The sequence below is a fragment of the Passer domesticus genome, unplaced genomic scaffold (assembly GCF_036417665.1).
Source record: "Passer domesticus isolate bPasDom1 unplaced genomic scaffold, bPasDom1.hap1 HAP1_SCAFFOLD_60, whole genome shotgun sequence".
In the NCBI taxonomy this organism is placed as follows: domain Eukaryota; kingdom Metazoa; phylum Chordata; class Aves; order Passeriformes; family Passeridae; genus Passer; species Passer domesticus.
This window is the reverse complement of record NW_026990165.1, coordinates 417,432-559,681: the sequence shown is the minus strand read 5'-3', so window position 1 is coordinate 559,681 and position 142,250 is coordinate 417,432. Positions and strand designations below refer to the sequence as shown.

Genomic DNA, 142,250 nt, shown 5'->3' with positions numbered 1-142,250 from the left:
TGGGGCATCTTCCTCTTCCTCGCAGCATCCCCCTCCATCTGGCTAAGGTTTGGGAATGGGAAAACCTGGTCTGGGAGAAAAAAAAAAGGGATGAATACATCAAGTTTTGTACGGGTTTCAAGGTAAACCAGGTGGAGATTCTAAGCCAGAATTACAATTTAATAAGAAAATTAAGATCAAAGCAATGAAACAGAAACACTGCCTTAAACTGACACAGTCAGGATATAACCTGGCACCCTGTTGGTCAGGGTGCTGGTAGCAGTCCCATTAAATGGTGGCTGCAGTCCTGTTGCAGTGATGAACGTGATTCTGTCGAAGCAGTGATCCTGTAGAATGGTCTGGTCTTCCTCTGAAGGTCCAGTGGTGCTTATGGAGCTCTTGTCCTCTGGGAATCCAGTAGCCAAGGTGCTCCTGGTGCTGCAAGGCTCAGTTTATATCCAGGTAGGAATGCTTGGCTCCTCCCCCTGGGCACAGCATCCCACAATGGGATGATGTCATTTTACCAGTCCTGCAGGGACACTCAATGGCCCATTCACAGAAGATGGCCCCTGGAGGGCGTTATCAGGGCTGAGTCATGGAAGAGATAAAGAACACTGCCCCGCCTGTTTATTACAGTTTGTCAACATGGTGATGGAAAACATGCACTTGGTTACATCTGACACTGTAACCTGAAACAGTGGGGTAATCCCTGCTGGGGGGTGAAACCACCTCCCTTACCCAAACTGGCTCAGGTGTCAAACCCCCACTCCGGGAAGGCCACTCACACAGGGGACAATGTCACACTTGCCCTGCACCAGGGGATGTCTCTGTCCCTGTCACTCCCTTGTTTTCTCCCCCTTTCTCTTTCCATCTCTCTCTACCTCACATTTCCTGTTCAATACCATCCACTTTGGATTTGGTCTCATTAGCACCTTAACTGGGAAAGAGGCATCTCTTTAACAATTTTCTTAACCAGATTGTGACATTATTTTGGCACAGTAAGTTCAGGGCACTGTTCTCTGACCCCAAGTGCCTTTGACAACAGCATGGTTCCCTCAGAGGAGGAGGTTGTGGGTCTTTCTGCAGGAACTCTTGGAAATCTGGACGCAGCTTCCTCTGAGTGACTCATGGGAGAACTGATGAGGAAAATGGCTTTTGTGGGTGGCCAGTGTAAAGAAAATATTTTCTTGTCCTTCCTTGAAAAGTTCATTAAAATCACTGGAGGAAAGAGAGCAAATGTTACCAGCGAGACTGACAAGGTTCATTTACCCCAAGGTGAGGAGCACAAGGCTGCTGAAAGTCCCACAAGGAGCCCAGCTCCATGAGGTAAATTCCCAAATAATCCCTGAATTCACAGGCTTCGAGGCCTTCCCACATGTGAGGATACATTTTCTCTTCATCCCTATCACTACTGTGACAGCTACACGGAGCTTTCTCTTCCTTTTAATAGTCTGTATTGATCCAAATTTCCACGTTTCTTTTATCGGCACCTGCCAGCAGCTGAGCTGAACCGATGAAACTTGGAATTGCCACAGAATTGCTTCTATTGTTGGTTTATTAATGTTTGGGTTTTGTTGTCATTTCCATCACAAGTGAGTTGTGGGAAGAGCAAATATTCCTCAAGGCATTTAATGTAGTGTTAAGTTTGATTTCTGCCAAATCTATTTTGTCCAGTGCCCAGGGCATGCTTGAGGGGTCTCTGTGCCTCTTGCCCTGGGTAATGCTTGGGAGGGGCTTGGGGGGAATTTTGTCCTTGTCCCTGTCACCCCAGGCCATTCCCCAGGGAGTTTCCATCATTCTCACCCAAGGGAATGCCTGGGGGGTCTCCCTCCCTCTCATCCCTGTGCCAGGGGGTGCTTGGCCCAGTCTGTCCCTCTCAGCCCAGGGGATGCTCGGGGGTCTCTGTCCCCTCACCCTGGTGGTTGCTCGGGGGTCTCTCCATCCCGTTGGCCTCAGGGAATGCTTGTGCAGGGCTGGGGACCAGGGGCTCTGTGTCCCTCTCACCGCTGAGGGTGTTCAGGCCTGGGGGGGCTCTCTGACCTTCTCATCCCTGGGGAGGCTGTGGGGGGGTCTCTGTCCCTCTCAGCCCTGGTGTGACCCCTGCCCAAACATCATTGGGGTCAGAGGGACAGAGACACCCCCAAACCCCCAGAAGGGCTGAACCTGGGATCATGCTCATACCCCCATTTTTCTGTTTAGCCCAGAAATGAGTTCTGCACCTTTAAGGCAGGTTCTGAGAGCGAAGGCAGGGAGGAAGTGAGCAGGTTTTTTAAGAAACTGCACTCCTCCATATTCTGGCTCCTGGACAGACAGATAGCAGGACAGGGCTCTCCATTGGTTTTAGTTAGTTTTTAGCTCTCTGAGGCAGATAAGTGCCCTGGACTGTGGTTTTTCTTTTACTTTAGAGCTGTTTAAACCTGCTCTCAATATCCAGAAGAGCACTGGCAGCTCCACCTGTGGCCCATTGGGCCAAGCCTGGTCCACGGCATTTCCAGTGCTGGAGAAACTGATAAGAGACTGAGTGAGTGGAGCTACAGCCCACAGAGGGACTTTCTGAGTTTGTCATCTCTTTTGGAGCAGCAAGAGGTTTTGTTGTTTAATATTGGTCATCTGCTCTACTCGTGAATTCCTTGCCTGTTAAATAACCAGGTTTTTCCACTTTTCTCCAAGGAAATCTTTCCCCAAACTAACTGGGGGAGATGCTGCTTGAATTTGCTTTCTAGAGGAAACCCCTTTTGGAGGTTTTCTCCCAAATTTGCCCTAAACTAGGACAGGGTGGTGGAGAGAGGAGAGAGCCCCAAGTGCCTGGACTGGGAGGAGGCTGGAGAGAGGGACCCTGGAACCCCGAAACCCCCCAGCATCCCTAAGCAGGACCCTGGAGAGGGGGGATCCCCAGGTGCTCTGGGATCCTTGGCAGCCATGAGAGAGGGGACCACCAGAACCCCAGAGGGATGAGACTGGAATTGGGACACTCGTGGTGGCTTTTTTTTAGATTCACTTTTGTTTTTTGAAGGTTTTCATGGACAGCAGGTGACTTCTAGAGATGGACTTGGGTGGAAGACCTTCAGCCTCTCTGTGCTCATCCCTTGTTTTTCCCCAAAGCAGGTTTTCCCATTACCAAACCTTGGCCCAATGGAAGAGAATGCTGCAAGGAAGCAAAAATGCCCTGAGACACACAGACAGGTGAGGAGGAAGTCAGTGCCCCCTTCCCCCTCTCTCCTGCTCCATCTCCCAGCCCAGCATGGCCCCGGCTGCAGGACAACCCCGCTGCTGATGCCGTCCTGCTGGGGATGCACTGGGGGATCTCCTGCCCCTTTCCTCTGGCATGGAGGCACATTCACAGGCTCTGGGGCAGGAGGGGGAACCGCGGGCAGTTTGGGGTGCGTGGCTCGGCTGCTCCTGGCGCAGTTCCCCCGAGCCCCCGGTGCGGCTCCGCCAGGCTCCCCCACCATGGCACTGGCCGGAGGTTATTTAACAGAAATGCTGGTAAATTGACCATCTGGAATCACACTAAATACGATTTCCAGAAGCTGCTGGTTTGCTGGGCAGTTTGCCAAATTCCACATTGTTGTTTCTTTCAATAAAACTTCACTTTAAAAGGTCTTAGCAAATTCACGCTTGCATAAAATTTGTTGCTACCATGGCCTTCCCTCAAAATTAATTTACATAAAATCATGACACACTTAATTACATCCTCTTAATCCCTCCAGTAAATCCATCATGCTGTTATTTCAATCACAGATTGTTCAACTTGTCAGTGCCTTATTTCTATTAATGGCATCAGAATAAGTTATATTTTGTTGTATGTATAACTTTTAAGGATATCCATTTTTGATTCTATGATGTTTAATTTAATGCAAATTCAGGGTTGATAAGACTAAGCAAAGTTAAACTTCATTAGTGTTAGATTTGAGCAATGTTAAATTACATTTTATTAATTTGAAATCCCGCTGTTCTGGATTGAAAGAAAACATATGTATTCTATTTGCCATCTGTCAGAGGTAGGGCAGTTATCTTCTGTTAATTGGGCAGTAAATTGGACCCCCAATGGCTCCCACAGATCCCAAACACCTGCAAGGACCTCCAAGCTTTCTAAACTCCTTCTTGTGAGAGGAGCCTTGAAGCAGATGTATCCAATCCCAGTCCCAGACTTTCAAGATTTTGTATGTAAGGAATTATAAAGGTGGAATGAAACCTTTCTAGAATTTGTCCCACAGGATTAAGGATGGCAAACCACAGCTGTTTCTATAAATATATATTATCTATTATGGTAATGATTAGACAATATTATCTTAATCAGAAGAATTTGCTCCTAGGTATAACAACTGTAACATATTATATTATATCATATTATATTATATTATATTATATTATATTATATTATATTATATTATATTATATTATATTATATTATATTATATTATATTATATTATATTATATTATATTATATTATATTATATCATATCATATCATATCATATCATATCATATTATATCATATCATATTATATCATATTATATTTTCATATATCATATTATGTAATATACTAGGAAGTGATTTCAAAGTAACTGTGTTAAAGTAAAACCAGTTATTAAGCAGAGATTGATGTCACTCCCTGTGTTGGTTTGAAAAGACAGGTGTCTGCTAAGGAAGGCAGGAGCCTCTCCTAAAATGTAAAATGTAAACTCCCTCCCTCTGAATTGTTATAAATTTGAAATTAAGGGGCTCTCAGGAAAAAATATGGGAGCAGGAATAACAGTTCTTTATTAGGGAAACAAATAAAAAGATAAAATAAACAATGCAGTAAAGCAAGACAACACTGACAGAGTCAGAACACAACCTGACACCCTGCTGGTCACGGTGTTGGTAGCAGTCCAATTGGAAATATGGCTGCACTCCTCCTGGAGTGTCAGGTGCGGTTCTGTTTGAGCAGGGATCCTGTAGAAAGGTGTAGTCTTCCTCTGAAGATCCAGTGGAAGAGGCAGCAGCTGTTCCTCTGGGAAATCCAGTGGAGAAAGCCATGTTGGTGTTCCAGAATTTTTAAGATTATATCTGGTAGGAATGCTTGGTTCTCCCCTCTGGGCAGATCATCTCACAATGGGATGCTGTAGTTCTTATCAGTCATGCAGTGACATTCAATAGCCTGTTATCAGCAGATGTCTGCCCTGAGGAAGGAGTGGGTGTGGAAGAGATAAGGAAAACTTCCCACTTAACAGAAGACAACTGCCATACAGATGGCAAAGAGAATACAATCTGTTTGGCAATCCAGGACTGTCTCCTTTGTGAAACTCAGAGGCCCCAAGGAGCCAAGGGTCCATGGTGACTTTGTGGAGCCCAGTGTCATGGAGGAGGCATTGTGACACAGTGAGGGCACATGGAGCCGAGGGGCCCTGGTGACACATCAGGGCTTTGTGGGAGCACAAAGCCATTGTGACATTGCAAGGTCTCATGGAAGCACGGGGCCATTGTGACACTGCAGAAGGAAGGGGACCAAGGAGACCATTGGGACACTGTGGGGTCCCACAAAACCAAGGGAACAGGGAACAGGTCTGGCTGGCTGGGCCTCCTGGGGATCACCTGACAGGTCCAGCTGACCTTGGCATGTCGAGGGCTGCTTCTCATCTGCCCCTGAAGCACTGGGGCTCTGGGCTTTCCTTCCTATGGGAGAGAACTGTCCTTGTCCTCCAGGGGCCCATTGTCAAAACTGGGATTCCTCCTCCAAATTTCCTTATATGCAAAGATTGTTCCCAGATGAAATCTGCCAGGAGTGACAGCTCTGGCTGCCTTGGCCATCCAGGAACCACCTCTCATCTGACTTTGAAACACTGGGACCATGTGATTTTTTTTCTTATGGGAAAAAAATCCATCTCGACCAGGCACCCATGGCTAAAATTGGGCATCTGCCTCCAGCATTCCCTGTATCCAAGGATAACTCCCAGACAAAAGCTGCCAGGACTGACAAGTGTGGCTGGCCTTGGCTTCCTGAGGGCTGCTACTCATCTGCCTCTAAAACACTGGGGCTTTGTGCTTTCCTTCGTAATGAAAAGAACTCTTCTTCCTGTCCAGGTGCCCACGGCCAAAATTGAGATTCCACATCCAAAGTGCCCTATGGCCAAGGGTAGCCCCTAGACAAAAGGTGCCAGCAGAGACAGGTCTGACTGGCTTGGCCTAAGGGTGGCCACATCTCATCTTCTTCCAGAACACTTGGACTTCACACTTTTTTTCCAGTACAAAAAAACCCCCATTCATCTTGACCAGGTGCCCATGGTCAAATCTGGGATTCCATCTCAAGAGCTCCATACATCCAAGGATTTTCCCCCAATGAAAGATGCCAGGACAGACAGGTCTGGCTGCCCTTGGCCTCTTGGGGGCTGCCTCTCACCTGCTTACCAAACACATTGGGTTGGTGATTTCCTTCCAATGGAAAAGTACCATCCTTCTTCTCAAGGTGCCTGTGCACAAAATTGAGATTCTTCCTCCCAAATTCCATATATCCAAGGATTCCTCCATGACAAAAGCTGCCAGGACAAACAGGTCTGGCTGGCTTGGCCTCCCGAGAGCCACCTCTCTCCTCTTCTGCCTTTGAAACTCTTGGGCTCTGTGCTTTCCTTCCCATGGAAAAGAACCATCCTTCTTATCTACACAGAAATGGCCTAAATTTGGATTCCACCTCCCAAATTTGCTATATCCAAGGGTTGCTTTCAGACAAAAGCTACCAGGACAGAGAGGTCTGGCTGTCCTAGGCCTCTGATGGCTGCCTTTCATCTGCCCTGGAAACACCTCTGTTCTGTGCTTTCCTTCCTATGGAAAACAACTGTGCTTCTCCCCCAGGTATCCATGTCTGAAACTGGGATTCCACCTGTAAAATTCTGTATATCCAAGGGTTGCTTCCAGGCAAAATCTGCCAGTACCATCAAGCCTTGGCCTCTGGTGACTGCCCCTGCAACACTGGGGGTCGGTTCTTTCCTTCCCATGGAGATCACTGGGACACTGTGGGGACCTCACGAAAAAAAGGGGATCATTGTGGCACCACTGGAGCCCATGGAACAAAGGGGCTGTGGTGACACAGCGGGGCTTCATGCAACCCAGAGATCATTATGACTCTGTGGGACCTGATGGAACCATGGAGATCATGAGCACCCTTCATGACCTCGTGTCACCAAGGGGACATTATGACACATCAGGGCCCCATCGAACCAAGGGAACATGGAGCAGGTCTGGCTGGCTTGGCCTCCCAGGGGCCACCTGATAGGTCTGGCTGATCTTGGGATGTCAAGGGCTGCCTCTCATCAGCTCCTGGAGCACTGGGGCTCCATGCTTTCCTTGCTATGAAAAGAACCATCCCTCTTTTCAGATGCCCATTGGCAAAACTGATACTTTCCCTAAAAAATTTTCCAATATGCAAGGGCATCTCTCATGCCTTGGCCTGTGGTGGTCAGCTCTCATCTGCCCCTGAAACAATGGAGCTCTGTTCCTTCATTCCTTAGGAAAAGAACCCATTTTCATGCCCACGGCCCATGGCCAAAATTAGAATTTGGCCTCCCAAATTCTGTATATGCAAAGATTGCTCCCAGACAAAAGTAACCAGAACAGACAGGTCAGGCTGGCCCTGCCCTCTGGTGATTTTCTTAGACCATGAGCTGAATGTTTCCGTTTGAAAACACCTTGGAGAGGGCCCGGAGATCTCCCAAGGAGGGGTTCTGAAACCTTGGGCCCATGACCACTACATATGGACAAAGGAGCTCTGTGCTCTGTGCTGTTGTGGTGGTATTGCATCATGGAAGGGATGTCCGAAAAGAAGCTGCTAGCAGTTTCCTCCATGTCTGTCAAAAACACCCAATCAGTAATTAGCTTTGAGAATTGACAATCTGTTAAACCACTAAGGAAGCTGTACACGGCTCTGTGAAGACACACGTTAAAGACGAGAAAGCCTGGGAGGGTCTCTTTCCCTTCTGTCTGGCAAAGAGGTAACAAGGCTGGCCCAGCCCCTGTCTCAGCTGGGCTGGGCCGGACGGCTCCTGCCGTGGGGCCGGGCCCCTTCCCAGGGAGCCCCCCAGGCCCCATCGGCTGCCGGGCAGGGCAGGGGAGGCCGAGGCCGGGCCGGGCCATGGCTGCAGTTTCCAACACCTGGGCGCTACCGAGCCCTGCCCCGCCGCCAGCCCGGGCCCAGCCAGGATCCGCCGGGCCCCAGGAGCAGCCCCGGGCCGGGCCGGCTGGGCCAAGATTCTGCCACCCTTGGGGTTCACCCGCAGCCCCCGGGCAGGGGGAGGAGAAGCCATGGGCCCCGGCCGTGCTGCTGCTGTGCTCTGGCCTGGCTGCTGAGATCCTGGCCCTGCCCCAGCGCGGCCCATCCTGACACAGCCCCAGCGCAGCCACTGCAGAAACCTCCATGGTAAAACAGCTCTGGCCGCAAGGACCGAGCCCGGCCGGGGTCACGGAACCATCTGCAGGTCCTGGGTGAGATATTAACTCTTTCAGTGCTTCCATCCTCCCTCGAGTAAGAGAAAAGGACAAAGTGCAGGCACACAGAGGAGCAACATGAAGACACCGAGGTCAGTGAAGGGGACGTTGAGTCCCGGATGGGAGGGATGAGGAAATGCCATAACCTTGGGACTGAAATCCTCTTGTGAAGCTATAGAGAAGGATGTAATTGATACATCAGACTCTCTTTTTCCCTATAACACATTGAAAAGGATGGGAAGATGACTTGTTCAGGAAAGACCTCCATGGTAAAGGAAGCAAATGTTGAAGTAGCTGTGTTCCCATGTGAAGTTTGAACAGACAGAGCAGAGTGATGAGACCCTGTGCCCTCATAGGGAGAAGAAGAAAACCACTGTTCTCAGAGATGAAGATGATTTCAGAAATAGATGAAGAGAACATTTGCTCTTAAACAGCTCATCTTTAAACTAATACCCCATTAGTTGACATGGCCCATAAACACAACTGTGGGAAAAGCTGTCAAAAAATGGGAGGGACTTCATGATTGCAGATTTTCCAGGTGGCTGCTATTAATGGAAATTGAGAGCCACAAGAGAACTCTTTTCTTATGGAGAAGTCTCCATAGCAAGAAAGAGAGACTCCTCTCCCTACATGAACTGAAGGAAGACTACTCTAGAGAAGGTAAACTGAAAATATTAGGTTTTGTCTCTTTACATTGTCAGTAAGAAAGAAAAGGTTGTAGGGAAAGAAAAGTGTTCCAAAAGTTTTGTTCTGATTCTTATTACACTTTCTTTTAGTTAGTATTAATAAACCTTTCTTTATACCCTTTTAAAGTTTTGAGCCAACTTTGCCTTTCTCCTAATCCTGTCTCACAGCAGGAAATGAGTAAGAATATTCTAGTGAGTGCATTGGTAATTGGCCAACATTGAGCCCACCACGCTAATTGATGCATTGGCCAAGAAATCTCAAATTGGAGAGAAAAAACACTACAGAAACATTCCTGATGAACTGCATGAGAACAAAGGGAAATCAAGGCAGAGCCATGGTTTGTCAGAACTTGCCTGATTCTAATGAGCCCCATGATGAATTTGGAGATGAGCCCTGGAACCTCAGGGTCTGAGAGGAGAGTGCACAAACCTTTCCAGGAGTCCAAGCCAGAGGAAACACCCAAAGTGTCTCAAAGCATGAATGGGTCCCACTGAGGTCCACCCCCAACACAAGCTCTTAATGGACGCCATAGAGGAGAGAATTGGAGGCCAGGATGGCACAAAAAGCTTCTCAGGGACTCAGTGTGGAACAGAAAATCCAAAGAACCTAAAAACCTTGAGCATTTCAAACCACTAATGAGCCGCAAGGAATGTCAGTACAAAGCTCTCAAGGGACTCATTAAAGCAGATAATTGGGGCCATGATTGCACAAACCTCTCACAGAGTCTGTATCAAAAGGGAAGCACCAAGTACCTTAAAATAACTGAAGTACCTTGAAGCATTAATGAGCCCCACTGGATGCTGTTACTGACAAAGCCTCTCCAGGGACTAATTACAGCAGATAATTGGAGGCCATGATTGCACAAAACTCTCAGAGACTCCAAGACAAAAGCCAAACCCACAGTCCTTTGAAAAACCTGCAGTCCCTGGGAGCATTCAGGAGCCCCCAGGGCCATTGGTGAGCAAGGCTCCCCAGGGACTCCTTCCAGCAGATCCTTGAGGCCACTGGGATGTGGGCTATGGGGGGGATGCTGAGGGCAGGACAAGGGGCTGACAGTGCCCAGCCTGGCTGGGGCTGTGCCAGGAGGCCCCAGGGCCTCAGGACAAGGTGTCTCCTCCCAGCCCTTGGTGGCACAGACCCTGCTGCTGTGCCCCAGGTCACCAAGACTTGGCTTCTCTTTGCTCCCACCTGTCATCACTGCCTCCAGTTCTCTGCTCTGCCTGGGGCCTGGGGACACTTTCTCAGTTGTGTCCCTTAGAGGGACCCATTAAAAGACCAAGAAACTTTGGAGTTGGATTCTAACTTGGAGTTCTGGAGAGGTTTCTGCAGCTGCCTCTCAGGGACTGATGTTCAGGGCCTGAGCACAAAGCCCCAGAGGGTCATTCAAGTCCTTGTTCTGTGTCTGTGCTGCTGAGCTGAGCTGAGCTCCTGGCACAGAGGCAGCTCCTGGTAAGCAAGAAGAGCTTCAAAAGCACATTTCTCTTGAGGAGCAGCTCTTCTGCCAGCCCAGCAGGGCTGGGGCACTGCCTGCAGCCAGCCCGGGCACAGCCCAGAGGCACAGAGAGCTTGAATCAGTCAGGGCTGGGAAGGTGCTGAGAAGTGCCTGGGGCAGAATCACTGCCAGCCCTTGGCACAGGAACCTCTGGCTGCAGGACAATGCAGCTGCAGCTCCTGGAGCCATGTGCTAAAGCTGGAACATCCCAATGCCTGCAGACTCTGTGAGTACATTCTCAGATTCTCTCTTGTGCAGAGCAGCCAGGGGTGCCCAGGGCTGTCCTGCAGAGCAGGCTCCTGCAGCCCAGGGCGCTGTGCTGGGGCAGGGACTCTGCTGCCTGCCAGGGACAGCTCTCAGCCAGCCCTGGCAGCTGCTCCCAGCACTGGGGCACAAGATCTGAGTGGAAGGAGACAGCTGGTAAGGCTTGCAATTGTTCTCCCGGGGTGGTGAGGATGCTGCACTGTTCAGGACTGCTCCAAAAATGGCATTCAACTGCAGAACATTTACAGTTAGATGATAAAGGGAGCAGAGCAAGGAAGGGGCTGCATAGAACGAAAAATCCTGCTTTTTTAATCTAGTGGTAGGGGTTGTCTGGATAGGAAACTTCCCACAGACATTAATCTCTCAGTTAAGTTTGGGAAAAAATAAAAATATTTTTCTCAGATCTTACTAAAACATTCAGTGACAGGAATCAGCACAGGGCACCTCACAGGCAGCATCAGTGTTGCTTTTCCACCATCCTCAGGGTTGCTCTGATATTGCCATCAGAGCCTGCAGAGCCAGAGCTGCCCCTCGGCAGTGCCAGAGCTGGGAGAGGTCTGCAAAGCAGAGCTGAGCCCCCAGAGCTGGGCTGGGCTCTGGCAGCACTGGCAGGGCCCAGCCCTGGGCACAGGGAAGCAGCTGCTGGCAGAGACAGCTCCAGGCAGCAGAGCACTGGGCAGGCAGTGGGGGAAAAGTGCCCCCAAGCTGTGCTAGGATATTTAGAGTCCTCTCCAAACCTTAACTACTTCATGATTACATTTTATACAGATCCCCACGCCAAGGCACCACAAATGTCCAACAGCAGCTCCATCAGCCACTTCCTCCTGCTGGCATGGGCAGACACGTGGCAGCTGCAGCTCCTGCACTTCTGCCTCTTGCTGGGCATCTCCCTGGCTGCCCTCCTGGGCAACGGCCTCATCATCAGCGCTGCAGCCTGCGGCCACCACCTGCACACGCCCATGTTCTTCTTCCTGCTCAACCTGGCCCTCAGCCACCTGGGCTCCATCTGCACCACTGTCCCCAAAGCCATGCACAATTCCCTCTGAGACACCAGGAACATCTCCCACAAAGGATGTGCTGCACAGATCTTTTTAATTATGTTCTTCTTCTCAGCAGAGTTTTCCCTCCTGACCATCATGTGCTACGACTGCTCCATGTCCATCTGCAAACCCCTGCACTACGGGACCCTCCTGGGCAGCAGAACTTGTGCCCACATGGCAGCAGCTGCCTGGACCTCTGGCTTTCTCACTGCTCTCATGCACACAGCCAATACATTTTCTCTGCTCCTGTGCCATGGCAATGCCCTGTGCCACTTCTTCTGTGAAATCCCCCAGATCCTCAGGCTCTCCTGCTCCAAATCCTCCCTCAGGGAACTTTGGCATCTTTCTGTTACTGTGTGTTTAACTTCCAGCTGTTTTGTGTTCATTGTTTTCTCCTATGTGCAGATCTTCAGGGCCGTGCTGAGGATCCCCTCTGAGCAGGGACAGCACAAAGCCTTTTCACCTGCCTCTCTCACCTGGCTGCAGTCTCCCTGTTCTTCAGCACTGGTATATTTTCCTACATGAAGCCCCATTCCATCTCCTCCCCACCCATGGATCTGGTACTGTCAGTTCTGTACTCGTTGCCTCCAGCTCTTATTCCCCTCATCTACAGCCTGAGGAGCCAGGAGCTCAAGGCTGCAGTGTGGAGACTGATGACCGGATGGTTCCAGAAATATTCAAGTGCAGGCCAATTTCTGCAAATCACTTGTAATAAAAGTAATATTTGATACTTCTTGCTGGTTTAATTTTAAAGGTTTTCTTTCTTTTACTTTTTTTCATATTGTCCACAAAGAAATGCCATTGTCTGTGCTACTTCTCATTTTGTTTCTCTCCACCTTCCCTGTGGCCACAGAGTGTATCAATGAGGGGCTCCGCTCTCAGTGGCTTGAAACAAACTAAAGGATCTCCCAGCAAAGTTTCCTGCAGAGATGCCCTTTTGTTGCCTTCTCTGGAACTGCAGCAGCAATGTCTGTGCGCAGAGTTGGGGGCAGATCAGTGCTGGCACAGCAGCTGTGCCCAGCAGCAGCAGCACTTGGTGTTGCCAGTGCTGCTGCCGTGGCCCTGCCCCGCTGCCCTGGTGGCCCTGGTGTTGCTGCAGGGCCTGAGTGCTCTCGGGGCCGGGCACAGTCCTGGGGGTGGCAGTGCCGGGGCTGCAGCAGGGACAGGCCATGGGCACTGCTGGGGCAGCGCTGACGCCTCAGGCCAGGCCCTGGGGGCTGCAGGCTCCTTGCCCAGGCTCTCTCAAGAACATGGCCAGGCCAATGCTTAGCACAGAAAAGCCCCAGGCTGAGCAGCTCCAGGATGGCCGTGGGCAGGCTGGGGGCAAACAGCATGGCTGGGGCTCTGCAAGGGCCCTGGGGGAGACGGGAAGGAGCAGCAGAGCAGGGGCTGATCCATCCCCAGGGCGCTGCACAGCCCAGGGCAGCGTCCCAGAGCATCCTGATGGAGCTGCCAACAACATCCCCCCTCTGCAGCCCTGGCCTCTCCCCCAGCTCACAGAGGTGCCGCATCCTTGCAGGCACAGCCATGGCAGCACTGGCTCAGGAGCCCCTGTTTGCATTGCACAGAGCAGGCAGGAGCACCCCCATGCTGCTGCTGTGGGGACATGAACCTGAGGGAGCACAAATGGCATCAGCCCCTGGGGCCAGCAAGGGCTGGGGGACTCCAGGGAAACCACTCAGCTTTGTCCTGGCCTCTGCAGTCAGACAGAAAGTTTGTTCCCTTGAGCTGGGAGTTTCCTGTGCCACTGCAGACGCTGTTGCTCAGAGCCAGGGCTGCCTGACAGCCAGCCCCAAACTGCCACAAGCATTTCCTTTGGTTACCCTTTGCTTTCTTCACTCTTCCTGCCACAGATTTCTTCCTTTTGCCACCCCTGTTCCCTCCCCTGCAAACAGCCCATCCCTGTTTGCCCTTTCCTCTCTGGCCCCACTCCCCATTGCAGTTCCTGACTTGGCACCATGGGAACGTCCCTTGGGGAGCAGGATCATCCTCCAAGTGCTGCAGGAATTGTCTGCAGGCTCCTGCAGTGCCTGGTGCTGCTCCCTTGCCAGAGGCAGCCCAGGCCAGGGGGGCACATCTGGGCTGCTGTGTCTGCCTGTGGAGCTCCCTGTTCTGGGCAATGAGGAGGAGCTGCAGAGGCTCTGCAGGACTGACAGGATGGGCTTTGGGGCTGGGAGGAGAAGCTGAGGGACCTGGGCTGCTGGAGCTTCTGAGGAGGAGGCCCAGGGCTCATCCTGCAACTGCTTCAAGGGTGGTTTCAGAGAATCCCAGAATCAGCAAGGTTGGAGAAGTCCTTGGAGATCATCAAGTCCATCTGTGCCCTGACACCGCCTTGTCTCCCCTGAGCCTCCTCTTCTCCAGGATAAACAACCCCAGCTCCCTCAGCCACTCCTCACAGCAATTGTACTCCAGACCCCTCACCAGCCTTGCTGCCCTTCTCTGGACACGCTCCAGCTCCTCCATGTCCTTCCTAAATTGGGGGCCCAGAACTGGACACAGCACTCAAGGTGCTGCCCAACCAGTGCCCAGCACACGGGAAGAATCACTGCCCTGCTCCTGCTGGCCACATCATTCCTGATCCAGTTCAGGAGCCATTGGCCTTCTTGGTCACCTGGGCACACTGCTGCCTCATGTCCAGCCTGCTGTCCCTCAGTCCCTGCAGGTCCCTTTCTGCCTGGCTGCTGTCCAGCCACTCTGTCCCCAGCCTGTAGTGCTGCAGGGGTTGTTGTGGCCAAAGTGCAGAACCCAGCACTTGGACTTGTTAAATCTCACCTTGTTGGATTTGGTCCCTGGATCCAGCCTGTGCAGGGCCCTCTGCAGAGCCCTCCTACCCTCCAGTAGATCCACACTCCTGGCCAACTTGTTGTCACCACAGTTCCCTGAGGCCCCAGAGTGTCACATGGTCTCCATGATTCCATGAGGCCTCGCCGTGTCACAATGTTCCTTTGGTTCCATGGAACCCATTGGTGTCTCAAAGTCCCTTGGATCCTTGGGCCCCACAGTGTCACAATGGATCCTTGGTTCCATGAGGTCTGGGAGTGCAGCAATGCTCTCCTTGGTTCCCACTGTCTTTTATGCCTCTCACTGTCAGGCAATAGAGGGGCACCTGGTAGATGAAGGGGAATGGGAATGGGTACCTACTCAAGGAGGTAATAATAAAAATTCCTCCTGACCCCCACTCCCAGGCCAGGTGCCACTTCAGAACAGGTATGAGCCCCTGGATCTGGAGAGTCAGCCAGATGATTTAGAAGAAAATTATCTGCCCAGTGAGCCTCCCAATTATGATTCATCTGTGAGGATAACAACCTCTAACATCAAAAAGGAAAAAAAGTGTAATCATGGGGGGTGACTCCCTTCTGAGGGGAACAGAGGGCCCCAAATGTGGATTGTACCCACACTACAGAGAGGTCTGCTGCCTCCCTGGGGCTTGGGTATGGGATATCACTGAGAGACTGCCTGGGCTGATTCAGCCCTCTCATTATTAGCCACTGCTGATACTCCAGGCTGGCAGTGATGAGACTGAAAAGAGGAGTGTCAAGGCAATTAAAAGGGACTTTAGGGCACTGGGACAAGTGGTTGATAGGACAGGGGCACAGGTAGTCTTTTCCTCAGTCCCTTTGGTCTCTGAAAAAAACTGTGAAAGCCATAGGAGAGCTGACATCATCAACAAGTGGCTCAAGGTTTGGTGGTATCAGCAGAATTTTGGAATCTTTGGTCATGGGGCAACTTTTACAGCACCTGCTGGAACCAGATGGGCTCCATCTCTCTGTTAAGGGCTTTTGCTCATTACGGTTTTTAGTTCATGAACTGGTAGAACTTGTTTAGAGGGCTTTAAACTAGGTCTGAAGGGGGAAGTGGATGCAGCTGGGCTGTCCGGAAGCAGGCCCAAGGGTGGTAAGCCTGAGTTAGGGGTGAAATCAGCAGCCCAGCTGAGGTGCATGGATACCAGTGCACACAGCATGGGTAACAAACAGGAAGAGCTGGAGGCCATGGTCCAACAGCAGAGCTGTGATGTAATTCCCATCACAGAAACTTGGTGGGATGACTCACATGGCTAGAGTACTGCACTGGATGGCTACAAGTTCTTCAGAAGAGATGGGAAAGGGAGAAGGGGTGGAAGGGGTGGCCCTTTATCTTAGGGAGGCTTTGGACACCACAGGTATTGAAACTAATGAGGATGGAGTTGAATACCTGTGGGTGAGAATTAGGGGGAAGGCCAACAAGGCTGACATCCTACTGGGAGTCTGTTATCATCCACCCAGCCAGGAAGAAGAGGTAGACAACTCATTCTATAAGCAGCTAGAGAATGTTTCTGGATCATCAGCCTTTGTTCTTGTAGGTGACTTCAACTTGCTAGACATTTGCTGGGAACTTAATAAAACTGAAAAGAGGCAGTCCAGGAAATTTTTAGAGTGTGTGGAGGACAACTTTTTGTCACAGCTGGTGGGTGGGCCGACCAGGGGATGGACTATGTTAGATCTGGTTTTTTGCAGAGATGGGCTGGTGGGAGATGTGGTGGTTGGCGGCCACTTGGGGCAGAGTGATCATGAAGTTACAGAGTTCTTGGTATCTGGTGAAGTCAGGAGGAACATCAACAAGACTTTTATACTGGACTTTCAGAGGGCAGACTGTGGCCTATTTAGGAGGTTTATTCAAAGAGTTCCTTGGGAAGCAGTCCTTAAAAGCAAAGGTGTTCAGGAAAAGTGGACGTGCTTCAAAACAGAGATCTTGAGGGCATAGGAACAGACTGTCCCTGTGTGCTGAAAGATGAGGCGAAGAGGCAAACGTGCAGCCTGGATGGGCAAGGAGGTTTTCAAGGAACTTAAGAATAAAAGGAGGAGGAATCCTCTTCGGAACCAGGGTCAGGTCTCTCGGGAGAGAATGAAGAAGGAAAATTAGGGAAGCCAAATCTCAGTTTGAACTTAGAATAGTGACTTCAGTAAAGAATAATAGAAAATGATTTTACAAATATATTAACGATAAAAGGAAGCATAAGACCAACCTTGTTCTTTATTAGATGCAGGAGGGAATTTGGTAACTGCAGCTGAGGAGAAGACAGAGGTGCTTAATGCCTTTTTTGCCTCACTCTTTAGTGGGAAGATGACTTGCCTTCAGGGAAACTTCCCTCTTGGGTTGGTTGATGGTATCAGGGAGCAGAATGGGCCCCCATTATCCAGGAGAAGGCAGTCAAAGAACTGCTGAGCTGCTTGGGTATTCATAAATCCATGAGACCAGATGGGATCCCATCCCTCATCCCAGGGCGATGAGGGAGTTGGCAGATGAGCTTGCCAAGCTGCTCTCCATCATTTACCAGGAGTCCTGGCTCACAGCTGAGGTTCCAGATAACTGGAAGCTGCCCAATGTGACTCCCATTCACAACAAGGGTGGGAAGGAGGATCCAGGTAATTACAGGCCAGTCAGTCTGACCTCAGTACCCAGTGAGGAAATGGAACAGTTTATACTGAGTGTCATCAGCCAGCACTTCCAGCATGGCCAGGGTATCAGACCCAGCCAGCATGGGTTCAGGAGGGGTAGGTCGAGTTTGACCAAGCTGGTCTCCTTTTATGACCAGGTGACCCTCCTGGTGGATGCAGGAGAGGCTGTGGATGTGTCTATTTGGACTCCAGCAAGGCCTTTGGCACTGTCTCCCACAGCACACTCCTGGAGAAGCTGCAGCCCAGGGCTGGGACAGGAGCACTCTGTGCTGGGTTCAGAACTGGCTGCATGGCCGGCCCAGAGAGTGCTGGTGAGCACTGCTGCATCCAGCTGGCAGCCAGGCACCAGTGCTGTCCCTCAGGGCTCTGCGCTGGGGCCAGGGCTGTTCAATTGTTTTTATTGATGACATGGATGAGGGGATTGAGTCTTTCATTAGTAAATCTGAAGATGACACTGAGCTGGGAGCATGTGTCCGTCTGCTGGAGGGTAGGAGGGCTCTGCAGGGACACCTGGAATGGTTGGATGGATTGGCAGAGTTCAATAAGATGAAGTTTAATAACTCCACGTCCCAAGTCCTGCATTTTGGTCTCAATAACCCCCTGCAATGATAGAGGCTGGGGACATTGTGGCTGGACAGTGGCCAGGCAGAAAGGGACGTGGGGGTACTGCTTGACAGCCGGCTGAACATGAGGCAGTAGTGTGCCCTGGTGGCCAAGAAGGTCAATGGCTCCTGGCCTGGATCAGGAATGGTGTGGCCAGCAGCAGCAGGGAGGTCATTCTTCCCCTGTACTTGGCACTGGTGTACTTGGCATTCTTCCCCTGTACTGGCACCATACCTCGAGTGCTGTGTCCAGTTCTGGGTCCCCAAATTTAGGCAGGACATGGAGGGGCTGGAGCATGTCCAGAGAAGGGCAACAAGGTCGGTGAGGGTCTTGGAACACGAGTCCTGTGAGGAATGACTGAGGGAGCTGGGGTTGTTTAGACTGGATAAAAGGAGACTCAGAGTTGACCTTATGACTCTCTACAGGTTCCTGAAATGTGGTTGTAGTCAGGTGGGAGTTGATCTCTTACTCCAGGCAACTACTGACAGAACCAGAGAACACAGTCTTAAACTGCACCAAGAGAAATATAGGTTGGATATTAGGAAAAAGGGTTTTGCAGAAAGGGTGATAAAGAATTGGATTGGTTTGCCCTGGGAGGTGGTAGAGTCATCATCTTTGGATGTGTTTATAAAAGGCAGGATGTGGCATTCGGTGTCGTGGTTTAGTTGAGATGCTGTTAGGGCTGGGTTGGACTCAATGATCTTGAAGATCTCTTCCAAACCAGTAATTCTGTGATTCTGTGACTCAGTGATCCCAATAGGCCCCTGCCAGCTCAGCCCCTTCTGCAACTGTCACCTTTTGGCTCAGCCTTTGTGTCCCCTCCAGGCACTGGCAGAACTGTTGGGGACAGGGCAGGAGCAGAGCAGCCCCAGCGTTCCCCTGTCTGTGACACCCCAGCGGTGACAGCCCCAGCGTTCCCCTGTGTATGACACCCCAGCAGTGACAGCCCCAGCGTTCCCTCCCTGCAGACGCTCCAAGGGAAGCGTCCAGAGCCGCGTCCAGTCCATGGAACTGAGCGGCCACTGCCCAGCCCAGCCTGGGCTGATGTGGATTCCTCTGCACACAGCTCAGGGAAGGTCCCCCTGGCCACCTGCACAGTGCCACAGACAAGTGCCAGACACAGTTACAGAGCTCTGCCCAGAGCTGACAGGGGGAGTTGCTTAAAAAACCCAAAAAGTCAAAGAAAACTGACAAAAAATCAAACAAAACCATATGAAAACAAAAAAAGCCCATCACCCAAGGAAACAAACAACCAACCAAAACAAAAAAGCAAGCCAAAAAAAACCAAGGAACAAAAACCCCAAATCAAACAAACAAACAACAAAAAAAGAAAACAAAAAGAAAACCAAAACAAGAAAAAGATAACTCCCCTCCAGAAGAGCTGTTCCATTCTTCACTTGTCATACCTGTGTTCACACAACACCTGGGGCTGCAAAAAATGATGATTCATTGGGCACATTTGCAGGAAAAGCAGGTTTAGGAGAGGATCTCAGCAGAACTGTTCTCAGCTGAGCCAAAAAGGCCCCTTTGGCAGCTGCAGGGCCATTGGAAATTCAGAGCCTCAGCCCACAAGGCAGGAAAGGGCTCTGAGTTCCCCTCCCCTGACACCAAACCCTGTTCCCAGGCTGCTTCACACACAGGATTCTTCTGCGGGACTGCGCAAAGCTGAGAGTGTGCTCTGGCTTCTCCATGTTGCGTGTCCTAAAGCTGCCTGGGAGAAGAAAAGCCCTGACAGAGCCAACTTGGGCAGCACTTTGGCCGTGGCTGCTGGCCCTGGGCATGAGGCAGGAGGAGACAAGTGACCCTTGCAGGCCTGGGGCCTCATTGCCTCCTTGTCCCTGCTCAGCAGCCTGGCAGGGGCTGCCCCATGGTCCTGCCCATTGCACATCCCCACATCCCAGTGCCCATCCCGGGAAGAGCCCTGAGCAATGAGGGAGGGACAAGATGTGCTTGGCCAGGGGCTGGGGCTCAGGCCTTGGGCCTTTGCATTCCTGAAACACATCCAGGTTTGTTCAGCACCAGAGACACCTTTGCCTTGTTTGTCCCCAGCTGTCATCACTGCCTCCAGTGTTCTGCTCTGACTGGAAGGTGGGGACACTTTCTCAGTTGTGTCCCTGACAGGGATCTCTTCAAAGTATAAGAAACTTCAGTGTTTCAATCTAACTGAGTTCTTGAGGGTTTTGTGACACCACTGAAGGAGTTGTGACATCACAGAACTGGCTGTGACATCACAAAATAGGATATGAGGCCATTGAGCAAACTCTGCAATCATGGAGGGTGGCTCTGTGGCATCAGAGCATTGGTTGTGACATCACCAGGTGTCTGTGTAACATCATAGAGTAGGCTGTGACATCACGGAACATATTGTGACATCACAGGGCGATTTTGTGACGTCACAGTCTTCTACAACATCACAGCACTGCTGTATAACATAACAGGGTGACATCATAGACCTGACTCTGTGACATCACAGGGGCTGTGTGACATCACAGGGGCTGTGTGAGGTCACTGGGGAGGTCACTCTGCCCCAGCCCCTCTCACAGTTCCCCCAGAGCAGTCCAACACTGCTCGTGCACAGCGGGGTCCCCTGTCCCCCTGGGTGTCGCCCCCCTGGTGCCGCAGCCTCCCCCTCCCCCAGAGGATGTTCCACGAGATCAACCCCAGAGCCTGACACGGGGATGGGGGGCCGGGGCCATGGGGGGTGGGACAGGGGGACAGGGACCCCCTGGCAGTGTCCCCTATGGCCAGAGCCTGGGCCAGGACTCCTTCACCCTGTTAGGAACAAGGGCTTGAGAGTGCTGAAAAAATCCCTGCAAGGGATCAGCAGCAACCAGATTTAATATTAAGTGACAGCACCACAAAGTTCCTTGGCAAGAGTCACTCTGCTCCTGACTGGATACTTCAGGCACATCAAGGAAACAAAGCAACAACAAAACCAAATCAAATTCAGGCGTCAAACCAGAAATGAACCATGAACAGTCCCTGTGTGTGTGTGCGCGTGTGTGTGTGTGTGCATGACATAAGGACAGTGAGGACAAGGATAAAAGGAATACAGCCCAAAAGGTTAAGAGAGCTCAAAGTTAACAGGACTTAACTTATACCTTAACCTCAACTGATACCTTACACATCAGAGTTTAGCAAAAGAACAGCACTTAACAGTATTTTACCTAACTTATAATGACTTATAGGTCATTATAAGTTAGTTTAAATATGACTTAGCAATTTAACAGAGGAATAACAACAATATTTAACTTAGCTTATAACTTAACAACTTAGCAAAAGAACAACTCTTAGCAACATTTAATTTAGCTTAGACCTCGTGGCTTAACCTGACTTACAGGCCTGACTGAGTCAGCTATCCAAGACAGTCCAACCCCTCCGAGAGCAGCATTTCTGCCACATTTCCCCAGCACAGGCACTCCTGTGTGCACACAGACACAAAGAGTCAGTGCAAGGCACCTGTGACAAATTCCCCTGAGGGCAGGAAATGCTCCCTGTGGATGCTTTGGCATCTCCCCAGCCGGTGAAGGGTTGAGCCTGGAGGAGTGGGGGGATCGGCCCAGGCTCCCTCGTTGTTCAGGGATCCTGGAGTGCAGCAAACAGGAGAGTTCCTGGCTGGGAGAGGCCTCACTCAGAGGGAGTCACTGGCCCAGGAGAGCTCCAAGGGGCTCCTTTTGGAGTGCTGTTTGTAGGGCCCCAAGAGAGGGGCTGCAGTCACAGCAATGGTTCATCCTGGCCGCACTTGGCATCAACAGCTTTCTTTGGCACTGTGAGAACAGGGATGTTGTGCCACTGAGGGAACACAAACCGTTCCCAGGGCTGCTCCTCCAGAAACCAGGAGCTGTTTGGGAAGCAGCAGAGCCTGGAGCAGACAGTGTTTGTGCTGAGCTGCAGAGGAGCTGAGCCCAGGGGCTGTTGGCCAAGGTCGAGGCCCAAGGAGCATTTCTGAGCTGGCAGGACGGCCTGAGAAGGGGAGGGGGGAATGCAGCAGCACAGGGCCCATGGAACCAAGGGACCATGGTGACACTGTGGGGCCCTGTGAGACCAAGGGACCATTGTGACACTGAGGGGGTCTCATGGAATCATGGAGAGCACTGTGATGTTGATCGTGGAGAGCACTGTGACATTGCTGAGCCTCATGGAACCAAGGGGACAGTACTGACACTGTGTGGCTCCATGGAATGTAGGGATCATTGTGACACTGTGTGGCCCCATCAAACCAAGGGTCCCTTGTGACACCACAGGGCCTTATGGAACTGTGGAGACCATTATGACACTTTGAGGTGTCATGGAACCAAGGGGCCATTGTGACACTGAGGGTTCTCATGTTATCATGGAGACCATTGTGACACTATGAGGTCCCATGGAATAATCAAAGCATTGTGACACTCTGAGGCCTCATGGAACCAGTGAGACCATTGTGACCCTGGGGTGTCTCCACAGAAACAAGAGGATCACTGTGATACTCTGGGTCCTTGTGAAACCAAGTGGCCTTTGTGACACTGCAGGGCTCATGGAACCAAAGGTCCATTGTGACACTGTGGGGCCTTGTGTCATCAGTGGTCCATTGTGCCACTGTGGAGCCAAAGGAGACCATTGTGACACCACAAACCCCCAGGGTCCAAAGGTCCATTGTGACACATCAGGGCTTGTGGAACAGAGGAGTCATGTGTCATTGTGGGGCCTGGGGAACCACAGAGACCATTGTGACACTGCAGGGACCCATGAAACCAAGGGGCCATTGTAACACTTTAGGGCCCTATGGAACCAAGGGAACATGGAACAGGTCTGGCTGGTTTGGCCTCTCAGGGGCTGCCTGACAGCTGACCTTGGCATGTTGAGGGTCTCTACTCATCTGCTGTTCAAACAATGGAGCTCTGAGCTTTCCTTCCTATGGAAAAGAGCTCTCCTCTTCCTCCAGGCATCCATGGACACAATTGGAATGTCATAATCAAATTTGTTATATCTAGGGATTGCTCCCATAGGAGTATTGCCAGGACAAGTGTGGCTGGCAGCGGTTTCACAAGGGTCACTTCCCATCTGTCCCCAAAACACTGGGGAAGGTTCCATGCTTTCCTTACTATGGAAAGAACTGTCCTTCTTCTCCAGGCACCCATGGCTAAGACTGGGATTCCACCTCTAATATTCACTAAATCCAAAGTCTGCTCCCAGACAAAATCTGTCATTCCTGACAAGTCTGGCTGGCCTTGGCCTACTGAGGTTCTCACCTGCCTTCCAAACACTGGGGTTCTGTGCTTTCCTTCCTATGGAAAACGACTGTCCTTCTCAGCCAGGTGTCCATGGCCAAATTTGGGATTTCACCTCCAACATTCCCTACTGTGACAGACTGGAGGAGATTGTTGGCTCAAAATATTTCATGTGTGGGGGAGGAAGGGGCAGGTCCAGCCCTGCCCTGCCCTGGAACCCCAGCACTGCCCTGCCCTGCAACCCCAATCCCCCCAGAGCCTCTATCCCAGCCCAGCAGTGGCTGCCAGTCCCTGGCACAGCACAGGCAATGCTCCACAGCCACCTCTGGAGCCCCAGCCCAGCTCCTGAGTGACCAAATGAGCCCAAGTCCCACCTGGGGAAAGGGCCGAGGAAGACAAAGGGGTATTGAAGGCTGACCACAAGGCAAGCACACATCTTGACCCTACCTCCTCTTGGCATTTCCATCTGAACACCGCTGGAATCTGGTAGTTGGTAGCTGTGTGTGTGCTTCTCTGCATTTTTTTCTCGTCTTTTTCTCTTTCTGTGAGATACATGATGGTTCAGAGCAGGACCACAGGCTTGGGATATATCATACATTTTGAGGGGTGAGACAGAGCATACCATTTAAATAAAATGCAATACTGCAAGTGCCAGAACACCTCTGTCTTTCTCCATGGATCTTATCACTCAGAGATGCTCTAGGACAGGTTTGCACCCTGGATTGAAGCTCCCAGCTTGGACTGAAATCTCAGAGGGACTCCCAAGTGTCCTTATGCTGGCATTGGATGAAGGGAGATGCAGCTCCTTGCCTGGCTGCACTGACAGCATTGCCCAGAGCCAGGCACTGGGCACAGCGTCACCCTGAGCTAGCTGTGCCCCCTCCCAGAGCCCCCAGGGCCGGGCAGCTGCTCCCAGCCCTGTGCTCTGCAGAGGGAACTGGGCCCGGGGCTGCAGAGCTGCCCCACGGCTCTGCTGCAGCTCTGCCTGCACAGGAGGGGCTTCACGCCTTGGAGCCCCGGCCCTGAGGGCAGAGGCTTGGCTGGGGGACAGGAGGGAGGGGGCTTGTTCAGAGGGAGGGGCTGCACTGGAACGGATCCTGTGGACATCTCTAAACTCTCCCTGCCACAGCATTGCTTGGTTTTGTTTTCTCTCCTTCCCTGATCTTCTCTCTGTTTCCTGCAGATTTTCCTCCTGCATGTGTTTCCCTGTGCTTGATCCCTCCCTACCAGCACTCACAGACCCCAAATCTCTGCGCACTCTCCTTGGCCTGACAGAACCCTGTCTCTTTGCAGGGCACTGGCTGCAGCTTGGAAAAAGGACAGCTCAGACTGAGCATGATGAGTCCAGCAAAGGGGATGCTGCTGCTGTCCATGGTCAGAGTGGCTGAAGGTACAATAGGGATCTCCTGTGAGCCTGCTGGTCACTAAAAGTAACACTTTAAATGTTTCAAGCACGTGTCAAAATTCACAACTAATAATTCATAATCATCCATTAATATTTATCCCCCCTCCATGCCACAATCCAATAGTAGGGATTCATCCCCACTCTCTTGCACTCTCCAGTAGTAGGAATCTGAACACAAAGTCTTAAAAAATTTCCTCATTTTTATTACAATCCTTGTCTTGGAAATATTTGATGACTGATCAGAACCGCTCAGCATGTCAGAGCTTCATGAGCATTTCACCACCCCTGCAGCAGAAATACTCAGAGATGTACTCACAGAGTCTGTAGGCATTGGGATGTTCCAGCTTTAGCACATGGCTCCAGGAGCTGCAGCTGCATTGTCCTGCAGCCAGAGGTTCCTGTGCCAAGGGCTGGCAGTGATTCTGCCCCAGGCACTTCTCAGCACCTTCCCAGCCCTGACTGATTCAAGCTCTCTGTGCCTCTGGGCTGTGCCGGGGCTGGCTGCAGGCAGTGCTCCAGCCCTGCTGGGCTGGCAGAAGAGCTGCTCATCAAGAGAAATGTGCTTTTGAAGCTCTGCTTGCTTAGCAGGAGCTGCCTCTGTCCCAGGAGCCCAGCCCGACTCAGCAGCACAGACACAGCACAAGGGCTTTAATGACCTTCTGGGGCTTTGTGCTGAGACTCTGAGCATCTCTTTGTGAGAGGGAGCTGAAGAAACCTCTCCAGAACTCCAAGTCAGAATCCAACTCCAAAGTTTCTTGGACTTTTAATGGGTCCCACTGAGGCACACAACTGAGAAGGTGTCCCCAGGCCCCAGGCAGAGCAGAGAACTGGAGGCACTGATGGCAGGTGGGGACAAAGAGAAGCCAAGTCTTGGTGACCTGGGGCACAGCAGCAGGGTCTGTGCCACCAAGGGCTGGGAGGAGACACCTTGTCCTGAGGCCCTGGGGCCTCCTGGCACAGCCCCAGCCAGGCTGGGCACTGTCAGCCCCTTGTCCTGCCCTCAGCATCCCCCCTAGCCCACATCCCAGTGGCCTCAAGGATCTGCTGGAAGGAGTCCCTGGGGAGCCTTGCTCAGCAATGGCCCTGGGGGCTCCTGAATGCTCCCAGAGACTGCAGGTTCTTCAAAGGACTTTGGGTTTGGCTTTTGCCTTGGAGTCTGTGAGAGGTTTGTGCAATCATGGCCTCCAATTATCTGTTGTAATTAGTCCCTGGAGAGGCTTTGTCAGTAACAACACTCAGTGGGGTTATTAATCCTTCAGGGTACTTCAGTTATTTTGTGGTACTTGGTGTTTCTCCTTTGATACAGACTCTGGGAGAGGTTTGTGCAATCATGGCCTCCAATTATCTGCTTTTAGGAGTCCCTTGAGAGCTTTGTACTGACACTCAGTGGGGCTCATTAATGCTTTGAGATACTCAAGGTTTTAAACTTGTGTCAAGGGCTGATTCTCAATAGATTGCAGCAAGGGAGCTGCTCTGCTACGTACCAAACCCTGACCCGGAATTAGCTCGTCTACCAATGATTTAGCGCCGGGTGCCTCATGATCATGCAATATGCGACGGGGGAGAGGCGGTGCTGCATCCGTCCGCCCCTTCAGTCCCAACCACGAGTGATGCTCCTCACCGGGCCTGCCCACAGACAGGCGGGTGGCCGGCTGTCGCGAGCCCACCGAGGCGCCAGCGGCGCTGCGGTATCACTACGTCTAGGCGGGATTCTGACTTAGAGGCATTCAGTCATAAGCCTGCAGATGATAGCCTCACGCCAGTGGCTCCTTAGCCAAGCGCACGCACCAGGGGTCTGAACCTGCGGTTCCTGTCATACTGAGCAGGATTACTATTGCAACAACACATCGTCAGTAGGGTAAAACTAACCTCTCTCACAACAGTCTAAACCCAGCTCACGTTCCCTATTACTGTGTGAACAATCCACTCTTTGGTGAATTCTGCTTCACAATGATAGGAAGAGCCAACATTGAAGGATCAAAATGTGACATCGCTATAAACGCTTGTCTGCCACAAGCCAGTTATCCCTGTGGTAACTTTTCTGACACCTCCTCCTTAAAACCCAGAAAGTCAGAAGGATTGTGAGGCCCTGCTTTCACGGTCTGTATTCGTACTGAAAATCAAGATCAAGCAAACTTTTGCCCTTCTGCTCCACGGGAGGTTTCCATCCTCCCTGAACTCACCTTAGGACACCTGCGTTACGCTTTGACAAGTGTACCGCCCCAGTCAAATTCCCCACCTGCTGCTGTCACCAGAGCGGGTCGTGGCCGGCACATGCCAGCCGCTTGGCACCAGAAGCGAGAGCCCCCCTCAGGCTCACTGGGTAAGTGAAAAAATGATCAGAGTAGTGGTATTTCACCAACTGCTGGGACGCTGGCGGGCGGGTCGCCCCACACCACCGAGCATGTGCCTGGCCTCGCACTTATTCTGCACCTCTCATGTCTCTTCACAGCGTGTGAGTGTCTGTCTGAAACTTCCCTCATTTTTTGCCTCTCGATCGTCATGAAATCCAAGACCACCAGGGAAAGGAAAAGACCCTGTTCTGAAAATCCAGGTCTGACTGGTCCACCAAGCCAAATTATTGTCTATGGGTGTGTTTGCTCAACTCATGGAACACTGCACCCGAGAAGGGGCAGTGTGCTCTCCTTTGCTTGCATCACCTAACAACGCTAGTCCTGGAACTTCTTCACCCTCCTGACTTGGCTGGACTTTCTCTCTGGAATTACCTTCCCGGAGGTCACCACTAAAAGACCCTCCATTCACCGTACATCAACCACCGTGACAGATGGACTGAGGTGGAAGAGGGTTTTCCTCTCAAGGACTGAGACATGCGACCCCTACATGGAAAAGCTCCCTCTTCTTCCCTAAAGAATGAGACTGAAATCCCTACCGTAGGGTGAGGGAAGGTGTGCGTGGGGACCAAAGAAAGTTTTGCAAGTGACCAGTGGACCAAGAAGACAATGGTTCTTACCTACGATGCCTGCTGCTGATGGACTATTGATGGACTTTTTGTACCCTTTCTCAATAGACTATTTTGAAATGTGCCCCCTTCCCCCATTCAAAAGGACTATAAAAGAGTTTAGAACTGACTGTTGGGGTTGGCTGTTACTTGTCTCTACCCCAACACGGGAAAAGGTGGTTCTGGGCAGGCCGCACTTTGAAGAAGGAGTCTGGACTCTTGCTTTTCGGTCTTCAGTGGAGTTTATTGTTCCTTGTCTACAAACTTTTTCTGTCTGTCCAGCCAAGGTCTGATCAGCAAGACAGCCAAGGGTACTCTCTCCTGCCCACAGGGCGGTTGTCTCTTTTATAGTGAAAACCACGTATTAGATATTTACCTTCAATTTCCAATACTTTTCACCCTTGTTGGCAAGTGTACCTTCACCATGAACCAATCCACACATGCCAACATCATCCTGAACATGGATGCCAAGGAGAAGAAAGAAGAAGGACAGGGCACACCCAAATCCCTCCATCTTGGGACTCCTGACCCCCATGTACAGGATTCCAAACCCCCCTGTACAAGGTTGAAAACTCCCCTGTACAGTGCTCCAAAATTTTTCCCTTCACCCTGTGATTGCTACTACTATGCTACTTAAACTTTTGTGGCCTGTAATTCTTCATATCAGGTTGGCAATTTGCTCCATGAATTAAGATCGCATTTCCAGGTGTCTTTGGCTTCCTGCCAGGGTCTCCGAGCCCCTGCCAGGGTTTTGAGACATCCAGGGCATCCAGAGAGATGTCCTGGGTTCTGACACCCATGGACAAAATTGATACTCCCCCTGAAAAATTCCCTATATTCAAGGGTTCTCCCAAACAACAGCTGCCAGGACAGAGAGCTCTGGCTGGCCTTGGCTTCTGGCAGTCACCTCGCATCTTAAGGAAGCCCTGAGGAAAGTATTTCAGCAGGTATGACTGCTGGAATATCAATGAGTCTCATCCTCTGAAAAATTCAGATACTCTTCTGATCGTATGTGTCATTTTCTTCTCATTGTGTATTATGCATGAAATATTATTTTCAGCTAAAAATATCATTCTTATCACTTTACCTGTATTATCTGACACAAAACACCTCATCTACATATGGATACAGGTCACCTGTATAAGCAAACACAAGAAAGAATCCCAACAGAAAATTATTTGTCTCTGCTCCCATCTGTCGCATCTACTTTGGAGCTGGAGGTGTAGCCTCAGCACTTGGGAGGCCTCAGGGGGTCACAAGCTCAGCTCCCACACAGAGAACTTGCGGACCCCGGGGTTCTCTTCTTGACCCCTGCATGCTCAGCCAGGCTGAGATGGACACTGATGGTTTCTGGGGCAGGCTCTCTGAGCCCAGCCCAGCTCCCTGCAAGCTCTGCCAGCTGCCCTGAGCTCTGGGCAGCACCAGGGGCCTCTCCCCAGCCCAGCCCAGCCGGCTCTGGCCCCACAGCTCTGCTCAGGCCAGGCTGCTCTGGCCACTGGCCCCACAGCCTCAGCCCCTGACAAGGGCACAGCAGCAGCTGCAGCTCACACAGGACTCAGCCCCAGCCATGGCGGAAGGTGCTGGGCCAAGGCCAAAGGAGGCTCCCTGGCTGCCCTGCTCCCCTCTGGCTCAGGTACTGAGAGCTCTGCAGCCGCTGCTGCCATCCCATGTGCCCAGAGCAGCACAAGAGCCCCGGCCTTGGGGCCCTCAAGAGCTGCTCCTGCTCCAGGCCCAGGGCCCATCCCAAAGCTGGGGCAGCCACAAAGCTGTGCCCATTTCTGTTCCTTGCTGCTCTCATGGGGATGGATCCTCAGCCACTTGGAGGTTGCTGATGAATTTCACTGCTCCAGAGGCCTTCTTCTTTCTTGAGCTCTTCATTTCAGGAATTCAGCGAGAAAAGCTCATAAATATTTGTTCAATACACCCAAGCAAGAAAAGCTTCTGGGAATAATCTAAGTTTTCAATTCTTCTGTGTATAATTAGACAGATTTCAGAAGTGTATTCAAAGTGAATATACTATATTGAAAACAATGCCAAGAGGATTGTTTTCTCCTGTTAAGTTTTCTTCCCCTATTTATTAATTGATATTAGCAATCCCCAGTTGATAATGACCCCCAGCACGTCCTAATGCAGTCTGGATAGATATGAAATCAGGACCCTTTATTGCTGACAATTAATCAGATTTTGTCCACACACCCTCCCCACCATTTCCCTCATCCAACCCCTGGCGCTCAGAACACCTGAGGAATGGAGTCATATCCAGGGGTGTCCCCAGGGCTCAGGACTGGGGCCAGGTCAGTGAAATCTCTTTATTGCTGATCTGGATGAGGCCATCGAGGGCACCCTCAGTCAGTTCCCAGGTGAGCCCAAGCTGGGTGGGAGTGTGGCTGTGCTGGAGGGCAGGAAGCTCTGCAGAGGGATCTGGACAGGCTGGAGCCATGGGCCCAGGACAATTGGATGAGGTTCACCAAGGCCAAGAGCCGGGTCATGCCCTGGGCTCACAACCACCCCAGATCCTTGTCTGTGCCCTGTCCCTGATCCCCACAGCCTGTCCTCTTTCCTTCATCCCTGCATTGCCAGGGACTTTCTGGGACAAGGGAGCTCTGCTCTGGCTACGGAGGGAGCTGTAAGTGCCACCACTGGAGTGGGAATCACAACTCATCAGGTTTGTGTCCTTTGGGGGTCAGGAACAGGTGAGACTCAGAGGCACAGAAAGTTTCTCTTCATGGTCAACAGACCATAGTTGAACAGGATACCATTTAATAACACTCACGCTCTTCCCTGAGCTATGTGCAATATCCCTGCAGCATCTGATGAGTTCACCATCCACAGGTGATTTCCATACTAAAATTGACTTTAGACAAGTGTGGGTCTGTGAGAGATATAAACACAATTAAGGTTTTGAATCAGAATGCTCATCCTGGAGTGGGGGCAAAACAGTTCAAACAATTCCTGATTGGCAAAGCTGTCAGTGGTGGATGGAGAAGGGAGGTCAGGCTGCTTTTGGTGTTGAGAAAATGCTGAAACCAGCCTGACTCATTTTATCTCCTCCCATCATGGCTGATCTCCCCTCTTTCCCCTTCCACCCATTGGCTTTTGTCTCCCATCAGGCCCCCGGTGAAGAGCCTGGCTCTGTGTTCTCCATCACCTCCTGGCTGGCACTGCCAGGCTGGGATGAGGAGCCCGTCAGCCTTCCCTGCTCTGGGCTGGACAAGCCCAGCTCCCTCAGCCTCTGCTCACAGCCCAAGGACTCCAGCCCCACCTTGGAGGCCCTTTCCTAACTCTGCTCCAGCTGCCAGACAGCTTTCCTGCCCTGGGGAACCCAACCCAGGCCACAGTGACCTGGATAATCCATGTCGTTGATGTCCTGGTCACACTGCCCTGGCCCCTTGTCCCCATGTCACCTCTGGGCTGGATCCTGTGGAACATCCTTTGGTGGAGGCTGTGGCTCCAGGTGAACTGGGGGGATACCGGAGGACAGGGACCCTGCTGGGCATGAACAGCATTGGACTTGTTGGGAGAAACTGTGAGGGGGAGCTGGGGTGGTGTGAGCAACCCAGTGACCTCACACAGCCCTCCTGGGATGTCACACAGCCCCTCTGGGATGTCACAGACTGCTCTGTGATGTCACAGCTCATTCTCCAGTGTCAGACAGCTGGTCTCTGATGTCACAGCCAACTGTGTGATGTCATAGTCTGCTCTGTGACGTCAGACCTCTGCCCTGTGATGTCACAGCGAGTTATGTGATGTCACAGAGGCAGTCTATGATGTAATAATTCTTGGTAACCTCACCTAACGCACTCTGTGATGTCACAGCCCACTCTATGACCTCATGTTCCCAGATGATCAATTGTCTACACCAGGTGAGCTCACACCAGGAGCTTGTTCCCCAAAACCCCAGGCCTATGGAAACCACACAATTGTGTGAGGAGGGGAACTTGAAGTTCAGCAGCCTCAGTGTCCTGCCAGCTCAGCCAGGCCCACTGGAACCTTGGGGTCCACGACAACCAGGGACCACCAAAGAGACTCCCAGGACAGAATACATGGGTAAAGGGGAGGTGAAATATGTTAATGATTTCAGGGAAATGATTATCATATGTGTGTTTAGTCCAGAACAATCAATGAATGTGTGTACAAAATACAGAAAATAAACAGAAACTTTCCTGTGCTCAGCATGCAGGGCTTTGGGAGGAGCTCTCCCCTGTTCATCTGGCTGAATAAAGAATGCTGCTTCTTAATGCTACATTGGGGTTAAGGAGTTTTCTGTTTTACCGAATTTTTGGTAACACTCCCAGTGCCAAGGAAAGCTCTGTCTCCTGCTGTTCACAAACAGAGAAGGGCTGGTGGCAGATGTGGGGCTTGGAGGCTGCCTGGAGCTCAGTGACCATGAAATAATCAAGTATTTAATATTCTGTGAAAGAAGGAGAGGCAGCAACAAAACTTCTGCACTGGAATTAGGAAGGGCAGAGTTTGGTCTGTTTAGGATGCTGATTTGGGGAGTACTGAATCAGGTCCTGATTTTTTTTTTAAGGGAAACAGCCCTTAAAAACAAAGGGGTCCAGGCAGGATGGACACATTTCATGAAAACAATCTTAAGGGTGAAGGAGCAGCCTGTCACAGTGTGGCAAAGATGAGCTGGTGAGGAAAATGACTGGCCTGACTGCCCATGGCACTTTTGTGGGAAGTCAGGTATAAAAAGGAACAGCAACTCAGGAAGTATTAAAGGTTGACGTTAAGTTATACAGAAAGAAAATTAGAGAGGCGAAAACTCAATTAGAACTTAACGTGGTGGCTTCTGAAAAAAAAAAAAAAGTATTTATAAAAAAATTTATAGCAAAGGGAGAAGGAGAACTTCTACTCTTTATTGGATGCAGTGGAGAATATAGGAATTAAAGACAAGGAAAAGGCTGAACTACTTAATATCTTGTTTGTCTCAATTTTCAATATTATGACAGGTTGCCCTCAGGACAAGTGTTCTCCTGAGCTGGTAGATGGGCACAGGCAGCAGAACAGCCCCTGTAATCCAGGAGGAAGCAGCTGGGGACCTGCTGAGCCACTCAGGTGCTCACAGGTGTCTCTGGGATCAGATGGGATTCATCCCAGGGGGATGAGGGAGCTGGTGGATGAGCTCCCCAAACTGCTCTCCATCATTTACCATCAGTCCTGGCTCAGCAGGGAGGTCCCAGAGGAGTGGAGGTGCCAGTGTGAGCCCATCCCCAAGAAGGGCTGGAAGGAGGATCTGGGGAACTCCACGCCTGTCAGCCTGACCTGGGTGCCTGGTAAGGTTATGGAACAGAGCACCTTGAGAGCCATCACAGGGCACGCACAGGATGGCCGAGGGAGCAGAGCCAGCCAGCGTGGATTTAGGGGTGGCAGGTCCTGCCTGACCAACTTGGTCTCTCCTTTTATGACCAGGTCAGTGACATGTGGATGCAGGAAAGGCTGTGGATGTTGCCTATCTGGATTTCAGCAAGACCTTTGACACTGTCTCTGACAGCATTCCCTGGAAAAGCTGTAGCCCATGGCTTGGGCAGGTTCCCTCCTTGCTGGGAGATTTAAGAGCTGGCTGGAGGCTGGGCCCAGAGAGTGGTGGGGATGGTGCTGCACCCAGCTGGTGTCCAGTCACTGATGATGTCCCCCAGGGATCTGTGTTGGTCCCAGTCCTGTTTAACATCTTCACTGATGATCTGGGTGAGGGGATCGAGTCCACCATCACCAAATTTGCAAATGACACCAAGCTGGTTGAGAGTGTGGATCTGCTGGAGGGCAGGACAGGAAGACACAGCCTTAAGCTGCACCAGGGGAGGTTTAGGCTGGACAGTAGGAAGAAGTTCTTCACAGAAAGGGTGATTGGGAATTGGAATGGGCAGGCCGGGGGGAGGTGGCAGAGTCATTGTCCCTCTCCAGTGGCATGTTCCTCTCCATGGTCTGGGTGACAATGCAGTATTAGGGCGTTGGTGGGACTTGCGGATCCCAAAGGTCTTTTCCAGCCTCTTTGATTCTGTCATTTTCTGATGATTGGGACATTCTGGGGAAGCAAGGAAACATTGTGACACTGCAGGGCTTTAGTTCCCCAAGGAACTGAGGGGACCATGGTGACACTGTGCAGCCCCATAAAACCAGGGGTCCATTATGGTGCTGTGGGGCCAAATGGAACCAGGGAGTGCACTGTGACGCTCTGGGTCCTTGTGGAATCATAGAGGCCATTGTGACACTGCAAGGCCTTGTGTACCCAAGGGGTTTCACCATTTTGACACTGAGAAACCAAGGAGACCATTGGGACACTCCAGGGCCCAGCAGAACCAAGGGGCCATTCTGACACTGCAGGGACTCATTGGAACCAAGGGGACATTGTGACACTGCAGGATCCTGTGTAACCAAGGGCCACTGTGAAACTAAGGGGCCTCAAGGGATCTGGAAGAACATTGTGACATTGTGTGGCCTCACGGAATCAAGGAGTCCATTGTGACACTAAGGGGACTTGTGGAACCATAGACACCATGGTGACAGTGTGGGACCTCGTGCAACCATGGGGCTATTGTGACACCCTGGGGCCCCATGGAACCAAGGGGCCACTGTGAAACTGCAGCACAAATTAGAACATTGTGACACTGTGAAGTCCCATGAAAACAATGAGTCCTTTGTCATATTTTGGGGCCCCATGGAACCAAGGAGAGCATTGTTGCTCTGCATGGTCTCATTGAAACAAGGCGACCACTGTGACAGTGCAGGGTCTGGTGTAACCTAAGAGCCATTGTGACACTTAGAGGCCACATGGAGCCAAGGACATCTTTGCAGATGACACCATGCTGGGTGTGAGTGTTGATGTGCTGGAGGGTAGGAGGGCTCTGCACAGGGCCCTGGACAGGCTGGATCCAGGGGCCAAATCCAGCAAGGTGAGGTTGAACAAGTCCCAGTGCTGGGTCCTGCACTTCGGCCACAACAACCCCTGCAGCGCTACAGGCTGGGGACAGAGTGGCTGGAGAGCAGCCAGGCAGAAAGGGACCTGCAGGGACTGATGGACAGCAGGCTGGACATGAGGCAGCAGTGTGCCCAGGTGGCCAAGAAGGCCAGTGGCTCCTGGCCTGGATCAGGAATGGTGTGGCCAGCAGGACCAGAGCTGCTGTGCCAGCACTGATCTGCCCCCAGCTCTGCACACAGATATTGCTGCTGCAGCTCCAGAGAAGGCAACAAAAGGGCATCTCTGCAGAAAACTTTGCTGGGAGATCCTTTAGTTCCTTTAAAGCTCCCAAGAGCACAGCCCCTCATTGACACAGTCTGTGGCCACAGGCAAGTTGAAGAGAAACAAAATGAGATATGGCACAAACAATGACATTTCTTTGTGGACAATGTGAAAAAATTAAAACAGGAAAAGAACATACAAAATGAAATGAACAACAAGTATCAAAGCTGATTTTTATTACAAGTGATTTGCAGAAATTGGCCAGCAGTTTAATGTTCCTGAAAGCATCCAGTCATCAGTGTCCACATTTCAGCCTTGAGCTCCTGGTTCCTCAGGCTGTAGATGAGGGGGTTCAGGGCTGGAAGCACCACCAAGTACAGAAAAGACACCACCAGTTCCAGAGATGTAGAGGAGATGGAGGGCGGCTTCAGATGAGCAAAAATGACCAGTGCTGAAAAACAGGGAGACCATAGCCAAGTGAGGAAGGCAGGTGGAAAAGGCTTTTTGCCGTCCCTGCTCAGAGGGGATCCTCAGCACAGCCCTGAAGATCTGCACACAGGAGAAAACAATGAACACAAAACAAGAAAATCCTAAACAGGCACTAGCAGCAAGAAGACCAAGTTTCTTGAGTTTGGAGTGTGAGCAAGAGAGCTTGAGGATCTGGGGGATTTCACAGAAGAACTGGCCCAGGGCATTGCCATGGCACAGAGGCAGGGAAAATATATTGGCTGTGTGCAGCAGTGAATAGAGAAAGGCGCTGGCCTAGGCAGCTGCTGCCATGTGGGCACAAGTTCTGCTGCCCAGGAGGGTCCCGTAGTGCAGGGCTTTGCAGATGGACATGGAGCAGTCATAGCACATGATGGTCAGGAGGGAAAACTCTGCTGAGAAGAAGAACAGAGAGAAAAAGAGCTGTGCAGTGCATCCTGTGTAGGAGACGGTGGTGGTGTCCCAGAGGGAATTGTGCATGGCTTTGGGGACAGTGGTGCAGATGGAGCCCAGGTGGCTGAGGGCCAGGTTGAGCAGGAAGAAGAACATGGGCGTGTGCAGGTGGTGGCCGCAGGCTGCAGCGCTGATGATGAGGCCGTTGCCCAGGAGGGCAGCCAGGGAGATGCCCAGCAAGAGGCAGAAGTGCAGGAGCTGCAGCTGCCGCATGTCTGCCCATGCCAGCAGGAGGAAGTGGCTGATGGAGCTGCTGTTGGACATTTGCTGGGGCTGCACAGGGGGACCTGTTGATGGAGAAAGGACAGTGACCAGTCAGGAGAGGCTGCTTTGAGCCAAACCTGGACCATTCCCTGCAGAGTGTCCTGCTGGGACTCACCCACCCTTGTTCCTGCTTTGGGAAAACCTTCACCCAGGTCCCTGCCTGAGGTCCAGTTGTGCTGGCTGAGTGTGCTAGGAGTAGCCAGGCCTATGCAGGGGGGGCTCTTGAGGAGCCAACCCTGCCCTGCTGCCCCGAGTTTGTGGCCATGTGGAAGAGGGACAAGGCTGGATATTCAGGATTTGTCAGGGATATCACTCCTAATGGAGAATGAATTGGTACCATCTGCACTCACACTTCTAAAGAATGTCAGGAGTTGGTTTTAGGAGTTGTTTTAAAACATCATTGCTGGATTGCTGAGGTCAGAAAACTGCAGCATTCCTGCTGCACTCAGAGTTTGCTACTGAGAGATGAGAGAGGCAAAGGATTCCCTGTGGCTGAGGGAAGGTGAGGGGCTGGATGGGCTTGTTCCCAATTGCCCTGGCGTTGCACCTTTGGCTGCAATCAGAGCACAGTCACACTCTCGGGTCACCCTGGTATAAAACAGACCCTGCCCAGAGCAGAGGGATCCCTGAATGTCTCACCCTCTCTCAAGGTCTCTGGGCAAGGTCTCAGCACCCCCTTGTGCCAAGGACACTCACGGCTCCTATGGCAAACCCAGCAGCATTTCCTCAGGTGTGGCAGTTCTGCCCTTCCCCGTGGGACATTCAGGGAACTGCCAGAGGCTGTGGCACAGATTTGCACCCAGGAGGCCAGCCCAGCTCAGCAGCACAGACACAGCACAAGGACTTGAATGACCCTCTGGGGATTTGTGCTGAGGCCCTGAACATCAGTCCCTGAGAGGCAGCTGAAGAAACCCCTCCAGAACTCCAAGGCAGAATCCAACTCCAAAGTTTCTTGGACTTTTAATGGGTCCCACTGAGGGACTCGACTGAGGAAATGTCCCCAGGCCCCAGGCAGAGCAGAGAACTGGAGGCACTGATGACAGGTGGGGAAAAAGAGAAGCCAAGTCTTGGTGCCCTGGGGGCACAGCAGGGTCTGTGCCACCAAGGGCTGGGAGGAGACACCTTGTCCTGAGGCCCTGGGGCCATCTGGCACAGCCCCAGCCAGGCTGGGCACTGTCAGCCCCTTGTCCTGCCCTCAGCGAGATTCAGTGTTGGCTAATTACCAGTGCACTCACTAGAATATTCTTACTCATTTCATGCTGTGTGATAGGATTAGGAGAAAGACAAAGTAGGCACTAAACTTTAAAAGAGTATAAAGTAAAGTTTATTAAGAGTATAAAGTAAAGTTTATTAATAGTAACTAAAAAATAGAGTAATAAGAATCAGAACAAAACTTTCAGAACACTTCTCCCTACAACCTTTTCTTTCTTATTGACAATGTAGAGAGAAAACCTAAAATTTTCAGTCAGTTTACCATCTCTATAATAGTTTTTCTTCAGTTCACTTAAGGAGAGGAGTCTCTCTTTCATGCTATGGAGATTTCCTCATAACAAAAGAGTATTCTCGTGCCTTCAATTACAATGAGTAGAAGCTGCCCAGAAAAATCTGTAATCGTGAAGTGCCTCCCATTTTTTCACAGCTTTTCACACAGCTGTGTTTATGGGCCATGTCAGCTTATGGGTTATTAGTTTAAAGATGAGCTGTTTAGGAGCAGAGGTTCTCTTCATCCATTTCTGAAATCATCTTCATCTCTGAGAACAGAGATCTTCTTCTTCTCTCCCTGAGGGCACAGGGTCTCATCACTCTGCTCTCTTTCTCTGTACAAAATTCTCAAGGGATCACAGTTACTTCAACATTTGCTTCCTTTAGCATGGAGGCCTTTGCTGAACAAGTCATCTCCCCATAGATTTTAAAGCATTATATGGAAAAAGAGAGTCTGATGTATCAATTACATCCTTCTCCATAGCTTTACAAGAGGATTTCAGCCCCAAGTTCAAGGCACCTCCTCATCCCTCCCATCTGGGACTCAACTTCTCCTCACTGACCTTGGTGTCTTCATGTTGCTCCTCAGTGTGCCTGCACTTTGTACTTTCCTCTCATTCGAGGGAGGATGGAAGCACTGAAAGAGTTAATATCTCTCCTGGGGTCTGCAGATGGTTCTGTGACCCCGGCCAGGCTCGGTCCTTGTGGCCAGAGCTGTTTTACCATGGAGGTTTCTGCAGCAGCTGCACTGGGGCTGTGTCAGGATGGGCCGCGCTGGGGCAGGGCCAGGATCTCAGCAGCCAGGCCAGAACACAGCAGCAGCACGGCCGGGGCCCATGGCTTCTCCTCCCCCTGCCCGGGGGCTGCGGGTGAACCCCAAAGGTGGCAGAATCTTGGCCGAGCCGGCCCGGCCCGGGGCTGCTCCTGGGGCCCGGCAGATCCTGGCTCGGCCCGGGCTGGCGGCGGGGCAGGGCTCGGCAGCGCCCAGGTGTTGGAAACCGCAGCCATGGCCCGGCCCAGTCTCGGCCCCGTGGCCTCCCCTACCCTGCCCGGCAGCCGATGGGGCCTGGGGGGCTCCCTGGGAAGGGGCCCGGCCCCACGGCAGGAGCCGCCCGGCCTGGCCCGGCTGAGACAGGGGGCTGGGCCAGCCTTGTTACCTCTTTGCCAGACAGAAGGGAAAGAGACCCTCCCAGGCTTTCTCGTCTTTAATGTGTGTCTTCACAGAGGCATTTACAGGTTCCTCAGTGGTTTAACAGACTGTCAATTCTCAGAGCTAATTACTGTTTTTTTTTTTTCCAGAGACAGAGGAAACTGCTAGCAGCTTCTTTTAGAACATCACTTCCATGATGCAAAAGCACCACAACATCACAGAACACAGAGCTCCTTTGTCCATATGTAGTGGTCATGGGCCCAAGGCCTCAAAACCCCTCCTTGGGAGATCTCTGCGCCCTCTCCAAGGTTTTTTCAAATGAAAATATTCATCTAAGTCTAAGAAAATCACCAGAGGACAGGGCCAGCCTGACCTGTCTGTCCTGGCTACTTTTGTCTGGGAGAAATCCTTGTACATAAGGAATTTGGGAGGCCAAATTCTAATTTTGGCCACAGCTCCTAGATATGAAGGCCGGTTCTTTTTCATAGGAATGAAGGAACTGAGCCCCTCTGTTTCCTGGGCAGATGAGAGGTTACCACCAGAGGCCAAGGCCAGCCAGAGATGGCAGGTTTTTTCTGGGAGATATCCTTGCCTATAGGAAAATTTTTAGGGAGAGTACTAATTTTGGCAATGGGCATCTGAAAGGAGGGATGGTTCTTTTCCATAGCAAGGAAAGCACAGAACCCCAGTGTTGCAGGGGCAGATGTGAAGCCCTCGACATGCCAAGGTCAGCCAGACCTGTCAGGTGGCCGCTGGGAGGCCAAGCCAGCCAGACCTCTTCCATGTTCTCTCTGTTCCATGGGGCCCCATAGTGTCCACATGGTCCCTTGCTTACATGAGGCACTGAGGTGCCATAATGTCACCCCCTTGGTGACACAGAGCCCTGAAGGGTCGTGATGCTCTGCATGGTTCCATCAGGCACCACAGAGTCATAATGGTCTCTGGGTTGCATGAAGCCCCATTGTGTCACCATGGCCCCTTGGTTCCATGGGCTCCAGTGGTGCCACAATGATCCCCTTGGTTTCATGAGGTCCCCACAGTGTTCCAGTGATCTCCATGGGAAGGAAAAAACCCAGCCCCAGTGTTGCAGGGGCAGTCACCAGAGGCCAAGGCCAGCCAGACTTGATGGTACTGGCAGATTTTGCCTGGGAGCAACCCTTGGATATACAGCTTTTTCCAGGTGGAATCCTAATTTCAGACATGGACACCTGGATGACAATGACGGCTCTTTTCCACAGGATGGAAACCATGGAACACTGGTGTATCAGGGGCAGATGAAAGGCAGCCATCAGAGGTCTAGGCCAGCAAGACCTCTCTGTCCTAGAAGCTTTTGCCTAAAAGCAACTCTTGGATATAGGGAATTTGGGAGGTGGAATCCCAGTTTCGGCCATTTCTGTGTAGACAAGAAGGACAGTTCTTTTCCATAGGATGGAAAGCATAGAGCCCAATGTTCCAAAGGCAGAAAAGGAGAGCGGTGGCTCCTGGGAGGCCAAGCCAGCAAGACCTGTTTGTCCTGGCAGCTTTTGTCAGGAGGAATCCTTGGATATATGGAATTTGGGAAGAGGAATCTCTATTTTGACCACACACACCATGAGAAGAAATATAATTATTTTCCATATGAAGGAAAGCCCAGAGCCCCAGTGTTTGGAAAGCAGGTGAGAGGCAGCCCCCAAGAGGCCAAGGGCAGCCAGACCTGTCTGTTCTGGCAGCTTTCACTGGGGAGAAATCCTTGGATGTACGGAGTTTTGGAGGTGCAATCCCAGTTTAGGCCATGGGCACCTGCTCAAGATGGATGGTTTTTTTTCCTATAGGAAAGAGAATGTGAAGTCCAAGTGTCCTGGAAGAAGATGAGAGGTGGCCACCCTCAGGCCAAGCCAAGCCACACCCATCTCTCCTGGCAGCTTTCATCTAGGGGCTATCCTTGGCCATAGGGCATTTTGGAGGTGGTCCTGGGTTGACTATATGATGCTTTTATCCCCAATCGTCTTGTTCTGTTTATACTGAATAATAAGTTTTACACCTTTAAGACTCTCTTCCAGACAGTGAGGAGGGCAGGGAAGAAGCGCGCAGTTTGTTTTCAGACTGCTCTCACTCCTCCACATTCCTGCTCCTGGACTGTGTTGTCTGCGGATGGACAGACAGCAGGACAGAGCTCCTTTTTCCCTTTTTCTTGCTTTTAGTTAGTTTTAGCTAGCTGAGGCAAAGAAGTTCTCCGGATTGTGATTTTTTCCTTTTTTTCTTGGACCTGTTCAAGCCTGCTCTTGACTGAACACCCAGAAGAGCACCGGCAGCTCCACCTGTGGCCCCTGGCCGGGCCTGGGCCACGGCGTTTCCAGCACCAGAGAGACTGATCAAAGACTGAGTGAGCCGAGCTGCAGCCCGGGGAGGGGACTGTTCTGAGTTTGTTTTTCCTTGGATTGTTTAATATTGTTTTATTGTTTATTGTTTAATATTGTTTGGTTTCTATTGTTTAATAAACAGGTTTCTTTCCACTTTTCTCCAAGGAGATATTTTCTCCCGAACCGGTTGGAGGGGGGAGGGGCAATTGAATCTGCTTTTGTAGAGAAGCCCCTTTGGGGGTTATCTCCCAAACTTGCCCTAAACCAGGACAGAGGTGGAATCTCAATTTAGGCCATGGGTGCCTGGCCAGGAAGGAGAATTCTTTTCATTAGGAAGGAAAGCACAGAGCCCCAGTGTTTCTGAGGAAGATGAGTGACAGCCCTCAGGAAGCCAAGGCCAGCCAGACTTGTCACTCCTGGCAGCTTTGGTCTGGAAGCTATCCTTGCCTATAGGGAATGCTGGAGGCTGATGCCCAATTTTGGCCATGGGTGCCTGGTCGAGATGGATGTTTTTTTTCCCATAAGAAAGAAAAGCACATGGTCCCAGGGTTTCAAAGGCAGATGGGAGATGGCCCCTGGGGGGCCAAGGCAGCCAGATCTGTCTTTCCTGGCAGATTTCATCTGGGAACAATCTTTGCATATAAGGTAATTTGGCAAGGAATCCCAGTTTTGGCAATGGGCCCCTGGAGGAAAAGGACATTTCTCTCTCACAGGAAGGAAAGCCCAGAGCCCCAGTGCTTCAGGGACAGATGAGAAGCCGCCCTCGACATGCCAAGGTCAGCTAGACCTGTCAGGTGGTCCCCAGGAGGCCCAGCCAGCCAGACCTGTTCCCTGTTCCCTTGGTTTCGTGGGACCCCACAGTGTCCCAATGGTCTCCTTGGTTCCATGAGGCCCTGGAGTGTCACAATGTTCCCCTTGCTTCTGCAGTGTCACAATGGCCCTGTGCTTCCATGAGGCCTTGCAATATCACAATGGCTTTGTGGTTCCACAAAGCCCTGATGTGTCACCATGGCCCCTCAGCTCCCTGTGCCCTCGCTGTGTCACAATGGCTTTTCTGTGACACTACAGGATCCACAAGGTCACCATGGACCCTTGGCTCCTTGGGGCCCCAGAGTTTCACAATAGTCTCCTTGATTCTATGAGGCACCACAGTGTCACCATGGCCCCTTGGTTCCATGAGGTTTTGTAGTGTCCCTGCGGTCTCTGTCAGAGGCTGGATGAGATCGATGTCCCGAGACACCTTGGGATGCTTGGAATGCCCGTGTGGGGCCAGGCCCGGGTGAGGCCTTGGTTTGTGAGGGGACAGAGCCCCGCCCCCAGCCCTGGCAGAGCTGTCAGTCATACAGCAGGGGCCTTGCTATTCCAGCTCTAATTGGTCCAGCCGTCAATCAATCACACACTAAAAGCTGGTGCCATCCCTGACTCTGATTGGACAAGCCACTGGCAGTCCCACCCCAGGGGCGGACCCATGAAGGCCCGGGGGGTTAAAAGCCGGAGCACGAGGCCAGCCCATGCTCTGGATCCTGGGTTTCCTCTGTCAGCGATGCTGGAACCTGATCAGTTGGTACCTATGTGTCTGTCTTCTTATAGATTTTCTGTCGTTCTGTTTTTCTCTATTTCTTCTCCATCTAATCCCACTTACCTGGAATGTTTTTGGGTATCTTAACACCTTAAGTGTTAAGAATTTTTAGGTAAATGGGCTAAGTGAAGTTAATGCTATGGTAAGAGTTTTATGTTGAAGTGGATGTTGTATTAAACTCTTTGCCAAAGTTTCTTGTTTGTTTATATTTTGCCAGTAAAATTTGTGCCATTTTGACCTCTTAGCTCAGCTGGTTAGAGCATGGTGCTGGTATCACCAAGGCTGTGGGTTCAATCCCTGTGTCGGCCATTCACTCAAGAGCTGGAATTGATGATCCTTGTGGGTCCCTTCCTTCCAAGAATATTCTTTGCATCTGGCCATGTTGAGAATATCTGGTGTTTCTCCTGTGCACCAAACCCAAGGAAAGGAGCCTTTTGTTCCCCCCAGCATTTCAGTGTTCTGGCCCTGCAGGCTCACAATGGCCTCTTGTTTCCATGAGGCCCCAGAGTGTCCCACTGGCTCCTTGATTCCATGGGCCCCAACAGTGCCACAATGATTACCTTGGTTCCACAACTTCCCACAGTGTCCCACTGGCCCCTTGGTTCCATGAGGATCTGGAAGGTCACACAGGTTTATGGCATTTGTCCTTGCTGCCTCTCACATCCCCCTGCCCCACAGAGAGTCCCGAGCCACCCGTGAGGGACAGGCCCTGCTGGCCCAGGCTGGGCTCAGGGCTTGGCCTTTCTGCTTCCCCCAGCCAGCTCAGGCCTTGCTCAGCATTGCAGTTCCCTGCCCAGAGCCTTGGGCTCCCTCCACTCCTGGCCTCAAGGATCTGCTCTCAGCAGTCCCTGGGGAGCCCTTGGCATTCCCTGCCCTCAGTGGGGCCCAGCCATGCTCCAGGGAACTTGGAGTTTTGCTGCTGACTCCTTGAGCAGCTTCTTCAGCCTTCACTCAGTGTGTCAGGGTCCCAGACTCAGCCCCAAATCCACCGTGGGGATCGTCAAAACACAGAAAGCTCTTGATGGACCTTTCTTAGGTGCTCTTCATGTGTCCATGGCTTGTGCAGCTGATTGGAGTCAGTCTAGAGTCCCTTTAAGGATGAAAGATTTCAAAGTATGCCTCATTATGTTTTTTTTTCTTTAATCAAGTATTTTTTTTATGTTCCAGTTCAGAGAAGAGCTGATAGAAGCATTCCCCAGGCGATCTTGATGCTGAATGTCTCCTTGGGAGGTCTGGGCATGGAGAAGAATGAGCCCCTTGAGGGCTGACCCTGTTTGGACAAGCTGCTCCTCACCCCCAGCCTCACCATGTCTGCAATGCATGTCTCCTCCCTCTGGGCAGAGCACCTCACAGTGGGATGATGTAATTTTTATCAGTCCTGCAGTTACACTCAATGGCCCATTAACAAAAGATATCTCCCTGGAGGGAGGATTGATTTGTTGAAGAGATAAAAAACCTGCCCAATTAGCAGAAGACAACTGCCCTACCTCTGACAGATGGCAAATACAATACACACATTATCTGTCAATCCAGAACAACAGGATTTCAAATTAATAGAATGTAACTTAACATGGCTCAAATCTAACAATAATGTTCAACTTTGCTTAATTTTGTCACCCCTGAATTTACATTAAATTAAACATCACAGAATCAAAAATTAATATCATTAGAAGTTATACATACAACAAAATTTAACTTATTCTGATGCTATTAATAGAAATAAGGCACTGAAAAAGTTGAACAATCTGTGAATGAAATAACAGCATGATGTATTTACTGGAGGGATTAAAAGGATGTAATAAATGTGTCATGATTTTATGTAATTTAGTTTTGAGAGAAGCCCATGGTAGCCACAAATTTTATGCAAGCATAAATTTACTAAGACCTTTTAAAGTGAAGTTTTACTGAAAGAAACAACAATGTGTAATTCGGCAAACTGCCCAGCAAACCAGAAGCTTCTTGAAATTGTATTTAGTGTAATTCCAGATGGTAAATTTACCAGCATTTCTGCTAAAGAACCTCCAGCAAGCGCCTTGGTGGGGGGGCCTGGCGGAGCCATGCTGGTGGCTCAGGGGAACCGCGCCAGGAGCAGCCGAGCCACGCACCCCAAACCACCCATGGTACCTCCTCCTGCCCCAGAGCCTGTGAATGTGCCTCCGTGCCAGAGGGAAGGGGCAGGAGATCCCCCAGTGCATCCCCAGCAGGACAGCGTTGGCAGTGGGTTGTCCTGCAGCCGGGGGCCATGCTGGTCTGGGAGATGGAGCAGGAGAGAGGGGGAAGGGGGCACTGACTTCCTCCTCACTTGCCTGAGTGTCTCGGGCATCTTTTGCTTCCTTGCAGCATTCTCTTCCATTGGGCCAAGGTTTGGTAGTGGGAAAACCTGCTTTGGGGAAAAAAAAGGGATGAGCACAGAAAGGCTGAAGGTCTTCCACCCAAGTCCATATCTAGAAGTCACCTGCTGTCCATGAAAACCTTCAAAAAGCAAAAGTGAATCTAAAAAAAGCCACCAAGAGTGTCCCAATTCCAGTCTCATCTCTCTGGGGTTCTGGTGGACCCCCCTCTCATGGCTGCCAAAGATCCCATAGCTCCTGGGGATCCCCCCTCTCCAGGGTCCTGCTTAGGGATGCTGGGGGGTTTCGGGGTCCCAGGGTCCCCGTCTCCAGTCTCCACCCAATCCAGTTACTTGGGGCTCTCTCCTCTCCCCACTGCCCTATCCTGGTTTAGGGCAAATTTGGGAGAAAACCTCAAAAAGGGGATTCCACTAGAAAGCAAATTCAAGCGGCCCCTCCACCAACCAGTTCGGGAAAAGATTTCCTTGGAGAAAAGTAGAAAAAACCTGATTATTTAACAGGCAAAGAATTCACGAGCAGAGCAGATGACCAATATTAAACCACAAAACCTCTTGCCACTCCTAAAGAGATGACAAACTCAGCAAGTCCCTCCCTGGGCTGTAGCTCACCTCACTCATTCTCTTATCAGTCTCTTATCTGTCTCTTATCAGTTCCTCCATCACTGGAAAAGCCACAGCCCAGGCTCGGCCCAGTGGGCCACAGTTATGAGCTTCAGGTGCCCTTCTGGGTGTTCAGTCCAGAGCAGGTTAAAACAGCTCCAAAGAAAAAGAAATATCACAGTCCAGGGAACTTGTCTGCCTCAGAGAGCTAAAAAAAGCCTAAAAGCCAAGGAGAGCCCTATCCCACCATCTGTCCCTCCAGGAGCTGGAATGTGGAGGAGTGAGTGCAGTTTGTAAAACAAACTGCTCGCTTCTTCCTCCCTCCCTTCGCTCTCAGAACCTGCCTTAAAGGTGCAGAACTCATTTCTGGGCTAAACAGATGAAGAGGGTATGAGCATGATTCCAGGTCGAGCCCTTCTGGGGGTTTGGGGGTGTCTCTGTCCCTCTGACCCCGATGATGTTTGGGCAGGGGTCACACCAGGGCTGAGAGGGACAGAGACCCCCCCACAGCCTCCCCAGGGATGAGAAGGTCGGAGAGCCCCCCCAGCCAGAAGCACTCTCAGCAGTGAGAGGGACACAAAGCCCCTGGTCTCCAGCCCTGCACAAGCATTCCCTGAGGCCAGAGGGATGGAGACCCCTGAGAATCCCCCAGGACAAGGGGACAGAGACCCCCGAGCATCTCCTGGGCTGAGAGGGACAGAGACTGCCCCGAGCACCCCATGCCAGAGGGTGAGAGTGAGGGAGACCCCCAGGCATTCCCTGGGATGAGAATGATGGAGACCACCTCAGGAATGGCCTGGGGTGACAGGGACAGGGACAAAATCCCCCCAAGCCCCTCCCAAGCATGCCTCAAGCATCCCCTGGGCACTGGACAAAATCAACTTGGCAGAAATCAAACTTAACACCACGTTAAATGCCTTGAGGAACATTTGCTCTTGCCACAAGTCACTTCTGATGGAAATGTAAACAAATCCCAAACATTAATAAACTGCCAATAGGAGCAATTCTGTGACAATTCCAAGTTTCATCGGTTCCTGCACAGCTCCAGCTTGGCAGCTGGCAGGTTCCAAAAAAAAAAAAAAGATGGAAATTTGGCCCAAGATTATTAAAAGGAAGGAAAAACTCTGTATACCTGTGACAAAGGTGACAGGGACGAAGACACTTATGATTTTCACATGTGGCAAAGTCTCCAAGCCTGTGAATTCAGGACTAATTTAGGAATTTAGCTACTTGAGCTAGGCTTCCTGTGGAACTTCTAGCAGCCTTGCATTCATCATGTTGGGGTGAATGAATCTTGTCAGTCTTGCTGGTATCATTTGCTCCCTTTCCTCCAGTGATTTTAATAAAATTTTCAAGGGAGGACAACAAAATATTTTTGTTACAATGGCCAGCCACAGCAGCCATTTTCCTCATCAGTTCTCCCACAAGTCCCTCAGAAGAAGCGCCGTCCAATTTTGCAAGACTTCCTCAGACAGAACCACAACCACCTCAGAGGAGGGAAATATGCTGTTGTCAAAGGCACTTAGGGTCAGACAACAGTGCCTAAACTCACTGTGCCAAAATAATGTCACAATCTGTTTAAGAAAATTGTTAGAGAGATGCCTCTTTCCCAGTTAAGGTGCTAATGAGACCAAATCCAAAGTGGATAGTATTGAACAGGAAATGTGAGGTAGAGAGAGAGATGGAAAGAAGGAGAAAAGCAGGGGAGAACAAGGGAGGTACAGGGACAGAGACCTCCCATGGGGTGAGGCAAGTGTGACATTGTCCCCTGTGTGTGTGGCTTTCCCAGGGTGAGGGTTTTACACCTGAGCCAGTTCGGGTAAGGGGAGTGGTGCTCACCCCCCCAGCAGGGATTACCCCACTGTTTCAGGTTGCAGTGCAATATGTAACCAAATGCATGTTTTCCATCACCACCTTTAGAAACTGTTATAAACAGGCGGGGCAGTGTTCTTTTTCTCTTCCATGACTCAGCCCTGATAACATCCCCAGAGGCTATCTTCTGTGAATGGGCCATTGAGTGTCCCTGCAGGACTGGTAAAATGACATCATCCCATTGTGGGATGCTCCGCCCAGGGGGAGGAGCCACGCATTCCTACCTGGATATAAGCTGAGGCTTACAGCCCCAGGAGCACCTTGCCTACTGGATTCCCAGAGGACAAGAGCTCCATAAGCACCACTGGACCTTCAGAGGAAGACCAGACCCTTCTACAGGATCACTGCTTCGACAGAATCACGATCATCACTGCAACAGGACTGCAGCCACCATTTAGTGGGACTGCTACCAGCACCCTGATCAACAGGGTGCCAGGTTATATCCTGACTCTGTCGGTTTAAGGCAGTGTTTCTGTATCATTGTCTTGATCTACATTTTCTTTTTAAATTGTAACTCTCACTTAGACTCTCCCTGTGGTTTGCCTTGAAACCAGTACAAAACTCCGTGTACTCATCTCTTGTTTTCCTCCCAAACCAGAATTTCCCATCCCAAAACCTTTGCCAGATGGAGGAGGAGGTTGTGAGGAAGAGGAAGATGTCCTGGGACATGCAGGCAGGTGAGGAGGAAGTCAGTGCCCCTTTCCCCCTTTTCTTTGCTCCATCTCCTAGCCCAGCATGGCCCCCGGCTGCAGGACAGCAACACTGGCCATGCCGTCCTGCCAGGGATGCACTGGGGGAATCTCTTTCCCCTTCTCTCTGGCATGGAGGCAAATCCCATCCTCTCCTTGTCCTTGCTCCCCCAGAGAAGGAGCAGGGGATGGAGACCAGTGAGGACAAAGCCCCATGGCACAACCTTGTAGCAGAGGCCATTTTGAGTGGCTCCACAGCACAGGAATACAATGGGGAAGAAAAGCCACAGAGATCCCACAGGAGGAGGGACTCCAAACCCAGCCCAGGGTGCTCTGAAAAGGAAAGACGCACCGAGTGCCAAGAAGGTGGGCAAAGCTTCAGCCAGAGCTCGTCACTGATGGTCCAGGAGCAGCTTCATGATGGAGAGAAGCCCCACAAGTGCTTGGAGTGTGGGAAGAGCTTCAGGCAGAGCAGCACCCTGATCTGCCACCAGATGATCCACACTGGGGAATGGCCCTACAAGTGTGGGGAATGTGGGAAGGGCTGCAGCTGGAGATCTCAACTCATGAACCACCAACGCATCCACAGTGGGGAGAGGCCCTATGAGTGTCCCGAGTGCCAGAAGAGGTTTCACACCAGCTCCAATCTCCTCAGCCATCAGCGCATCCACACTGGAGAGCTTCCCTATGACTGCCCCACATGTGGTAAGAGGTTTCACGCCAGGTCCCATCTCCTTTTGCATGAGCGAATTCACACAGATGAGAGGCCCTTCCGCTGCCCTGTCTGTGGCAAGGGCTTCAAGCAAAACTCCCACCTCGTCACCCACCGGCGCATCCACACTGGGGAGAGGCCCTACGAGTGTCCCCAGTGTGGGAAGAGCTTCTCAGACAGCTCTAACTTCACCAGACACCTGCGGAGTCACCGGTAAGGGGAGCCTTGCGAGAGGCATGACTGCAACATAAGGACTTTGTGCCCCGATGTAATCACATTGCTTTTCCCAATAAATTGGTTTTTTTCCCAGCCATGGATCTTTGCCTTTTGTGCTTTCCATGGGAGGTGGGGGGGCAGCGAGCGGCAACACGGTTTTAGTAGGAGCAGGACATTGGGGAATCCCATTCCTGAACTCCAGACTGTGGAAACCAAGCATCCCAGCTGGTCCCAGCCCTAGTGGCCAAGGCAACAGCCTTTGGACCGGGTCCCTGGCTGGGGCTGTGGGAACCTCTTTCCCTCTGGTGCCCAGGGACAGGACTGGAGGGAACGGCTACAGCTGAGTCAGGGCAGGCTGAGATTGGATCTCAGAAAAAGGTTTTTCCCCAGAGGCTGCTGGGGCACTGCCCAGGCTCCCCAGGGAAGGCTCCCAGCTCCAGGGCTCTCTGAGCTCCAGAAGCATTTGGCCAGCGCTGCCAGGCCCAAGCTGGCATTGTTGGGGTGTCCTGTGCAGGGCCTGCAGTTGGACTCCAGGATCCTGATGGGTCCCTCCCAGCTCAGCCAATTCTGTGGATCTGGGATCCCATGACACATAGCAACAGGGTCCAGGTGATGGTTGCCTGCTAAGGATCAGATTTGTCACAGGCCCTCAGAGGGGTTCCATGGGGACTTTCCAAGAGTCTCCAGGCTGTTCAAGAGCTGGAATGTCACAGGCAGACAGGGGATCCATGGACACCTCCCAGAGGTTTCTGGGGATGGTAAAGGCCCTGTGGTCAGAGGCAGTTACAGCCATTCCATGGTGACATCCCAGGGCACCTTGGGCTGCAAAGGCACTGATCTGTCACAGGCACTCACGGGGGTTCCACGGTGACATCCCAGGAGTCCCCAGGCTGCTAAAGAGCCAGGATGTCCTGGACACTCCCAGGGGTTCCTGTCATGGGCACAGTGGGAGCTTCAGGCAAAGTTTATTGGAGAGACTCCTGTTGGGTTTCGAGGTACGGAAAAGATCCCCAATATCCCCCACAGATCCCAAAAAGTCACCATTGAGTCAGAGATGACACAGACTCAGAAGGCTAAGGGCGGAAATCTACCAGTTTATTCAATCCTCTTCTTTTATACCTTGGTTTGCTACTAGTGGACCTCATTGGTCATTTCACCAACACATTTCACATGCTCGGCTAATGAAGACAAGACCCTGCAGTAAACAACTTTATGGAAAAAACAACTTATTACAAACATTGTCAGGGCACCAGTTATTAATGTTTGTTTTACATTGGGCCCTTCTGGGGGCTCCCAGGATGGGGGAAACCCTCCTGTAGTAGTTCTGTGCCAGGGAAAAGGAAATGCACAGGACTTTTTTGGTCTTCAGCTTCTTCTTTACTTTTATCTTATCTAAAGTTTTGCATGCTGTGCAGACCAGGCTCAGCGTGCAGGAAAAGCACTGCAAAATGGTCCCAAAATATACAGTTTCAAGGTCTTTTAAAGTTGTCTCATCCAATTAATTCTTAAGGCATGCATTATTTTTACTTACCTACCAAGAACTCATCCCTGGACAGTCCACGTAACCTCTCCACTGTGCTTGCCTTGACCAGTCATCCTCTGTCACCAACACTGCAGAAAATGGAGCAGATGAAGAAGAAGAAGAAGACAGGGACTATAACCAAATTCCTGCATCTTGCTTCCTATCTACACCATACTAAAAATCCCAAAACCTAAATTTCTCACCCAAGTAACATACTATACTACTCTATATTACCTATTTCACACTTTGGTGAATTCTAATCTATCTCAAAGTCATGGAAGTCCTCTCAATGGACGAATGTTAAAGGCAGTGTTTCTCTGGGGGTCAGGACCCCTCAAAGCAGACAGAGAAATATTCCCTGTGCTCTGGATTCCCACACATTTAACCTAAAAACATTGAACCCTTGAGATGCTAAGTTACCCAAAAAATGTTCCAAATAATTAGGATTAGAAGGACAAGAAACAGGGAACAACAGAAAGACAGATCTATAGAAAGACACGCACATAGGTACCAGCTGTTCAGGTTCCAGCATCGCTGACAGAGAAACCCCAGCAGAAGGAAGGATCCAGAGCATGGGCTGGCCTCGTGCTCTGGCTTTTAACCCCCTGGGCCTTCATGGGTCCGCCCCTGAGGTGGGACTGCCAGTGGCTTGGCCAATCAGAGTCAGGGCAGGCAGCAGGTGCTAGCGTGTGATTGCACCTCTGTTCTGTGATTGACAGCTGTGCCAGGGCTGGGGGCGGGGCTCTGTCCCACCACAAGCCAAGGCCTGACCCGGCCCTGGCCCCACATGGGCATTCCGAGCATCCCAAGGTGTCTCGGGACATTGATCTCATGCAGCCTCTGACAGTGACCACGGTGACACTACAAAACCTCATGGAACCAAAGGGCCATGTGACACTGTGGTGCCTCATAGAATCAAGGAGACCACTGTGAAACTCGGAGGTGCCAAGGAACCAAGGGTCCATGGTGACCTTGTGGATCCTGTAGTGTCACAGAGGAGCCATTGTGACATAGCGAAGGCGCATTGAGCCAAGGAGCCATGGTGACACATCAGGGCTTTGTGGAACCACAAAGCCATTGTGATATTGCAAGGCCTCATGGAAGCACAGGGCCATTGTGACACTGCAGAAGCAAGGGGAACATTGTGACACTCCAGGGCCTCATGGAACCAAGGAGACCATTGGGACACTGTGGGGTCCCACGAAACCAAGGGAACAGGGAACAGGTCTGGCTGGCTGGGCCTCCTGGGGACCACCTGACAGGTCTAGCTGACCTTGGCATGTCGAGGGCGGCTTCTCATCTGTCCCTGAAGCACTGGGGCTCTGGGCTTTCCTTCCTGTGAGAGAGAAATGTCCTTTTCCTCCAGGGGCCCATTGCCAAAACTGGGATTCCTTGCCAAATTACCTTATATGCAAAGATTGTTCCCAGATGAAATCTGCCAGGAAAGACAGATCTGGCTGCCTTGGCCCCCCAGGGGCCATCTCCCATCTGCCTTTGAAACCCTGGGACCATGTGCTTTTCTTTCTTATGGGAAAAAAAACATCCATCTCGACCAGGCACCCATGGCCAAAATTGGGCATCAGCCTCCAGCATTCCCTATAGGCAAGGATAGCTTCCAGACCAAAGCTGCCAGGAGTGACAAGTCTGGCTGGCCTTGGCTTCCTGAGGGCTGTCACTCATCTTCCTCAGAAACACTGGGGCTCTGTGCTTTCCTTCCTAATGAAAAGAATTCTCCTTCCTGGCCAGGCACCCATGGCCTAAATTGAGATTCCACCTCCGAAATGTTCTATATCCAAGGATAGCCCCTAGATGAAAGGTGCCAGGAGAGAGATGTCTGGCTGGCTTGGCCCATGGGTGGCCACCTCTCATCTTCCAGGACACTTGGACTTTGTGCTTTTCTTTCCAATGGGAAAAACCCATAAATCTTGACCAGGTGCCCAAGGCCAAAAACAGGATTCTACCTCCAAAGCTCCATACATCCAAGGATTGCCCCTCAGTGAAAGCTGCCAGGACAGACAGGTCTGGCTGCCTTGTCCTCTTGGGGGTTGCCTCTCAGCCAGTGTTTTGCTTTCCAAACACTGGGGCTCTGGGCTTTTCTTCCTGTGGAAAAGAACCATCCTTCTTCTCCAGGGGTCCATGGTCAAAAAAGGGATTCTTCTTCCCAAATTCCTTGTATCCAAGGATTCCTCCTGACAAAAGCTGCCAGGACAAACAGGTCTGGCTGGCTTGGCCTCCCAGGAGCCATCTCTCTCCTGTTCTGCCTTTGAAACCCTTGGAATCTGCGCTTTCCTTCCTATGGAAGAGAACTGCCCTTCTTATCTATGCAGAAATGGCTAAAATTTGGATTCCACCTCCAAAATTCCCTCTATCCAAGATTTGCTTTTAGGCAAAAGCTACCAGGATAGAGACGTCCAGCTGGCCTAGGCCTCTGATGGCTGCCTTTCATCTGCCCCTCAAACCCCGGTGTTCCGTGCTTTCCTTCCTACGGAAAAGAACTGTCCTTCTTCCCCAGGTATCCATGTCTGAAATTGGGATTCCACCTGTAAAATTCCCTATACCCAAGGGCTGCTCCCAGGCATAATCTGCCAGTACCATCAAGTCTGGCTGGCTTGGCCTCTGGTGACTGCCCCTGCAACACTGGGGCTGGGTTCTTTCCTTCCCATGGAGATCACTGGGACACTGTGGGGACCTCATGAAACCAAGGGGATCATTGTGGCACCACTGGAGCCCATGGAACCAAGGGGCCGTGGTGACACAGCAGGGCTTCATGCAACCCAGAGATCATTATGACTCTGTGGGACCTGATGGAACCATGGAGATCATTCTGACCCTTCAGGGCTCTGTGTCACCAAGGGGGTGACATTATGGCACCTCAGTGCCTCATGGAAGCAAGGGACCATTGGGACCCTGTGGGGCCCCATGGAACCGAGGGCACATGGAGCAGGTCTGGCTGGCTTGGCCTCCCAGCGGCCACCTGACAGGTCTGGCTGATCTTGGGATGTCAAGGGCTGCCTCTCATCAGCTCCTGGAGCACTGGGGCTCCATGCTTTCCTTGCTATGGAATAGAACCATCTACCTTTTCAGATGCCCATTGCCAAAATTGGTACTCTCCCTAAAATATTTCCTGTATGCAAAAGTATCTCCCAGAACAAAACCTGCCAGCTCTGGCTGCCCTTAGCCTTTGGTGGTAACCTCTCATCCACCTGGGAAACAGTGGGGCTCTCTTCCTTACTTCCTACGGAAAAGAACCAGCTTTCATGTCCAAGAGCCATGGCAAAAACTAAAATTTGGCCTCCTCAATTCTGTATATACATAGATTGCTCCCAGCCAAAAGTAGCCAGGACAGAAAGGTCAGGCTGGCCCTGTCCTCTGGTGATTTCCTTAGACTAGGAGCTGAAGGTTTTCATTTGGAAATACCTTGGAGAGCACCCAGAGTTCTTCCAAGGAAGGGTTTTGAGGCCTTGGGCCCATGACCACTACATATGGACAAAGGAGCTCTGTGTTCTGTGATGTTGTGGTGCTTTTGCATCATGGAAGTGATGTTCTAAAAGAAGCTGCTAGTAGTTTCCTCTGTCTCTGGAAAAAAAAAAATCAGTAATTAGCTTTGAGAATTGACAGTCTGTTAAACCACTGAGGAACCTGTAAATGCCTCTGTGAAGACACACATTAAAGATGAGAAAGCCTGGGAGGGTCTCTTTCCCTTCTGTCTGGCAAAGAGGTAACAAGGCTGGCCCAGCCCCCGTCTCAGCCGGGCCGGGCCGGACGGCTCCTGCCGTGGGGCCGGGCCCCTTCCCAGGGAGCCCCCCAGGCCCCATCGGCTGCCGGGCAGGGCAGGGGAGGCCGCGGGGCCGAGGCCGGGCCGGGCCATGGCTGCGGTTTCCAACACCTGGGCGCTACCGAGCCCTGCCCCGCCGCCAGCCTGGGCCCAGCCAGGATCCGCCGGGCCCCAGGAGCAGCCCCGGGCCGGGCCGGCTGGGCCAAGATTCTGCCACCCTTGGGGTTCACCCGCAAGCCCCGGGCAGGGGGAGGAGAAGCCATGGGCCCCGGCCGTGCTGCTGCTGTGTTCTGGCCTGGCTGCTGAGATCCTGGCCCTGCCCCAGCGCGGCCCATCCTGACACAGCCCCAGCGCAGCCGCTGCAGAAACCTCCATGGTAAAACAGCTCTGGCCGCAAGGACCGAGCCTGGCCGGGGTCACGGAACCATCTGCAGGCCCCAAGAAAGATATTAACTCTTTCAGTGCTTCCATCCTCCCTCAAGTGAGAGAAAAGTACAAAGTGCAGGCACGTAGAGGAGTAACATGAAGACACCGAAGTCAGTGAAGGGGACGTTGAGTCCCAGATGAGTGTGAGCATATTTTGCTGTCTGAAACACTAATTTAGGGAGCTGAGAAACACTAATTTAGGGAGGATTTGGGTTCACAAATTTCAAATGAAAGAGTTTTGATCTCCCAAATCAAAAACCTGTTTAGGGAGAGCTGGAATACGTGTATGGGGAGGCCTGGCAGACTGACTATACCCCAAACCCACCAGGGCAAGTGCTGCATGCCTGTGGTGGTGAGAACAACGGCTGGATGACTGCAGACAGAGCCTGTGTCCCATGTCACTGCCTGGGACACTGTTCTGGGCTTGGAAAATGAGTGTTATGGGCACATGGTGCCCCATGAAAGAATTTAATCACAGTGTGGGACTCATTTCCAAAACAACCTTACAGACACCTGGCCAAGAGGGAGGCACTGAGTGGATTTATGACATCCCCTGTGATGGACTGGCCTCTGGAAAGGTGGAAGGATGGAACGGGCTGGTGAAAATGACAGCGAGCAATGGGTGGTGGGACAATAATATTCTGCTCCAACTGATGTTATTCTTGCATTGAGAACAAAATTAAATTAAGTCATGTAAACTGAAATGTTTCTCATTTTGAGAAATCACCCTGAATAGCAAAAGTATTGTGATATTAATGTAGCACCTTCAGATCCTTTTTTTAGGCTTTAGAGAAGGAAAATAAAGAGAAAATCCCTAAGTCTTGATGTTGTATGTGTAGCATTGGACACATCTGCTCTACGCATTTAGGTTAGCAAGAGAAAGAAGGTTTAAATGCAGTTGTAAAGCCCAGTGCAGAGAGGGCTAAGAAGGCTGGCTGCAGGCACAGATTAGAAAGCAATAAAGGTAAAAGAAAGTTCAGGAGGAAGGTAAAAGTCGTCTGGCTCTTATTTGCATAGCATAGTCCTTTGTGATATTTGAACAAAACTACAGGAAATCCAGGAAACAGATGCTTTTGATATGGGTAAACTGCTTGACATTGCATGGGCAGCACATACAAATCCACGGAAAACCAGCTGGAAGTGACTAAATAGAAAATAATTCCAGCTGAAGAAAAAGGAATCAGCAAAGGACTGCTGCTCCCAGGAAGGGGGGAGTGGGTCTCGTGGCAGGGGAAGGGGTTCAGTTCCTCGACCTTCATTAGAAAGATGGGGAACAAATCTATGCACATATTGTAAAAAAGATGGACATTGGAAGCAGAAGTGTCCTCACCTAAAACCCAGGACTTCTCCAAACCCCCTCATGGCAATAGCTGGGTACTTGTGAAGGGGACCAGAGGTTTCATCCCCAGCAGAGCCTTTGGTAACAGCCACACTGGGAAAGGAAAAACTGGGAGTTTTGGTAGGCACAGGAGCTGGCTATTTTGTGTGAAATACCCTGCAAGGGAAGTGATGATTCCATCACAACTGTCAGTACCACTGGGACTGGTGAAACACACCCGTTTTTCAAGCCAGCTGTGCAATGCAAACTTCACAGTGCCAGAGGTTTATGTCCAAAAAGGAGACAAAAGGGTCCTGTAACTTTATTCTAATAAAGGGAGAGGCCATGACACGTTTACCCTGGGGTCTCTCCAATTTTTTGAGGACACAGCCTCCTTTTCAATACTATTTTCCCATCCAGATCACCCTCTGTCTTTCCCCATTGGCTCAGGTACTTGAGAGGTACAGACTCCCCAAATCACCCAATACATATCCCCCTCCTAATATGCACCCCTCTTTTTCTTTGCACCTCTGTTCTTCTTTTCTAAGTCCAGGGATTTAACATGGTCTTGGATAATCAGCAGTCTGTGTCAATTAGTAGCATTCCTCTGAAATGTGTGGTTCCTCCTGTTGCTTCTTTCACCTGCCAGTATCTGCTTTTATCTAGAGGCAGACTCACAGTTTGTAAAGACACATTCCTCCAATTCCTTCAACAAATTCAAACTGGGAAAATTATGCATAACCCATCAATTCTTGTACTTGTCTATATCTCCGAAACCTTTATTAGTAGGAAACTTAGTGTGAAAATTGAATGCAGAGATGAAGTTTTGGGAATGCCGCTTCATTCAAACAAGAAAGCACTGATGAGGGCTCCAGCTTAGGCTTGCCAGATCCCACAAGCTCTTTTGAATTATTCACTTGTGCCAAGGATGGCTCAGCTGCTTGTGAGCAGTCACAGCTACAGTGCTGTCAATTCAGGAAGCTCCTAGATTGCCTCTGGGACAAGGCCTGACAGCTGTGTACCACAGTCGGTACCCCGGGGCTGGGAACAAAAGGGAGGCCACTGTCTGTCCCCAGCTGTCCCAGACTGCTAGGCAAGATGTATTCTATTTGCCATCTGTTAAAAGTGTGGCAGTTATCTTCTGTTAATTGGGCAGTTTTTCTTTATCTCTTCCACAAACCAATCCTCCCTCCAGGGAGACACCTGCTGTTAATGAGCCATTGAGTGTTACTAATAGAATTACATCATCTCATTGGGAGATGCTCTGCCCAGAGGGAGGAGCCAAGCATTCCTACCTGGATAGAATCTGAGATTTTTGGGACAGCAAGACAGCTTCTCCACTGGATTTCCCAGAGCAACAGCTGTTTCTACTGGATCTTCAGAGGAAGACTCCACCCTTTGCTACAGGATCACTGCTCCAACAGAACCACACCTGACACTCCAGGAGGAGTGCAGCCACCATTCCAATTGGACTGCTACCAACACCCTGACCCACAGAGTGTCAGGTTGTGCTCTGACTCTGTCAGTGTTGTTTTGTTTTACTGCATTGTTTATTTTATCTTTTTATTTTCTTCCCTAATAAAGAACTGTTATTCTTGCTCCCATATCTTTGCCTGAGAGCACCTTAATTTCAAATTTATAACAATTCGGAGGGAGGGGGTTTACATTTTTCCATTTCAGGGGAGGCTCCTGCCTTCCTTAGCACAAAGCTATCTTTCCAAACCAAGACACCAGCCAATTGCTCAGGTACCAAGTGGAACTAATGGACCCTCAGAACCACCTCTGTTGTTAATCCAGCTGTGTTTCTGTTGGCCTCCAAAGTATTCCAGAACATGATTGCCTGCAAGCAACCAAAGGAGTTGATTCCAGCCAGCCGGACTTGAAGGAGAGCCCGATGGAGAACCCAGACTGGGAGCTATACATGGACAGAAGTAGCTTTGTTCACAAGGGAAAACACATCTGGGTTTGCAGTGACTAGGCTGAACAAAGGAGTTAAATCCAAGGCTCTAACATCAGGTGTTCCAGCGCAGAAGACCAAACTGGTTGCTCTCAGCAGGGTGTGGGAACTGAGAAAGAAAGAAATTGATCACCTGGATGGATTCTAAGTATGTTTTTTGTGTAGTCCTTGCCCATGGGGCAGTCTGGAGAGAGAGGTTTGTTATCAGCACGAGGTTCATCGATCAAACACGGCACACAAATATTACACCTGCTGGAAGCGGTACATAAACCAGCTGAAGTTGCAATTCTGCACTGTAGAACACACCAGACAAATAGGGCCAAACACAAAGTAAAATAGGGCCAAAATAGGGAAATGACTTGGCTGACAGGGCAGCTAAAGAGGCTGCAGAAAAAGGCATCCACATTTTGGTTCCACAGCAAGAGATCAGTGTAGCAGCTGTTAGGCTGGAATATGGTGCAAAGGATGGTCAGTTAAGTGAAGCATCATAAGCTAGACTTCACCCTGGTGCATAGGCAGTCAGCCCTTCTGGACAAGTAATAGTTCCCAAAAAATGATGAGAGAAATACTAGAGAGCACCAATCTATACATTGGAGTGCAGAAAAATACTTAAGACACTTAAGTAAGACAGCAGTTGGCTCCAAGATGACCAGAAAGACCTCTTAAGTTTCACCCAGGGATTGGTCATAAAATTCTTAGAAAACTTAAAGGTCAAAGCAGCCAAAATACTCATTGTAACTAATTGTTGGAAATGTTCTCAACTAATGTTGAGAGGAATGGGATTCCCTTGGAGGGCCCACCCTGGGGGGGGGCAGAACTCTGTCAATGGGCTCTGAGTGGCAATGGAGTCAGTGAAGGGACAGTTCAAGAAAACTGCTGTGGAACACAGGAATCCAATGATCAGTTTGACAGGATTCACTAAGATTTCCTTCAGGAGAAACCCAACCCTGTTATTTCAAGGGTTCAAGGCCACAATGTGAAAGGATTTCTGTGCTTTGCCATCGCTCCCAATGCCAATGCCTGTGGCTGCACCCTCCTGTCACTGCTGTGTCCCAGGGCTGCACCGAGGACATCCCTCTGCACGATGGCTGTGCCATTCCCAAGGGTATGGCACGGCCAGGATGTCCCCAGTGTCACCAGCCGCCCTCACCTGCTGTCCCTAAAGTGGCCATTCCCATCCCACCAGGAGTTATCTGCCTGATGAGCATCTACGGGACGCACCACAACCCAGACCTTTGGCCTGAGCCTGAAGTAGGGCTGCCCTGTGAGGTGTCCCTGTCACCATGGTGGTGACAGCTGTGTCCCCTCAGTGTGACTGTGTTGGTGTCACCCCAGGTGTTCAACCCTCTGAGGTTCAGCCTGGAGAACAGCAAGGGACGGTCCCCGTCGTCCTTCATCCCCTTCTCTGCTGGCCCCAGGTATGTGGTGGAGTGGGGACAGGAGCGTCCCCAGGTGCCACCCCCATCCCTGGCTGGGTTCACAGTGGGGTGACACTGACAGTGGGGATGTGGTGGCAGGAACTGCATCGGGCAGAGCTTTGCCATGGCTGAGATGAAGGTGGCAGTGGCACTGACACTGTCCCGGTTTGTGTTGCGGAGGGACACGGCGAGGCCACCCCTGCGCCGCAAGCCCGAGCTGATCCTGCGTGCTGAGGACGGGCTCTGGCTGCTGCTGGAGCCACTGGGAGTGGCTGAGGGACACAGGTCACCTGGACATGGGGACATCCTGCAAGGGAGGTGTCACAGCCAGGGAAAGAGCAGGGAATAAACGGGAGCATGAAGGGGACAGTATCGTGGTGGTGGTGGGGATGTGGTGTCCTTGGTCATGGGACACCTCATGGCATGGACATGTCAACCCATTGCCTTGTCCCCTTGTCCTCATCCATGGCCATATAGCTCCATGTCCCCATCTATATCTGTGACACCCCCCCCCCATGCCCAATATTGCCATCCACAGCCATGTCCACACCCACGTCCTTGTCCATGTCCCCATCCCCATCCCCACCCATGTCCCCCAATGTCACCATCCATATCTTAGTTAAATGCCTTTGTTTGAGTGAAGGGATGAAGAAAAATAAAGGAAAATGAAAGCCAAAATAAAAGAATTTACGTGTCCATGCTGGCTGAGTATCCATGTGCCTGGGTGGGTAGAACCTTTTCTAGAGGAATTTCCACTCCACTGTCTCCAAAATCTTGTGTTTTTGCTCCAGTCCATCACCATTTGGCTGTGAAAAATGCCTATGGGCCAGAGAGAATTGGAATCATGGAATGATTTTGATTGGAAAAGACCTCCAACACCATCCGGTATTCCTTGATGCCACCTGAAGAAATGATTGGATGCAAAAGGTGAGATTTTTTTGGGGTGGAAAGTAAAAAACTGTGCTGTCCCCTATGAAATTCTGCTGTCGGTTTGCATCCCAATGGATTTTTCTCTGGCTGTATCCCAAGTGCCCAAGGTGAGCCAGGAAGATGTGGAGATGACCAGCCAGGTTTCTTCCCAACATGGATCACCAGGACTATGGATCACCAAGTCTCTGCCCAACGAGGGTCATCGTGGACCATCCAATGGGGGTCCTCCAGTGGGGGATGGAGCTGGAGCAGCGCTCAAAGCTCTTCCTGCACACGGGGCACTTGTAGGGCTTCCCTTACTGCTGCCTCCCTTGGTGCTGGGTCATAGTAGAGTTCTGGGAGAATCGCTTCCCACACTTGGAACAATGTTAGGGCCCCTCCCCAACGTGGATCCGCTGGTGGGTGATGAGGGTGGAGTTTCTCTTAAAGCCCCTCCCGCAGTCGGGGCAGCGGAAGGGCCTCTATTCTGTGTGAATCTGCTGATGCTTGAGGAGACGGTATCTGCTCTGAAACCTCTCCCCACACTCAGGACACTCATAGTGCTTCTCCCCAGTGTGGATCCTCTGGTGGGCATTTAGGGCGGAGCTCTGCCTGAAGCTTTTTCCACATTCCCCACACTTGTAGGGCCTCTCCCCAGTGTGGATCCTCTGGTGCAAAATCAGATGGCAGCTCTGGATGAAGCTTTTCCCACATTCCTCGCACTCGTAGGGCCTCTCCCCAGTGTGGATCCTCTGGTGCATAATCAGCCTGGAGTTCTCAATGAAGCTCTTCCCACATTCTGAGCATGTGTAGGGACATTCCTCAGTGTGCATTGTCTGGTGGATGATCAGGCGAGAGCTGTCACGGAAGCCCTTCCCACACTCCCCACACACGTAGGGTCGTATCCCAGTGTGGGTCATCTGGTGGAGTTTCAGGCTGGAGCTCCTCCTGAAGCCTTTCCCACATTCTCCACATTTATAGGGCCGTTCCCCACTGTGGATCCTCTGGTGGAGTTTCAGGTTGGAGCTCATCCTGAAGGTCTTTCCACATTCCCCACACTCATAGGGCCGTTCCCCGGTGTGGGTCCTCTGGTGGATGATCAGGTGGGAGCTGATCCTGAAGCTCTGTCCACATTCCCCACACTCATAGGGCCGTTCCCCAGTGTGGATCCTCTGGTGGACAATCAGGTGGGAGCTGCTCCGGAACCTCTGTCCACATTCCCCACACTCATAGGGCCGTTCCCCAGTGTGGGTCCTCTGGTGGATGATCAGGTGGGAGCTGATCCTGAAGCTCTTCCCACACTCCCCACACTCGTAGGGCCATTCCCCAGTGTGCACCATCTGGTGGCGGACCAGGAGGGAGCTCGTGAGAAAACTCTTCCCACACTCCAAGCACTGGTGGGGCTTCTTGCCATCATCAAGCTGCTCATTGGCCACCACTTCAGAGCTCTGGCCAGATCTCTGGCTGCCTTCCTGGCACAGGCTGGGTCTTTCCCCCTCAGAGCATCCTGGGCTGGGTTTGGAGCCCCTCCTCCTGCGGGATCTCCAGGGCTTTTCCTCCCAATTGGATTCCTGTGCCATGGAGCTGCTCAAAACGGCCTCTTCAACGAGGTTCTGCCGCAGGGATTTGCCCTCCCTGGTCTTCATCCTCAGCTCATTATCTGTGGGAGAATGACAAGGAGAGGGTGGGATTTGCCTCTGTGCCAGAGGGAAGGAGAAGGAGATCCCCCCAGTCCATCCCCAGCAGGACAGCGTTGGCAGCAGGGTTGTCCTGCAGCCAGGGGCCATGCTGGGCTGGGAGATGGAGCAGGAGAGAGGGAGAAAGGGGCAGTGATTTCTTCCTCACCTGCCTCAGTGTCCTGGAGCACCTTCCCCTTCCTCACAGCCTTCTCCTCCATCCAGATAAGGTCTGGGAATGGGAAATCCTGATTTGGGGAAAAACAAGATGTGAGTGCATTGGCTTTGAAGGTCCACTGGCCAAGTCCATCTCTAGAAGTCACCAGCATTCTGGTGGCCAGAGAAACCTCCAAAATTCATTAAGTCCAAAAACTCTCCTAGGAGTTCCCTGTTTCCAGGGTCCTTTGGGGTTATAGGGGTCCCTCTTCTCAGAGCTGCTGGGGGGCCTGTGGGTCCTGGGCATCCCCCACTCCCGGGTCCTGCTCAGCCATGCTGAGGAGCTTTTGGGGGTTCCACGGCTCATCCTCCCCTGATTCTGTGACAAATGTTTTTGTGATTCGTGTCAATTGGCAATGGAATCAGCAAATGTTTCTATCTGCTGAGTCGAAAATAGACACTAAGAAAGGTTTTGGAACTTTTTGACCAAATAGCCAAATAAAGCATTGAAATAAAAGAAGTATAGTAAAGAAATGAGGTTGCAAGATGACTGATGCTTGGAATAGAATATAGGTAGTTGTTGTAAAGCTAAGAGATACTGCAACAAAGCAACTAAATGCTTATGTATAAAAAAAGCTTGATGCACTTGACCAAATCATGTAGCAGACACCAGTGTAAGGCCTCCCTCCAGATGACCACAAGAAGGATAGGAATCAATGACCACCTGGAAAGATTATGAAACTGCGGATCCCAGCTTATTGATATTTGCTGATTTGGACTAACTGAGCTCATTGGAAAATGTGATCAGGTGGGAGCTGCTGGTTTGCTTTCTTTAAAATAAAAGATATAGAAATAAAATCCGGATTGACTATTAAGATTTTATATCAATTTGGTGACGCCGACCTGATGCCCTGGGATCTCTCGGACTGAGGCTACTGCAGGAACACCCCACTTTTGTGATCCATAGAAGCCAATAGCCCAGGAGCTAATGGGACCACAAACCTGGTAAAGAAAGCAAGCAAGGAACTGAGCTCCCTGAGAACTGCAGTTTAAATCACCTGCAATTCCAGTGCATGAAGATCCAGACAAGAGCAGCGGGCTGTGAGTATCATTTGGTTGGGTGGACACGGCAGTGTCTGAGTGAAAGTGAGTGAGTGAGACGCAATATTATCGCGGAGCCATCGAGGAGTCCTTCTATCCGTGCTTCCATCACCCCGCGAGGGCTTGGCCAGTGAAGGGACAAAGCGAGTGCTGTGAGACACTGCTCACGATGGCTCAGGGGAACAGTAAGACCTCTGGCTCAAGGAACCCCCAGGGAGGTTCAACAAGCCCCCAGAGAGGCTCAAAGGGCCCCAAGAGAGGCTCAAGGTTATGGGGCCCCCAGAGAGGCTCTAAAAACGAGAAAGGGAGTGAATAACCAGAGATACCCCTGGACAGCCCCCTGGGGTTAACAACTGCACATTGGGATGCAATGCCCTCTAGGAAGGGAAAAAGTAAAGAAGAGATGGTCCATTATTGCATGGTAGAGTGGACTAAGGAAGAAATTAGGCCTGATCATTTATATTGGCCAGTGCTGGGTCCTTTCATGATTGGATGTGTCAAGCTTTAAATCTTTATGTAAATAGTAAGGAACCCTTTGATCAGGAGGAAAGTGATTATGTGGCACTTTTGAGCGGCGGGGGGGGGGTTTCTCTGCAGTGATAACATTATACCCCCTGAAAACTAAAAAAAGGAGAAAGGCAGAGGAAAAAGAAAAACCTTGGGAACCATTAGACAATTTGCCCCCTCCCTATCAAGGGCAGGAAACTCTCTCCTCCCCTGAGAGGCCACGGAGCTCGATGACTCCACCCCTATCATCACCATCTAGTAGGACTCGGAGCAAGAGGAGAGAACGACGCTAGGAAAATAATTCTAGCGGGGAGGAGAAAGATCAAAAGAAGAGACTATTCCCCTTGAGAGAAGTACTTATGGGAAGAAATGATAGGGGAATAGCGTCTGTAACAGTCCCACTTCATAATGCGGATGTAAGAGAATTTAAAAAGGAAATGGGGAGGCTGCTTGGAATACCCTTTAGGGGTTTCTGAGAGGTTAGACCAATTTTTAGGGCCAAATACCTACACCTGGGATGAGCTTCAAGCTATATTAGGAATACTATTTACTACTGTAAGGAAAGGGAAATGATTAGGCAAGCAGGAATGAGAGACTGGGAAAGGAGACACCAGCAGGGTCCACGTGGGGATCAAAAATGGCCTAATCAGAACGAGCAGGACAGACAAAATGTGAGGGACCTTGGAGATATCATTATACAAGGGATACAGAATGCTGTACCTCGAGGGCAAAATATTAACAAGGCTTTCTGCGTGCACCAAGAAAAAGATGAAACACCTACAGATTGGCTTGAGAGGCTCAGAAAGAGCCTGCAAATGTATTCAGGAGCAGATCCAGATTCACCAGTAGGAGCAGCATTGCTTAAAACTCCATTTGTGGCAAAATTATAGGGAGACATATTAAAAAAAAAAAAAAAAGGCTAGAGAAATGAGAGGATTGGCAGGACTGGGGTCTCCAAGAGCTATTGTGGGAAGACCAAAAGGTGTACGTGAGGAAAGGTGAAGAAACACAAAAGGCAAAAGCCAAGATATTTGTAGCAGCTGTGAGGGAAACTCAGAAGGGGGGAAAAGAAAGCGTCTAGAACAGAAGGACAAAGACCTAGGGGAGATTATAAGAAACTTCCCCAAATGCGAAACCCCAGAGATGGTCCTGCAGATTATCATTGCTATTAGTGAGGAAGGAGAAGACAAAGCGAAGCTGTAAGCAACAACAAAAAGATGGGAGGAAAAAAAAAAGTCTGAAGAAGACAAATAGGGGTGTCAGGGGCTGTACATCTTGAGGACCAGATCATCAAAAGAGCTCTTGATAGAACTAAAAATAGGTTCCCAAGGGGAAGAAGTTACCTTTTCAGTGGACACTGGAGCAGAAAGATCAACTATACAGCACCTCCTCAAAGGGGGTAAAATTACTTAAGAAATTGCTCTAGTTGTGGCAGCAAAAGGGGAACCATTTAAAGTACCCATACTTGAAAATGTTGAAATTGAATCAGAAAATAAGATTTGTTTGAATGATTTGTTATTGGTACCAGAAGCAGACAATAATATGCTAGGAAGAAATTTAATTACAGCTTTAGGAATAAATTTAGAAGTGAAACAAGGAGAACTACAGGTACAGTTTTATACCTTAATGTCAGAAGATGAAGACAAAATTAATCCAAAAGTGTGGCACCATAAAGGGGAAACAGGAAAGCTGAAGATTGGACCCGTTAAGATAGAAATAAGTAATCCAGTCATTCCCATAAGAGTATCAGAAGCTTTGAGGGGTCCATCAGTGATAGCTGCTGTCCATGTAAGAGGACATCAGAGGGGAACAGATTATGGGACTCATGGCAATAATTTGGCTGATGCAGAAGCACAAAGGGCAGCAGTATGCTTACCTCTGTTTTTAAATCATTTGAATAAAAGTGAGGATGATACAAAGTAACAAAAATGCTGTATCTCACAGGAAATACAAGAGATGGAGGAACTAAGGGCTAAGCTAGAAGGGCATAAGTGGCTTTTACCAGATGGTAGAGAAATGCTATCTAAAAGTAATGTTAAAAGAATAATTCCCCAGTTACATTCATGAACTCATTGGGAAACATGAGCACTAAGTGCCCACTTTTTAAAGATTTTTGAGTGTATAAGAATATTTGATATAGCAAAACAGAAGACACAAGGATGCATTATTTGCCAGAAAATTAACAAGAAGACATCTAGACAGACCTCAAAGGGAGGGAGAAAAAATTCCTATAGGCCTTTTGAAAAGATACAAGTGAATTTTACCAAACCACAGAGAATGGGAAGATATAAGTATTTGTTAGTAATAGTAGTCCAATTAACTCATTGGGTAGAGACTTACTCTGCAACACAAACAACAGCACATTTTGTTACAAAGATTATTTTAGAAGAAATAATTCCATGATTTGGTATGCTTAGAGAGATTGATTCAGATCAGGGTTCCCACTTACCTCAAAAGTGTTAAAAGTAATGAAAGCTCTAGGGATCTCTTGGGAATACTACACCCCTTGGCACCCTCAGAGTTTGGGGAGAGTTGAAAGAATGAACCAGACCCTAAAGCATCAGCAGGCAAAACTAATGATTAAAAAAAAGCTATCTTGGATTAAGCATTAATCCAGTATTTACCGAGTATTTACCACTGGCGTTGTTAAATATTTGAACAATGCCAAACTCAGAGCATAGGATCTCCCCATGCAAGATGTTATATGGGATGCCATGTTCTCAAGAGATGCCGGGAGATAAAATAACCTGTATTGAAAAGGACTGTAATTGCTATCCCTTTGTAAGCACTGAATGCAACTATTGGAAGGAGAGGTGGTGTTATCATTGTCACAGGGGTAATTCTCCAAGTGGGTTGTGTCCAGAGTGTAAACACATTGAACAGATTTTATCTGAATATATTTTTTATAAAAGAGACTAGAGGAAGGAACATTAAAACTAGATTCTTATGAGTGGTGGATGTTGTGGAAATACGGATTGAGAGGGGGACTATCAAGTGAGGCAAACATTAAAAAGATTGAGCGTTGCAAACGTAATCGAGTCCTTTGCAGATCCGAGCCAGCCAAAGCAAAGAACTGGGAAGTATTTAAGAAACGGCACGGAATGCAGGAAAGCTCACACGGAACCCCTGAAGAATATCCTTGCTTCAGAGAAGATGGTACCCCTCACTGCTGGGAGCACCCCGGGAGGCCAAGGAGGAAGAGGGACAATAAAACTTTGGGGCCTTCTGGTACTGTTGGGTCTTCCAGGGAATGGGAAACCAATCCCTGCTTGAAGTGCGACCAAAATGTAAAGTATGGCTGGACCATGGCCCGAGCACACACTCATATTAATGCAGGATGTGATGGGCCAGGACAACTTGAAACTTGTACAACAGGAGAAAAAAGTTACTGGGTAGCAACAGATTCAGGAGTGGGAGGATGGGCACCTGGAAACTATCAATTTTGTCACCAGGGAGAACCATTCTTCTCTTTTCCCAAAGGCAGAACATGGGGATACTCAAATAAAGGGGGAATACAAGATAAATTCAAGGAAGAGTTAGTGAAAAACATCACAAAGCATTTAGGGGAAATTCAAACCAAAAAGAACAAGAGCAGGAAGTGACCTGTATGAAATATTAAGAAAAGACTCAGGGATTGGGACCTCCCCATGTGAGGAAAAAAATTTGTTTATTGATCTGATGCAAAAAGTAGTTAAGGAATTAAATGTGACTAACTGTTGGGTTGGTGGGGATCCCAAATGACCAAGCAATGGCCGTGGAGGGGAGAAGGGGTTGGACCTGATCAGTTGATATTATGGAACACGACACAAAGATTTAATGAAATTCAACCTCAGGGGTAAATATTGACTCATGAAGCAGTAGGCCAAATTTGTATTTCTAGGAAAGGAAACAATTATACTACGTATGTAGGACATACCTCCTGCAAGTTGATATATACCACCAACTCCACTTTTACAACCTGGTGCCCAAAACCACCAACAGGTTATTGCTCCATCAATTGTACCAGTGGAACTGTCTGCTGGAAAAGTGTAACACATGCCAATCCTTTAGAGGAGGTAAAAGATCTTAAGGGATACTGGGAAAATCAGGGGCAGAAGGCTGAAAATTGGAAAGCTTCAAATGGATTATTTTGGATATGTGGTAAAAGGGCATATGATGAATTATCAAAGAGGTGGAGAAGTACCTGTACAATTGCAATTATACAACCTGCATTCTTTTTGCTACCAAAGAGCAAAGGTGAATATTTGGGACAATCTCTTTAGGAAACTCTGTGCAGAAGGAAACAAACTGAAATAGGAGGAAAACAGACCTGGAAAAATGAAGAATGGACTTCCCAATGGATCACAGATTACTGTGATCCTGCCTCCTGGGCTCAGCATGGCAGCTGGGGTTATAGAACCCCTATTTATATGCTTAAGCAAATTAGTAGATTACAGGCCAGTGTAGAAATTACTCTTAATCAAACATCAGAGGCATTGAAGCTTGTAGCTAGACAACTAAGCCAGACCAGAGCAGCAGTATATCAGAATAGGCTAGCCCCAGATTACTTATGAGCTGAAGAAAGGGAGTTTTGTGGAAAATCTAGTACATCTGAGTGCTGTTTAGAGACTGATGATAATGGAGAGGCTGTTACACATTTGGTAGACAAAATTAAACAAGTTGCACATGTTCCAGTGCAATAATGGAATTCCACATTAACTGACAATTCACGGAATAATTTGTTTGAAGGTGCCTGGTGGAAAACATTAGGGTTCACGTTGCTTTCTTCTGCATTAGGCCTATTGTTTATACCATGTTTGATTCCATGCTTTATTAGGTTAATGCATTCAGTGATCCAGGGAATGCAGATTTCAGCAATGCCCATAAACCCTAAAATAACAACCACAGGAGAAAAAACTCTCTCCCTTATGACAGTCAAGGGCAAAGCAGAACCAAATAAAACTGAAACTCAAACAGTATTAGCTCAATTTGAAGCAAAGACATGAATCAATAAGATAAAGGGGAGGATTATGAAAAATGTTTTTGTGATTTGTGTCAATTGGCAATGGAATCAGCAAATGTTTCTATCTGCTGTACCCAAAATAGACACAAAGAAAGGTTCTGAAACTTTCTGACCAAATGGCCAAATAAAGCATCAAAACAAAAGAAGTATAGTAGAGTAAAAGACAGGAAGTAGCAAGAGGACTGATGCTTAGAATAAAATAGAGGAACTTGTGCTAAAGCTAAGAGATATTACAACAAAGCAACTAAATGCTTATGTATAATAAAAAGCCTGATGCATTTTGTTACGTATATTTTGGTAATTTGTGCTGATTGAGACTATATGTGTATGTGTATATTGATAATTCGTACATTTTGAGTATTCTGTCAGACGTGGTATGAGTGTTATACAGGATATAGTATGATTTCTAATCAAACAAGTCATGAAGTCATGAGACGTGGCACTGTCACGAAGCGAGTGTGGACCCCAGGATCATAGTTCCACTCTTCCGAGAGGAAAGTGGTCGGTCGAGGGGGAAGCAGACAAAAAATCATTTTCAGACAAAAAAACCTGAAACTCGGGGAGCTCGGGGGATCGATTACGGGCAGGATCAGAAAGGGGAAGGTAAGTTCTCCAGCATGGGGGAAAAAGAAATCCAGGTAAAAGAAAAGATAAGAACAAGAGCTCATTACCAGCCGAAAATCCACAGACTGGTTCGCTGTGTGTCTAGTAGACTGGTAATATTTTTTCAAAAGGGGATCAGAACTTAGACACAGTACCAGTAAAAAAGTTTTTCTAGGAATTCCTTTCAGCTCAGAAAAAGGTACGTACATTAAGGGAACTTTAGGAAGAGCTTGTGAAATGGAGCAAAAAAAAGAGCAAGATTCAGGGAAATACTCAGAGCAAACCTGAAAAAGAACAGGAGAACAGTCTACCTGAAATTCCGAGAAATAGTGCGTTGAGGTGGATGCTAGAACACTAAGCGAACTGCCCCAAGAGACAAATAAGATCCAAAGAACTAATGATACATTATTGCGTAGAAACAGGGGGAGATGAGGAAATTAGAAAACATCTAATCTAGCCTGTGTTTAGCACCTTCAAAAAGATGGACTTGCCAAGCTTTACATCATCACGTGGGTGGTAAGAATTTGCAAAATAAAGAGGAAGGGGACTATGCCAGATTATGGGACTATGCTAGTACAAGATTATTCCCAATCAAAATTTACAGAAATGCTGCGACCCAAAGACAAATAAAAAGCAGCAATTCAAGTAGGCATCTTTGCCTCAAGAGTTTGTAGATTCACCAAATCTGTTTGGTCAGGCTCTTGAACAATTATTAAATCAATTTGTGCAAATAGAAGGGACAAAATTATTACAATATGTAGATAACCTCTTAGTGGCTAATCCTAAAGAGAAAGATGTAAAAGCAAGTACCATAACATCATTAAACTTCTTAAAAGATAAGGGCCTAAAAATTTCAAAATCTAAGTTACAGTTTACTGAACCTGAAGTTAAATATCTGGGACATTGGTTAATAAAAAGGAAAAATAAATTAGACCCTGAAAGAGTAGCAAGAATTGTTGCTTTACCCTCCCACAGACAAAAAGAGAGATCAGACAGCTGCTGAAACTTCTAAGGTATTGCAGGCACTGGATTGAAGGGTATAGTGAGAAGGTAAAATTCCTTTATGAGAAACTTACTACTAATAGGTTAAAATGGACAAGATGAGTCAGAATCAAGGGTTAAAGCTGAAAATCAAAAATAACACTTGGGAGTCCTGTGACAATTTACCTCCCTTGCCCAGCCTGTGGAGGAGGCTGTAAGACCATCTGCTCCTCCTAATAAGTTGAATTCAAGAAAAAGAGAGAAGGAAGAAGTGCCAGTAGACACAGCTCATATCTCAAGAGGCTCACATTAGCAAAGTTTTTGATCTTAGTGCAAAGAAAACATGTATTATAGAAATACCAGGAAGATGTGAAACATGAAAAGTCCCTACAGAAATAGAAAAAGGAAAAGAATTTGAAGTTCCTATTATTAAAAGTGTTGCAATTAAGAGAGACACCAAAATATAAAAGAATAAATACCTTATCAATTTCCAAACTAAGTTTCAATGTGTTAAGAAAAGATCTAGAGGTGTTATTAGAGAAAAATAGCAAAATTTCTTTCCTAGAAGAAAGTAGTATTGAAGTGTATCTCCTTAATTATGTGCATACCTATAGAGATGGTGTACAACTTTGAAAAAAAGTTTTTAAGAGAGACTAGTTGAGAAAGATTGATGCACTTTTGCAGATTAAAAAATTTTTGGAAATTTGCTTGGAGTTTTGAAAGTCTTGAGAAGTTTTTTAAAAAAAATTTAGAAGTTTTAGAAGTTTTCAGAAGTGTTGAAAGTAAATTATTGTGTTACCACAAAAAGGCTAGGCTAAGAAGACGTTTAGAATATTGTAAAGATCAAGATCCTTAAGTGTCTGCTCAAGTCTGTGAATTATATGCAGCTTTAAAAGTTTGGACAAAAGTTTAACAGAACTAGCAGCTCTAAAGTAAATCAGCCAGATTTGTATGTTTGAAGTCCAAACGAGTCTTGGAGCTTATAATTGATATGTGCATAAAATATGTGTTTAACCAGTCTCTGTCTGTAAGTGTTAAATTTGTGCTGTATTTATTATGATTACAGTGCTTTAAAGTAAACTAGTAGTATATTGGTTAAAATATATATATATATATATATATATATATTTGTGCTTAAAGAGAAGAGAAAGATTTAAAACATCACATTCAATGTGTGAAATTAAGAAAAGTTACATTGGGTGGAAGTTTTAAAAGTTTAGATGCGTTTTTAAGATGAAGCAATTATAAGTTTAAGAACTGTAGTGTGATCTGAAACAATACTGTCATCCTCTGAGAAAAGTTATAGTTGCATCAAGTTACTATGTTTTTATTAAATGTTGTAAAACTTTAAACTTCTTCTGGGAGCTAGAAAAGCTCCCTATTAAAGACTCCCAAAGGCAGAGCTGAGCCCTTTGTTTGAATCACAAAAGAGACATCCAGGCCTTTATCTCCTAAACGACTCAATTTACAAGTTCAATAGACATTGTAGGCCTAGTAAATTGCCAAACTGTAAGCTAAGCAACTAAACTGCTCTTAAACTAACTTCTCTTGCACAAGTGAGATGAAATCTTCCCATTCTTTTCCTGTTTTCAATTTTTAAAATATTCTTTGATAAATTATTTGCCACAAGGTTACACAAAAAATCAAAAGAATCCCATCATAATTAATGTCCATCTAGTAATTTTAAAGTGTGGAAAACACCTATTGTTTTATAAGTAAATGAGTCTGTGTTTATGCATGTTAATACCTAAGGTTGTAAGTTGTAAAAACAGATTGCTACGAGAAGTAAAATCTTTTCTTTGGAACTATGAGTATTATTCATGAAGTTGTTTTAAGTATATTGAATAGTTAGAAGATACTGTAAAGAATATAATAAAACAAGTAATGTGATTAGTGAAAAATCTGGAAAGACTGGGTATATAAGATACAAACTAGATTGAAGTTATAAGAAACATTGAAAGTAAAATTAAAATAGGTTAAAGTACGACAAAAACTGTTGGATATTTAGTAAGCACCAAATTAAAAGTAAAAGAGAAAAGCCAAGTAAATGACTGAAAAAGATCAGGTAAGTTGCACAGTGACTGGTTGCACATGCATCTATTTTAAATGTGAATGCTGTCACTAAGTCTAGGTTACACACACTTGGATATAGACCAAGAGGTTTATGTACAAGGGATACAGAGGAAGAACAGTATCTGACTAGCTGTATCTTAGAAATCACTACTGAATTAGGCATAATAGAATTGGATTCCCTGGAGTGGCATCACTTGTTTCAGAACAGGACAGAGGGAAAAAGTAAATTCGCAAGCTCAAATTCTAACAATCGAGTACCAGAGATTGAACACAGTACCCTGCAGAACTGATGCAGTTCAACTATCAAGATGGGGCATCTTTAAAAAGAAGTATGTGGCTTGGTCCGGGTATGGGACCCCAAAAGAATATTCTTGCTGCTGAGAAGATGGTCTGACCTTGCTGCTGGCTGCAACCCAGTGGGCGTAAGCAGAAGCAGAAGAATACAAATATGGGGATCCTGATGGGCCTGAGTCTAACCATGTGCAGCACAGCTGGTTCACACCTGGAAAATTTGTCCAGCATGGAGAGGCAGAGTCCTGGTAATGAGTGCAGGCAATGTTTGCAGATTGTCCTGAGAGGACAAGCAGAGACAGAGACTTCAGCATACCCAGCCCCAGCAGACTGCAGCAGCAAGGGTAAGAAAAGTGGGTACAGTACCTTAAATAGTACTCAGTATATGTGACTAGAATGGAAAAATAATATGTTATATGCAAAAAGCAAAAAGTCAGAAACACCCATGCATAAAATTTATAAGAGGAATATTGAACAGATATCCATCCCTATTTGTGATACGTGTAATCACACCATGTAGACTGGGGGAATAATGGAGTTTGTAGCTTATTTCCAAGTTAACAAACTATGTTATGATCATAATCGCCTGAAAAGGTGTGTGATAAGAAGAAAACATACTGGGTAAGAAAGAATTTGAAATATGAAAAGAGGCTATCCCTCAAGAATGAGCCAGTTATTCTTGACCTTCTTGAAGATCATGATGACAGGGCTTGTCTGCAATATGATAGGACTTTTTGTTTTTTGAAGAATAAAGATGGGGTGGATCCAGAGAGCAAAATAAAGCAGGTAGCTCAAGAGTTAAGACGACAGGACTCAGAAATAAAGAAGAAGAGGGTGGAACAATCCAACTGCTGGATTTGTGGAAGGCTCATATCAGCAGAAAAATAGCCCTAGAAAAGTGAGAGTTTAGCTCCAGAGCAGCTTCTCAAATGCGATAATGCAAAGATTTCAAAAACAAAAGGGTGATTACAACAATTTGCATCAGCAGGGAAGGAAAAGAATATAATGAAGTAGAAGAGTATACTCCATGTATTTCCATCCTAACAGTAAACTCACATAAGCACCAAGTAGCTAAAGGTTCTAAGGGAAAATTTTTAAAAGGCTAGAAAGATGTACACATGAACATTTTTAGAAAAACAGCACAACTTAATGTGTTTATGAAGAAGGGGAGGGATTGTTAGGTGTATTTTGGCAATTCGTGCTGATTGAGACTATATGTGTATGTGTATATTGATAATTCGTACATTATGAGTATTCTGTCAGATGTGGTATGAGTGTTATATAGGATATAGTAGGATTTCTAATCAAACAAGTCATGAAGGGCACACTAGCCAGAGACAAGGGATTGCTACAGGGAGTGAGGAAACCACAGCTGGCAGCAGAGGAAAGGAATCCAAATTAACACATGACAAAGACTGGCTGAGACAGGAGATGGGTGTTCCCTCTAGAATGAACCAGGAGCCACCCAGCCATGATGGCCCATGAAGATGTCTGACCTACATAACCTGAGCCATCAGAAACTTACATCTGAAATACACATTCCAGGAACTCGGCAGCAAAAGTACATGGATTCCTGGACGAGCTTTGTTAGACTTTTGCACGGAGAAATAAAACCACATGAATATGAGAAAACCTGAAAAAAGATGAGAGTCCTGAATGGAAGACAAGAGACTCTGCCTCGGGCTAGAAAAACTGTATTTAAGCCGGCTCTACCAGGCTCTCTTTGTGAACATTGGGGATTCACTGCTGGCGAGCTCGGACTCCGTGTTCGCCCAGCTCAGATCCCGGGGTCGGTGCTGTTCCTTGATTGTTGGCTGTCAGGACTGTATATTGGTTGTGAATAAATTCTGTTTTTATTTTTATTAAATTGGCTGGATCAATTTTTTACCTATAACAACTTGCTAAAATCAGGTAGCAGACACCAGTGTAAGGCCTCCCTCCAGATGACCACAGGAAGGACAGGAAGCCAAGGACCACCTGGAAAGATTATGAAATTGCGTATTCCAGCTTATTGATATTTGCTGATTTGGACTAACCGAGCACATTGGAAAATGCTTTGTAGGCTTAAAAACACTATATATACTTTACCGAACTTGTAAGTGGCGTGTGCCGTGAGTGGAGCGGTGACTCCCCAACCACCCAGCACTGCTTGCTTGCTTGCTTTAAAATAAAAGTCATAAAAAATAAAATCCGGATTGACTATTGAAATTTTATACCAATTCGAGCGCGGCTCCCAGGTGTCCCAGGGTCCCCTTCTCCAGCATCCCCCCACCCCAGGCACTCAGGGCCATTCACAGCTCAGCTCTGCACTCCGGCCACATCCAAAAATGTCCCCTCGTCATAGGAAGAAAAAATACCGCTCCCAGCAAAACCGAAATATATTTGGGACGCGACTCCGGATTCCGCGAGACCCCAACCCCTCCAACCTCCCTTCTTTCGCCCCCCAAAAATCCCTCCCGGAGCTGCCGCGATCGGCTCGGGGCGAGCTTCCCCTCCGCGCTCACCCGCGGCACGCAGGGCAATGCGATGCTGCCAGGGCCAGCCGAGCTGCGTGTTATGAATAGAAAGTTGTATTTTTTTTAAGTTTCAGAGTTAAAAAAAACCAAGCCAGACCGGGTCAGACTCCTTTAGGTTCCCTGCGGAAGAAAAGCCCTTAATCACCAGTTAATGGCGGGTGATTAACTGATTGTTTCCCTGATGCTAGCCGTATGCCAAGGAGATACCAAGGGAAACCCTCCAGGGTAAAGAAGAATAGGCAGTGACACCAGAGACAACATGCAAATGACAAATGCATTGCACCCTGGGTTTTTACAGTTTTACAGTTTTTATAAGAAAAACCCCTAAAATCATGAGCCAACAAGTGACTTAAAGTGACGTCTAAGGATGGGAGCATTGTCCCGTACCTGCTTGAATCTTTTTATTTCTCACCCTAACCTGAAAAGAAACTGATTAAAGAGACCCCCCCGGGTTTCTAAACCAACAAACCAAGGACTCAACGACTCTCCCGTGAGGACAGAGTCCCCAGTTCTGTCTGCAGACCAGCGGACAAAACTGCATCATCCTCCTCCTTCGTGCCACGCCTGGGAGCGGCGACGGCGAGAGCGCAACCCGTCGATTTCTCCCCACCTGAGCTGATTCTTCTTAATAAAGGCATTAAAAAGGAGAAAGATCTCCTGCCCATTTATTTCACTGCGGGTTCAGCGGGCTTGCCGTGGAGCCCCGCAATGCTCCTGCCACTGCTGCTCCTCCTCGGACCGCTCCTCTTCGTGCTCCTCGCCTTCCTGCTCCTCCCCTTCCCCTCTCCCTGCCCTTCCTCCCGCTCCTCCTCCGCTCCCGCCCCGGACCCGCCTTCCGCACCCGCTCTGCCCCACGGCCGCAGCAGCACCGGCTGCTGGACAGGTTTCGTGACACCTCCCTGGGGAGGAATCCTTCCTCTTCAAACAGGAGCATCAGGACTGGTTCAGACAGAGAGTTCTCATATTCTGGCCTTAGCCTGTGACTTATAGGAAGAAAAAGAATTACAACTTCTATCAGAGGCATATCGTATACCCTGTCTGATTCATCCCAATACCAGATATGCTAGCTAGGTTATATGTAAATGTTTAAATTGTGGAAAACATTCGTATTGTAGTTCAAAAAAAACGGACTCTCATTGCATGAAATGTCAAGCACCAAGTCTAGCCCCTATCCAGACAGAACTCAAAACAACTGAAATAATAACATTGCTTTGTAGATGGGAATTATTAGTGCCTGTTGAATGGGAGATACCTGAGGAACAGTGGGAAAGAGTTAAGGAATGTCAAAAATTATTTGCCTGGAAATTAGTAAAAAGGAAGTGACAAGGGAAAAAGAGGGCAAGACCGGGTTGGCTGCTGTGCTTGCCACCGAGAAGATCAAATACACCTGCAATGGCTTGCTGCCAGTTTTCAGCTCCCTTTTTCTACCTATGTCAAGGTCAGAAATGAAGGTACTTGAGACGATAGTTCGCGTTCAGACTCAGGTGTTTATTATTTCTTATCAATGTGACAGCCTCACAGCCATGAGTTCTGCAGTCTTTCATTAGCAAGGCACAAAATGGCTAACTATCTCTTGTTACAAGGTCTTTTAAGGCTAAACTATCCAATTAAGAAATGACACCTAAATTATTTTCCCTTTTAACCCAATAACTAATCCCTCAAAGCCCACAGTGTGGACTGTTCTGTCTAATTATAAAAGACCACCCAAACGCATGGAGAAGAAGGAAGAAGGTAAAGAAGAACAACCTGTCTCTGCCCTAAAACCTCCATCTTGCTTGGTATCTAAAGGGTTTTTCCAAAATAGCAGGTGTGCTCTTGGCTAAGTGCCAAGATGCACCCAGCTGTAAATCTTTGCTTTCTTGTCTTTGTCTCCTCTTGTCCTTTATTAAACTTTGAATTATTTACAGGAGAGTGAACCTTGTTTTTCACGCAGGGACATCCTGGGGGCATGTGGGGGTGTCTGCACACAGGGCTCTGGGGCATGCTGGAGGGCACCAGGGATGTGCGGAGGGGACAGGAGGGCAAAGGGGGCCTGGAAGTCCATTGGGAGCACTTTGTGTGCCCAGGACTGAGCTGTGCCCATGCCCCCAGGGACACTCAGAGCCTCCCTGCCCGGGTCCCTGGCCCGTTGCTGGGGGCAGGTTCCATGTCAATGGTTACCTGGATCCATTTCTGGGGGCAGGTGCTGTGTCACAGGGGAGCCCTTTGTGACACCACACTGCTGCCCCTGTGGTCAGTGTCCAGCTGGACAGGGAGAGAAGAGGATAGTTTGGGAATACAGAGCTGGCCAGGAGCCTCTACACACAAGCTCGAGAGTTTCCCTGCTTCTTCAGCAGCCCCGTGGTGCTGAGGATTTTCCCAAACGATTCTTATTTCCCCTTTCTCCGCTACCAGACTTTTCTTTTCTACCAAATCATGGAGAGGAGAGCCCCGAGCCAGCCCAGGGTGGCCTGGGAGGAGGACGGGGGTCCCCAGGAAAGCAGCTCCCCAGTGGAGCCCTACGAGGTGACAATGGTGCAGCCCCTGCAGACGGGTGAGTGAGAGGCCCTGCTGGGCTGGGCAGGGCTGGGAGCCCAGCCTGTTTCCCTGGCTCACAGCAGCCCAGGGCTGGCTGTGATGCCTCAGGCTGAGGCTGCTCAGGGCTGAATGCCAGCCCCAGCACAATCTCTGCCAAGGAGGGAGTGAGCAGAGGGGCCCCAACTCCTGCTCCAGGGTGAGGCCAGTGAGCCGCGGCTGGGCCGGCAGCAGGCAGGGATGCCATGAGGCCCTGCACCTTTGCTGTCCCTCTGCCAGTGCATTCCTCAGCCCAAGGCTCTGGGGCTTTCCCCTCCGTGCTGTGCTCCAGCACGGCAGCTCCTCTGCTGGGCACCCTCTGCTGGGGTCGGCTGTCGCTTGTCTCTGCCCCAGCACGGGAAAAAGTGGTTCTGGGTAGGCCGCGCTCTCGAAGAAGGAGTCTGGACTCTTGCTTTTAGGTCTTCAGTCGAGTTTATTATTTCTTATCTACAAAGATTTTCTGTCTGTCCAGCCGAGGTCTGATCAGCAAGACAGCCAAAGGCACTCTCTCCCGCCCACGAGGCGGTTGTCTCTTTTATAGTGAAAACTACGTATTAGATATTTACCTTTACTTCCCAATACTTTCTGCCCTTGTTGGCAAGTGTACTCTTTCTGTGAACCAAATCCACACGTGCCAACATCATCCTGAACATGGATGCCAAGGAGAAGAAAGAAGAAGGACAGGGCACGCCCAAATCCCTCCATCTTGGGACTCCTGATCCATGCACAGAATTCCAGACCCCCCTGTACAACACATAAAACCCCCCTGTACAGTGCATTCTAACTTAAGTTCCAGCAAGTGAATAACATCCCCTCACCATTCAGACCTGAAATTCTCTCATCTCCTCACCTTCAGGTGTCATTTCTTTAAAAGGATCTAAGTCAAGCCACCAGGTACTTTTGGCAACATTCCAGGGCCTCCGAGCCCCCCAAGGGTTGTCTCGGTAGCTCTGGACATCCAGAGTGATGTACTGAGTTCCCACAAGAGTGCATTTTCTTTTATGCCGATCATCAAGTGCTTTCCAACATTCGTATGTCACTTTGAATTTAATACAATGAATTCAGGTAATCTCTCAACATTTTTAAATTATGCAATTTTACCATGGGATTTACTCTATTGTCATATTATTGTAGATCTGGACATCTTTGGAAATCTGAAAGGAGTAGTAAGACCCTAACATTTACAAAACACTGCAGAATATCTTTTATAAGACAGTAAAAAAATTGAGAATCAGGTGTGAAAATACATGTTTAGACATAAAATATTGCAGGAACTGAAGTCTTGTTCTTTGTCATAAGTGTGGTGTTGATTCGAAGGCTTAAAAGCAAATCACATGCAATGGGTGATTTGAGTTTTTACTGCTGAATATTTCAGTAAGCATCTTCAGCAAAATTATTTTAGTTATAAAAGGGGAGTGATACTCTTAAGGTTGAAACTGCAGCAAATAGAAGGTTGCAGTTTGGTTTTATTCAGACCTGCTTTTTATAGTAACTTTATCAAAAGATGATAATGAAAGTTTTCTGCAATCTTTTGGGGAGATGCTATCTGATTGTCTATGGAGTTTATGTGACCCATTTTTAAAATTAATGTTATTCTCAATTTTCAGCTTTTGGACTTAGACATGTAACTCTTATTGATAAATTCACTAAACTGTTGAACTGAGACTTCAAAACTTTTGAGTTTGAAAAACTAGTTTAAGGAATTGTGTTTCAGTTTACTTTAGGAAATGGCTGGGATCAAAAAGGATATAAAAATACCATGAGTTTGTTTATACACTCACATATCTGCATATTTCCATATGTAGATATGTGTATAACCTATTTCACAGACAACTAGATTTACCTTATGCATTGTTGCACTAATTAAAAAGTATTTTTTAGGTTTTTTTCTATTTCTTTTTTATGGAATGAATAATTAGAAAAGTCAAGAGATACTTATGTCCATAGGATGTGCTTTGCTCAGTTGCTGCCCAGGCACGGTGCTGGCTCAGCCTCAAGTGCCTTTCTGCAGGGCTGCTCTCCGGCTGTCCCTCTCCAGATTTACACTTGTGTCCAGCATTACTTTGTCACCAGTGAAGAGTCTGTCATTTGCTCTTGCTAAATTTAATGTCACTATCAACTGCCCAATGCTCCCATCTATCTACATCCCTCTGCAAGGTGTCTCGTCCCTCAAGAGTATAATCAGGTTTTCTGAAAAATCAGCATGGTCTACATAATTAATAAATAAAATTAGGACACTGTGGCACCTGTCAAGAATTTATAATGGACATGCAATAAAAGAATGTAAACTCTACCACCTGCCAACTTAAAAGCAATGAAAATACTGAAATGCTTTTCAAGATTAAAAACCCCTGCAGTTAATATTAAAAATTCGGAACCGTTTATTTTACATGTTATAATAATTTTTAAAATAAAAATCTGATTGTTAAATTTTTCCATGTATGAACCCTCAGAGGTTTATCTGTCAAAGGAAAATTTTATATATTCAATTAGAACATTTTGAGAATCTTGTTCTCAGACTTGTGAGGTATACATAATGTAGCAAGGTTTCTGTGTCATATTTTCTTATCATTGCCTTCTAACAGAGCTTTCATCCTATTTAGTCCTTTATAATAGTCCTTTATAGTCCTTCTTTATAAAGAGGCTCTTTTTCTTGCAGAAGTAAAGGATAATATTCACAACTCAAAATTTTAACTTTCATTTGAAATAATCTACTTTATTACGGACTTTACTGAAATTGACTTTACCTACCTTTTGTGGGAATCAGAGTTTGCAATTCTTTGGTAACTTTGCTGTGATCTTACCAGATCAAGAAGAAACACCAAACGGCATTCTAGAAAAAAATATAGCAATGGTGTTTGCACTGATAATAACACCGACCATAATAATTTAAGTAAATCAGGCCTTTTGTAAATTAATTACTTTCTTGAACACAGTCTGAACCACTAGTATAAAATCCACATATTTAAGCTGCAATTGTCAAGTATTATGTAAAAGTACACTAATAGTAATGCTACATTATTTCATGTAATTTTGCTACATTTTTCCATAGTGTTTTGCAGGGTTTTTTTCCCTATGCCACATTAGCATAATTGGCAAGGAAGTCCACATACCATCCTACTGCAGTCAATGACCTGTGTGACACAACTGTGTAGTTATGAACTCTTGGAAGAGTTTATGGTATACAGGCATAGAAATTTTTTTGCACTACAGCTCCTCTTCAGAACTTACAACCAAGTTACATCCCTAATATGCTTTATTCTCCTTAAAAGTCTCCAGTGAAACAACTCAGAATCCTCTCAGAATTGAAAGGTTTTGCCTTCTGTTTCATTTGTTGTAGCTTAAATCTGTTACTTATTCTCCTATCCCAAGCAGATGAGAAGGAAATTACTTCTCTGCCTGGAAAGTCTTTGACACACTTAAAACTTCTATCATATCTCCTCTCAATACGTCAGTCTCTTCTCTGAAAGCATGTTTTAAATGCATATAAACATATCAATGCATACATGTTTATTAATAAAACTGAGCACGAAATCTGTAGTGCAGCCTTTTGACCACTCCCAATGGTCTCCAGCAGTAACTTTTTCCATGTGGTTGCTATTTTTCTCCAGCTAAGACCTTCAGAATACTGTGTAGAATGGGAAATTATTTCACACAGCTTGCATGTAACACTCCTGCACAGCTACCCCTATACACACCTTGGGGGTTTTTTCACACTAACAAGGGTACGTTGCTTAATTTGTGATCAATCTCTTGATCACAAGAGATCTGCTCTGTAACTCTGCCCCTTAAGCAGTCATACCTTAACCTATTAATGATTAACTGGTTATTTTCCCTGAAGTATAATATCTCTCACTAGACTTTCCCAAATTACACCCCACATAAAGCAAGGTTAATTTGTAATCATAATCTTGCATTTCAGGATTTGCTGAACCACTGCATTCTCTTTGTCAGCCTGGTCTCATGCTCAGATTTAGCAATTATATATTTTATTTCATCATGTAAATGGCCAATCCGAATACTTCATAATATTTGGTCTAGGTTAGAACTTTCAGAAATCTCAGACAGAATTAATCCTGACATATTTTAAGAGTAGGAAAAAGGGTAAGGTTTAACAACTTTCCAAAAGTTGCCAGACCAGTAAATATCTGGTCTATGGATATCTGAAACACCATCCTGAGACATGATCCATCAATACAGAGAAAACATATTTTCTTATTTCCTGTATTATTTACATATAGATATTTAAATCACTTTTAAAATCAAAGCTTCGTGAAGAAGCTTCCTGTTGCTCTACAGGGCTTCACAATCTGATGTGTACTGTCCTCACTTTCACATGCCAACACAATATAGCTACCCTGACAAATTCAGCACAACTCTGCCATCAAGACTCTTCCAGTTGTGCAAGGAAAACTGTAGGAGAAATGAAGATTGTTAATCTTAAAAATCAGTCCTGAATCTAAGCCTTATGCCACAACAGAGAGACTAATTAGTTGTGAAGAAACAGATACAAAATACTCTCTACAGAGGGTACAGAGACCTTACAGAGTCTACAAATGCTCTGTAATATCAGAGTAATCCTTCAGCATTAACCTAGCCATGATGGACAATTCTTGCTTGCCTCAGCAGAGACTTAGGAATTTTGACACTTGAAGTGGCACTGCAGAGGTTGTTCTTACCATTAAAAAATACCTTGCAACCCATAATAAATTCCAAAGAAAATGAGATGGTTTACTGAGAAAACCATTACATATTGACTTAATTTTTGAAACCTAAGAAATTCCAACACATGGAAGTGAAGAAGCTTATTTGTGAGGATTTACAACAAAGCTGTGCAACAGAATAAAACCTACATAATACAAAGGTTCTCTGACTAAAAACCCTGGATCTAGAAAAAAAGCCCTTAATTGCCAACATCAATATTGTGGTAATGATACAATAGGACACATCTAGGAATAAAAGTTGGTGCAATTAAAAATATTTCTCAATTTGCTTATCTTACTTGGCATGTTCATAGCAACCAACCAATGAAGCAACACGTGAGACATGAATCTCTCCATCCCATAGAAGAGAAATGCACTACAGTTTGTCAGCAGCTGTTCTCATTCAGATTGGCTGAAAGGAAGGAAGAAGGAAGAAAGTAAGTTGCATTCATGTTACTCTTTCACAAGCACACTGTGCAGAAATCGTCCATAGCAAACAGGTCAGTGCTATTTACTCCAGAAATAATTATAACAAAAGTCAGCATGCCAAGCAAGAACATAAACATGGCTGCAGAATTCTGTGAGAAATGTAATAACTCATATGGATTACTAATACTATGCTCTTGTATTAAAATGATTACTCAGTAACATCTCATAGTGAGCAAGAGGCATAGTGTATTTTTAGATAAATCTCATCCTCTCCATCAAAAAACCAAAATTTAAGAAAATCATCACTGTATGTTTTATACAGCTTTAAAATACAGTCTTTGTCTAACATCCCAAAGGAACGGTCACGTATGTACCCACCAGGACATGAGCAATTAGTTTTTAAAAAGAGGTGTGGATCATCAGGCCAGCTGGCAGCAAAACCAGCAATTTGGTAATAATGATCTTTGCGATTTTTATGAAAAAATAGTAGAGTACCCGCTCAGTGGTATGAACTAAGAACACAAAATTCCAAAGGACTGACTGCTGAACTAGCAGTTAGGAAGGAAGGTCCAGTGATGGCCACGTTGTCCCATAGGGCTTGTCACTGCTCAACCTCTTGAGATCCCTTTTACTCCCCCCATGGCTACGATCTTAAAAGTAAAGTATTTCTACAAAGAACAAAGTGTGTTTATGAGTAGACTCCATGAAACGGTAGTAGCCTCATGATCAATGTTTGAAATTGGAAACTGCGTGCTGCACTTTCACCGCTCTGCTTCTGAAATCTGCGCTCCCATTTACGGCTGGCTGAAGGTGCAGGGAGACACTGTGGTTTTATGGCTTGGATTTACAAACCATCCTGAGCAAAGCCAGAAATTACACTTCTGCTCACAGATGTGTATTCATCAAAGGCTGCACCAGAAGATTTTCTATCCAAATTAGATTATTTACTGGGGAGCCACCGGGAACCCCGGAGCCAAGGTGGGATTTGGGGGAATTTGGGGAATTTTGGGGGGATTTGGGGAGAATTTGGGGATTTTTGGGGGAGATTTTGGGGAATTTGGGAATTTTTGGGGAATTTTTGGGGGAATTTTGGGATTTTGGGTGGAATCTGGGGGATTTTTCACCCTCCCCTCCCCCCCCCAGGGCACCCCCGTCCCCCAAGGCCCCGGCGGCTTCCCCGGCCCCAAGGGACCCCCCGTGAGTACCGAAAATGGGGTGAAAAACCCACATTTTGGGAAAAAACTCAAAATTTGGGGAAAACACCCCAAAAAATTGGGAAAATAATTAAAAAATGGGGGGGAATGTCAAATTTTGGGGAAAAAAACCCTGAAATTTGGAGAAAAAACCCCAAAAAATGGGGAAAAAAAACACCAAAAATTGGGGGGAAATCCCAAATTTTGGGGAAATACCTCAAAATTTGGGGAAAACACCCCAAAAATGGGGAAAAAAATAAAAGAAAAAGGGGGGAATCCCAAATTTTGGGAAAAAAACTTGAAATTTGGGGGAAACGTCAAAAAAATGGGAAAAAACACCAAATATTGGGGGGAAATGCCAAATTTTGGGAAAAAACCTCAAAATTTGGGGGAAAAAACCAAAAAAATGGGGAAAAACCACAAAAAAATTGGGAAAAAAATCCCAAATTTGGGGGAAAAACCTGAAGTGTGGGGAAAACATAAGCTCTGGGGAGAAAAAATATCAACAAAATGGGGCAAAAAATCCAAATTTTGGGAAAAAACCTGTGAAATTTGGGGAAAGCACCAAAAATGGGAAAAAACACCAAAAATTGGGGGGGAAATCCCAAATTTTGGGAGAAAACCCTGAAATTTGGGGAAAAACACCAAAAATTGGGGGGAAATCCCAAATTTTAGGGAAAAAAACCTGAAATTTGGGGGAAACACAAACTTTGGGGAGAAAAACGCCAACAAAATGGGGGAAAAAATTACAAATTTTGGGAAAAAACCCGTGAAATTTGGAAAAAAAAATGGGGAAAAGCACCAATAAAAATGGGGGGGAAATCCAAATTTTGGGTAAAAACCTCAAAATTTGGGGAAAGCACCAAAAAAAATGTGAAAAACCACCAAAAAATTGGGGAAAAAAACCCACCAAAAATGGGGAAAAAAATAAAAATTGTGGGAAAAATTCAAATTATTCAAATTTGGAGGGGAAAAAAAAAAAAAAAAAAATGGGGGAAAAAAAATCTCAAAAATGTGGGGGAAGGCCAGAAATTGGCAATAAAAACATAAAAAAGGAGGAAAAGAAACACTAAAAATTGGGAAATTCTGAAAATTTGGGGACAACCCCAATAAAAACTTCATAATTTTGGTAAAAAAGATGAAAATTGGGGAAAACACATGAAATTTGGGGGGGGAAAGGCGAAAAAAGGAAAATTTGGGAAAAAATCCCAAAATTTGGGGGAAAAAATCCAAGAGAATTTGGAAATAAACCACAAAACTTGTGGGGAAATCCTGAAATTTGGGGGGAAAAAATCCCAAAAATTTTGGGAAAATCTCTGAAAGTTAGAGAAAAAATGGTAAAAATTGGTAAAAAAATTGGGGGAAAGCACAAAAAGGGGAGGGACAATTAAAAAATTTAGGTGAAAATCCCCAAAAATTTGGGGGAAAGCCCCTGAAATTGAGGGGTTTTTAGGGAAAAAAAAGCCAAAATATTGAAAAAAAAATACCCAAAATCTGGGGGAAAACAACCAAAAATTGTGAAAATCCCAAAATCTTGGAATAATTCCAAAATTTTCTGGGAAAAAACCAATCAAATGTGGGGAGAAATCCCAAATTTAGGAGAAAATCCCAGAATTCCGTGGAGAAAACCCCAAAATTTGGGTAAAAGCAGCAAAATTTGGAATAAAACCCCACCAAAAATGGGGAAAACCCCAAAAATTTGGAAAAAAAAAATAGAAAAATGGAGGAAAAACCAACAAAAATGGGGAAAAAACCCAAATTTTGGGACAAAAGTCTAAAACAATGGCGGGAAATAAATAGCAAAATTTGAAAAAAAAGGAGAAAATTCCCAAAATTTGAGCAAAAAAGGGAGAAAAAAACCCTAAAAAATTGGTGTAAAAATAACAAAAAATGGGAAAAAATGGGGGAAAATAAAAAAAAAAGGGGAAATTCCCCACAAAAATGGGGAACCACCCCAAAATTTGGGAAAAAATCCCAAATTTGAGGGAAAACTCCAAATTTTTGGTTCCTGCAGGGCCCCTCTGGCAAGGACGGGATCCCCGGGCACTCCGGGCAGAGAGGAGACGCCGTGAGTGACCCAAAAAGGCCAAAATTCACCCCAAAAATCCCCAAATCTGCCCCAAAATCCTCCCCAAAATTCCCTCAAAATCCCCTAAAATTCTCCCCAAAATCTTCCCAAAATTCTCCCCAAAAATCCCCACAAAATCCTTTCAGAATCCCTCCCCAAAATCCCAAAAATCCTCCCCAAAATCCCCGAAAAATCCCCCCAAAAATCCTTCCCAAAATCCTCCCAATTCCCCCAAAATCCTCCCCCAAAATCCCCCCAAAAATCCTCCCCAAAAACCCCAAAAATCCTCCAAAATCACCCCAAAAATCCTTCCCAAAATCCTCCAAAATGCCCCCAAAATCCTCCTCCAAATCCTCCCAAAAAATCTTCCCAAAATCTTCCCCAAATTCCCCAAAACCCCCCCAAAATCCTCCCAAAATCCTCCCAAAATCCTCCCAAAAATCCTCCCAAAATCCCAAAAATTCTCCCCAAAATCCTCCCCAAAATCTTCTCAAAATCCCCCCAAATTCCCTTGAAAATCCCCCAAAAATCCACCAAAATTCCCCAAAATTCCCTCAAAATTCTCTCCAAATTCCCCCCAAAATCCCACAAATCTTCCCCAAAATCCTCCCCAAAAATGCCCCCAAAATCTCAAAAATTCTCCCCAAAATTCCCCCGAAATCCTCCCCAAAAATCCCCAAATCCCACCAAAAGACCCCAAAAATCCTCACCAAAATTCCCACCAAAATTTTCCCCAAAATTTTCCCCAAAATTCCCCAAAAATCCTTCCCAAAATCCTGCCCAAAAATCCTCCAAAACCCAAAAAATTCTCCCAAAGTGCCCCAAAAAATCCTCCCCAAATTCCCCAAAAATTCACCCAAAAAATTCCCCCAAAAAATGCAAATCCCCCCAAAATATTCCCCAAAAATTCCCCTAAATCCTCCCCAAAATCCTCCCCAACAACCTAAAAAATTTCCCCTAAATTCCCCCAAAATTCCCCAAAATCTCCCAAATCTTCTCCAAAAATCCCCCCAAAATCCCCCCCAAAAATCATCCCCAAAATCCCCCAAAAATCCTCCCAAAATCCTCCCCAAAACCCCAAAAATTTTCCTCAAAATCCTTTCCAAAATCCTCCCAAAAATCTTCTCAAAATTCCCCCAAATTTCCTTGAAAATCCCCCAAAACTCCCAAAATTCCCCCCAAAAATCAACCAAAATCCCCCAAAAATCAGTCCCCAAAATCCTCCCCAAAATTCCCCCAAAACCCCAAAATCTTCCCCAAAAATTCCCCTCAAATCCTCCCCAAAACCCAAAAAATTCTCCCCAAAATTCCCCCAAAATTCCCCCAAAATTCCCCAAAATCCTCCCCCAAAATCTGCCAAAAAATCCTCCCAAAATCCACCCCAAAAATTCTCCCCAAAATCCTCTCCAAAATCCCCAAATCCAGCCCAAGAATCCCCCAAATCCACTCCAAAAATCCACCCCAAAAATCCCCCAAATCCACCCCAAAAATCCCCTCCAAAAATTGCCCCAAATCCACCCCAAAAATTCCCAAATCCACTCCACAAAATGCCCCAAATCCACCCCAAAAATCCCCCAAATCCACCCCAAAAATCCCCCAAATCCTCCCCAAAAATGCCCCAAAAATTCCCAAAATCCACCCCAAAATCCCCCAAACCCACTGCAAAAATGCCCCAAACCCACCCCAAAAAATCCCCAAAATCCACCCCAAAAATCCCCAAATATGCCCCAAATCCACCTAAAAAATTCCTCAAAATCCATCCCAAAAATCCAGCCAAAAAATGCCCCAAATCCACCCCAAAAATCCACCCCAAAATCCCCCAAATCCACCCCAAAAATCCCCCAAATAATCCCCCAAATCCACCTAAAAAATCCCTCAAATCCACCCCCAAAATTCCCCAAATCCCCCCCAAAAATCCCAAGTAATTCCCAAAAAAATCACCAAAAATTCCCAAAAAATTCCCCAAAAATTCCCCAAATTTCCCCAAATCCCCCCCAAAAAATGTTGGAATTTCCCTTTCAGGGCGGGGGGGGGCCCCGCGGGACCCCCGGGGCCGGCGGTGAGTGACCGAATATTCCCCATTTTACCCCAAAAAATCCAGAATTTATCCCCAAATTCCCCCCTTTTTTCCCCTCAAAATTCCTCCTTTATTTCCCCCCAAAAATTCCCAATTTCCCCCCAAAATTCCTCCTTTTTCCCGTCCTTTTTCCCTCCAAAATTCCCAAATTTCCCTTTTTCCCCAAAAAATTCCTCCTTTTTTTCCAAAAATTCCCAATTTCCCCCCAAGATTCCTCCTTTTCCCCCCAGAATTCCCAAATTTCCCCCAAATTTCCCTTTCCCCCCCAAAATTCCTCCCTTTTCCCCCATAATTCCCAAATTTCCCCTTTTTTCTGTCCCTTTTCCCCCCAAAATTCCCAAATTTCCCCCAAATTTCCCTTTCCCCCCCAAATTCCTCCTTTTCCCAAAAAAATTTCCTGATTTTCCCCCAAAATTTCTCCTTTTCGCCCCAAAATCCTCATTTTTCCCTTAATTTCCCCTTTTTTCCCTCCTTTTCCCCCCAAAATTCCCAAATTTCCCCCAAATTTCCCAATTTCCCAAAAAAATTCCTCCTTTTTTCCCCAAAATTCCCAAATTTCCCCCAAAATTCTTCCTTTTTCCCCCTCAAAAATTCCCAAATTTCCCCAAAATTTCCCTTTTCCCCCCAAATTCCTCCTTTTCCCCAAAAAGATTCCCAAATTCCCCCCAAAATTCCTCCTTTTTCTCCCCAGAATTCCCAAATTTCCCCCAATTTCCCCTTTTTCCCTCCTTTTCCCCAAAAAGATTCCCAAATTCCCCCCAAAATTCCTCCTTTTTCTCCCCAGAATTCCCAAATTTCCCCCAATTTCCCCTTTTTCCCTCCTTTTCCCCGAAAATTCCCAAATTTTCCCCAGATTTCCCTTTTCCCCCCAAATTCCTCCTTTTCCCCAAAAAGATTCCCAAATTCCCCCCAAAATTCCTCCTTTTTCTCCCCAGAATTCCCAAATTTCCCCCAATTTCCCCTTTTTCCCTCCTTTTCCCCAAAAAGATTCCCAAATTCCCCCCAAAATTCCTCCTTTTTCTCCCCAGAATTCCCAAATTTCCCCCAATTTCCCCTTTTTCCCTCCTTTTCCCCGAAAATTCCCAAATTTTCCCCAGATTTCCCTTTTCCCCCCAAATTCCTCCTTTTCCTCAAAAAATTCCCAAATTTCTGCCACATTTTCCCCAAATTTCCTCCTTTTTGCCCCAAATTCCTCATTTTTCCTCCCTTTTCCCCTCAAATTTCACAATTTTCCCCCCAAAATTCCAAATTTCCCTCCATTTCCCCCCCAAAATTCCATTTTTTTCCCCAGAAATTTGGGATTCCCCCCAGGAAATTTCCATATTTTCCCCCCAAAATTCAGGATTTTTCCCATTCTTCCCCCATTTTTCCCAAATTTCTCCCTTTCCCCCCCCAAATTTGGGATTTTTTTTTTACCTCCCAGGGCTCCCCCCGCTAAAATTTAATGGATTTACCCCAAAAATCCCTTTGATTCACCCAAAATTCTACAAATTTCCCCCCCAAAATTCAGGATTTTTTTATCCATTCCCCCATCATTTTTAACCATTTTTTCCCAAAATTTCAGGATTTTCTCCCAGAAATTTGGGATTTTTTTTTCTCCAATTCCTCCCCCCCCCCCCCATTTGTTCCCATTTTCCCCAAATTTCAGGATTTTTTTTCCTCCATTTCCCCTCAAATTTCAGGATTTTTCCCCCAATTTTTTCCCAAAATTTCAGAATTTTCTCCCAGAGATTCAGGAATTTTTTCTCCAATTTTTCCCCATTTTCCCCCAAATTTTGGGATTTCCCCCAGAAATTCAGGATTTTTTTTTCTCCAATCTTCCCCCCATTTTTTTAACCATTTTCCCCCAAATTTTAGGATTTTCCCCTCAAGTTTCCCCTCAAATTTCTGGATTTTTCCCGATTTTTCCCCATTTTTCCCCCTTTTTTTTTCCATTTTTCCCAAAAATTTCAGGATTTTCTCCCAGAAATTCGGGAATTTTTTTTGTCCAATTTCCCCCCCATTTTTTCCCCATTTCCCCCCATTCTTTTCCCCAAATTTCGGGATTTTCTCCCAGAATTTCCAGATTTTTCCCATTTTTTCCCTTTTTTTCCCAAATTTCCCGTTTTTCACCCCAAATTTGATTTGAATTTGTTCCATTTTTCCCCCCCAGGGCTCCCCAGGCTCTCGGGGCTCCCCAGCTCTGGGGGTCCCGTGGCTCCCCCAGCCCCAAATTCCAGCGATTTCCCCCCATTTTTACCCATTTTTTCCCATTTTTTTCCCCATTTTCCCCCAAATTTCCCGTTTTTCACCCCAAATTTGATTTTTATTTTCCCCCCCAGGGCTCGCCGGGCTCTCGGGGCCCCCCGGGCCTGGGGGGTCCCGTGGGTCCCCCCGGCCGCCCCGGAGACAAAGGCGGCCCGGTGAGCACAAAAATCCCAAAATTCCCAAAATTCACCAAAATCCCCAAAATTCCGGGAATTTGGGAGTTCTGGGAGGGGTCTGGGGGGAAAATTTGGGGGATTTTGGGGGGAATTTGGGGATTTGGGGGGAAATTTGGGGGAGTTTGGGGGTCCCGGTGAGCCCCGAAATTCCCAAAATCCCCAAAATTCCCAAAATTCCAGGAATTTGGGAGTTCTGGGAGGGGTCTGGGGGGAGGAATTTTGGGGAAAATTTGAGGATTTGGGGGGGATTTGGGGAAGAAACTTGGGGATTTTGGGGGGAATTTGGGGGGGTTTGGGGGTCCCGCTGAGCCCCGAAATCCCCAAAATTCACAAAATCCCGGGAATTTGGGAGTTCTGGGAGGGGTTTGGGGGGAAATTTGGGGAAAATTTGGGGATTTTGGGGGGAATTTTGGGAATTTGGGGGGGAAATTTGAGGAATTTGGGGAAAATTTGGGGGTTTTGGGCAAAAATTTTGGGATTTTGGGGAAAATTTGGGAGTTTAGGGGGGATTTGGGGGAAAAATTGGGGATTTTGGGGGGGAAATTTGAGGGGTTGGGGGTCCTGGTGAGCCCCAAAATTCCCCAAAATTCCCCAAAATTCACAAAATTCCGGGAATTTGGGAGTTCTGGGAGGGATCTGGGGAATTTTGGGGGGAATTTGAGGATTTTGGGGAAAATTTGGGGAATTTGGGGGGAAATTTGGGGGAAATTTGAAGGTTTGGGGGTTAATTTGGGGGGTTGGGGGGTCTTAGTGAGCCCCAGAATTCCCAAAATTCCCAAAATTCCGAGAATTCTGGGATTTCTGGGAGGGTTTTGGGGGGAAATTTTGGGGGATTTGGGGAAATTTTGGGGAAATTTTGGGGGAAAATTTGGGGATTTGGGGGGAAATTTGGGGGCTTGGGGGTCCTGATGAACCCAAAATTCCCAAAATTCCCGGAATTTCGAGAATTCTGGGAGGGGTTTGGGGGTGAAATTTTGGGGATTTGGGGGAAATTTGGAGATTTTGGGGGGGGAACTTTGGGGGTTTGGGGAGGAAATTTGGGAGTTTGGGGGGGAATTTGGGGGGTTTGGGGTCCTGGTGAGCCCAAAATTCCCAAAAATCCGGGAATTTCGGAAATCCTGGGAGGGGTTGGGAGGTGAAATTTGGGGATTTTGGGAGAAAATTTGGGGGTTTGGGGGGGGATTTGAGGAAGAAACTTGGGGATTTGGGGGCTTTGGGGAGGCTGAGGTTCCCATTTTTTGGGAATTCCCAAAATTCCGGGAATTCTGGGAGTTCTGGGAGGGGTTTGGGGGAGGAATTTGGGGATTTTTGGGGGAAAATTTGGGGGCTTTTTGGGTTAAATTTGGGGTTAAATTTTGGTGTTCTGGGAGCGAATTTGGGGTTTGGGGTTAAATTTTGGGGTTTTGGGACACATTTGGGGTAAAATTGGGGGAGTTTGGGGTCCAACTTGGAGGTTTTGGGACCAAATGTGGGAATTTTGGGTCAAATTTGGGGTAAAATTTTTGGTGGTTTGGGTAAAATTGGGGGGCTTGGGGTGAAATTTGGGGGGTTTTGGGGTTAAATTTTTGGGGTTTGGGTCAAATTTGGGTGGTTTGGGTCCAATTTGGGGTGAAATTGGGGGGTTCTAGGGTCAAATTTAGGGGTTTTGGGGTGAAATTTTTGGGTTTTGGGTCTGGTTTAGGGGTGACATTTCGGGGTTTTGGGGTCGAATTTGGGGGTTTGGGGATTGAATTTTGAGGGATTTTTGGTTAAATTGGGGGGTTTGGGGAGGTTTGGGGGTTAAATTTCTGGGGTTTCAGTCAAATTTGGGTGGTTTGGGTCCAATTTGGGAGTTTTGGGGGTGAAATTTGGAGTTTGGGGTCAAATTTGGGGTTTTGGGGGTCAAATTTTGGGAGGTTTGGGGGTGAAATTTGGGGGTTTGGAGATTGAATTTTGAGGAGTTTTGGGTGAAATTTCGGGGGTTTTGGGCTTAAAGTTTTGGGTTTCGGTCAAATTTGGGTGGTTTGGGTCAAATTTGGGGGTTTTGGGATTGAATTTTGGGGTTTGGGGGGTCAAATTTGGGAATTTTGGGTACAATTTGAGGGGGTTGGGGTCAAATTTTTGGTGTTTTGGGTGAAATTTTTGGTGTTTTGGGTAAAATTTGGGGGGGTTGGGTCAAATTTGGGTGGTTTGGGTCCACTTTGGAGGTTTTGGGGTAAAAATTCGGGATTTTGGGGGAAAATTGGGGGTTTGGGGGTAAAATTTTGGGGGTTTGGGATAAATTTTTGGCATTTTTGTAAAATTGGGGGGGGTTGGGTTGAAATTTGGGGTTTTTCGCTGCGGGGGGTTTTGAATTGAGCCCAAAAAGTCCCAGAAATGTGGAGAAATTGCCCAAATTTTGGATTTTTTTAGGGAGAAAAAGGCGGGATGGGCGCCCCCGGGTGTGACGGGATCCAGGGGCCCGTGGGGCTCCCGGGGCCCGCCGGACCCCCCGGGGGGCCCGGCGACGACGGCGACAAGCTGGGCACCCCAAAATATCCCAAAATGTCCCAAAATAGCCCAAGAAATTAAAAAAATCCCCGAAAAAATCCACCCGGGAGCTCCAAAATCGCCAAAAATGGCCCCAAAAATCCCCCCCGGGACCCCTCCAGGACCCCCCGGGGGGCCCGGGGATGACAGGGACAAGGTGGGCACCCCAAAATATCCCAAAATGTCCCAAAATTATCCCAAAATGGCCCAAAAAACCCAAAATCCCCGAAAAAATCCACCCGGGAGCTCCAAAATCGCCAAAAATTGCCCCAAAATTCCCCCCCGAGATGCCCCAAATCCGCCCAGGAGCCCCAAAATCCCCAAAAAACCCAAAAATTCCCCCAAAAAATCACCTGGAAGCCCCAAAATCCCCCAAAATTTCATCACGGAGCCCCAAAATTCAAAACAATTCCCCAAAAATCCACCCGGGAGCCCCAAAATCGCCAAAAATGGCCCCAAAAATCCCCCCCGGGACCCTTCAGGACCCCCCGGGGGTCTCAGGGATGATGGGGACAAGGTGGGGACCCCAAAATATCCCAAAATTATCCCAAAATGTCCTAAAATAGCCCAAATATCCCAAATTATCCTAAAATAGCCCAAAAAATTAAAAAATGCCCAAAAAAATCCACCCGGGAGCCCCAAAATTCCCAAAAATCTGCAAATTTCCCCCCAAAATCCCCCAATTTCCCTCCCAAATTCCCAAAATATCCCAAAAATTCTAAATTTCTTCCCAAATTTCCCCAATTTTCCCACAATTTCCACCCAAAATTCCCTCCCAAAATTCTCAAATTTTCCCAAATTTCTTCCCCAAATTTTTCCCAATTTCCCTCCCAAAATTCCTGAATTTTCCCCATTTTCCCCAAATTTTCCCCAAATTTTCCCCAATTCCCCCCAAAATTCTCGAATTTACCCAAATTTTCCCAATTTTCCCTCCCAAATTTTCTGAATTTTCCCCAATTTTCCCGAATTTTCCCTAAATTATCCCGAATTTCCCCGCTAATTCCCGAATTTTTCCCATTTTCCCCAAATTTTCCCAAATTTCCCTCCCAAATTTCCTGAATTTTCCCATTTTTTCCCTCGAATTTCCCCAAATTTTCCCCAAATTTTCCCAAAATCCCTCCCAAAATTCCTGAATTTTCCTCAATTTTCCCCAATTTCCCCCCAAAATTCCTGAATTTTCCCAAATTTCCCCCCAAGTTTCCCGAGTTTTCCCCAAATTTTCCCAAATTTCCCTCCTAAATTTTCCCAAAATTTCCCCAAATTTCCGCTCAAAATTCTCAGATTTTCCCATATTTTCCCCAATTTTCCCCACTTTGCCTCCCAAAATTCCTGAATTTTCCCAAATTTCCCCCGAAAATTCCCAAATTTTCCCCATTTCCCCCATTTTCCCCAAAAAATTCCCAAATTTCCCCCCAACATTCTCGAATTTTCCCAAATTTCCCCCAATTTCTGCCCAAATTTCCAAAAAAATTCCCAAATTTTCCCAATTTTCCCCAAATTTCCTCCCCAAAATCCCCAAATTTTCCCCACTTTCCCCAAATTTCCCCAAATTTCCCAAATTTTCCCATTTTTTCCCGAATTTCCAGAATTTCTCCCAAAATCCCTGAATTTTCCCCCAATTTCCCTCAGGGCGAGGGCGGCGAGCCGGGCCCCAAAGGCCCCAAAGGCGCCAAGGGGGAGCACGTGAGTCACCAAAAACCCCAAAAACCCCAAAAACACCCCAAAAACCACAAAATTGGGGGATTTCACCCCAAAAAAACCAAAAAAACCCCGAAATTGGGGGGTTTCACCCCAAAATTGGGGGATTTCACCGAAAAAAACCCAAAATTGGGGGATTTCACCCAAAAAACCCCCAAATTTGGGGGATTTCACCCCAAAAAAATCCAAATTTGGGGGGTCTCACACCCAAAAAACCGTAAATTGGGGGATTTCACCCCAAAAAAAACCCAAAACTGGGGGATTTCACCCGAAAAAAAACCCAAAATTTGGGGATTTCACCCAAAAATTGGGAGATTTCACCCCAAAAGACCCAAAACCGGGGGATTTCACCCCAAAACCGGGGGATTTCAGCCCAAAAAACCCCCAATTTGGGGGATTTCACCCAACAACCCCAAAACCGGGGGATTTCAGCCCAAACCTGGGGATTTTGCAGGGCCCGCCGGGACCCCCCGGAGCCGCCGTGAGATTGGGGCCAATTCCGGGGAATTTGGGAAATTGGGGGATTGGGAAAAAATGGGATTTTGGGGGATTTTAGAGGAATTTTGGGAAAAATTAGGGGATTTTGGGGGATTTTAGTGGAATTTTGGGGATTTTTGGGGAGAAATTTGGGGATTTTAGAGAAAAAATTGGGGATTTGGGGGGAGATTTGGGGGATTTTGGGGGAAAAATTGGGGATTTGGGGGAAATCTGGGGACTTTGAGGGATTTTAGAGGAATTTTGGGAAAATTCGGGGGATTTTAGGGGAATTTTGGGGACATTTGGGGGATTTTGGGAAAATTTGGTGATTTTGGGGGGAAAGTTGGGTGCCTTTAGAGGAATTTTGGGAAAAATTGGGGGGATTTGGGGGATTTTAGGGGGAAAATTTGGGCATTTTGGGGAAATTTGAGGGATTGGGGGAAGATTTAGGGGAATTTTGGAGACATTTGGGGAAAATTTTGGGGATTTTGAGGGAAAATTTGGGAGTTTGGGGGAAATTTGGGAAAATTTGGGGGAATTTGGGGGATTTTGGGGGACATTTGGGTGATTTTAGAGGAAATTTGGGGGAAATTGAGGAGAATTTGGGGATTTTAGAGTAATTTTGGGGGAATTTGGGGGATTTTCAGGGAATTTTGGGAACATTTGTGGGATTTTGGGGGATTTTAGGGGATTTTGGGGGATTTTAGGGGAATTCGGGGGATTTGGGGGAAAATTTGGGGATTTTGGGGAAATTTGAGGGATTGGGGGAAGATTTGGGGGAATTTGGGGATTTTAGGAGAATGTTGGAGAGATTTGGGAGCAATTTGGGGCAATTTGGGGAAATTTGGGGGGAAATTTGGGTGATTTTAGAAGAATTTTTGGGATTTTGGGAGAATTTGGGGGGTTTAAGGGGAATTTTGGGGATTTTGGAGAAAAAAATTGGGGATTTTGGGGAAAATTTGGAGGATTTTGGAGAAAATTTGGGGGAATTTGAGGGATTTTAGGGGAAAATTGGGAAAATTTGGGGGAATTTATGGGATTTTAGGGGAATTTGGGGCATTTTGGGGGAAAATTTGGGGATTTTGGGGGAAAAATGGGGAAATTTGAGATTTTGGTAAGGAAAATTGGGGGGAAATTGGGATTTTGGGGGAAATTTTGGTGTTTTAGGGGTAAAAATGGGACTTTTTAGGGGGGAAATTGGGGAATTGGGGGGTTTTAGGGGAAATTTGGGGTTTTTGGGGAGTGGCAATTTTTGGGGAAAATTCGGGATTTTGGGGAAATTTGGGAGATTTGGGGGGAATTTGGGGGAATTTGGGGGATTTTCGAGGAATTTTGGGGAGAAATTTGGGGGATTTTGGGAAAATTTGGGTGGAAATTTGGGGATTTGGGGGAAATTTGGGGAAATTTAGGGACTTTGAGGGATTTTAGAGGAATTTTGGGAAAGTTTGGGGGATTTTAGAAGAATTTTGGTAAAATTTGGGGGAATTTGGGGATTTTAGGGGAATTTTGGGGTCAATATTTGGGGGGAATTTGGGATTTTTTGGGGGGAGGATTTGGGAAGATTTTTAGGATGGGTTTTGATCGGATTTTGGTGTTTTGGGAGGGATTTTTGGGGCAATTTGGGGGCGATTTTGGGGCAAATTTTGGGGGTTTTTTACTGGGGATCTTGGGGGGGATTTGGGGATTTTTGGGGCAATTTGGGGGCGATTTTGGGTGTTGTTTATCCGGGTTTTTTGGGGGGGATTTGGGGATTTTTGGGGGGATTTTGGGGGCGATTTTGGGGGTTGTTTGCTGGGGATTTTGGGGGGGATTTGGGGATTTTTGGGGGGATTTTGGGGGCGATTTTGGGGGTTGTTTATTCGGGTTTTTTGGGGGAATTTTGGGATTTTTGGGGGGATTTTTGGGGTGATTTTGGGGGTTGTTTTTTCGGGTTTTTGGGGGCGATTTTGGGGGTTGTTTGCTGGGGTTTTTGGGGGGGATGGGGGGATTTTTGGGGGGATTTTGGGTGTTGTTTGTTCAGGTTTTTTGGGGGGGATTTGGGGATTTTTGGGGGGATTTTTGGGGTGATTTTGGGTGTTGTTCATTCGGGTTTTTTGGGGGGGATTTGGGGATTTTTGGGGGGATTTTGGGGGCGATTTTGGGTGTTGTTTATTCAGGTTTTTTGGGGGGATTCGGGGATTTTTGGGGGGATTTTTGGGGTGATTTTGGGTGTTGTTTATTCGGGTTTTTTGGGGGGGATTCGGGGATTTTCGTAGGGATTTTTTGGGGGATTTTTGGGGGGATTTTTGGGGGATTTTTTGGGGGATTTTTGGGGGGATTTTTGGGTTTCTGACCCCCCGATTTTCCCCTCCCAGGGCGCGGATGGGGAGCCGAGGGCTCGGGGACCCCAAGGACATTTTGGGGCCAAAGGGGACGAGGGCACGCGGGGCTTCAACGGCCCCCCTGGGCCCATCGGCCTGCAGGTGAGACCCCAAAAAAACCCCAAAAAATCCAGCCCAGAAAACCCCAAATCCCCCTAGAAATCCACCCTAAAAAAACCCCAAAAAATCCAGCACAAAAATCCCAAATTCCCCTAAAAATCCAGCCCAGAAAATCCCAAATCCCCCAAAAAATGCACCCTAAAAAACCCCTTTAAAATCCAACCCAGAAAAACCCAAATTGCCCTAAAAATCCAGCACAAAAAACCCCAAATCCCCCCAAAATCCAGCCCAGAAAACCCCAAAAAATCCAGCACAAAAAACCCCCAATCCCTCCAAAAATCCAGCCCAGAAAACCCCAATTTCCCCAAAAATTCCAGCCCAGAAAACCCCCAAAAATCCAGCCCAAAAAACCCCAAATCCCTCCAAAAATCCAGCCCAAAACTCAAAAAAAATCCAGCCCAGAAAACCCCAATTTCCCCAAAAATTCCAGCCCAGAAAACCCCCAAAAATCCAGCCCAAAAAACCCCAAATCCCTCCAAAAATCCAGCCCAAAACTCAAAAAAAATCCAGCCCAGAAAACCCCAAATCCCCCCAAAAATCCAGCCCAAAAACCCCAAAAAATCCAGCTCAAAAATCCAAAATCCCCCTAAAAATCCAGCCCAGAAAACAAAAAAAATTTTGATCCTAAAATCCCCCCAAAAATCCAGCCCAGAAAACCCAAAAAATCCAGCCCAGAAAATCCCAAATCACCCTAAAAATCCACCCCAGAAAACCCCAAATACCCCCAAAAATCCATCCCCAAAACACCCAAATCCCCCCAAAAATCCAGCCCAGAAAACCCCAAAATATCCAGCCCAAAAATCCCAAATCCCCCCCAAAATCCAGCCCAGAAAACCCCAAATTCCCCTAAAAATCACCCCAAAAATCCATCCCCAATACACCCAAATCCAGCCCAGAAAACCCAAAAAAATCCAGCCCCAAAAACCCCAAATCCCCCTAAAAATCCCCCTGAAAACAAAAAACATCCAGCCCAAAAATCCCAAATCCCCCTAAAAATGCACCCCAAAAACCCCCAAGAAAATCCAGCCCAGAAAACCCCGAATTCCCAAAAAAATCCAGCCAAAAAACCCCAAATCCCCCTGTCATGGTTTGACCCTGGCACAATGCCAGGGCCCCCATGAAGGGTATATTTCCAAAATGGTTGCTGTGAGATGTGACCCGGGAACAGAACAAAGCAGGCTCCCATTCGGGGATGGAGGGAAAAACACAACAATTTATTTATTACAAATCTAGAAAGGAACACATACCAAGCTAAGAATGAAAACCTTCCAAATACCTTCCTCCTCCCCCTCCCTTTTCTCCACAGATTCACCACCACTCAAATTATCAACCCTCAAATCCATCAGGGAGAGAGGAGTCCCCCCTTGCCTCATGGGCCTCCCCTGGAAGCACAATTAAAACCTCCTGTGCTTCCGCGTCACCCATGTCCCCGCACAGAGAACATCGGCCCTCGTGACTTCTCCCCCCCATGTCCAGTGCTCTCACCACTGGACACGGGCCAGGACTGCCTTTAGGGCTCCCCGTTTAAAGATGCTCCACCCACTTCCAGAAGCAGCAGCCTCTCAACTTCGGGACACCCGTCCCCCCCCCACATTTCACCCCCTGGGGCCGAGGGGCCTCATGAGCAGAGATCTTCCTCTCCGTGGAGACAGAGGGCATCTCACCCCCCCTTCAGCCGTCTCTGTTCACGCCGCTGCTTCACTCTTGACTCCCGGGTGTTGCCTCCCCCTAAATACAGTCTCTGGGTCACAGGGAAAAAACACGGGTCTGTCCATGGCAATACAAGAAAGAGTCCAGCCCAAGGCCACTCCATCATCTCTTCCACCCAGGATTCTTCTCACCTCTTCCAGCTTTCCTCACGCTTGCCCATTTCATCTCCCATCTCTCTCTCACCTCATTCGGATTCAGGAGGATTCAGTATTTGTAAGGTTTCTATTAGTCTACAAAGGGGTTAAAATCTTCACTTCTGCCTGCCCAAGGACTCCCACATCTGCAGGGCACCTTCTCTCTGCCGCATCCCCCGCTTCTGGCCGGCTGAGCTGCCAGCACAATTTCTGTCCCTCTCTCCGGGGGGGGCTGCCCAGACATCTCAAGTCTCATCAACCCCTGCATGTTCTCTTCCACCTCTGCACCTTTTGGGGCTCCCGGCCTCCTCCCCGTCATGGCCTCCCCCACCCAGGCACAGCTGGGCAGGGGAGAGGTCAGACTCTACTCACCAACGCCGGATTCCCAAAGAGGAAGTTCTCTGGGAATCTCCTGCTTTTAACCCCCGTGTGTTCTCAGAGGCGTATCCAGATCCTCAGTGGCTACATCACATGCCAATTTTGAATTTGGCCACTGATTGGCCCGACTTAGACCTTTCCAGAAACACATTTCCGGGCCAAACCACGACTGTGGACTGTCCAGAGGATCTTGCAAAAGAATTTGCATCAGGATAAAGAGGAGAATGAAAGAGGGCCTTTGTTTGACATAAGCACAAGAAATTCACATAAGCAAACAAGTACTTAGCACAGACACAGGTAAGTACTTAGCACCAGTTAGCATGAGAAAAACCTGGTGGGCCTAACTTGACAGGAGAGGGACTTGAAAAAAGCTTTAGACACATTCTAGCAGGAGAGCAAAGGGCACCTAGGGAATGAGCCCTGTGCAGGGAAGCCATGAGGAAGAAGTGCTGCTTTAGGGCATGGAGACCGCTCTGGCCAGCGCCTGGACGTCAGCTTCAAGTACAGGAATCTGACAGAATGTATTTCTAACCCCCTGCCTATGCAATCACCTCAGCAGGGTAAAGATGGATGGTATTTTTTATCAAATTTCTGCATCAACCCACTGAAATTTATACGTGGCCAAAAAGCATTTTGGTAGGGTGCAGACCCCTGCCCTCCTACCAGCTCAATAAAAGGGCTTTTAGCAGATAATGCATTTATCTGAGGATTTCTTTGAATTAGGGAGACCCCTCAGGACTGCTGTATCCTGAGGGAACACCATTGGCCATCCCCTGTGTATATCTGCAAAAGCTTAAAATCATGTGCCTCACCTTCCAGGGCCTCTCTTGGCTAGCATCCTGACGTGGATGCAGGACTGCTGCGAGGCACTGCTGGCACCCAGCGGGACAGGACCGGCTGTCTCGTGTGCACGTAGCAGCCCCCTCACACAGCCAGGGCCACCCCGAAACCAGACAAAGGCTGACGTGTCAGCAGAGAGGAGCAAGGAGCACTGGGCTCCTCTCAGGGGATCTCAGCTGGGCTTGCTCCACAACATGCCCCCATTTTAAGCCCTGCTGATGCCCAGCTGCCAGAAATGCCTACCATGTTCTCTGCAAGATGCACAGGGAGGGCCAATGAGTAGGAACCTTGGGAGGCAAACCTTGCAAGCCTTTTCTGAGGACAGGGACACACCCAGATCAGCCCATATACTCCACGCTGCCTGGCCCACCCAGCCCAGCTCTGTGCTGGCCCTGGGCCACAGCAGCTCCCACCAAGCAGGAGGCAAATGCCTATTGCCAAGAGTTGAAACACAGCAGATGAGGAAGATGTGACAAGTGTGTGTGTAAAGGCCTTTTAATTCACAGCTCTCAGAGAGCTTTGGGGCTCATGGCTGGACAGAGATGCTCCTGCTCATGCCTCTGTGCAAAGGGGGTAACACATCCTGCTGCAGCTGCTTGGGTTGGTGTCAGCAGGTCCAGGCAGATGCCAAACCTGCTCTTCACTGCCTTCTCCCTTCCTCTGCCCCTCTGCCAAGAGCAATGGGCCTCAAGGACTGAAAGGTGCACCGAGAGCCAAAGGGGAACAACTTGCACCTATCTCACTGGGCGCTCCCTGGGAAGCACTTTCCTTGAGAAGCAAGCCCCTTTCCTCCAAAGGCGTTTCCCAAAATGTGCAGCTTTCCTGGGGAACACCAACACACCCTTAAGCAACGCTGGCAAGGCTGAATGACTTCAGGTCCTTTCAGGACAGGCACTCCAGCTCTAGCTGGCATTGCCCCAAGTGTGTTTCCAGGTTCAGATGTGCAGCCCCAGGCCCTCTACAAACACAAGCTGCCCACTGCCTCTTCCCTTGCCTCAACTCCTGCCTGTCCTCTCGGCACTAAAACCAGGCTGTTCCCGGCCAGGGACCAGAGCCCTGTTCCCGCAGGACGCTCTTGCCAGCACCTTCCAGGACTCTCTGCTGTGCACACTGCACTTTTCATGCCCGCTCCCAACGGGCTTTGGAACGCAGAACACAAGCTGGCTGCCTCTGCCACCAGCACACCCCAAACACAGGCGGAGGAAGAAGCAGCAGGGACTGTTTTGCAGCCATGGCCAAGAGAGACTGGGAGGGTGCCCTCCCTCTGCTCTCACCTGGTTGGCTTTCTGCCTGGGGCTGAGCCTGGGACTGCCATTCCTCACCTGTGGGGACCAGAACCACAGCCGGGATCCCGGCACTGCCTGGCAGCGCTCTGGGCACCGGCACGGTCGCGTGTCCGAGTCTGGGGCACCGTGCTGCTTCATTTGCTCTTGGGCACACCCAAAGCTGCCTGTTAAGCCTGGATGGTCTCTGGTTCTGCCCTCTTCCTGATCCTGCTGTGCACGGATGGAGCACTGCCGTGCTTTCAGGAAGCTATTCTTGAAAACTTCCAGCATTCCCAGCCCCTGTGCTCTCCATGGATGCCTGCCATGGAATCCCTCTCAGCTGGGTTCAGAGCATCCTCAGATTGGCTCTTCTAAAATCAGGGGTGGCACAGGTTCTGGAGGATTCCCATGCAGAAAGACTTAATTGTACTTGTGATTGGAAATCCAGTTTTGTTTGATCAGCTGCTCTTGCAAAGAATATGTACCAACCCCTGGAATGGTGAAAAGCCACTGAGCAGGAGCAGGAGATGCAGCATGGTGCTTCATTGGGAGGGGCAGGCAGGCCACCCACCTTCAGGGCATCCCCTCCATCAGAAGGACATGCATGTTGTCCCTCTCATCCCTCCACCCCACAACCAGGCCTGACATCTCCTCCTCTGGAGCGGAGTTTTTCCTGTTATAACGTCATCTCATGCTTGGCCAGCGCGTGAGAAGAGGCTGCAATGGCTTGTGATGCCACCTCCCTGCCAAACACAGCTCCATTGGGTGTTGTTCCTCTTTCACAGGTTAACTTCCCATCGATTGACCAATCCATTGTCTCCTAAGGGTCAAATTCCCACCAGTTCAACCATAAGGCTTCCTTCACTGTCTGTTCTTCATTATCTTGCTGACGTGCACACCAGCAGATCAAATGTGGCAGAGCCTTAGACACGACTTCACTCCTGACACACAGGCTCCTTGTGCCACTTCTGGCCTTCCGTGTGCTCAGCAAGATCTGTAACTGCACAGGATTGTGGAATTGCAGCTTCTGCACAGGGACCGTGCCAGCCTGACCTGCCCTCGTTCCTGTGCACAAAACACGGCGTGGCAGAGAGCGGCAGCAGGGGCCTGTGTGTCCCAGGGCCCCGGATTTGTTCTGCTGCAGCTCCACAGGGATGCAGGCAAAGTGAAGAAGCCAAACCGTTTATTAATGAAAGCCAAAAACAAGGGGTGATATGGGAGGGGAAGAGGGAATGGGCAGTGTCTGAGGGCTGGAGGGAGGGAGGTATCTACAGGCAGGGAAAGGCCAGAAGCCATGCGAGCTTCCCACAGGCTCAGCTGTTCCAATCATCAGCTGTGCCTGGAGCTCCAGTGGCAATGGGAGATGGTGTCCTGTTCAGTGTCTCCTGGTGCTGTTCTTGGGACACTGGTTCACCGCATCCTGAAGATGGACCTAATTCTTCAGCTCTTCTGGCAAACCGGGCGTGAATATTCAGGTTTCAGTGGGACGGACTAGTGTCTTTCCTTGGGACTGAAATGGCTGGAACAAAGAAGAGAGCCACAGTCAGCACCCACATCTGCATGAATCCTAGGAGACCCTCCTGCCAAGGTGTGCTGCTTTGTGCACCCCAGACGTCATGTTTTGGGAGAAGCTGCTGGCAGCTTCCTCCGTGTCTGCTAGGAAACCAATCAATGGCTGCCGTTGGGAATTGATAATCTGGAAAGCTGTACACAAAAGCCTCTGTGAAAAACACATCTTAAAAACAAAAGAAACTCGGGGAACTTTCTCTTTTGCCTTCTGGCCGACAAGGAGGTAACACTGCTGGCCCAGCCAAGGCCTGGCTGAGGTCCGTGAAGAAGAAGTCAAGTCCTAGACGGGAAAGATGAGGAGATGCCTTTAGTTTTAGGCCAAAATTCTCTTGTAATTCTGCTGTATTATATATTCTTCCCATTACAGGGAAAAAAGTATCATTCTCCTCCATAAACAGGAGAATGATACTTTTTTCCCTATAACGCATGAAGGTATGGGGAGATGAAAAGTGTTCAAATGGTAGGTATAGAGCAAAGACCTCCATGCTAAAGTCAGCAGATGTTAAAGTAGCTGTGATTCTTTGAGAAGTTTCAACAGAGACGGAGAGAAGAGTGATGAAGATCCTGTGTCCCCAGGAACAGAAGATCTCTCTTGCTAGAGATGAAGATGATTTTAGAGAACAAGAACTTTGCTTTTGAACAGCTCATCTTTAAAACAGTACCCTATAAGTTGACATGCCACATAAACCCAGCTGTGGGAAAAGCTTGTGGAAAATGGGAGTGATTTCAGCATTGCACATTTCCCTGGGTGGCTGCTATTCATGGAAATTGAGAGCCACGAGAGAACTGTTTTCTTATGGAAAAGTCTCCATAACATTAATAAGAGGGACTTCTCTCCTTAAGCAAAGAGACAAAAGACTATTGCAGAGGTAGTAAACTGACTCAAAATTTTGGTTTGGTCTCTTTACATTGTCAGTGGTAAAGAAAAGGTTGTAGGGGGAGGAGAAGTGTTGCGAAGGTTTTGTTTTGACTTTTATTACTCTTGCTTTTAGTTTCTCTTAATAAATTGTTCTTCATACCCTTTTAAAGGCTCGAGCCTGCTTTGGCTTTCTCTTAATCCTGTCTCAAAGGGGAAATGAGTAAATACATTCTGGTGAGCGAACTGCTGATTAACCAGCACTGAACCCACCACAGCAATTGGCACATTGGCCAGGAAATCCTAAATTGGCAAAGCAAAACCACTACATCCATCAAGGGTGTCCCACTCAGCTCTTCTATCGACCGGAAGAGGGGAGGGGCCCACGGGATCAGCCACAAGACGCTGGCCACAAATCCCCCCAGCAGTGCCCCTGCAATCGCTCTGTGTGCTCTGGCCACGCCATCCCTCATGCACACAGGGAGCGAAGCCCACCGCAGCCGGGACAGGGATGGCAGCTCCCTGCCCGGGCATTGCAGTTCTCCCTGGCAGCCCCGCTGCCAGCCCGCTGCCCTCACTCACCCTGACTGTGGAACTGGAGCTCTTCCCTCTTCCTCGACAGGTAGCGCGCGGCCATCCCTGTGAAGGCAGAGCCTGTCACGGCGGCAGCGGCACAGCTCCCTGCCAGCGGCGCTGCCAGCGCTGCGGCCACACGCCCTGCTGGCCCGGCAGGGCTCAGCCCGGGCCCTTGCCGCACGCTGCCGCCCAAGGGCACGGCTGCCAGAGGGCGGCAGCAGCGCCCGGGCCAGGCGGGGCTCCACGGCGCCGGGCCCGGATGGCGCTGCTGGGGCAGCGGGTGGGGCTGGGGCCGAGCTGCGGCGGGCCGGGCAGGGAGCCCGGCCTCGGGGCTCACCCGTGAACCTGATGGCCGCCTCTCGCAGGGGCTCCTGGGGGCTCTCCAGGTAGCGCAGGGCCCGGCGCAGCTGCTCGGCCGATCGGCTCGTGTCCTCTTCCAGCTGCAGAGAGCGGCGGCAGGGAAGGCTTGGCGCGGGCTCAGCCCCTGTGGCGGGCGCTCCCTGCGCCCAGCCCCGGCCTCCCCTGCCCGCACAGCCCTGAGGCGCGGCCAGCAGCCGCTGACACCGAGCTCCGCAGGGGGCAGAGGGCCGGCTGCTGCCCGGGGAGCCGCGGGGCCGCCCCGCAGCCCCGCCGCGCCAGGGCTCCATGGGCACCCGGCTCGGGCCCACAGCAGCCTGGAGAAGAGCCCGTGCCGCCTCTGGGTGCAGCAGCGGGCAGGGGCACAGCTGCCAGCCCCGCACACTGAGTGTTATGAATAGAAAGTTGTAATTTTTTTTAAGTTTCAGAGTTAAAAAAACCAAGTCAGACCGGGTCAGACTCCTTTGGTTTCGCTGCCATAGAAAAAGTTTCTAATCACCCGTTAATGGCCGGTGATTAACTAGTGTTCCTCTGATGCTGGCCGTTTGCCAAAAAGATACCAAGGGAAACCCTCCAGGGTAAAGAGAATGGGCAGTGACACCAGAGACAACATGCAAATAAGAAATGCAGTGCACCCTGGGTTTTTACAGTTTTACAGTTTTTACAAGAAAAACCCCTAAAAATCACGAGCCAACAAGTGACTTATGTGACGTCTAAGGATGGGAGCATTGTCCCGTACCTGCTTGGACCTTTTTTGTTTCTCACCCTAACCTGAAAAGAAACTGATTAAAGAGACAGCCCGGAGTGTTAAACAAACAAGCAGGACTCTACGACTCTCCCGTGAGGACAGAGTCCCCAGCTCTGTCCGCAGACCAGCGGACAAAGCTGCATCATCCTCCTTCTTCGTGCCACGCCTGGGAGCAACGGCGGTGTGGGCGCAACCCGTCGATTTCTCCCCACCTGAGCTGATTCTTCTTAATAAAGGCATTAAAAAGGAGAAAGATCTCCTGCCCATTTATTTCAGCTTGGGGGACTCGTCTGGGATAGCCACGCCTGAAGAGGACACCAGGACTGGGACGGCCGCCCACCCTGGACCTGCAGGACAGCTGGCTATTGGGACCAGAGAAGATCGGCTTGGGACAGTGACACGGAGCAGCACCAGATAGGTGAGAATATCCGGCAGCGGGAGAGGGAGGCGAGCGAGTGTGTGTGAGTGAGACGAGGGCCGGCAGCTCGGCCCCTCGAAGCGAGTGAGGACCCCTCAGTACCGCGGTTCCGCACCCCCGCGAGGGGGCCGGCCGGGAACAGGGGGAAGCGAGTGGAACTGGTGATTGAGGCGCCTCCAGAGGAGTAAAGAGGACCCCCCTCCGGGCATGCAGAGGAAATAGCTGTGTGAGTGTCACGCATCCCAAAGGCTCTGATACAGGTCCTAACGAAGGAAGTTAGGATTTAGGATATCAGGCAGTTTGGCCCTGACAAAGGAGGTCAGGCACCCCTCAGAAACCAGGGTTTCGAGGTTTGACTGTTTGAGCCTTGGCAAAGGAGGCCAAGGTCTCTCTAAGTCCTGACGAAGGAGGTCAGGCGAACCTCAGAGGTCAGGACCTCGAGGATTTTTTTTATGTTTTGGTTGTTTGTTGAGTCTTAGCAAGGGAAGGCGAAGGTCTCAACAAAGTCCTGACAAAAAGGTTCAGTGAAATTGGAGTTTTGGCAGGAGGTTGAGACTTCTTAAATAAGATATATTTCCTTTAGAGAAAAAAAGACATCTTTGTGATTTCTTTAGAGGCAGAAAATATGGGAGGGTGCGGTAGTAAAAAAAGTGGCCAAAGATTGAAGAATATACCTCCCCACAGTCCCCTAGGTGAACTATTAGAGAAATGGGACTTTATAGAAGGCACAGAAGGATTAGATAAAGTTAAGATGATTCATTACTGTTCAGAAGTGTGGCCAGAATTAGAAGTGCAAGGAGGATGGCCATGGTGTGGGACAAAAGACAAGTGGATGTGTCAACAGCTGAGTAATTATCTGACGGCTAGAGAAAATACTGATGCTGAGGAATTATTGTATATAGCTTGTTGGTTGAATGCTATACAGAAAGAAGGAGTGCAAATTTGTAAAGTGCAGAGCAAGAAAAAAGAGAATTAAAGAGGAGATGCTAGAATTAAAGAAATTGGTAAAAGGTGGGACCCCCTAGACTACTTGCCTCCTGATGCCCCTCCACCTTATAACCCTCTCCTTCGAGCACCTCAAATAGCAGATCCAGCCCTTCTCCCAGCTGCCATGGGGGCCATTCCCTCACCACCCCCTTCGACTCCTTCAGCTGCTTCTGCACCACCACTAATACCGACTACACCTGCTGCATGCTCCACCCCTTCTCCAGCTCCACCTAACATGCACCCAAGCTCTTCTCCCCCTCCTACTGCAGTCCCTCCACCTCCTCCTAACTGGGACACAAATTCCTCCTTATCTAGTAACCCCTTATCACCAGGTACAGCCGTTGACTTACAGCAGGTCCAGGTTAATGCTATTACCCCTCAAGTGAACAATCTTGTGTCTGAAGATGGGCCATACTGTAGTACCCGATCCAAGACCTCCAAGGCAGAGAAACTTTTTCCCCTTAGAGAAGTTCCTATGGGAGGAGTAGCAGGAGGTGTTGGTTTTGTAAATGCTCCTCTAACTGCTTCTGAGGTAAGAGGATTCAAGAAGGAGTTAAGGAATGGAGTTGAAGACCCCGTGGGCATTGCTAACCAAGTGGATCAGTTCTTAGGTCCAAATTTCTACACTTGGGGGGAGATGAATTCCATTCTAAATATATTATTTTCCCCAGAAGAGTCCCGAATGATTAGGGCTGCAAGCACAAGAATTTGGGAAAAAGATAACCGTCCAGGGCCCCAAGTGCCATCAGGAGAAGAAAAATTGCCACTAGTGGCTCCCAATTGGAATCCTAACCAGGAGGAAGGGAGGAAGGCCATGATGGAGTACAGGTCTTTGATAATTTGGGGGATCAGAGAATCAATTCCCAAAGGAACTAATACAAAACTGGCATTTGAGGGTATACAGGAGAAAGATGAAACTCCTGCCATTTGGCTTAATCACCTGAGGCGGAACTTTCAATTGTACTCCAAAACAGACCTGGACACCAGCGAAGGTGGAATGCTACTAAAATTCCATTTTGTTACTAAATCTTGGCCTGATATACGGAGAAAACTGGAAAAGATTGAGGATTGGCAAGAAAAAGACATTAATGAGTTATTGAGGGAAGCATTGAAAGTGTGTTTAAGGAGAGAAGAAGAAAAAGCAAAGGCCAAAGCTAAGATCATGCTTGCTATAGCCAGAGAAAGTGTAGGAGCAAACAACTCTTTCCTACACTACAAGGCCACAAAAGAGTGGGGGGGTCTACTATCAAGAGCAAGAAGCATGGAGAGGCCTCGAGTCCCTTTGAGTGAAAGCTGCTGCTATTACTGTGGAGCAACTGGACGACCCCCCCCCCCCCCCCCCCCCAGACTGTTTAGCCTAAAGTTGTGAAACCTTTGCTAGCTGATCAGGATAGCAAAGGAAGCAGCTTTAAGACCAGAGGATCTGGTAAAAGTTTTTTTTAAGCAGAAACCACACTGGAGTAGGGAAAAAGAAAAAAAAGAACTCATATTTTTGTGAAATTTAAAGTTACATCAAAGGATATGGGGGAGTGGTTAATATCTGACGGACAGGTGTTTCTAAACAAAGCACTTGCTAGGATGGTGCTAACAGAACTACAGAAATTAACCCTCTGGAGAGTCCAAGGACTATGTGAGTATTTCCTAAGAAATAACCTGTGCATAAGCGTATATGACCTAGCAAAAACAATTACAAAAGGGTGTTTAATTTGCCAAAAAGTAAACCAGAAAGTCATGAGAAAAGTAACACCTTGAGGGAGAGAACTAACTCTAAGACCTTTCCAGAGCATACAAATAGATTTTACTGAAATGCCCCCAGTACAAGGATACAAATATTTACTAGTTATAGTAGATCATCTCACTCACTGGGTAGAAGCCTTCCCAACCAAAAGGGGAACAGCCCAAGTAGTAGCAAAAGTAATCTTAGAAAACATTATCCCCAGATACGGAATAGTGAATACCATAGACTCAGACCGAGGTCCACATTTTGTAGCTCAACATTGCACAATATAATTGAAGTTTTAGGAATAAAATGGAGATTGCATACTCCGTGGCACCCCCAGAGTTCTGGGAGGGTGGAACGAATGAACAAAACTCTCAAAAATGAATTGACTAAATTGATCGAAGAAACAAAAATGAATTGGCTAAAGTGTTTGCCCCAGCGCTCTTGCGCATCAGAACAAGACCCCGGTCTGATATAGGGATTTCACCCTGTGAAATGATGTTCGGATTGCCATTCTTGTTAACGCCCTATAGCACAGGAGACTACCTGGAAGGAGAAGAAGCTAAAAGGAAATATTTAGAAGTAATTGGAAGAACTCTAGAAGGACTTAGAAAAAGAGGATACCTCCCCCAAACCTCCCCTCTTGATACAAAAGCACACGACATCAACCCAGGAGATTGGATTTTAATAAAATCCTGGAATTATAGACCATTAATGCCTAAATTTGAAGGCCCCTTTCAGATACTCCTCATCGCTAATTCGGCTGTGCGAACCAGAGAAAAAGGTTGGACTCGCATTACGAGAATTAAAGGACCAGTCTCACCCCCGGGCATTGGACAAGATTCGTCAGTGTCTCCTTCTGGTATTGGACCAGATTCCACACCACCCTCACACTCTAACTCAGGACAAGATTCAACTGCATCAGGAGTTAATTCAGCTGAGTATACTATTATAAAAGGACCAAATGACTTAAAATTGACATTCAAAAAGACTGATGAACTGTGTAAGAAAAAAGTTTAGAATCATAACATGTCTTGAAGTGTTTTAAGAAATTTGTAAAAGTTAAAAATTGTTAATAAGTAATTCTGGTTAAGTCGTCCCAACTTGGTACCAAAGACCCCAGGTTAATCTTCTCCAGAGTGCTCCCCTAGGAGGGACCAAATTAGCAGGGACAGATCAAGAGAGGTTTAACCAGAGGAGCAAGAGACTCTAAAGAACTTGGAGACTTCTTCTCAGTAAAATCCTCAAGAGGCAAGGCCGGGTGGGCAGGCTGTGCAAGATGACCCATACCGGACTCTTGGGAAGGGTAGTAGTGCTGGCTCTGATTGCTGGTGGTGCTCTGGAGAGCCCAGGAGAGCTGTGCAATGAGTACTACCAACCTTTCTATGAGAAAGAAGTAAGCTCCTTGCTGAGAGTCCACAACAATGGTGTTAACCTCTCCCAATTGATCTTTTATCAAGAGAATAAGAAAATATATTGGATGACCCAGAACACCGCCACCTTTAGGCAGCCACTCCTGAGAGAGCACCCTGTAGGAGAAACCCGGTGGTGCTTTGAACGTGATGCTACTGAAGCAAACCTGGTAAATCTAGTAAAAGGAAAAAGTATTTCTAAATATTGGGAGGGCACGACAAAAATTAATATCTTTCAGGAAACCCCTAAACGCCTGTTTTGGGTCAATGGTACCACAACATCCACTGAATTGCCAAGAGGCTGGTCTAGTAGTGGCATCATTAGAATTATAAAACAAACTGTCTTTATAATACACAAAGAATCTGGATCAAGTTTAAGAGTTCCTATATATGAGGATTTGAGAAAAACAAAACTGAAGGAACAATATATGTTAAACAAAATTTTGAAACTACAATCAGAATTGGAAGTAATATCTAGTCAGACAGCATTGGCTCTTAATCATATTAATGACCAACTCAACCAAACCAAAACAGTAGTTTATCAAATCAAATTAATTGTAGCAGTCATTAGAAACACTTTAAACGAAATAAAAGAACTAGCATATTTACAAAATCAAAAGACTCCTACACTTGATTCCAGTTGGTGGGATAATCTATGGATTTTCAAAAAAAGTTGGAAAACTATAACCTTCACTGTGGGTACACTTGTTAGTCTGTTCTTATTTCCATGTTTAACAAAAATAGTGACATCTGCTGTACAGAATAACCTAAGGATCTCTAAAAGAATTAACCTGAAAAAAACAAAAAAGGTAATGAAGCTTAGTAAATATGATCACCCAAGTGCTGAGGAAATGTATAATCAATATAAAAAATATAGGAAATTCTATGTTAATGAGCCAAAAATTATAAGTTGATGCAAGCTTAAGCTTGATCAAAGAAAAATAGGGGGGAACTGTTATGAATAGAAAGTTGTATTTTTTTTAAGTTTCAGAGTTAAAAAAACCAAGCCAGACCGAGTCAGCCTCCTTTAGTTTCGCTGCCGAAGGAAAGCTTTTCAAATACCTGTTAATGGCAGGTGATTAACTGGTTGTTTCCCTGATGCTAGCTGCATACCAAGAAGATACCAAGGGAAACCCTCCAGGGTAAAGAGATGGGCAGTGACACCAGAAACAGCATGCAAATAAGAAACGCAGTGCACCCTGGATTTTTACAGTTTTACAGTTTTTATAAGAAAAACCCCTAAAATCACGAGCCAATAAGTGACTTAAAGTGACGTCTAAGGATGGGAGCATTGTCCCGTACCTGCTTGAATCTTTTTATTTCTCACCCTAACCTGAAAAGAAACTGATTAAAGAGACCCCCCGGGTTTCTAAACCAACAAACCAAGGACTCAACGACTCTCCCGTGAGGACAGAGTCCCCAGTTCTGCCTGCAGACCAGCGGACAAAACTGCATCATCCTCCTGCTTCGTGCCACGCCTGGGAGCAGCGGCGGCGAGGGCGCAACCCGTCGATTTCTTCCCACCTGAGCTGATTCTTCTTAATAAAGGCATTAAAAAGGAGAAAGATCTCCTGCCCATTTATTTCATCACAGCTCATATTTCTATGGTTTTCTGAAGGCATTGTGTTTCATTTTAATTGGTTAGTAACTTAGTGCAACTCAGTTCATTGGTTAGTAGTTGCTCATCTAGGTGTCAGTCAAAACCTTTCCTCTCCAATGATGTTTCCATTCTTGTCTCCTGCATAGAAGATGTGGGTAGAAGTCTTTCCTCTCACAGGTGCAAATTCCTTTCTCACAGGAACTTGTCAGGCTAGCTGTTAGCTGTACTTAGCCCAAGCAGCAGGCCGGAGCCATCATTTTACAAGGGTAACAAGGCTCTTCTTTTATAGGGTTTACCTGTATGCAACATTGACATACGATTATTTCAATCTTAAAGAATCATCTTTAATTTCTTTCATGTGAATTTTGACCTTTGTAATATTTGTGTATGGTAGATTTGGAGTTCAAATCTCTTTTGAATCATCCCTTCATAGAATCCCAGACTAATGGAATCATTCAGGCTGGGAAAGCTGTGTGAGACCATGGAGTCCCAGCTGTGCCCGATGCCCACCTTGTCCCTGAGGCGACTCCGGCGTTTCGGGGTCTCCCCGGCCCCGGCTGCCGTGGGTGCCCAAGACAGAGAAGTCCAATTCAGCACGACCTGTCCGGGCCCCTCAGGCAGGCTCCAGAGCTGCAGGCAGTCTTAGCAAGCTCAGCTCTTTATTGAGATCAGCTCTTTAGTGATTCTCAGCTCATTTGTGATTTCAGCTCTTGGCTTGCTGTGTGCCTTTGGCAGACACAGGGAGAGAGAGGAGAAGGCTGTGTGAGGTTCCACAGAGATGTCTTTATTGATGTCTTCTGAGAAGGTCTCAGGGACAGCTCTTCTGCAGAACTGGGCAGAAGTAGGGCTTTATATAGGGTACAGGAGTTTTAGAAACAATCCAATAGTGAGGGTCGAGGCAAAAGTGCCCTTTGGGCTTACAGAGAGATAAGCAAGGGTCCGAGGGTGGAAGAGGGGATCCTTAGGTCCAGTCATCATGACCAGACATTTCCTGTCTTAGGCTGCTGAACACCAGGGAGGCATTGCAGGCCCTAGGCCTGCTACAAATCCACTTTCTGTATTTAGAAAAAAGGCCTTCCCTATAGTTCTTTTAAACCAATGGAAAAGGCATGAGAACATAGCTAATACAATGACAATTACAAGGAAAATCCACAACATTCCCTTAACCAAAGATGCAACCCATCCTGTACATCCCCACTGACTGAAAAGGTCATTGACCCAGTCTGGGCTGTTTTCTGCTTTTCAGTCCTTCACCAGTTCCTTCAGTTTCTGGATGTTTGCGTGGATGGATTCCCAATGTGAAGAGAGATTGAAGCAGCACATCCCTTCCAAGTCTTGGCAGCCGTGTCCGTGGGCAAGCAGCAGGAAGTCAATTGCTGCTCTATTTTGACGTGGTGCATGTCTTGTGGTTTCTTCTTCCTTTCAAAGATCGCTCAGGGCAGCCGATGTAGCGCTGGCTTGCTTACTGAGCCAGCACCCAAGGTGATTCACTTCACCAAGGGCTTTAGCTGCAGCTACCCATGGTAGGAATAGGGAGACAGCAATCCTTTTTGGTTTGTTCCAATCGTATAATTTGGGATTGCAATTTTCATCAAATTCTGTGTAGGATCTTTTGTGCCATTTTCATTCACTTTCTTTTTTTCAGTTATGTAGCAAGGTTATATTTGATGTGAGGGTAGAAAGTTTTCCAAGGGTACAGGGACCTCCCTGTAGCCATGAGGGGATTCCAGCCCATCCTCAGTCACCACAGATGAGAAACGTTCCCTTGGGTAGTTCTTTGGGATGGAGAGAGGATACAGAGATCACACGAGCAGTGTAATTACACCAATCAGGAGGGTTATAGGCTTTGTTAATTGGTGATGTGTCTTTCCCGTATCTGGTTTTGGTCTGGTCAATTTCTGGCCAATTACTTTTTGGATGTCTAAAGTAAAATTTGACACAGTATGTTGCCTTGGAGGAGCCCAACAGGTCCAATTCTTGGGGTTCCTCAAGAGCATTGGGCAGTATTTTTGTCCACTGGTCCCAGGTGCCCACCAGGTTGGGTCTCTTACCTGTGGTGAGGAGGAGCTCTGAGTTATAGATGGGCCAGGCATCGGCTGCGAAGGGAATTCCTACCAGACATGTGGGAAGTGGGTTATCCATGCTTCCCATGGATAAGCACATGTTATCCTGTTTGAATGTCCTTGCTGAGGTTACCCAGACATTGTGGCCAGGCTGTGGGCTAATCCAGCTGATGGCACACGGTACGTGAGGAACATCCATGCAGCAGTGAGGACAGCACCAACGGAGACATTTTTCATCTCTGGACAGGAATGGGGCTTCTGATAGGGAATATAAGCAAAATTTGTTATCTTGATGGTGGGAGGGGAGGGTTAGGGTTTTCTCCCTTGTTCTTTTCCTCCATTCCTTCCCCTCCCCTTTTTTCTTTTTCTTTTCTTTTTTTTTTTTCTTTTTTTTTTTTTTTTTCTTTTTCCATAAGCTAAGGAGGGGGGGTGTGTATAAGGTTAGGGGTTTTTGGTAAGAGTTGAGAAAGGGGAATAATATGGGTTTTTAGGGTAAAAAGGAGTAATAACATATAATTCAGAGAACAATTTTGTGTTCAGGCTGTGTCTGGCAGTAAACATGTTGCAGCAGAATGTTGTTCAGCTTTCTGTTTTGTCTGCTGTCCTGTGATGGGATGGTCTTTTCTTCTGTATGTGGACATTCGGCGATGTCTTCGTCTCCAGGCAGAACTGGTCTGGTTTTGAGGAGGTCTTGTGTTTGACTCTGGGGAATTCTTGTCAGTTTTTATGGCAGTGGCTTTTGCAGTGCCTAGGTATGGTTTTATGTTTTTTCCTGGGTACCATCCAGGAGCAGATGGTAGTAGAACACAGGCATCCCCTCTTCCCCAGGTAATCAACTGGAAAGGCCCAGAAATTTGATGTGTTTCTGGGTCCTTCCCCAGCACAGGTGGTTTCTCTGTGAGCTTTGCTTGGGTGGTATTTGCAAAGTGGTGAAGTATTGGGGGGTCAGGCTCTGATGTTGTACAGTTCAGGAAGTTGATGACATAGAGAGCCTTGCAAAGTCTTTCCACTGGAGATTTGATTTTTGTTTCTCTTCGCTGCTGATTGAGGACTCTTTTGAGGGTTTGATGTGTCCTTTCTACGATGGACTGTCCTGTGGGATTTGCAGGTATGCCTTTCTTGTGTTCTATTCCCCACAGACTGAAGAACTCTTTTAACTTACAGGAGGTATAGGCAGGTCCATTATCAGCCTTGATCTCCTTTGGTGCTCCCAGGGTAGCGAAGGCAAGGAAGAAATGTTTAATGGTGTGCTGTGTGGTCTCTCCTGGATGAGCTGGTGCAAATACTGCTCCTGAAAACGTATCGATCGATACGTGCATGTATTTTGATTTCCGAAAAAGTGGGAAGTGGGTCACATCTGTCTGCCACAGCTGGCAGCTGTTCAGGCCTCAGGGATTGACTCCCATGCCCATAGATGGTATCTGGTAGTTTTGGCAGTTCAGACATGTGGCAACAATAGCTTTTGCTTGATCTTTTGAGAGCTTGAACATTCTGATAAGGGCAGGCACATTTTGATGAAAAATGAGTGTGACAACTTTGCCTGGGCAAAGATCTCAGGGACATTAGCAGTCTCTATTGCCACGGCCAATGCATGTAATTCCCTGTTCCCTCCTGTGATGATACCTGGGAGGTTGGTGTGTGACCTCACGTGCATGATATGGTAAGGTTGCTTTCTGTGGGAGATTAAGTGTGTTAATGCAGAAATTAATTAGCGTAACTTTGGATTGGAAACCTCTTTGAGAAGAGCATGATCTGCTCTCATACCTACACCACTCAGCCAAGAGCACCCTGTTACCTTTGGGGACACCCCTTAAATACCTTTTCCCTTACATCAGCCTGTTGCATATTCATACACCCTCATGCACAGCAAACTTTCCCCTAAACTAGTTTACATGTTCCAAGAACTGTTTGGCATGGCTCCTCCTTGGATCCACCTTTTTAGAGCATGCAGATTCCTTGGCTGTGGTTTCAGTCCATTCTTATCACCTCCAGTTTTTGGGCCTTGCTCCACTCTGCCTTCAGACGCTGAGTGCTGACAGTTGGCAGATCTGTACAGGTGTCCTCATCCTGTGTTCATTGGATGTTATCCCATCCAAGCAGGCATTTTAACACAACCAGCCATTTCGCTAAGCTTAATTAACAACAGAAATAAAAACTATGTCTTTAGAACAAAGTTACTTTAGCACCACACATATAAAATCCATTTTAATATTTGAGAAAAGCCACTATTCTAATACGTATCTATAACAGGGTGAAGGAGCCCTGGCCCAGGCCCTGGCCCTGGGGGACACACAGACACTGCTGGGGGGTCCCTGTGCCCCTGTCCCACCCCCACAGCCCCAGCCCCCCGTCCCCGTGTCAGGCTCTGGGGTTGATCTCGTGGAACATCCTCTGGGGGAGGCTGCGGCGCCGGGGGCGGGGGGACCCGGGGGGACAGGGGACCCCGCTGTGCACGAGCAGGGTTGGACTGCTCTGGGGGAGCTGTGAGGGGGGCTGGGGCAGAGTGACCTCCCCAGTGACCTCACACTGCCCCTGTGATGTCACACAGCCCCTGTGATGTCACATAACCCCTGTGATGTCACACAGCCCCTGTGATGTCACACAGCCCCAGTGATGTCACACAGCCCCCTGTGATGTCACACAGCCCCTTTGTGATGTCACATAGGCACTGTGATGTCACACAGACACTCTGATGTCACAGAGACATTGTGACCTCACACAGCCCCTGTGATGTCACACAGATACTGTGATGTCACACAGATACTGTGATGTCACACAATCACCTGTGATGTCACACAGCCCCAGTGATGTCACACAGCCCCCTGTGATGTCACACAGACACTGTAATGTCACACAGACACTGTAATGTCACAGACTACCTGTGGTTTCATACAGCCTCCTGTGATGTCACACAGCCTCCATATGTTATCATTCAGCTGCTATGTGATGTCACAGAGCAGCTTTGTGATATCACAGTCACCCTGTAATGTCACAGCCTTCTCTGCGACATCACGCAGCTGCTCTGTGATGTCACACTCTTTGTCACAACCCTCATTCTGATGTCACACAGCTGCCATCTGTGATGTCACAGCTAGCTCTGTGATGTCTCAACCCCCTCGGTGATGTCACACAGCCCACTCTGTGCTGTCACACAGCCCCTTGCTGACATCACAGCTGCTCTGTGGCTCTGTGAGAGCCCAGAGATGCCGCTGTGACACAGCCCCCTCTGGGACATCCCCCAGCCCCTGCCAGTGCTGAGCCCCTGCCAGCTCTGGCTGTGCCCTGCTCGTGTCCCTGAGCTGCCCTGGCAGTGCCCCAGCCCTGCCTGAGCTTCTCCTGGCCAGAGCTGTCTCTCTGCAGCGCTGCCCTTGCCAGGAGCTGCCTCTGGGCCAGGAGCCCGGCCCAGCTCAGCAGCACAGACACAGCACCAGGACTTTAATGACCCTCTGGGGCTTTGCTGCTCTTTGCATCACACCCAGTCCCTCTGAGTGTGCTCAAAGAACTTCTCAAGAGCTCAAAGTGAGATTGAACTACTGAAGGTTCTTGTACTTTAAATAGATCCTGTGAGGGACAGGACTGAGAGAGTGTCCCCAGGTTCCAGGGAGAGCAGAACACTGGAGGCAGTCATGACAGCTGGGGACAAGCAAGGCAAAGGTGTCTCTGGTGCTGAGCAAACCTGGATGTGTTTCAGGAATGCAAAGGCCCAAGGCCTGAGCCCCAGCCCCTGGCCAGGCCGATCCTATCCCTCCCTCCTCGCTCAGGGCTCTTCCCGGGATGGGCTCTGGGATGTGGGGATGGGCAATGCCAAGGGCAGCACCATGGGGCAGCCCCTGCCAGGCTGCTGAGCAGGGACAAGGAGGCCATGAGGCTCCAGGGCTGCCAGGGTCACTTGTCCCCTCCTGGCTCAGGCCCAGGTCCAGCAGCCATGGCCAAAGTGCTGCCCAAGGTGGCTCTGTCAGGGCCTGGCAGCTGCTGCCCATCCCTGTGCCCTGTGCAGCCCAGGCTGTCCTACGGTGTCCCTGCCCTGGCCTCTGTCCCTGCAGGCTCCTCATCCCCCGCTGCCCCACCTGGCTGGCCCCTTCCTTTGCTGACAGCTCTGCCTCCTGCCTGCCTCTGCCTGCCACACAAAGCCTTGGGCTGCTCCAGGCTCCTTCTGGGGGATGTGTTGCACCACAGCCCTGCCCTGGCAGGGAAATTCCTTTCTCCTGGTGTCCAGTCTGGACCACCCCAGCTGCACATGGTGCCTCTCTCTGTTTTATACAATGAAGAAAAACTCCAGCCTCTCTGAAACCACCCTTCAATCCCTCCCAGGCAACTCCTGTTCTGTCCTCAGTCTCAACACCTCTGAGCCCAGAGCCATCAGCCTCCTCCTGCTGGTTATGTGATGAGGCCTCCAAACCCCATCTTGGGAGATTTTTGGGTCCTCATCAAGATCTGTGAAAATGGAAAAATAGTGGCCAAAGTTATTTTTTTCCAAATCTTGCAGTGACAGAACAAGAGTCAATATTTCTAAACTGAATGAGGGTGGATTTACTTTGTTGAAAGGAGGAAATATTTTACAATGATGAGAGTGGCACAAAACAGCAACTTTTTCCAGAGAAGTGGATTCCCTATCACAGCACTACTCCAAGATCAGCAGCTTTGTGCAGCCTGACCCAGTGAAACCCTCTCATCCCCAAGCACAGAATTCCTGTTGTGTGGGTTCTCTGATGTGCTGGGTGCCCTCACAAAGCTTCTGGCCAGAATGTCTGCTGAGGGCAGCCAGGCTGCTGCAGGGGCAGTGACCTCACAGCCATCACCATGGCAGCCCTGTCCCCTGGGCCTGGCTCTGCCCTTTCCTCTGCCCCTGCCTTGTCTCTGCTGGCATGAAGAGTTTTGTCATTCATATCTTGTCCCCAAGGTGCTGGGGCCAATGGCTTCCCAGGCAGGCTCCTGGAGCAGAAGTGGCTTTTCAGAGCCCAGGCAGAAATGAGCCCTGAGGCAGCAGCTCTGCAGTGCTGGCCACCAGGCCGGGCTGCCAAGGGAGGCTTCTGGCCATGCCCTGCAAGCAGCTGCTGCTGCCAAGGTGCCTTTGGTGCCTCAGGCTCTGCCTGGCACAGCTCCCAGCACGGCACTCTGCCCTTGTGCCCGAGCCCTTCCCTGTGCTGGGGTTGGCCTGGGGCTTTTCCTGCAGCGGGACCTGCCCTGCTCCTGGCACAGGAAAGGCAGTTCCTGCTGGAGCAGGAGGCTCTGCCTGCAACGGGCTCCAACAACTCCAGCAAGCTCTGTTGACATAAAATTGCTTCCTAGATCACTATATTCTAATAATTGTTATAGCTCCTATACTGTGGAGTAAATTACTCTCTTTTTTAAAATTTAATCTGTGGTGTAAACAAACCATTCTGTCAAATCATGATCAGAATCAATCAGAGCTGTATTTATATAAATTTATCTAGAATTCCATCGATAATCCTGTGGGACAAATTGCATTAAGGTTCCATTCTACCTGTCCAACCTTTACACCTTTGAAAAAGTCTGGGGCTGGGATTGGATCCAACCTATCCCAGTCTCCTGTATTAAAAGGAATTTTAGAAGTCTAGGGGCCCTGCAGGGGTTTGAGGATCCATGGTGTGTGTTAGGTGTCATTTCTCCACATCATGAGTCAGCAGGAGTTTCTCCAATAAAGAACTAAAGCTTTTGCCTGAAGCTCCAACTGCACATGACAGGAACCCCTGGGAGTGTCTGGGACACCCCGGCTCTTTGGCAGCCTGGGGACTCCTGGGATGTCATCGTGGAGCCCCTGTGAGTGCCTGTGACAGATCAGTGCCTTTGCAGCCCAAGGTCTCCTGGGATGTCACCATGTGACATCCTCTGACTGTGACTGTCTCTGACCACAGAAGCTCTTTACCATCCCCAGAAACCCCGGGGAGGTCTCCATGGAGCCCTTGTCTCTGCCTGTGACATTCCAGCTTTTGAACAGCCTGGAGACTCTTGGAAAGTCACCATGGAACCCCTCTGAGGGCCTGTGACTAATCTGATCCTTAGCATGGCAGCCAGGACTGGGACCAGCTGGTATGCTTGGTTTCCACAGGGCAGGGCTCAGGAATGGGATTCCCCAATTTCCTGCTGCCCCTAAAACCGCGCTGCCGATTGCTGCCCTCCTGCCTCCCATGGAAAGCACAGAAGGCAAAGATCCTGGGCTAGGATAGGAACAATTTATTGGGAGCAGCAACAAGATCAGGAACAAACAGGAACAGCAACAATATTCATAACAAAAGGGACAAGAGAAATGGAAAACTACAACTCAGCTGACTGTCTCTTCCCGGACACAATTTCCTCCTGCCTGGAAAGAACACCCTTCTCCTCAAGGGGAGAGAGAGAGTCCCTTTCCTGCCTGTGGCAATGACCTGAGGTGGGAGTGAATGGAATGTCACGGCCATGGCCACAACCTCATGTTCATCAATCCCACATCATGCCATCTTCAGGGGCAGGAGGAGGGACAGGTGTCTTCCCAGCATGGATCACTGGGAACATGGATCACCAGGGCTCTGACCAGCATGGGTAATCCAATGGGGGATGAAGCTGCAGCAGTGCATGGAGCTCTCCCTGCAGTTGGGGAATTTGCAGGGCTTCCCTTACCAGTGACTCCATTGGTGTCTGGTCAAGTGAGAGCTCTGGGTGAAGCTCTTTCCACACTGGGGACACTCGTAGGGCCTCTCCCCAGTGTGGATGCGATGGTGGGTGATGAGGGTGAAGTTGTTCTTGAAGCCCTTCCCACAGTCAGGGCAGCAGAAGGGCCTCTCCTCTGTGTGAATCCACTCTTGTAGGCAGAGATTTGAGCAGGTGTGAAACCTCTTCTGACAGGTGCAGCACTTGTAGGGCCTCTCTCCAGTGGAGAGGTGGGTGACGAGGTGGGAGTTTTGCTTGAAGCCCTTCCTGCAGTCGGGGCAGAGGAAGGGCCTCTCATCAGTGTGAATCCTTTGGTCCTGAGGAGATTGGAGCGGGTCTGAAATCTCTTCTGACACTCAGGACATTCATAGAGCCTCTCCCCAGTGTGGATGCGCTGGTGGGTCACAAGGGTGAATCTGTAGCTGAAGCCCTTCCCACACTCCCCACATTCGTAGGCCCATTCCCCAGTGTGGATCATCTGGTGGCAGATCAGGGTGCTGCTCTTCCTGAAGCTCTTCCCACACTCCAAGCACTTGTAGGGCTTCTCCCCATCATGAATCTGCTTATGGACCACCAGCTCCGATCCCTGCCTGAAGCTCTGTCCACCTTCCTGGTTCAGGGTGGGTCTTTCCTCCTCAGAGCACCCTGGGCTGGGTTTGAAGCCCCTCCTCCTGTGGGATCTCAGGGAATTTTCCTCCTTGTTAGATTCCTGTGCCATGGAGCCGCTCAAATCTGCCTCTTCCACGAGGTTCTGCCATGGGGATTTGTCCTCCCTGGTCTCTATTATCAGCTGGTTGTCTGAGGAAGACAGGGCATGGAGAGGATGGGATTTGCTTCCGTGCCAGAGGGAAGGGAAAGGAAATCCCCCCAGTGCATCTCTGGCAGGACAGCATTGGCAGTGGGGCTGTCCTGCAGCCTTGGGCTATGCTGGTCTGGGAGATGGAGCAGGAGAAATAAGGAAAGGGGCCCTGACTTCCTCCTCACCTGCTTGAGTGTCTCGGGGCATCTTCCCCTTCCTTGCAGCCTTCTCCTCCATCTGGCAGTGGGTTTGGGATGTGAAATTCTGTTTTGGGAGGAAAACAAGGGATGAGTGCATTGAGTTTTGTACTGGTTTGAGGTCAAACCAGGGGGAGATTTTAAGCCAGAATTACAATTTAACAAGAAAATTGAGATCAAGGCAATGATACAGAAACACTGCCTTAAATGGGCAGAGTCAGGATGTAAGCTGACGCCCTGTTGGTCAGGGTGCTGGTAGCAGTCCCATTAAATGGTGGCTGCAGTCCTGTTGCAGTGATGAACTTGATTCCGTCGAAGCAGTGATCCTGGAGAAGGGTCTGGTCTTCCTCTGAAAGTCCAGTGGTGCCTATGGAGCTCTTGTCCTCTGGGAATCCAGTAGGCAAGGTGCTCCTGGGGCTGTAAGCCTCAGCTTATATCCAGGTAGGAATGCTTGGCTCCTCCCCCTGGGCAGAGCATCCCACAATGGGATGATGTCATTTTATCAGTCCTGCAGGGACACTCAATGGCCCATTCACAGAAGATAGCCCCTGGAGGGCGTTATCAGGGCTGAGTCATGGAAGAGATAAAGAACACTGCCCCGCCTGTTTATAACAGTTTGTAAAGATGATGATGGAAAACATGCATTTGGTTACATCTTGCACTGTAACCTGAAACAGTGGGGTAATCCCTGCTGGGGGGTGAACACCACCCCCCTTACCCAAACTGGCTCAGGTGTAAAACCCCCACCCCGAGAAGGCCATGCACACAGGGGACAATGTCACACTTGCCGCACCCGAGTGAAACTCTCTGTCCCTGTCTCTTGCTCTCCCCCATTTTCTCGTTCTTTTCATCTCTCTCTCTTTACCTCACATTTACAGTCAATAAAATCTACTTTAAATTTGGTCTCATTAGCACCTTAATTGGGGCAGAGGTATCTCTCAAACAATTTTATTAACCAGATTGCAACATTATTTTGGCACAGTGAGTTTAGGCACTGTTCTCTGACCCCAAGTGCCTTCGACAACAGCATGGTTCCCTCCTCTGAGGAGCTTGTGGCTCTTTCTTTCCGGAGGAACCCTTGGAAACTTGGATGCAGCTTCCACTGAGCAACTTATGGGAAAACTGATGCAGAAAATGGCTGTTGTGTGTGGCCAGTGTAAAGAAAATATTTTGTTGTCATTCCTTGGAAAGTTTGTTCAAATCACTGGAGAAAAGTGAACAAATATTACCAGTGAGGCTGACAAGGTTCATTCACCCCAAGGTGAGGAACACAAGGCTGCTAAAGTGCCACAGGAAGCCCAGCTAAGGTAGCTAACTTCCTGAATCACTCCCAAATTCACAGGCTTAGGGGCTTTGCCAAATGTGAGAATCATTATTCTCTTCATCCCTGTCACCTTTGTGATAGTTACACAAAGCTTTCTCTTGCTTTTAATAATCTGTACTGGGCTGAATTTCCACTTTTCTTTTATGGGAACCTGCCAGCAGCTGAACTGGAACTGTGCAGGAACCGATGGAACTTGGAATTTTCACACACTTGCTTCTATTGCCAGTTTATTAATGCTTGGGATTGGTTTGCGTTTTCATGACATGCGACTTGTGGGAAAATCAAATATTCATGAAAGTGGTTTATGCAGAGTTGAATTTGATTTCTGCCAAGTTTATTTTGTCCAGTACCCAGGGGATGCTCAAGGGGTCTCTGTGCCTTTTGCCCTGGGGGATGCTTGGGAGGGGCTTGTGGGGGCTGTTCCTGTCCCTGTCACCCCATGCCATTCCACAGGGGGTTTCCATCATTCTCACTCCAGGGAATGCCTGGGGGGGTTTCCCTCCCTGTCACTCCTGTGCCAGGGGATGCTCAGGGCAGTCTCTGTCCCTCTCAGCCCAGGGGATGCTCAGGGGTCTCTGTCCCCTTGCCCTGGGTGATGCTCGGGGGTCTCCATCCCTCTGGTGTCAGGGAATGCTTGTGCAGGGCTGGGGACCAGGGGCTCTGTGTCCCTCTCACCGCTGAGGGTGCTTGGGGCTGGGGGGTCTCTCTGACCTTCTCATCCCTGGGGAGCCCGGGGGTGGTCTCTGTCCCTCTCAGCCCTGATGTGACCGCACCCAAAAATCATTGAGGTCAGAGGGACAGAGACACCCCCAAACCCCCAGAAGGGCGGAACCTGGGATCATGCTCATACCCTCTTCATCTGTGTAGCCCAGAAATGAGTTCTACACCTTTAAGGCAGGTTCTGAGACCGAAGGGAGGGAGGAAGTGAGCAAGTTTTTTAAGAAACTGCACTCCTCCATATTCTGGCTGCTGGACAGACAGACAGCAGGACAGGACTCTCCTTTGGTTTTAGTTAGTTTTTACCTCTCTAAGGCAGATAAGTGCCCTGGACTGTGGTTTTTCTTTTACTTTAGAGCTGTTTAAACCTGCTCTGAACATCCAGAAGAGCACTGGCAGCTCCACCTGTGGCCCATTGGTCCGAGCCTGGTCCACGGCATTTCCAGTGCTGGAGAAACTGAGAAGAGACTGATAAGAGACTGAGTGAGCAGAGCTACAGCCCACAGAGGGATTTTCTGAGTTTGTCATCTCTTTTGGAGCGGCAAGAGGTTTTATTGTTTAATATTGGTCATTTGCTGTGCTCGTGAATGCTTTGTCTGTTAAATAAACAGGGTTTTTCCACTTTTCTCCAAGGAAATCTTTTCCCAAACTGATTGGGGAAGAGGCTGCTTGAATTTGCTTTCCAGAGGAAACGCCTTTTGGAGATTTTCTCCCAAATTTGCCCTAAACCAGGACAGGGCGGTGGGGAGAGGAGAGAGCCCCAAGTGCCTGGACTGGGGGGAGGCTGGAGAGAGGGACCCTGGGACCCCAAAACCCCGCAGCATCCCTAAGCAGGACCCTGGAGAGGGGGGATCCCCAGGTGCTCTGGGATCCTTGGCAGCCATGAGAGAGGGGACCACCAGAACCCCAGAGGGATGAGAATGGAAATGGGACACTCCTGGTGGCTTTTTTTGATTCACTTTTGCTTTTTGAAGGTTTTTATTGATATCAGGTGACTTCTAGAGATGGACTTGGGCAGAGGCCTTTCAGACACACTGTGCTCATCCCTTGTTTTTGCCCAAACCAGGATTTCCCATTCCCAAATCTTGGCCCAATGGAGGAGAAGGCTGCAAGGAAGAGAAAGATGCCCCAAGACACTCAGGCAGGTGAGGAGGAAGTCAGTGCCCCCTTCCCCCTCTCTCCTGCTCCATCTCCCAGCCCAGCATGGCCCCGGCTGCAGGACAACCCCGCTGCTGATGCTGTCCTGCTGGGGATGCACTGGGGGATCTCCTGCCCCTTCCCTCTGGCACGGAGGCACATTCACAGGCTCTGGGGCAGGAGGGGGAGCCGCGGGCGGTTTGGGGTGCGCGGCTCGGCTGCTCCTGGCGCGGTTCCCCCGAGCCCCCGGCGCGGCTCCGCCAGGCCCCCCCACCATGGCACTGGCCAGAGGCACTTTAACAGAAATGCTGGTAAATTTACCATCTGGAATCACACTAAATACAATTTCAAGAAGCTTCTGGTTTGCTGGGCAGTTTGCCAAATTCCACATTGTTGTTTCTTTCAATAAAACTGCACTTTAAAAAGTCTTTGTAAATTCATGCTTGCCTAAAATTTGTAGCTTCCATGGGTTTCTCTCAAAACTAAATTACATAAAAACCTGACATACTTATCACATCCTTTTAATCCCTCCAGTAAATCCTTCATGCTGTTATTTCAATCTCAGATTGTTCAACTTTTTCAGTGCCTTATTTCCCTTAGTAGCATCAGAATAAGTTAAATTTTTTTGTATGTATAACATTTAAGGATATTAATTTTTAATTCTATGATGTTTAACTTAATGCAAATTCAGGGTTGACAAGATTAAGCAAAGTTAAACTTCATTATTGTTAGATTTCAGCAATGTTATGTTACATTCTATTAATTTGAAATCCTGTTGTTCTGGATTGAAAAACAATGTGTGTATTCTATTTGCCATCTGTCAGAGGCAGGGCAGTTATCTTCTGTTAATCGGGAAGTAAACTGGACCCCCAATAGCCCCCACAGTTCCCCAAACACCTGCAAGGACCTCCAAGCTTTCTAAAATCCTTCTTGTGAGAGGAGCTTTGGAGTAGCTGTTTCCAATCCCCATCCCAGACTTTCAAGATTTTGTATGTAAAGAATTATAAAGGTGGAAGGAAAGCTTTATAGACTTTGTCCCATGGGATTAAAGACGGCAGACCAGAGCTATTTCTATAAATATATATTATCTCTTATGGTAATGATTAAACAATATTATCTTAATCAGAAAAATTTGCTCCTAGGTATAACAGCTGTAACTCATATTATATTATATTATATTATATTATATTATATTATATTATATTATATTATATTATATTATATTATATTATATTATATTATATTATATTATATTATATCATATCATATCATATCATATCATATCATATCATATCATATCATATCATATCATATCATATATAATATACTAGGAAGTGATTTCAAAGTAACTGTGTTAAAGCAAAACCAGTTATTAAGCAGAGATTCATGTCACTCCCTGTCTTGGTTTGGAAAGACCGGTGTCTGCCAAGGAAGGTAGGAGCCTGTCCTGAAATCTAAAATGTAAACCCCATTCCTCTGAATTGTTATAAATTTGGAATTAAGGGGCTCTCAGGCAAAGATATGGGAGCAGGAACAACAGTTCTTTATTAGGGAAACAAATAAAAAGATGAAATAAACAATGCAGTAAACCAAGACAACACTGACAGAGTCAGAACACAACCTGACACCCTCTTGGTCAGGGTGTTGGTAGCAGTCCAAATGGAATGGTGGCTGCAGTCCTTCTGGAGTGTCAGGTGTGGTTCTGCTGGAGCAGGGGTCCTTTAGAAAGGTGTAGTCTTCCTCTGAAGATCCAGTGGAAGAGGCAGCTGCTGTTCCTCTGGGAAATCCAGTGAAGAAAGCCATGCTGGTGTTCCAGAATTTTTAATATTATATCTGGTAGGAATGCTTGGCTCTCCACTCTGGGCGGATCATCTCACAATGGGATGTTGTAGTTCTTACCAGTCATGCAGTGCCATTCAGTAGCCTGTTATCAGCAGATGTCTGCCTGGAGGGAGGAGTGGGTGTGGAAGAGATAAGGAAAACTGCTCACTTAACAGAAGACAACTGCCATACAGATTGCAAAGAGAACGCAATCTGTTTGGCAATCCAGGAAGGTCTCCCTTGTGAAACTCAGGGGCCCCAAGGAACCAAGGGTCCATGGTGACCTTGTGGAGCCTGTAGTGTCACAGAGGAGCCATTGTGACACAGCGAGGGTGCATGGAGCCGAGGGGCCCTGGTGACACATCAGGGCTTTGTGGAACCACAGAGCCATTGTGACATTGCAAGGTCTCATGGAAGCACGGGGCCATTGTGACACTGCAGAAGCAGGGGGAACATTGTGACACTCTGGGGCCTCGTGGAACCAAGGAAACCATTGTGACACTGTGGGGTCCCACAAAACCAAGGGAACAGGGAACAGGTCTGGCTGGCTGGGCCTCCTGGGGACCACCTGACAGGTCCAGCTGACCTTGGCATGTTGAGGGCTGCTTCTCATCTGCCCCTGAAGCACTGGGGCTCTGGGCTTTCCTTCCTATGGGAGAGAAATGTCCTTCTCCTCCAGGGGCCCATTGTTAAAGCTGGGATTCCTCCTCCAAATCTCCTTATATGCAAAAATTGTTCCCAGATGAAATCCACTAGGAGAGACAGCTCTGGCTGCCTTGGCCACCTGGGGGCCACCTCTCATCAGCCTTTGAAACACTGGGACCATGTGCTTTTCTTTCTTATGGGATAAAACCATCCATCTCAACCAGGCACACATGGCCAAAATTGGGGATCTGCCTCCAGAATTTCCTATATCCAAGGATAACTCCCAGACAAAAACTGCCAGGGCTGACTAGTCTGGCTTCCTGAGGGCTGGCACTCATCTGCCTCTGAAACACTGGGGCTCTGCGCTTTCCTTCCTAATGAAAAGAACTCTTCTTCCTGTCCAGGCAGCCATGGCCAAAACTGAGATTCCACCTCCAAAATGCCCTATGGCCAAGGATAGCCCCTAGACAAAAGGTGCCAGGAGAGACAGGTCTCGCTGGCTTGGCCTGAAGGTGGCCACCTCTCATCTTCTTCCAGAACACTTGGACTTCGCACTTCTCTTTCCTGTAGGAAAAAAACTATCCATCTTGACCAGGTGCCCATGGCCAAAACTGGGATTCCACCTCCAAAATTCCATACATACAAGGATTTCTCCCCATGAAAGCTGCCAGGACAGACAGGTCTGGCTGCCCTTGGCCTCTTGGGGGCTGCCTCTCACCTGCTTTTGAAACACTGGTGCTTTTGTTCCAATGGAAAAGAACCATCCTTCTGCTCAAGCTGTCCATGGTCAAAATCGAGATTCCTCCTCCCAAATTCAATATAACCAAGGATTCCTCCATGATAAAAGCTGCCAGGACAAACAGGTCTGGCGGGCTTGGCCTCCCAGTGTAGGAATGTGCCCCCTGTTGACGGAGTAACCAAATTATCCTTGTCTCCTTAAAAAGGGAAAAAGCCCAGAAGTTTCTCTCCTCACTTTGGTAAAAAGACACCTCATAGGACTTTGGGGACTTTACTTCAAACTTAAGGATAGATAACTTGACAGAAGCAAAAAGGTCCTTCCTAAACAATTTACTAGAAAAAGTGGAACAAAGGAACTAAACACTTTTGTGGGGTTTTTACCGGAAGCAAGAGCCTCTTGTCACTGGTGTAGGTTTTCTCTGTAAAGACCTTTGTTATTTTATCTTTTTTTTAAGCTTTTCTGTTTCCAACACTACCACTGAAGACATGCTGATTTTATGCCATCTGAGGTGGCTGAACTATCTTTGGTGTAATATAGGTCCCCAAGAGCTCCTAAGACCTGGCCTGAGGATATCATTACTATCATTCCAGGAGCCATCTCTCTCCTCATCTGCCTTTGAAACATATGGGCTCTGTACTTTCCTTGGAAAAGAATGATCTATCTTACCTACACAGAAGTGGCCAAAATTGGGCTTCCATCTCCCAAATTCCCTATATCCAAGGGTTGCTTTCAGACAAAAGCTACCAGGACAGAGAGGTGTAGCTGGCCTAGGCCTCTGATGGCTGCTTTTCATCTGCCCTGAAACACTGGAGTTCCATGCTTTCCTTCCTATGGAACAGAACCATCCTTCTCTGGGTGTCCATGTCTGAAACTGGAATTCCACCTCAAAAATTCCATACATCCAAGGGTTGCTCCCAGGCAAAATCTGCCAGTACTGTCAAGTGTGGCTGGCCTTGCCTCTGGTGACTGCCACTGCAACGCTGGGGCTGGGTTCTTTCCTTGCCATGGAGATCCCTGGGACACTGTGGGGACCTCATGGAACCAAGGGGATCATTGTGGCACCACTGGAGCCCATGGAACCAAGGGGCCATGGTGACACAGCGGGGCTTCATGCAACTTAGAGACCATTATGACTCTATGGGGCCTGATGGAACCATGGAGACCATTCTGACCCTTCAAGGCCTTGTGTCACCAAGGGGGCATTGGGACACTTCAGGGCCTTATGGAAGCAAGGGACCATTGGGACACAGTAGGGCCCCATGGAACTGAGGGAACATGGAGCAGGTCTGGCTGGCTTGGCATCCCAGGGGCCACCTGACAGGTCTGGCTGACTTGGGATGTCAAGGGCTGCCTCTCATCAGCTCCTGGAGTGCTGGAGCTCCATGCTTTCCTTGCTATGGAAAAGAACCATCCCTCTTTTCAGGTGCCCATTGTCAAAATAGGTACTCTCCCTAAAAAATTTCCTCTATGCAAGGGCATCTCTCAGAACAAAACCTGCCAGCTCTGGCTGGCCTTGGCCTCTGGTGGTCACCTCTCATCCGCCTGGGAAACACTGGGGCTCTGTTGCTTCCTTCTTATGGAAAAAAACTGGCTTTCATGTCCAAAGGCCATGGCCAAAATTAGAATTTGGCCTCCCAAATTCTGTATATCCAAGAATTGCTCCCAGACAAAAGTAGCCAGGACAGACAGGTCAGGCTGGCCCTGTCCTCTGGTGATTTTCTTAGACTAAGAGCTGCATGTTTTCATTTCAAAACACCTTGGAGAGGGCCCTGACATCTCCAAAGGTGGGGTTTTGAGGCCTTTGGCACATGACTACTACCTATGGACAAAGGAGTTCTGTGCTCTGTGCTGTTGTGGTGGTTTTGCATCACGGAAGTCATGTCCTAAGAGAAGGTGCTAGCAGTTTCCTCCATGTCTGACAAAAAAAACAATCAGTAATTAGCTTTGAGAATTGACAATCTGTTAAACCACTAAGGAAACTGTACACACCTCTGTGAAGACACATGTTAAAGACAAGAAAGCCTGGGAGGGTCTCCTTCCCTTCTGGCCAGCAAAGAGGTAACAAGGCTGGCCCAGCCCCTGTCTCAGCCGGGCCAGGCCGGGCGGCTCCTGCCGTGGGGCCGGGCCCCTTCCCAGGGAGCCCCCCAGGCCCCATCGGCTGCCGGGCAGGGTAGGGGAGGCCACGGGGCCGAGGCCGGGCCGGGCCATGGCTGCGGTTGCCAACACCTGGGCGCTGCCGAGCCCTGCCCCGCCGCCAGCCCGGGCCCAGCCAGGATCCGCCGGGCCCCAGGAGCAGCCCCGGGCTGGGCCAGCTCGGCCAAGATTCTGCCACCCTTGGGCTTCACCCGCAAGCCCCGGGCAGGGGGAGGAGAAGCCATGGGCCCCGGCCGTGCTGCTGCTGTGTTCTGGCCTGGCTGCTGAGATCCTGGCCCTGCCCCAGCGCGGCCCATCCTGACACAGCCCCAGCGCAGCCGCTGCAGAAACCTCCATCGTAAAACAGCTCCGGCCGCAAGGACCCAGCCCGGCCGGGGTCACGGAACCATCTGCAGGCCCCGGGAGAGATATTAACTCTTTCAGTGCTTCCATCCTCCCTAGAGTGAGAGAAATGGACAAAGTGCAGGCACACAGAGGATCAACATGAAGACACCGAGGTCAGTGAGGAGAAGTTGCGTCCCATATGAGAGGGATGAGGATATGCCTTGATCTTGGGGATGAAATCCTCTTGTAAAGCTATGGAGAAGGATGTAATTGATCCATCAGACTCTCTTTTTCCCTATAATGCATTGAAAACTATGGGGAGACGACTTGTTCAGCAAAGGCCGCCATGCTAAAGTAAGCAAATATTGAAGTAGCTGTGATCCCATGAGAAGTTTGAACAGAGAAAGAGAGCAGAGTGATGAGACCCTGGGTCCTCATGAAGAGAAGAAGATCTCTGTTCTCAGAGACAAAGATGATTTTAGAAATAGATTAAGAGAACCTTTGCTCTTTAACAGCTCATCTTGAAACTAATACCACATAAGCTGTCATGGCCCATAAACACAGCTGTGGGAAACCCTGTGGAGGAATAAATGGGAGGGACTTCACCACTGCAGATTTTCTGGGCAGTTGCTATTCATGGAAAGTGAGAGCCATGAGAGAACTGTTTTCTTACGGAGAAGTCTCCATATAATTAAAGAGAGACTCCTCTCCCTAAGTAGAAGCAAGAAAGATTATTCTAGAGGTGGTAAAATGATGAAAATTTTAGGTTTTGTCTCCTTACATTCTCAGTAAGAAAGAAAACGTTGTAGGGAGAGAACTGTTCTGAATTCTTATTACTCTTTCTTTTAGTTAATATTGATAAACCTTTCTTTATAATTTCTTAAGTTTTTGAGCCTACTTTGCCCTTCTCTAATCCTATCTCACAGCAGGAAATTATTAAGTATATTCTAGTGAGTGCAATGGTAATTAGCCAACACTGAACCTACCACAATAATTAAAGCATTCACCAAGTAATCTCAACATAGCAAAGCAAAGCCACTACAGAAATATTCCTAATGAACTCCATGAGAGCAGAGGGAAATCAAGACAGAGCCATGGTTTGTCAGGGCTTGCTTGATCCTAATGAGCCCTGTGGTGCATTTGGAGCTGAGCCCTGGTATCTCAGGGTCTGAGAGGAGATTGCACAAACCTTTCCAGGAGTCAAAGTCAGAAGAAAATCCCAAAGTGTCTCAAAGCATGAAAGGGTCCCACTGAGGTCCATCCCCAACACAGGCTCCTCATGGAGCACAGAACTGGAGGCCAGGATGGTACAAAAACCTCTCAGAGACTCAGTGTGGAAAGGAAAATCCAAAGTACCTTAACAAACCTTGAGTATCTCAAAGTATTAATGAGCCCCACCGAGTGTCAGTACAAAGCTCTCAGGGGACTCATTAAAGCAGATAATTGGGGCCATGATTGCACAAACCTCTCACAGAGTTTGTTCAAAAGGGATACACCAAGTAGCTTAAAATAACTGAAGTACCCTGAAGCATTAATGAGCCCCACTGAGTATTGTTACTGACAAAGCCTCTCCAGGGACTAATTACAGCAGATAATTGGAGGCCATGATTGCACAAAGCTCTCAGAGACTCCAAGGCAAAAGCCAAACCCAAAGTCCTTTGAAAATCCTGCAGTCCCTGGGAGCATTCAGGAGCCCCCAGGGCCATTCCTGATCACGGCTCCCCAGGGACTCCTTCCAGCAGATCCTTGAGGCCACTGGGATGTGGGCTAGGGGGGGATGCTGAGGGCAGGACAAGGGGCTGACAGTGCCCAGCCTGGCTGGGGCTGTGCCAGGAGGCCCCAGGGCCTCAGGACAAGGTGTCTCCTCCCAGCCCTTGGTGGCACAGACCCTGCTGCTGTGCCCCAGGCCACCAAGACTTGGCTTCTCTTTGTCCCCACCTGTCATCAGTGCCTCCAGTTCTCTGCTCTGCCTGGGGCCTGGGAACACTTTCTCAGTTGTGTCCCTCAGTGGGACCCATTAAAAGTCCAAGAAACTTTGGATTTGGATTCTGACTTGCAGTCCTGGAGAGGATTCTTCAGCTGCCTCTGAGGGACTGATGTTCAGGGCCTGAGCACAAAGCCCCAGAGGGTCATTCAAGTCCTTGTGCTGTGTCTGGGCTGCTGAGCTGGGCTGGGCTCCTGGCACAGAGGCAGCTCCTGGTAAGCAAGAAGAGCTTCAAAAGAACATTTCTCTTGAGGAGCAGCTCTTCTGCCAGCCCAGCAGGGCTGGGGCACTGCCTGCAGCCACCTGGACACAGCCCAGAGGCACAGAGGGGTTAAACTCAGCCTGGGCTGGGAGCACAGAGCAGAGCTCACTCAGGGCTCACTAGAGCAGAAACCATCCTGGGTTTCAAACAGTCATTTTCTGGCTGTGGAAGAGAAGCTGCTGTTCCTGCAGGGATCTCCTGGAGCTGGCACATCCCACAGCTTTTAGGAGCTTTCAGGAGCACTCTCAGAGCTGCTCCAGGGCAGGGATGTGGCCCCAGGGCAGGGCTGGCTTTCCCTGCTGCCCCAGCCGAGGCACAGCCCAAGGCAGCTCCTGTTGCCAGGCTCTGCTGCAGGGCTGAGCAGCCGCGGGTGCAGCCAGGGGTGCCCAGGGCTGTCCTGCAGAGCAGGCTCCTGCAGCCCAGGGCGCTGTGCTGGGGCAGGGACTCTGCTGCCTGCCAGGGACAGCTCTCAGCCGGCCCAGGAGCTGCTCCCAGCGCTGAGGAGAAGCTGTGGGGGGAAGGAGCCACCCTGAGCAGGGCAGGTGCTGCTGCTGAGAGGGGCTGGGCGGGGCAGGGCTGCTCCCAGCTCCAGAGCAGCCTGGGCACAGCTCCGAAGGACACTTCCCAATGAAGGTAAGCCTGGCATTGCTGGAAAGATCAGGAGCTTTCCTGAGAGTGTTTTCAATTTCCTGCTTGAAGAAGGATGGGAAAACTGGGGTGATGTGAAAAAGATTTTTGCTTTTTATACATTTTTCATATATTTGTAGCCTTGTAAACTACTATTATAAAGTTATAAAACTATAATCCTTACTTAACTCTATTAAACACTTAATTAACTCAATTAAACTACTATTATATGCTTATATAACCATAATCCTTAATTAACTCTGGTAGGTTTCCTAAATTTTTTCTCAGATTTTAGAACAATAACCTGACTTTCTAAATACATTCCTGAAATACTCTCTAGTCTTATTATAAGGAAGAGGATCTACAAGACAAATGTTTTGGATTTTGACCAGAATGTGAGCAGTCATAGCAAAAAGTGAAGAAACCCTTGGACCTACTCCAATGGGATGAGCCAGGGGTGTGTAACTGGGCTAACTGAATGTCCTATTGGATGTTCCTGTTAAATACCCTAATTAATCAACCTTAATAATTGTTGAAATCAGGGGCTGGGTGTGCCCCACTCCCACTAAGACACCTGGAAGCTTCCAATAAATGTCTGGTTTTTACTTTAATGTTCTAACACAGTTGCAAGGGTTTTTTTTCTCTTTTGGTTATATGCAACAGGGGGATGAGAGAGGCAGAACAGGAATTGTAATCTCAGAATCACAGAACATTCTGAGTTGAAAGGGACACACAGGATCACCAAAGGAATGTTGGAACATTTACAGGGACACCAGAACTGTAACTTTGGGTGGTCAGTCTCTGCTGGGAGCCTCCCAAAGGGCCCTCAGCCACTCCTCAGCCCTGGACAGCAGCAGCATCACCTCTGCAGGGCCCAGCAGGGCTCTCCTGAGCTGCCCTTGCCCACCTGCACACAGAGCCTGCCCCAGCCAGGGCCCTGCACACAGGCAGCTTTCTGTAGGGCCGGGGCCAGGGCACACAGGGTGGGATGGGCTCTGTGAGCGCTGGCAGGGACAAGGCTCCTCTCAGGAGGGAATGTCCAGGCCCAGGGAGATGCTCAGGGAAGGAGAGGGGGCTGAAGAGAGCAGTGCTGGGGCAGGAGGGCACTGTTGGTGTGTGGGAGGTGCCGGGCACAGCTGGGCACAGGAACACTGTCCTAAGTGCCCGGCTGTCTCTGCCCTGCCCTCTCAGGCACAGCACCACAGCATCTTCTCTTGTTTCTGCCCTACCCTGATATTGTCACTGTTATCTGCTGCTCTCAGGGAGGCTCTGGCATTTGCAGCAACTGAGTCCGGCACTGCCCTTGGCATTCCTGCCAGGCAGGGGTGTCCATGGCAATGGGGTGTCCAAGCTTCCCTGGGACCTGTGGGGCTGTGGGCAAAGCAGTCCATGGAAAAGGGGAATGAGCTGAGCCCCCTCCCTGAGATCCCATCATGGGCACAGCCAGGGATCTCCTTGCTGTGCCCTTCCAAGCTCTGAGCTGCCCTCCTGGGTGCAAATCTGTGCCAGAGCCTCTGGCCATTCCCTGAATGTCCCATGGGGAAGGGCAGAGCTGCCACAGCTGGGGAAATGCTGCTGGCTTTGCCAAGGGAGCCGTGAGTGTTCTTGGCAAAAGGGAGTGCTGAGACCTTGCCCGGTGACCTTGAGTGAGGGTGAGATATTCAGGGATCTCTCTGGTCTGGTTTATCCAGAGTGACCCAGGAGTGTGACTGTGCTCTGATTGCAGCCAAAGGTGCAAAGCCAGGGCAGTTGGGAACAAGCCCATCCAGCCCCTCACCTTCCCTGAGCCACAGGGAATCTTTTGTCTCTCACATCTCTCAGTGGCAAACTTGGAGTGCAGCAGGAATGCTGGGGATTTCTGACCTCAGAGAGTCAGGAATAATGATGTGTGGGTAGGAAAACAATTCCTAAAACCAGCTCCTGCCATCCTTTAGACTTGGGAATGCAGATGCAACCAAGCCTTTCTGCATTAGGAGTGATTCCATTGCCAAATCCTGAATATCCAGCCTTGTCCCTCTGCCACATGGCTGCAAACCCAGGGCAGGATGGCAGGGATGGCTCCTTGAGAGCCCCCATGCACAGCCCTGGCTGCTCCTGGCACACTCAGCCAGCACAGCTGGAGCTCAGGCAGGGACATGGGGAAAGGTTTTCCCAGGGCAGGAACAAGGGTTGGTGAGTCTCAGTGGGACAGTCTGCAGGGAATGGTCCAGGTCTGGCTCAAAGCAGCCTCTCCTGACTTGGCACTGTCCTTTCTCCATGAACAGGTCCCCATGTGCAGCCACAGCAAATGTCCAACAGCAGCTCCATCAGCCACTTCCTCTTGCTGGCATTGGCAGACACGCGGCAGCTGCAGCTCCTGCACTTCTGCCTCTTGCTGGGCATCTCCCTGGCTGCCCTCCTGGGCAACGGCCTCATCATCAGCGCCGTAGCCTGCGGCCACCACCTGCACACGCCCATGTTCTTCTTCCTGCTCAACCTGGCCCTCAGTGACCTGGGCTCCATCTGCACCACTGTCCCCAAAGCCATGCACAATTCCCTCTGGGACACCACGACCATCTCCTACACAGGATGTGCTGCCCAAGTATTTCTGATTTTCTTCTTTCTTGCAACAGAATTTTATCTCCTGACCATCATGTGCTATGATCGCTACGTGTCCATCTGCAAACCCCTGCACTACAGTACACTCCTGAGCAGCAGAGCTTGTGCCCACACGGCAGCAGCTGCCTGGGCCAGTGCCTTTCTCAATGCTCTGCTGCAAACAGCCAATACATTTTCCCTGCCCCTGTGCCATGGCAATGCTCTGGGCCAGTTCTTCTGTGAAATCCCCCAGATCCTCAAGCTCTCCTGCTCCAATTCCTACCTCAGGGAATTTGGGCTCATTGCAGTTAGTGTTTGTTTAGGTTTTGTCTGTTTTGTGTTCATTGTTTTCTCCTATGTGCAGATCTTCAGGGCTGTGCTGAGGATCCCCTCTGAGCAGGGACGGCACAAAGCCTTTTCCACCTGCCTCCCTCACCTGGCTGTGGTCTCCCTCTTCCTCAGCACTGGGATATTTGCCCACCTGAAGCCCCCCTCCATGTCCTCCCCATCCCTGGATATGGCTCTGTCAGTTCTGTACTCGGTGGTGCCTCCAGCCCTGAACCCCCTCATCTACAGCCTGAAGAACCAGGAGCTCAAGGCTGCAGTGTGGACACTGATGACTGGATGCTTTCAGAAACATTAAACTGCTGGGCAATTTCTGAAAATCACTTGTAATAAAAGTTGTCTTTGATGCTTCTTGTTAGTTTAATTTTGGAGATTTGTTTCCTTTGTTTTATTTTTTTTCATATTGTCCACAAAACAAAGTCATTGTTTGTATCATTTCTCATTTTGTTTCTCTCCACCTTCCCTCTGGCAACAGACTGTGTCAATGAGGGACTGTGCTCTTGGTGGCTTTAAAGGAACTAAAGGATCTCCCAGCAAAGTTTTCTGCAGAGATGCCCTTTTGTTGCCTTCTCTGGAGCTGCAGCTGCAATGTCTGTGTGCAGAGCTGGGGGCAGATCAGTGCTGGCACAGCAGCTCTGGTCCTGCTGGCCACACCATTCCTGATCCAGGCCAGGAGCCACTGGCCTTCTTGGCCACCTGGGCACACTGCTGCCTCATGTCCAGCCTGCTGTCCCTCAGTCCCTGCAGGTCCCTTCCTGCCTGGCTGCTGTCCAACCACTCTGTCCCCAGCCTGTAGTGCTGCAGGGGTTGTTGTGGCCAAAGTGCAGAACCTGGCACTTTGTCTTGTTAAACCTCACCTTGGGTTGGGTTTGGTCTCTGGATCCAGCCTGTCCAGGTCCCTGTGCAGAGCCCCCCTATTCTCCCACAGATCAACACTCACACCCAGCTTGGTGTCATCTGCAAAGATGTCCTTGGTTTCAAGGGGCCCCCTCAGTATCACAGTGGCCTCTTGGTTATACCAGGCCCTGCACTGTCACACTGCTCTCCTTGGTTCCATGAGACCATGCAGAGCAACAATGCTCTCCTTGGTTCCCTGGGTCCCCAAAATGTGACAATGCTCTTCTTGGTTCCATGGGGCTTCACAGTGTCACAATGATCTCGTTGGTGCTGCAGTTTCACAGTGGCCCCTTGGTTCCATGGGGCCCCAGGGTGTCACAATGGCCCCATGGTTACATGAGGTCCCACACTGTCACCAAGGTCTCTGAGGTTCCACAAGTGCCCTCAGTGTCACAATGGACTCCTTGTTTCCATGAGCCACACAGTGTCACAGCGTTCTTCCAGATCCCTTGAGGCCCCATCATGTCACAGTGGCCCCTTGGTTACACAGGATCCTACAGTGTCACAATGTCCCCTTGGTTCCATGAGGCCCTGCAGTGTCAGAAGAGCCCCTTGTTTCCACTGGGCCCTGGAGTCTCCCAGTGATCTCCTTGGTTTCTCACTGTCAAAATGGCGAAACCCCGTTGGTTACACAAGGCCCTGCAGTGTCACAATGGCCTCTGTGGTTCAATGAGGACCCTGAGTGTCACAGTGCACTCCCTGGTTCCATTTGGCCCTGCAGCACCACAATGGACCCCTGGTTCTCTGGGTCTGCACAGTGTCACCATGGTCCTCTTAGTTCCACAAAGCCCTGCAGTGTCACAATGGCCCCAGAGTGTCCCAATCACAGAACGACAGAATCAGATTGGCTGGAAAAGACCTTTGGGATCATCAAGTCCAAACAATGCCCTAATACTGCCTTGTCACCCAGACCATGCAACTGAGTGCCACTGGAGAAGGACAGTGACTCCACCACCTTCCCCCTGGCCTGCCCATTCCAATGCCCAATCACTCTTTCTGTGAAGAACTTCCTCCCATTGTCCAGCCTAAACATCCCCTCTTGTAGCTTAATGCTGTGTCTTCTTGTCCTGCCCTCCAGCAGATCCAAACTCTCACCCAGCTCGGTGTCATCTGCAGTTTGTGAATGGTGGACTGGATCCCCTCACCCAGATCATCAGTGAAGATATTAAACAGAACTGGGCCCAACACAGATCCCTGAGGGACAGTGCCTGGACACCAGCTGGGTGCAGCACCATCCCCACCACTCTCTGGGCCCAGCCTCCAGCCAGCTCTTAAATCTCCCAGCAAGGAGAGAACCTGCCCAAGCCGTGGGCTGCAGCTTTTCCAGGGAATGCTGTCAGAGATGGTGTTAAAGGCTTTGCTAAATTCCAGGCACAAAACATCCACAGTCTTCCCCACATCCACCAGTGGGTCAGCTGGTCATAAAAGGAGAGACCAGGTTGGCCAGGCAGGACTTGCCCCCCCTAAATCCACGCTGGCTGGCTCTGATCCCTCGGCCATCCTCTAGGTGCCCTGTGATGGCTCTCAAGGTGATCTGTTCCATAACCTTGCCAGGCACCCAGGTCAGGCTGACAGGCCTGGAGCTCCCCAGATCCTCCTTCCAGCCCTTCTTGGGGATGGGCTCACATTGGCACCTCCACTCCTCTGGGACCTCCCTGGTGATCCAGAACTGATGGTAAATGATGGAGAGCAGCTTGGGGAGCTCATCCACCAGCTCCCTCATCCCCCTAGGATGGATCCCATCTGATCCCATACACCTGTGAGCATCTGAGTGGCTCAACAGGTCCCCAGCTGCTTCCTCCTGGATTCCAGGGGGCTGTTCTGCTCCCTGTGCCCATCTACCAGCTCAGGAGAACACTTGTCCTGAGGACAACCTGTCCTAATATTGAAAATTGAGACAAACAAGATGTTAAGTAGCTCAGCCTTTTATTTAGATTTAGTTACTCCATTCCCCAGTGCATCCAATAAAGAATAGAGGTTCTCTTTATCCAGTGTTTTGCTATTAATTTATTTATAGAAACTTTTCCTATTATTTTTCACAGAAGTGGCCAGGTAAAGCTCTAATTGAGCTTTCACCTCTTTCCTTTTCTTTCTGCATAACCTAACAACATCCTTAAACACTTTCTGAGTTGCCTGATTCTCTTTCCAAGGTTGATGCACCCTCTTTTTCCCCTTGAGTTCTCACAAAGCTCCATGGGCAGCCAGGCCAGTTGTTTTCCTCTCTAGCTCATCTTTTGCCACACTGGGACAGGCTGCTCCTTCTCCCTTAAGATTACTTTCCTGAAGCATGTCTATCCTTCCTGGACCCCTTTGTTTTTAAGGGATGTTTCCCTTTAAAAAAATCAGTAAAAAAATTCGGTACTCCCCAAATCTGCATCATAAAGAGGCCAAAGTCTGCCCTACCTCATTCCAGTGTAGAAGTTTTGTTGCTGCCCCTCCTTTCACAGAACATTGAAAATTTGATTATTTCATGCTCACTGTGCCCCAGGCAGCCTCTGACCACCCCATCTGCCACCAGCCCTTCTCTGTTTGTGAACAGCAGGAGACAGAGCTTTCCTTGGCAGTGGGAGTGTTACCAACATTTGGTAAAACAGAAAACCCCTTAACCCCAATGCAGCATTAAGAAGCAGCATTCTTTATTCAGGCGGATGCACGGGGGAGAGCTCTTCCCAAAGCCATGCAGGCTGAGTACAGGATAGTTTCTGTCTATATTCTCTATTTTGCACACATATTCATTGATTGTCCTGGACTAAACACACATACGGTAATCATTTCCCCAAAATCATTGACATACTTCTCCTCCCCTTTACCCATGCGTTCTTCTGTCCTGGGGGTCTCTCTGGTGGTCCCTGGTGGTCATGGACCCCAATGTTCCAGTGGGCCTGGCTGAGCTGGCAGGACACTGAGGCTGGTGAACTTCCAGTTCCCCTCCTCACACAATGGGCATTGAGTGATTTCCATAGGCCTGGGGTTTTGGGGAACAAGCTACAGATGTGAGCTCACCTGGTGTAGACAATTGATCATCTGGTAACATGAGGTCACAGAGTGGGATACGACATCGCAGACTGGGGTATGTGAGGTCATTGAGAAGCTATGACAATAACAGGCCACTTCTGTGACATCACAGATCTGGCTGTGACATCAGAGACCATCTGTGTGACATTAGAGAAGGGGTTGTGACCTCACAGAGCAGACTATGATATCACAGTCCAGGTGTGTCACATGAGCACATGAGCTGTGACATCACAGAGCAGACTATGACATCACAGAGCTGCCTGTGACATCCCAGAGGGGCTGTGTGACATCCCAGGAGGGCTGTGTGAGGTCACCGGGTTACTCACTCTGCCTCAGCTCCCCTCACAGTTTCTCTCAACAAGTCCAAGGCTGTTCATGCCCAGCAGGGTCCCTGTCCCTCGGTATCCCCCCGGTCCACCTGGAGCCACAGCCTCCAGCAAAGGATGTTCCACAGGATACAGCCCAGAGCCTGACATGGAGACAAGAGGCGAGGGCTGTGTGACCAGGACATCAAGACCGTGAATGATCCAGGTCACTGCAGCCTGGTTTGGGTTCCCCAGTGCAGGAAGGATGTCTGGCATCTGCAGCAGGGTTAGGGAAGGGCCTCCAAGGTGGGGCAGGAGCCCTTGGGCTGTGAGCAGAGGCTGAGGGAGCTGGGCTTGTCCAGCCCAGAGCAGGGAAGGCTGAGGCGCTCCTCATCCCAGCCCAGAGCAGTGCCAGCCAGGAGGTGATGGAGAACACAGAGCCAGGCTCTTCACCAGGGGGCCTGGTGGGAGCATCCTGATACAAGAACCTAATTGTGTTTAGATCTATCACAGAAACACGTTTTTCTGAAATTAATTCTAGTATGGAAATCACTTGTGGATGGTGGACTCATCAGACACTGCTGGGATGTTGCACATAGCTCAGGGAAGAGTGTGATTGTTATTAAATTGTATCCTGTTCAACCATGGTCTGTTGGCCATGAAGAGAAACATTCTGTGCCTCTGAGTCTCCCCAGTTCCTGACACCCAAAGGACACAAACCTGATGAGTTGTGGTTCCCATTCCAGTGGCGGCATTGCACCTCCCTCCACAGCCAGAGCAGAGCTCCCTTGTCCCAGAAAGTCCCTTGCAATGCAGGGATGAAGGAAAGAGGACAGGCTGTGGGGATCAGGGGCAGGGCACAGCCAGGGATTTGAGGTGGTTGTGAGCCCAGGTCAGGAGTAGGTCCTTGGCCTTGGTGAACCTCATCCCATTGTCCTGGGCCCATGGCTCCAGCCTGCCCAGATCCCTCTGCAGAGCTTCCTGCCCTCCAGCACAGCCACACTCCCACCCAGCTTGGGCTCACCTGGGAACTGACTGAGGATGCCCTCGATGGCCTCATCCAGATCAGCAGTAAAGAGATTTCACTGACCTGGCCCCAGTCCTGAGCCCTGGGGACACCCCTGGATGAGATGCCATCCCACTGCTGCTCTGAGTGACAGAGGGTGGATGAGGGAAATGGTGGGGAGGGTGCAGGGACAAAGTCTGACTGATTGTTAGCCATAAAGGACCTTGATTTTCATCTGTATTTAGACTGTATTATGAAGTGCTGGGGGTCTATATCAATTGGGGATTGCTGACATCAATCTATAAACAGGAAAAGAAAGGAGGAAAAACCAGTTCTCTCTGCATTGG

At 48.6% G+C, this 142,250-nt stretch overlaps 1 protein-coding gene, 6 long non-coding RNA genes and 1 pseudogene across 10 annotated transcripts; 4 read left to right on the top strand and 4 right to left on the bottom strand.

Annotated features, from left to right (window-relative positions):
* Positions 1 to 4,719: 4,719 nt before the first annotated feature.
* LOC135292995 (uncharacterized) lies at positions 4,720 to 14,822 on the bottom strand. 2 transcript variants are annotated; one of them, XR_010355143.1, is made up of 2 exons: positions 14,696 to 14,822; positions 4,720 to 5,145 (listed from the first exon to the last, which is right to left on the bottom strand). It is a non-coding gene; the product is annotated as an uncharacterized LOC135292995 (long non-coding RNA). The 2 variants fall into 2 exon arrangements; XR_010355142.1 differs by lacking the exon at positions 14,696 to 14,822 and adding an exon at positions 5,576 to 6,833.
* Positions 14,823 to 49,925: 35,103 nt separating this feature from the next.
* On the bottom strand, positions 49,926 to 53,380 carry LOC135292970 (uncharacterized). Its single transcript, XR_010355109.1, has 3 exons — positions 53,022 to 53,380; positions 50,933 to 51,765; positions 49,926 to 50,518 (listed from the first exon to the last, which is right to left on the bottom strand). It is a non-coding gene; the product is annotated as an uncharacterized LOC135292970 (long non-coding RNA).
* On the top strand, positions 51,317 to 55,328 carry LOC135292971 (uncharacterized). Its single transcript, XR_010355110.1, has 2 exons — positions 51,317 to 51,654; positions 55,140 to 55,328. It is a non-coding gene; the product is annotated as an uncharacterized LOC135292971 (long non-coding RNA).
* Positions 55,329 to 59,915: 4,587 nt separating this feature from the next.
* Positions 59,916 to 62,191, bottom strand: LOC135292969 (zinc finger protein 501-like; annotated as a pseudogene).
* Positions 62,192 to 77,355: 15,164 nt separating this feature from the next.
* On the top strand, positions 77,356 to 87,921 carry LOC135292975 (uncharacterized). Of its 3 annotated transcripts, none has more exons than XR_010355116.1 (3): positions 77,356 to 77,671; positions 82,709 to 83,801; positions 86,031 to 87,921. It is a non-coding gene; the product is annotated as an uncharacterized LOC135292975 (long non-coding RNA). The 3 variants fall into 3 exon arrangements; XR_010355117.1 differs by lacking the exon at positions 86,031 to 87,921 and adding an exon at positions 83,967 to 84,132; XR_010355115.1 differs by lacking the exon at positions 86,031 to 87,921 and having other exon boundaries at positions 82,709 to 82,831; positions 83,634 to 83,826.
* A 9,213-nt stretch (positions 87,922 to 97,134) lies between these two features.
* Positions 97,135 to 100,662, top strand: LOC135292992 (uncharacterized). The gene is made up of 2 exons (XR_010355135.1): positions 97,135 to 97,729; positions 99,054 to 100,662. It is a non-coding gene; the product is annotated as an uncharacterized LOC135292992 (long non-coding RNA).
* Positions 100,663 to 126,724: 26,062 nt separating this feature from the next.
* On the bottom strand, positions 126,725 to 127,298 carry LOC135292963 (uncharacterized). Its single transcript, XR_010355101.1, has 2 exons — positions 127,102 to 127,298; positions 126,725 to 126,979 (listed from the first exon to the last, which is right to left on the bottom strand). It is a non-coding gene; the product is annotated as an uncharacterized LOC135292963 (long non-coding RNA).
* An 8,747-nt stretch (positions 127,299 to 136,045) lies between these two features.
* On the top strand, positions 136,046 to 136,978 carry LOC135292951 (olfactory receptor 14A16-like). The gene has a single exon (XM_064406985.1). The coding sequence runs from the start codon at positions 136,046 to 136,048 to the stop codon at positions 136,976 to 136,978; it is 933 nt and encodes a 310-aa protein (XP_064263055.1).
* The last annotated feature ends 5,272 nt before the right edge of the window (positions 136,979 to 142,250 follow it).

Coding starts and splice junctions, on each gene's coding strand:
- LOC135292951 (XM_064406985.1), top strand. CDS start 136,046: ATGTCCAACAGCAGCTCCATCAGCCACTTCCTCTTGCTGGCATTGGCA.